The sequence below is a fragment of the Somniosus microcephalus genome, chromosome 12, assembly GCF_052327205.1.
Source record: "Somniosus microcephalus isolate GS21.2 chromosome 12, FLI_Smic_1.0, whole genome shotgun sequence".
NCBI classification, from domain to species: Eukaryota; Metazoa; Chordata; class Chondrichthyes; order Squaliformes; family Somniosidae; genus Somniosus; species Somniosus microcephalus.
This window is the reverse complement of record NC_140998.1, coordinates 210833994-210937610: the sequence shown is the minus strand read 5'-3', so window position 1 is coordinate 210937610 and position 103617 is coordinate 210833994. Positions and strand designations below refer to the sequence as shown.

Below are 103617 nucleotides of genomic sequence, written 5' to 3'. Positions count from 1 at the left end.
ACGTCCACGTCGATCTGGTAGGCCCCTTGCCGCCATCGCACGGTTTTACACACCTGCTCACGATCGTCGACCGCACCACCAGATGGCCCGAGGTGGGTCCCCTCGCCTCCACCACCACGACCGACGTCGCACGAGCATTCGTCTCGACATGGGTGGCCCGGTTCGGCGTGCCGACCGACATATCCTCGGACAGAGGCCCCCAGTTCACCTCCCACTTGTGGAATGCCATCACCGCCGGCCTCGGCACCAAGTTGCACAGGAAAACAGCCTACCACCCGCAGGCCAACGGGCTTTGCGAGCGCTTTCATTGTTCTTTGAAAGCCTCCCTCCGCGCCAGCCTGGCCGACACCAGCTGGATCAACAAACTACCCTGGGTTCTCCTGGGATTGCGCACCGCGCCCAAAGAGGACCTCTGCTCCTCCGCGGCCGAGATGGTCTACGGCCAAACGCTCAGAGTACCAGGCGACTTCCTCCCCCTAACAACGGAGCCGTGGTCGGCTGCCAGACAGCTTTCCCTGCACCAGGACGCGGCCCAGCAATTCCGTCCAGTGCCCACTTCGCAACACGGCCCGCAGCCGTCCTACGTGCCTCGAGACTTACGACATGCGGAGTTCGTCTTCGTGCGCCGGGACGCGCACAGAGGCCCGCTGCAGGCACCATACACCGGCCCCTTCCCAGTATTGGAGACGGGGGACAAATCTTTTCTTATCGACGTCGGCGGGAAGCCTGACCTTATTTCAGTAGACCGCCTCAAACCGGCGCACCTGGACCTCAGCTTCCCGTTTCGGCCGGCTCTTCCCCCACGGCGGGGCAGACCTCCTGCGTTGGCGGCGGCCCCAGAAGAGGACCAAGACACGCCAGAACCTTACTTCCCGGCCGCCGCCCCACCTTCGCCGGCAGCCTGTCCAGCCAGCCCACCGGCAGACCAGCCGCCAGACCAGCCGACGAATCAACCGGCCGACCTCCCAGACAGCCCTCCTCACACGCCAGATGGCTACTACAGCCGCTACGGTCGCTTGGTTAAACCTCCGCAGAGACTGACTTTTACAGTTAACGAGGATTCTCGGGGGGCGTATGTGGCATTGCCACATTGGGGAAACACTGTGTGTATGTAGATAAACCTGTATAATCCCCTTTTAACTGCTGTATTCCCCTCCCCCCGCAAGACAGTTGCAAGCTGAGAGGAATAAGGCACGTTCAGACTTGCCTGCTGCTGAGAGAAGGAAAACCAATCAGGTTCCAGCAGGTGACCAATCCGTGAGTCATCACAGGTTCGCGGGCTTCAAGAATTCAGTACTGTATTGTGAGAGTTGGAGTAAAGACCTATTCCTTGTAGCTCGCTGTGTTGCCTATTTCTTTACGCGGGAGACCGTAGTCTCCCACACCATCATCATTCACTCCGAAGACTTGCCCATTCCCGGCATCGATTTGCTTCAGTTTTCCCTCTATCAGACGGCAGATCAGGGCTGGAAGAGAAAGAGACGTCATACCTGAGCAATTTAGGATCACAAATCATCCGCAAAGTATTTAAGGCACGGAAACAGGCCATTTGGCCCAACTGGTCCGTGCCGGTGTTTCTGCTCCACCCGAGATTCCTCCCACCCCCCTTCATCTCACCCCATCAACACCAGCCTCCTCCCACCCCTCTTCATCTCACCCCATCAACACCAGCCTCCTCCCACCCCCCTTCATCTCAACCCACCAACACCAGCCTCCTCCCACCCCTCTTCATCTCACCCCATCAACACCAGCCTCCTCCCACCCCTCTTCATCTCCCCCCATCAACACCAGCCTCCTCCCACCACTCTTCATCTCACCCCATCAACACCAGCCTCCTCCCACCCCCCTTCATCTCACCCCATCACCACCAGCCTCCTCCCACCCCTCTTCATCTCACCCCATCAACACCAGCCTCCTCCCACCCCTCTTCATCTCACCCCATCACCACCAGCCTCCTCCCACCCCTCTTCATCTCACCCCATCAACACCAGCCTCCTCCCACCCCTCTTCATCTCACCCCATCAACACCAGCCTCCTCCCACCCCTCTTCATCTCACCCCATCAACACCAGCCTCCTCCCACCCCTCTTCATCTCCCCCCATCAACACCAGCCTCCTCCCACCCCTCTTCATCTCAGCCCATCAACACCAGCCCCCTCCCACCCCCCTTCATCTCACCCCATCAACACCAGCCTCCTCCCACCCCTCATCTCACCATCAATACCAGCCTCCTCCCACCCCTCTTCACCTCACCCCATCAACACCAGCCTCCTCCCACCCCTCTTCATCGCACCCCGTCAACCCCAGCCTCCTCCCACCCCTCTTCATCTCACCCCATCAACACCAGCCTCCTCTCACCCCTCTTCATCTCACCCCATCACCACCAGCCTCCTCCCACCTCTCTTCATCTCACCCCATCCACACCAGCCTCCTTCCACCTCTCTTCATCTCACCCCATCAACACCAGCCTCCTCCCACCCCTCTTCATCTCAGCCCATCAACACCAGCCTCCTCCCACCCCTCTTCATCTCAGCCCATCAACACCAGCCTCCTCCCACCCCTCTTCATCTCACCCCAACCATACCAGCCTCCTCCCACCCCTTTTCATCTCACCCCGTCAACACCAGCCTCCTCCCAGCCCTCTTCCTCTCACCCCATCAACACCAGCCTCCTCCCAGCCCTCTTCATCTCACCCCATCTACACCAGCCTCCTCCCACCCCTCTTCATCTCACCCCATCAACACCAGCCTCCTCCCAGCCCTCTTCATCTCACCCCATCCACACCAGCCTCCTTCCACCTCTCTTCATCTCACCCCATCAACACCAGCCTCCTCCCACCGCTCTTCATCTCACCCCATCAACACCAGCCTCCTCCCACCCCTCTTCATCTCACCGTATCAACACCAGCCTCCTCCCACCCCTCTTCATCTCACCCCATCAACACCAGCCTCCTCCCACCCCTCTTCATCTCACTCCATCAACACCAGCCTTCTCCCACCCCTCTTCATCTCACCCCATCAACACCAACCTCCTCCCACCCCTCTTCATCTCACCCCTCAACACCAACCTCCTCCCACCCCTCCATCTCACCCCATCAACACCAGCCTCCTCGCACCCCCTTCATCTCACCCCATCGACACCAGCCTCCTCCCACCCCTCTTCATCTCACCCCATCAGCACCAGCCTCCTCCCACACCCTCTTCATCTCACCCCATCAACACCAGCCTCCTCGCACCCCTCTTCATCTCACCCCGTCAACACCAGGCTCCTCGCACCCCTCTTCATCTCACCCCATCACCATATCCTTCTATTCCTTTCTCCCTGATGCGTTTATCCAGCTTCCCCTTAAATGTATCTCTGCTCTTCGCCTCAACCACTCCCTGTGGTAGCGAGTTCCCCATTCTCACCACTCTCTGGGTAAAGGAGTTTTTCCTGAATTCCCTATTGGGTTTATTAGTGACTCTCTTACATTGATGGCCCCTAGCCGAGCTCGCCCCACAAGTGGAAACATCTTCTCTAGGTCTAGAATCCACAAAATCCGTTTCATAGGACTACACAGGATATACGGCACAGAAACAGGCCATTCGGCCCAACCAGTCCATGCCAGTGTTTATGCTCCACTCGAGCCTCCTCCCGTCTTTCCTCATTTAAATCTTATCAGCGTAACCCTCTATTCCCTTCTCCCTCATATGTTTATCTAACTGCCCCTTAAATGCATCTACACTATTCACTTCAACCACTCCCTGTGGTAGCGAGTTCCCCATTCTCACCACTCTCTGGGTAAAGAAGTTTCTCCTGAATTCCCTATTGGATTTCTTGGTGACTATCTTCTATTGACGGCCTCTAGTTATGCTCTTCCCCACAAGTGGAAACATTCTCTCTCTATCCACTCTATCAAAACCATTCATGATTTTAAAGAAATAACAGAAAATGCTGGAAAAACTCAGCAGGTCAGGCAACATCCGTGGACAGAAATTTGAGTTGACGTTTCGGGTCGAACCCTTCTTCAAAAATTTTAAAGACCTCTATTAGGTCACCCCTCAGCCTTCTTTCAAGGGCCACGTTTCCTGGCTATCGTTTCCATCCCTCTCCCTGGCAACTGGTCGAAGCTGAGCCTGACCGCTGCCAACCATGGTGTTGTGTTTGACCCCAAGAACGAGTTTCCGACCACATATCCGTTCCGTGACCAAGACCGCCTACTTCCACCTCGAAACATCGCCAGAGTTCGGCCCTACTTCAGCTCATCTGCTGCTGAAACCCTCATCCATGCCTTTGTTACCTCCAGCCTTGACCCATCCAATGCTCTCCTGGCCGAGCTCCCAACGTCCTCCTTATATTAAACTTGTGCTCATCCGCTGTCCCCATATCTTAACTCGCTCCAAGTCCCGTTCACTCATCGCTCCCTGTGCTTGCCGACCTACACTGGTTCCTGTTTGCGGTCACGTCTCGATTTTAAACTTCTCATCCTTGGTTTTACAAATCTCTCCATGGCCTCCTCGCCCCCTCCCCCCATTTCTGTAACCTCCTACAACCCCCCCCCACGAGATCTCTGCGCTCCGGAGTGTGGTACTGGGTGGGGAGTGCTGCACTGTCGCAGGAATGGAAGTTAAACCGAGGTCCCGTCTGCCCTCACAGCTGTATTAATGAAACTGCTCCAAGTTAGCACTCTTTGACAGATGATGGAATATTTCTAAAAACACATCTTTTGTAAAAAAAAAATTACATTTTAGAACGCTGCCCGATGCGCCGGTTCATGGGAGTTTTTGCGTTCAGTGATCTGCAAAAGAGTTTGAGTGGAAACTCGAGAAAATAAAACATTTTTCAAAGTGGGTGCAATTTTAGAATCAGAGAATGGTTACAGCACAGAAGGAGGCCATTCGGCCCGTTGAGCCCGTGCCAGCTCTCTGCAAGAACACTTCAGCTAGTCCCACTCCCCCACCCTTTCCCCGTAGCCCTGAAAATTATTTCCCTTCAGGTTCTTCTCCAATTCCCTTTTGAAAGCCACGATTGAATCTGCCTCCACCACCCTCTCAGACAGAGCATTCCAGATCCTAACCACTCGCTGCGTTAAAAAAAAAGCGTTTCCTCATGTCGTCTTCGGATCTTCTGCCAATCACCTTAAATCTGTGTCCTCTGGTTCTCGACCCTTCCGCCAATGGGAACAGTTTCTCTCTATCTACTCTGTCCAGACCCCTCATGATCCTCTCAACCTTCTCTGCTCCAAGGAGAACAACCCCAGCTTCTCCAGTCTCTCTACGTAACTGAAGTCCCTCATCCCTGGGACCATTCTCGTCAATCTTTTCTGCACCCTCTCTTAAGACGGCAATTTGTGGCTGGGTCGCCAGTTGTGCCGAAAGTGGAATCTCTACCCCATGGTTTCCTGTTCTCAAAAGGAAAGGGCGCTACGGAAATGCAATTTCTTTCTTTCTATCTCACCAGATAAAGTCAGTGATTGGAAGAGGAAGAATTCTGCGATGCTGATTGAATCAGAGAAGCAATCGTTTCCCGCCTGAGGTGACTGGGCTGTGGTGAGGAGCCTGCTCCCTCCCTCAGTCACAACGTGAAAACACTGATTGATCAGCAGGGAAGGGACTGAAGTTCAGCGGACTGTGAATCCCCTTCAATATCAGAGCTCGCAATCCGCGTCACTCGGTTACCGGAGATTAGTGAAGAGTAGCACTCACCCAAGGAGCCTCCCGAGAGGGCCAGCAGCAGAAAGACGTGAGCTTGCATTGTCTTCTGGTGTCAAGTGTGTGGTGAGGAACCTTCTGCAGCTTAATATCCCAGCACAAGCCTGTGGGCGTTTTCATAATGGGAACATTGATTCGTGGGTGAACAAACACTCCCTGCAATCGTATCCAATCATTGGCCACCATGGGTCAATTGAAGTGAAGCAAAGAGCAAACGGAACCGCAGCGAGCATTTCCAACTTTCATGATGATAAGGCCTGGCAGCCCAGACACTAATATATCAATAAAATAATACGCAGCCAGGTAGAAACGTGACCTGAAAAAAAACCTCCCCTGTAGGCTCACCTGGTGTTTTTGGTTATCGACCTCACTGTCACGGTGATAGAACAATGAAGCAAGTTCTGGACAGAGTTTGTAATAGTTAATAGCTGATCAGAAGTGGCCCTGACCCCTTGCTGTTCCAACGCTTTCTCTTTTTGGAGGCTTTAGGGTTTTGCTTTATTCTTGAGACGGCCTCTGCCTCAGCTCATCTGCTGCTGGAACACCCATCCGTGCCTTTGTCACCTCCAGACCCGACTATTCCGCGCTCTCCTGGGGACCTCCCACCTTCCACCCTCGGTAAACATGAGCTCCTCCAAAACTCTGCTGCCCCGTGTCCTAACTCCCGTTCACCCATCACCCGTTGTGCTAATAGACCTACATTGGCTCCCGGTCCAGCAATACCTCAATTTTAAAATTCCCAACCTTCTGTTCAAATCCATCCATTGCCTCCTCGCCCCCTCTCCCTATCTCTGTAACCTCCTCCAGCCCCTACAACCCTCCCTATCTCTGTAACCGCTTCCAGGCCTACACCCCTCCCTATCTCTGTAACCTCCTCCAGCCCCTACAACCCTCCCTATCTCTGTAACCGCTTCCAGGCCTACACCCCTCGCTATCTCTGTAATCTCCTCCAGCCCCTACAACCCTCCCTATCTCTGTAACCGCTTCCAGGCCTACACCCCTCCCTATCTCTGTAACCTCCTCCAGCCCCCTACAACCCTCCCTATCTCTGTAACCTCCTCCAGCCCCTACAACCCTCCCTATCTCTGTAACCGCTTCCAGGCCTACACCCCTCCCTATTTCTGTAACCTCCTCCAGCCCCTACAACCCTCCCTATCTCTGTAACCCCCTCCAGCCCCTACAACCCTCCCTATCTCTGTAACCTCCTCCAGCCCCTACAACCCTCCCTATCTCTGTAACCGCTTCCAGGCCTACACCCCTCCCTATTTCTGTAACCTCCTCCAGCCCCTACAACCCTCCCTATCTCTGTAACCCCCTCCAGCCCCTACAACCCTCCCTATCTCTGTAACCGCTTCCAGGCCTACACCCCTCCCTATCTCTGTAATCTCCTCCAGCCCCTACAACCCTCCCTATCTCTGTAACCTCCTCCAGCCCCTACAACCCTCCCTATCTCTGTAACCTCCTCCAGCATCTACAACCCTCCCTATCCCTGTAACCTCCTCTAACCCCCTACAACCCTCCCTATCTCTGTAACCCCCTCCAGCCCCTACAACCCTCCCTATCTCTGTAACCTCCTCCAGCCCCCTACAACCCTCCCTATCTCTGTAACCTCCTCCAGCCCCTACAACCCTCCCTTTCTCTGTAACCTCCCCCAGCCCCCTACAACCCTCCCTATCTCTGTAACATCCTCCAGCCCCCTACAACCCTCCCTATCTCTGTAACCTCCTCCAGCCCCTACAACCCTCCCTATCTCTGTAACCTCCTCCAGCCCCTACAACCCTCCCTATCTCTGTAACCTCCTCCAGCCCCTACAACCCTCCCTATCTCAGTAACCTCCTACAACCCTCCCTATCTCTGTAACCTCCTCCAGCCCCTCCAACCCTCTGAGATCTCTGCGCTCCTCCAATTCCGGCCTCTTGCGCTTCCCCTTGATTTCCATCGCTCCACCATTGGCGGCCGTGCCTTCAGCCGCCTGGTGCACCGAGCTCTGGAGTTCCCTCCCTAAACCTCTCCGCCTCTCTCTCTCCTTCAAGACGCTCCTTAAAACCGACCTCTTCGACCAAGCTTTTGATCGCCTGTCCTAATATCTCCTTATGTGGCTCGGTGTCAAATTCTGTGTGATAATCGCTCCTGTGAAGCACCTTGGGACGTTTTACTGTGTTAAAGGCGCTATATAAATGTGAGTTGGTGTTGAAGTGAATGGCGACTGTGAACGGACGAGAAATTCTAAGGTGTTGCCACTCCCTAACAGCACTGTGGGAGCACCTTCGCTGCACGGACTGCAGCGGTTCAAGAAGGCGGCTCACCATCACCTTCTCAAGGGCAATTAGGGATGGGCAATAAATGCTGGCCTCGCCAGCGACGCCCACATCCCGCGAACGAATAAAAAACAAATCCGCTCGGAGACAGATGGCCACCTGAGAAGTTGTAAATTGCTATTTAACTGCAAATTCTTACTTCCTCATTGAAACTGTGGGATGTGGTGGGGCAGTCCTAATACGGATGCTCACACTCTTCCCCTGTGCAATACTGAGTGATTTACCAATACATTTATGGCAAGCTGACCTGAAGCCAATGATACGAAGGGCAGAGTGAACCAACAGCATGATTTGGACAGGTTGGGTGATTGGGCAGAAGTGTGGCAGATGCAATATAACGTGGATAAATGTGAGGTTATCCATTTTGGTGGCAAAAACAGGAAGGCAGATTATTATCTGAATGGCAATAGATTGGGAGAAGGGGAAGTGCAACGAGACCTGGGTGTCCTTGTGCACCAGTCGCTGAAGGTAAGCATGCAGGTGCAGCAGGCGGTTAAGAAGGCAAATGGTATGTTGGCCTTCATAGCGAGAGGGTTTGAGTACAGGAACAAGGATGTCTTGCTACAGTTGTACAGGGCCTTGGTGAGACCGCACCTTGAGTATTGTGTGCAGCTTTGGTCGCTTTATCTGAGGAAGGATATTCTTGCCATGGAAGGAGTTCAGCGAAGATTCACCAGGCTGATACCTGGGATGGCAGGAATGATGTATGAGGAGAGATTGGGACGATTGGGCTTGTACTCGCTGGAGTTTAGAAGAATGAGAGGGGATCTCATTGAAACTTATAAAATTCTGGCAGGACTGGACAGACTAGATGCAGGGAGGATGTTCCTGATGGTCGGGGAATCCAGAACCAGGGGTCACAGTCTAAGGATAAGGGGTAGGCCTTTTAGGACAGAAATGAGGAGGAATTTCTTCACCCAGAGAGTGGTGAACCTGTGGAATTCTCTACCACAGAAGGCAGTAGAGGCCAATTCATTAAATATATTCAAGAAGGAGTTGGATATATTTCTTAAGGCTAAAGGGACCAAGGGGTATGGCGAGAAAGCAAGGACCGGGTACTGAATTTGGATGATCAGCCATGAGCGCATTGAATGGCGGAGCAGGCTCGAGGGGCCGAATAGCCTACTCCTGCTCCTATCTTCTATGTTTCTATGTAACAGCCCTGACAGCTTCTGCTCCTGGCCGTTCCATGTTGTACAGCAAGAACGTACGAACATAAGAAATAGGATCAGGAGTTGGCCATTCGGTCCTTCGAGCCTGCTCTGCCATTTAATGAGATCATGGCTGATCTTCTACCTCTTCTCCACTTTCCCGCCCGATCTCCATATCCCTTGATTCCCTTAATATCCAAAAATCTATCGATCTCTGATTTGAATATACTCAATGACTGAGCCCTCTGGGGTAGAGAATTCCAAAGATTCACCACCCTCTGAGTGAGCAAATTTCTCCTCATCTCAGTCCGACATTAACGATTTAGACTTTGGAATCAAAAACACAATTTCTATTATAAGAATCTTATCTCATTGAAATGTACAAGATTCTGAGGGGGATTGACAGGGTAGATGCTGAGAGGATGTTTACCCCTGGATGAAGAGTCTAGAACCAGGGGTCACAGTCTCAGGATAAGGGCTCGGCCATTTAGGACTGAGATGAGGAGGAATTTCTTCACTCAGAGGGTGGTGAATCATTGGAATTCTCTGCCCCAGAGGGCTGTGGATGCTCAGTCATTGAGTATATTCAAGGCCGAGAACGATAGATTTTTAGACTCCAGGGAATCAAAGGATATGGGAATAGTGCGGGAAGGTGGAGTTGAGGTGGAGGATCAGCCATGATCTTATTGAAAGACGGAGCAGGCTGGAGGGGCCGTGTGGCCGACTCCTGCTCCTAGCTCTTATGCTCACCTCCAGCCCTACTGAACTCTGACACCAATATTTCCCTTAAACCCACATTGCTCCCAAGCCAAGAAACCATCTTGCACCATTGTGCCTCACCCCAAGCGACGTGTACTCAAAAGAAACAGTGGCTTCGTAAAAAGAAAAATATATGTTGGCGATGGGAAATGCAAATATAAAAGATCTATTTTGTTCATTGGATCTCAGTAACTTCCAGATGTTGGGTTTCCTTACCAGTCATGATCGCCCAGGATCCGCCCAGCATTCTATAAACAGAGTGATGGTCATCGACTCCCCAAACTCCAGCGGGGCCCACGGTCACATGCGCAAGATGCCCAGGAACGACCTGCCAGGTGTCTCCGTGTCTGGTGTAAATCATTCCGTTGGGGAAACACTGTGCGTATGTAGATAAACCTGTATAATCCCCTTTTAACTGCTGTATTCCCCTCCCCCCGCAAGACAGTTGCAAGCTGAGAGGAATAAGGCACGTTCAGACTTGCCTGCTGCTGAGAGAAGGAAAACCAATCAGGTTCCAGCAGGTGACCAATCTGTGAGTCATCACAGGTTCGCGGGCTTCACGAATTCAGTACTGTATTGTGAGAGTTGGAGTAAAGACCTATTTCTTGTAGCTCGCTGTGTTGCCTATTTCTTTACGCGGGAGACCGTAGTCTCCCACATTGGTGACCCTGAATGTCGGCGGCCGAAGCCCCCGACTCACGCAGCCCTACAGAGGCCAGCAACGACCCGATGGCAACCAGCAGCAGCCTGATGTCGGCCGGCGCCGCGTCCTTGAAGCTCCCCACCTTCTGGGAACACCAAGCACTAGCTTGGTTCGCGCACTCGGAGGCTCAATTCACCCTTCGCAGGGTTCAAGACGATGAAGAAAGGTACCTCCACGTAGTCTCAGCACTAGCAAGCTCTACCGCCGCCGAAGTTCTCGACCTGCTGGGGAACCCACCACAGACCGGCAAGTACTCAACCATTAAGGGCCGCTTGCTGCAGGCTTACGGCCTGTCCAGGGAGGAGAGGGCCCGCAGGCTTCTCTCACTATCAGGCCTCGGTGATTCTACCCCGACCCAGTTGATGAGCCGAATGCTTGCGCTCCTAGGCTCAACCGCAGTGCTTCTTGTTTAGGGCCCTTTTCCTCAGCCTGCTTCCTCAGCAGGTACAGACTGCCCTCGCGGGGTCCCCGATCACGGACTGCGTACAACTGGCAGCCGCCGCGGACAAAGTCTTCGCCGTTGCCCAACTCAGCTGTGCAGCCGCAAGGCTCCCCGACACCACCGAGCGCATGCCGCCACGCCAGGCCGCAGAACTATGCTACTACCACGCGCGTTTCGGCCACAAGGCCCAACGCTGCAGAGCACCCTGCTCTTTTGATCAAACCAAGATGGCTGCCCGGCCCAACACACCAGCCCCGCGCCGCCGCCTAGGCCCGCTCGACCGCACCCCCGCCGCCACGATGGCCATCGGCACCGCAGGTAAACTGCTGTACATAACCGACTCTCTTTCAGGGCGCAGATTCCTTTGCGACACCGGAGCTCAATGCAGCATAATTCCTGCCTCCCAGCTCGACATCCAGGCAGGCCGCAGCAGCCCACCCCTCGTGGCGGCAAATGGCGCAGCCATCGCAACTTTCGGAAAGTGACGGGCTGAGGTTTGTTTCAACAGCCAGCGATTTACGTGGGATTTCGTGACGGCCTCGGTGGCACATCCCTTGCTGGGCACCGATTTTCTTTGCGCCCACGGACTCCTGGTCGACGTCCGCGACAGGCGCCTGATTGACGCAGCAACTTTCGCTTCACTGGCCTGCTAGCAGAGCAACAGCCCGGCCCTCGTTGGGTCCTGCTCCACCCCGGCGCATGACGACTACGCCCACCTCCTCGCAGATTTCCCGAGGCTCACACAACTGACCTTCTCAGCCGCGGCAGCCAAGCATGGGGTCGATCACCACATCGCCACTACGGGACCACCAGTGTTCACTCGAGCCAGATGCCTGGACCCAGCCAAGATGGCGGTGGCCAAGGAAGAATTCGCCACGATGGAAAAACTGGGCATCATCCGCCACTCGAACAGCCCCTGGTCCCCCCCCTCCCCATTGTGCCCAAGCCGGGCAGTGGCTGGCGCCCCTGCGGCGACTACAGATGGCTCAACGACGCCACCACGCCTGATAGATACCCCATTCCGCACATCCAAGACTTCTCGGCACACCTAGCAGGAAAGTCCGTCTTTTCCAAGGTCGACCTGATTCGCGGCTACCATCAGGTCCCCGTCCACCACGCAGACGTCCAGAAGACGGCGGTCATCACCCCCTTCGGACTGTTCGAGTTCCTGCGTATGCCCTTCGGGCTTAAGAACGCCGCACAGGCCTTCCAACGGCTCATGGATTCCGTTCTACGGGACCTGAGCTTCCTGTTCGTCTATCTGGACGATATCCTTGTGGCCAGCACCAGCAAGGCCGAGCACATCGCGCATTTGCGCTCCCTTTTCCAGCGCCTCAGCCAACACGGGCTAATCGTCAACCTGGCCAAATGCCAGTTCGGAGCAGCCCAAATTGACTTTCTCGGCCACAGAATCTCGCCAAGGCGAGCCATTCCCCTACCTTCCAAGGTGCAGGCGGTGGTGGAATTTCCCCAGCCCACCTCGGTCAAGGTGCTGCAGGAATTTTTGGGGATGGTCAATTTCTATCACCAGTTTGTGCCCAAGGCCGCCGCACTCATGCGCCCCCTCTACGAAGCCACCAGGGGCAAAACGGGCAAAGAGCAACTCACCTGGTCCAGCGAGATGGCGACAGCCTTCCACCAGACCAAAAGCGCCTTGGCCAACGCCACACTACTGGCCCACCCCATCCCGGGCGCCAAGACTGCCCTCACCATGGACGCCTCGGATTACGCTGTCGGCGCCGTCCAGCAACAGTGGGTTGAAGGCGCGTGGCAGCCACTGGCATTTTTCAGCCGACAGCTGCGCAAGAACGAGCAGGCCTACAGCACGTTCGACAGAGAGCTCCTGGCCCTGTTCCTGGCAATCCGGCACTTCCGTTTCCTCCTGGAAGGCCGGCCGTTAACTGCATTCGTGGACCACAAGCCGCTCACTTTCGCCATGGCCAAAGTAACCGAACCCTGGTCTGCGCGCCAACAGCACCAACTCAACTTCATCTCGGAGTTTACCATGGACATCCGCCACGTCACCGGCAAGGACAATTTGGTGGCTGACTGCCTCTCAAGACCCTCGCTCCACGCAGTGCACCTGGGCGTCGACTACGTCAGCATGGCGAGAGACCAGGCCGCCGACGCGGAGATCCAGGCCCTCAGGACGTCAACTACCAGCCTCACCCTGGCCGACATCCACTTCCACGCAGCCGGCACAACCCTCCTGTGCGACATCTCAGTCCCCTCGCCGAGGCCGGTCATCCCATCCGCCTGGCGCAAGCGAGTTTTCGACATCATCCACGGCCTCTCACATCCAGGGATGCGTGCGTCTCAGAAACTTATGTCCGCCAAGTTCATCTGGCCTGGACTCCACAAGGATGTGAGAGACTGGACCAACACATGCGTGGCGTGTCAGTGCGCTAAGGCCCAGCAGCACACCAAGGCGCCATTGGAGTGTTTTGAGGTGCCCGAGAGGCGTTTCGACCACGTCCACGTCGATCTGGTAGGCCCCTTGCCGCCATCGCACGGTTTTACACACCTGCTCACGATCGTCGACCGCACCACCAGATGGCCCGAGGTGGGTCCCCTCGCCTCCACCACCACGACCGACGTCGCACGAGCATTCGTCTCGACATGGGTGGCCCGGTTCGGCGTGCCGACCGACATATCCTCGGACAGAGGCCCCCAGTTCACCTCCCACTTGTGGAATGCCATCACCGCCGGCCTCGGCACCAAGTTGCACAGGAAAACAGCCTACCACCCGCAGGCCAACGGGCTTTGCGAGCGCTTTCATTGTTCTTTGAAAGCCTCCCTCCGCGCCAGCCTGGCCGACACCAGCTGGATCAACAAACTACCCTGGGTTCTCCTGGGATTGCGCACCGCGCCCAAAGAGGACCTCTGCTCCTCCGCGGCCGAGATGGTCTACGGCCAAACGCTCAGAGTACCAGGCGACTTCCTCCCCCTAACAACGGAGCCGTGGTCGGCTGCCAGACAGCTTTCCCTGCACCAGGACGCGGCCCAGCAATTCCGTCCAGTGCCCACTTCGCAACACGGCCCGCAGCCGTCCTACGTGCCTCGAGACTTACGACATGCGGAGTTCATCTTCGTGCGCTGGGACGCGCACAGAGGCCCGCTGCAGGCACCATACACCGGCCCCTTCCCAGTATTGGAGACGGGGGACAAATCTTTTCTTATCGACGTCGGCGGGAAGCCTGACCTTATTTCAGTAGACCGCCTCAAACCGGCGCACCTGGACCTCAGCTTCCCGTTTCGGCCGGCTCTTCCCCCACGGCGGGGCAGACCTTCTGCGTTGGCGGCGGCCCCAGAAGAGGACCAAGACACGCCAGAACCTTACTTCCCGGCCGCCGCCCCACCTTCGCCGGCAGCCTGTCCAGCCAGCCCACCGGCAGACCAGCCGCCAGACCAGCCGACGAATCAACCGGCCGACCTCCCAGACAGCCCTCCTCACACGCCAGATGGCTACTACAGCCGCTATGGTCGCTTGGTTAAACCTCCGCAGAGACTGACTTTTACAGTTAACGAGGATTCTCGGGGGGCGTATGTGGCATTGCCACATTGGGGAAACACTGTGTGTATGTAGATAAACCTGTATAATCCCCTTTTAACTGCTGTATTCCCCTCCCCCCGCAAGACAGTTGCAAGCTGAGAGGAATAAGGCACGTTCAGACTTGCCTGCTGCTGAGAGAAGGAAAACCAATCAGGTTCCAGCAGGTGACCAATCCGTGAGTCATCACAGGTTCGCGGGCTTCAAGAATTCAGTACTGTATTGTGAGAGTTGGAGTAAAGACCTATTCCTTGTAGCTCGCTGTGTTGCCTATTTCTTTACGCGGGAGACCGTAGTCTCCCACACCATCATCATTCACTCCGAAGACTTGCCCATTCCCGGCATCGATTTGCTTCAGTTTTCCCTCTATCAGACGGCAGATCAGGGCTGGAAGAGAAAGAGACGTCATACCTGAGCAATTTAGGATCACAAATCATCCGCAAAGTATTTAAGGCACGGAAACAGGCCATTTGGCCCAACTGGTCCGTGCCGGTGTTTCTGCTCCACCCGAGATTCCTCCCACCCCCCTTCATCTCACCCCATCAACACCAGCCTCCTCCCACCCCTCTTCATCTCACCCCATCAACACCAGCCTCCTCCCACCCCCCTTCATCTCAACCCACCAACACCAGCCTCCTCCCACCCCTCTTCATCTCACCCCATCAACACCAGCCTCCTCCCACCCCTCTTCATCTCCCCCCATCAACACCAGCCTCCTCCCACCACTCTTCATCTCACCCCATCAACACCAGCCTCCTCCCACCCCCCTTCATCTCACCCCATCACCACCAGCCTCCTCCCACCCCTCTTCATCTCACCCCATCAACACCAGCCTCCTCCCACCCCTCTTCATCTCACCCCATCAACACCAGCCTCCTCCCACCCCTCTTCATCTCACCCCATCAACACCAGCCTCCTCCCACCCATCTTCATCTCACCCCATCAACACCAGCCTCCTCCCACCCCTCTTCATCTCACCCCATCAACACCAGCCTCCTCCCACCCCTCTTCATCTCCCCCATCAACACCAGCCTCCTCCCACCCCTCTTCATCTCAGCCCATCAACACCAGCCCCCTCCCACCCCCCTTCATCTCACCCCATCAACACCAGCCTCCTCCCACCCCTCTTCATCTACCCCATCAACACCAGCCTCCTCCCACCCCTCTTCATCTCCCCCCATCCATACCAGCCTCCTCCCACCCCTCTTCATCTCACCCCATCAACACCAGCCTCCTCCCACCCTTCTTCATCTCCTCCCGTCAACACCAGCCTCCTCCCACCCCTCTTCATCTCACCCCATCAACACCAGCCTCCTCCCACCCCTCTTCATCTCCCCCCATCAACACCAGCCTCCTCCCACCAATTTTCATCTCACCCCATCCATACCAGCCTCCTCCCACCCCTCTTCATCTCACCCCATCAACACCAGCCTCCTCCCACCCCTCTTCATCTCACCCCGTCAACACCAGCCTCCTCCCAGCCCTCTTCATCTCACCCCATCAACAGCAGCCTCCTCCCACCCGTCTTCATCTCACCCCGTCAACACCAGCCTCCTCCCACCCCTCTTCATCTCACTCCGTCAACACCAGCCTCCTCCCACCACTTTTCATCTCACCCCATCAATACCAGCCTCGTCCCACCCCTCTTCATCTCACCCCATCAACACCAGCCTCCTCCCACCCCTCTTCATCTCCTCCCATCAACACCAGCCTCCTCCCACCCCTCTTCATCTCACCCCATCAACACCAGCCTCCTCCCACCCCTCTTCTTCTCTTCCCGTCAACACCAGCCCCCTCCCACCCCTCTTCATCTCACCCCGTCAACACCAGCCTCCTCCCACCCCTCTTCATCTCACCCCATCAACACCAGCCTCCTCCCACCCCTCTTCATCTCACCCCATCAACACCAGCCTCCTCCCACCCCTTTTCATCTCCCCCCATCAACACCAGCCTCCTCCCACCCATCTTCATCTCACCCTGTCAACACCAGCCTCCTCCCACCCCAATTCATCTCACCCTATCAACACCAGCCGTCTCCCACCCCTCTTCATCTCACCCCATCTACACCAGCCTGCTCCCACCCCTCTTCATCTCACCCCATCAACACCAGCCTCCTCCCACCCCTCTTCATCTCACCTCATCAACACCAGCCTCCACCCACCCCTTATCATCTCACCCCATCAACACCAGCCTCCTCCCACCCATCTTCATCTCACCCCATCAACACCAGCCTCCTTCCACCCCTCTTCATCTCACCCCATCAACACCAGCCTCCTCCCACCCCTCTTCATCTCACCCCATCCACACCAGCCTCCTCCCACCCCTCTTCATCTCAGCCCATCAACACCAGCCTCCTCCCACCCATCTTCATCTCACCCTGTCAACACCAGCCTCCTCCCACCCCAATTCATCTCACCCTAGCAACACCAGCCGTCTCCCACCCCTCTTCATCTCACCCCATCAACACCAGCCTCCTCCCACCCCTCTTCATCTCACCTCATCAACACCAGCCTCCTCCCACCCCCCTTCATCTCACCCCATCAACACCAGCCTCCTCCCACCCCTCTTCATCTCGCCCCATCAACACCAGCCTCCTCCCACCCCCCTTCATCTCAACCCACCAACACCAGCCTCCTCCCACCCCTCTTCATCTCACCCCATCAACACCAGCCTCCTCCCACCCCTCTTCATCTCCCCCCATCAACACCAGCCTCCTCCCACCACTCTTCATCTCACCCCATCAACACCAGCCTCCTCCCACCCCCCTTCATCTCACCCCATCACCACCAGCCTCCTCCCACCCCTCTTCATCTCACCCCATCAACACCAGCCTCCTCCCACCACTCTTCATCTCACCCCATCAACACCAGCCTCCTCCCACCCCCCTTCATCTCACCCCATCACCACCAGCCTCCTCCCACCCCTCTTCATCTCACCCCATCAACACCAGCCTCCTCCCACCCCTCTTCATCTCACCCCATCAACACCAGCCTCCTCCCACCCCTCTTCATCTCACCCCATCAACACCAGCCTCCTCCCACCCCTCTTCATCTCACCCCATCAACACCAGCCTCCTCCCACCCCTCTTCATCTCACCCCATCCACACCAGCCTCCTCCCACCCCTCTTCATCTCAGCCCATCAACACCAGCCTCCTCCCACCCATCTTCATCTCACCCTGTCAACACCAGCCTCCTCCCACCCCAATTCATCTCACCCTAGCAACACCAGCCGTCTCCCACCCCTCTTCATCTCACCCCATCAACACCAGCCTCCTCCCACCCCTCTTCATCTCACCTCATCAACACCAGCCTCCTCCCACCCCCCTTCATCTCACCCCATCAACACCAGCCTCCTCCCACCCCTCTTCATCTCGCCCCATCAACACCAGCCTCCTCCCACCCCCCTTCATCTCAACCCACCAACACCAGCCTCCTCCCACCCCTCTTCATCTCACCCCATCAACACCAGCCTCCTCCCACCACTCTTCATCTCACCCCATCAACACCAGCCTCCTCCCACCCCCCTTCATCTCACCCCATCACCACCAGCCTCCTCCCACCCCTCTTCATCTCACCCCATCAACACCAGCCTCCTCCCACCCCTCTTCATCTCACCCCATCAACATCAGCCTCCTCCCACCCCTCTTCATCTCACCCCATCAACACCAGCCTCCTCCCACCCCTCTTCATCTCACCCCATCAACACCAGCCTCCTCCCACCCCTCTTCATCTCACCCCATCAACACCAGCCTCCTCCCACCCCTCTTCATCTCCCCCCATCAACACCAGCCTCCTCCCACCCCTCTTCATCTCAGCCCATCAACACCAGCCCCCTCCCACCCCCCTTCATCTCACCCCATCAACACCAGCCTCCTCCCACCCCTCTTCATCTCCCCATCAACACCAGCCTCCTCCCACCCCTCTTCATCTCCCCCCATCCATACCAGCCTCCTCCCACCCCTCTTCATCTCACCCCATCAACACCAGCCTCCTCCCACCCCTCTTCATCTCCTCCCGTCAACACCAGCCTCCTCCCACCCCTCTTCATCTCACCCCATCAACACCAGCCTCCTCCCACCCCTCTTCATCTCACCCCATCAACACCAGCCTCCTCCCACCCCTCTTCATCTCACCCCGTCAACACCAGCCTCCTCCCAGCCCTCTTCATCTCACCCCATCAACAGCAGCCTCCTCCCACCCGTCTTCATCTCACCCCGTCAACACCAGTCTCCTCCCACCCCTCTTCATCTCACTCCGTCAACACCAGCCTCCTCCCACCACTTTTCATCTCACCCCATCAATACCAGCCTCCTCCCACCCCTCTTCATCTCACCCCATCAACACCACCCTCCTCCCACCCCTCTTCATCTCCTCCCATCAACACCAGCCTCCTCCCACCCCTCTTCATCTCACCCCATCAACACCAGCCTCCTCCCACCCCTCTTCTTCTCTTCCCGTCAACACCAGCCCCCTCCCACCCCTCTTCATCTCACCCCGTCAACACCAGCCTCCTCCCACCCCTCTTCATCTCACCCCATCAACACCAGCCTCCTCCCACCCCTCTTCATCTCACCCCATCAACACCAGCCTCCTCCCACCCCTTTTCATCTCCCCCCATCAACACCAGCCTCCTCCCACCCCTCTTCATCTCACCCCATCAACACCAGCCTCCTCCCACCCCTCTTCATCTCACCCCATCAACACCAGCCTCCTCCCACCCATCTTCATCTCACCCTGTCAACACCAGCCTCCTCCCACCCCAATTCATCTCACCCTATCAACACCAGCCGTCTCCCACCCCTCTTCATCTCACCCCATCTACACCAGCCTGCTCCCACCCCTCTTCATCTCACCCCATCAACACCAGCCTCCTCCCACCCCTCTTCATCTCACCTCATCAACACCAGCCTCCACCCACCCCTTATCATCTCACCCCATCAACACCAGCCTCCTCCCACCCATCTTCATCTCACCCCATCAACACCAGCCTCCTTCCACCCCTCTTCATCTCACCCCATCAACACCAGCCTCCTCCCACCCCTCTTCATCTCACCCCATCCACACCAGCCTCCTCCCACCCCTCTTCATCTCAGCCCATCAACACCAGCCTCCTCCCACCCATCTTCATCTCACCCTGTCAACACCAGCCTCCTCCCACCCCAATTCATCTCACCCTAGCAACACCAGCCGTCTCCCACCCCTCTTCATCTCACCCCATCAACACCAGCCTCCTCCCACCCCTCTTCATCTCACCTCATCAACACCAGCCTCCTCCCACCCCCCTTCATCTCACCCCATCAACACCAGCCTCCTCCCACCCCTCTTCATCTCACCCCATCAACACCAGCCTCCTCCCACCCCCCTTCATCTCAACCCACCAACACCAGCCTCCTCCCACCCCTCTTCATCTCACCCCATCAACACCAGCCTCCTCCCACCCCTCTTCATCTCCCCCCATCAACACCAGCCTCCTCCCACCACTCTTCATCTCACCCCATCAACACCAGCCTCCTCCCACCCCCCTTCATCTCACCCCATCACCACCAGCCTCCTCCCACCCCTCTTCATCTCACCCCATCAACACCAGCCTCCTCCCACCCCTCTTCATCTCACCCCATCAACACCAGCCTCCTCCCACCCCTCTTCATCTCACCCCATCAACACCAGCCTCCTCCCACCCCTCTTCATCTCACCCCATCAACACCAGCCTCCTCCCACCCCTCTTCATCTCACCCCATCAACACCAGCCTCCTCCCACCCCTCTTCATCTCCCCCCATCAACACCAGCCTCCTCCCACCCCTCTTCATCTCAGCCCATCAACACCAGCCCCCTCCCACCCCCCTTCATCTCACCCCATCAACACCAGCCTACTCCCACCCCTCTTCATCTCCCCCATCAACACCAGCCTCCTCCCACCCCTCTTCATCTCCCCCCATCCATACCAGCCTCCTCCCACCCCTCTTCATCTCACCCCATCAACACCAGCCTCCTCCCACCCCTCTTCATCTCCTCCCGTCAACACCAGCCTCCTCCCACCCCTCTTCATCTCACCCCATCAACACCAGCCTCCTCCCACCCCTCTTCATCTCACCCCATCAACACCAGCCTCCTCCCACCCCTCTTCATCTCACCCCGTCAACACCAGCCTCCTCCCAGCCCTCTTCATCTCACCCCATCAACAGCAGCCTCCTCCCACCCGTCTTCATCTCACCCCGTCAACACCAGCCTCCTCCCACCCCTCTTCATCTCACTCCGTCAACACCAGCCTCCTCCCACCACTTTTCATCTCACCCCATCAATACCAGCCTCCTCCCACCCCTCTTCATCTCACCCCATCAACACCAGCCTCCTCCCACCCCTCTTCATCTCCTCCCATCAACACCAGCCTCCTCCCACCCCTCTTCATCTCACCCCATCAACACCAGCCTCCTCCCACCCCTCTTCTTCTCTTCCCGTCAACACCAGCCCCCTCCCACCCCTCTTCATCTCACCCCGTCAACACCAGCCTCCTCCCACCCCTCTTCATCTCACCCCATCAACACCAGCCTCCTCCCACCCCTCTTCATCTCACCCCATCAACACCAGCCTCCTCCCACCCCTTTTCATCTCCCCCCATCAACACCAGCCTCCTCCCACCCCTCTTCATCTCACCCCATCAACACCAGCCTCCTCCCACCCCTCTTCATCTCACCCCATCAACACCAGCCTCCTCCCACCCATCTTCATCTCACCCTGTCAACACCAGCCTCCTCCCACCCCAATTCATCTCACCCTATCAACACCAGCCGTCTCCCACCCCTCTTCATCTCACCCCATCTACACCAGCCTGCTCCCACCCCTCTTCATCTCACCCCATCAACACCAGCCTCCTCCCACCCCTCTTCATCTCACCTCATCAACACCAGCCTCCACCCACCCCTTATCATCTCACCCCATCAACACCAGCCTCCTCCCACCCATCTTCATCTCACCCCATCAACACCAGCCTCCTTCCACCCCTCTTCATCTCACCCCATCAACACCAGCCTCCTCCCACCCCTCTTCATCTCACCCCATCCACACCAGCCTCCTCCCACCCCTCTTCATCTCAGCCCATCAACACCAGCCTCCTCCCACCCATCTTCATCTCACCCTGTCAACACCAGCCTCCTCCCACCCCAATTCATCTCACCCTAGCAACACCAGCCGTCTCCCACCCCTCTTCATCTCACCCCATCAACACCAGCCTCCTCCCACCCCTCTTCATCTCACCTCATCAACACCAGCCTCCTCCCACCCCTCTTCATCTCCCCCCATCAACACCAGCCTCCTCCCACCCCTGTTCATCTCACCCCATCAACACCAGCCTCCTCCCACCCCTCTTCATCTCCTCCCGTCAGCATCTCCCTCTTTACCATTCTCCCTCATGTGCTTCCCCTTGAACCCTTCTCTGCTCTTCACCTCAACCACTCCCTGTGGTAGCGAGTTCCCCATTCTCACCACTCTCTGGGTAAAGAAGTTTCTCCTGAATTCCCGATTGGATTTATTACTGACTGTCTTATATTGATGGTCCCTAGTTCTGGTCTCGCCCCACACAAGTGGAAGCATCTCCTCTAGGTCTAGAAACCACACAACCCGTGTGCAGTTTTTGGCCACAATATGTGCCCGGATCTCCGATTGCCCCCAAAGTGGAAACTCTTTCACCAGACTGTGAATCCCCTTCAATGTCAGAGCTCGCAATCCGCGACACCCGGTTACCAGAGATTAGTGAAGAGTTGCACTCACCCAAGGAGCCTCCCGAGAGGGCCAGCAGCAGAAAGACGTGAGCTTGCATTGTCTTCTGGTGTCAAGTGTGTGGTGAGGAACCTTCTACAGCGTAATATCCCAGCACGAGCCGGCAGGCGTTTACATAATGGCAACATTGATTAGCGGCTGGTCAAACACTCCCTGCAATTGCATCCAATCGTTGTCTATGAGTCGCAGTCTAAGGATAAAGGGGTCGGCCATTTGGGACCGAGATGAGGAGGAATTTCTTCACTCCGAGGGCTGTGAATCTTTGGAATTCTCTATCCCAGAGGGCTGTGGATGCTCAGTCGTTGAGTATGTTCAAGGCTGAGATCGATAGATTGTTGGAATCTAGAGAAATCAAAGGATATGGGGATCAGGCGGGAAAGTGGAGTTGAGGTAGAAGATCAGCCACGATCTTACTGAATGGTGGAGCAGGCTCGAGGGGCCGAATGGCTGACTCCTGCTCCTAATTCTTCTGTCCTTATGTCCAGGGACTTGAGCACCTAATCTAGGCCGACACTCCAGTGTCAGCACTAGGGGAGTGCTGCACTGTCAGAGGTGCCGTCTTTCAGGTGAGGTTTTAAACCGAGGCCCCGTCTGCCCTCTCAGATCCCACAGCCACTATTTGGAAGAAGAGCAGGGGATTTCTCCCCGGTGGCCTGGGTCCAATATTTATCACTCAACCAACATGACTAAAACAGATGATCTGGTCATTATCACATTGCTCTTTGTGGGAGCTTCCTGTGCACAAATTGGCTGCTGTGTTTCCCACATTACAACAGTGACTACACTTCAGAAAGTACTTTATCGGCTGCAAAGCGCTCTGGGACAACAAGAACAATTTGTATTTATATAGCACCTTTAACGGAGTAAACCCTCCCAAGGTGCTTCACAGGAGCGATTATCAAACAAACTTTGACACCGAGACGTATCAGGAGATATTAGGGCAGGTGACCAAGAGCTTGATCAAAGAGGTAGATTTTAAGGAGCGTCTTAAAGGAGGAGAGAGAGGCGGAGAGGTTTAGGGAGGGAATTCCAGAGCTGGGGGCCCAGGCAGCTGAAGGCACGGCTGCCAATGGTGGAGTGATGGAAATCGGGGGATGCTCAAGAGGCCAGAATTGGAGGAGCGCTGAGATTTTGGGGGGTTGTAGGGGCTGGAGGAGGTTACAGAGATAGGGAGGGTTTTAGGGGGCTGGAGGAGGTTACAGAGATACGGAGGGCTGTAGGGGGCTGGAGGAGGTTACAGAGAGAAGGAGGGCTGTAGGGGGCTGGAGGAGGTTACAGAGATAGGGAGGGTTGTAGGGGGCTGGAGGAGTTTACAGAGATAGGGAGGGTTGTAGGGGCTGGAGGGGGTTACAGAGATCTGGGAGTTGTAGGGGCTGGAGGAGGTTACAGAAATACGGAGGGTTGTAGGGGCTGGAGGCGGTTATAGAGATCTGGGAGTGTTGTTGGGGCTGGAGGAGGTTACAGAGATAGGGAGGGTTGTAGGGGCTGGAGGAGGTTACAGAGATAGGGAGGGTTGTAGGGGCTGGAGAAGGTTACAGAGATAGGGAGGGTTGTAGGGGCTGGAGGGGGTTACAGTCATCTGGGAGTGTTGTAGGGGCTGGAGGAGGTTACAGAGATAGGGAGGGTTGTAGGAGCTGGAGGAGGTTACAGCTATAGGGAGGGCTGTAGGGGGCTGGAGGCGGTTACAGAGATAGGGAGGGTTGTAGGGGCTGGAGGAGGTTACAGAAATAGGCAGGGTTGTAGGGGCTGGAGGAGGTTACAGAGATAGGGTGAGTTGTAGGGGCTGGAGGGTGTTACAGAGAAAGGGAGGGTTGTAGGGGCTGGAGGAGGTTACAGAGATAGGGAGGGTTGTAGGGGCTGGAGGAGGTTACAGAGATAGGCAGTCTGGGCGAGGAGGCCATGGAGGAGATTTGAAAACAAGGATGAGGAGTTTGAAATCGAGGCGATGCTGGACCGTGTAAGGATATCAGCAAATAGTGATGATATTTGTCTGTGTTTGATTACTTATGCCTTACAGCATATTTGTCTGTGTTTTTGATTACTTGTGCCTGACCAGCAGAGGTCATGTGAGAGACAAAGAGTCCAGAGAAGTTTTACTTTCAGTTTCATTCTAGATGCATCACAGCATAGTGTGTTCTGTAAAAAGCTGTAGAAAGGCTTGAACAAGACTTTAGATTAAACAACATTCTCTTTCAGAAATGAGTCTTTATTGAACCCAAAAAGAAATCAAAACATGGTGTCAGAAGTGGGATGAACGAGAAAAAATCTGAAGTTAGCAACTTGATGGGACAGTGAAAGCAGTTGTGGCAAGTAAGCGAAATCAGCTCTCCACATATTAGCAAGCCAGAAGAGAACATCGTTGCTTACCATTAGAGAATAGCTAACGAAGTGAAAAAATGGAAGGTTTACTCCCACCGGCGACGCTTCAATTGACAGGTAATGTGGCTGAAAATTGGAGAAGGTTCAAACAACGTTTAGAGTTGTATTTATCAGCAATCGGAGCTGACGAGAAAAGTAATAAACAGAAATCGTCACTGTTCTTACATGTCGTGGGTGATGCAGCGCTGGAGGTATATAATAATTTCATATTTGCTGTTGATGGAGACAAAATGAAGCAGGATAAAATAATGGAACAGTTTGAGGCCTACTACATACCTAAACGCAACGTGACCTTTGAGAGGCACAAATTTTTTACATGTGTACAGAAAATCGGCGAGACTATTGATCAGTATGTGACTGAACTGAGAAACCGGAGCAAATCGTGTGAATTTGGGGGACTCACAGACTCGCTGATAAAAGACAGACTGGTGTGTAGTATTCGAGATAATGGTCTAAGGGAAAGACTGCTAAGAGAGCAAGATCTAGACCTGGGAAAAGCCATAGCACTGTGTAGGGTTACAGAGACTGTGAAGTTGCAGGCAAAGGAGCTGTTCAGTGATAGTAGCTGCAACGTGGATGCAGTGAGAAAGAACGGATACAAACCGTTTAACAAAGAGAGCGCCAATGTGAAAAAAGAGACGTGGCCAGCAAACGAAAATGAAAGGGACAATTGGAAGTCATGTAGTCGATGCGGTACACAGCATCCACCAAGAAAGTGTCCAGCATATGGTAAAACTTGCAATAGTTGCAACAAGAACAACCATTATGCCCGTTGCTGTAAGAACCAAGCGCAACAAAGCAAGGTCCATACAGTAGATAAAAGCGAGATAGAGGAATTCAATGTAGATGTTGTGTCTGAAAACAAAAAAGAAAGAGACTGGATGTTGACACTAAAAGTGAATGACATACACATTCCATTTAAATTGGATACTGGAGCACAAGTTAATGTGATATCAGAGACCGATTTTAAGAGAATTAGACCCAGACCAAAGTTACATGGAATACAAGTGAAAGTGACCGGATACTCAGGTACTGATATACCAGTGAAAGGAAAATGCATTGTCAAAGTAACACACAAGGACAGAGAGCACACGCTAGCATTAATCGTGGTGCCAAAGGATGTGCAAGCCATACTAGGCTTAAAAGCCTGTGAGACACTGAACCTGGTAAAGAAAGTCCTCGTTGTGGAAAGTGAAAGAGAGACAGTCTATGATGAACTGAATGTTGCGTACACACTGGGTAAGCTGATGTATACAGCAGACACGTTGTCCAGAGCTGTTGACCCAGGAGAGCCCGCAAACACAGTGAAAAGACTGAAGTACAAGGCAAAAGACAGTGGAACTGACTTCTACCAAAGCATGCTTGTATACCGCACAACGCCGCTCGAGTGTGGTATGTCACCAGCCCAACTCCTGATGGGACGTCGGCTAAGGTCAAACCTACCCATCCCGGAGAACCTCCTGAAAACAAAAGAGGGGGAGAAAGTGAGGAAGTTCAAAGAGCAACAGAAAGAAAAGCAAAAGTACTACTATGACAGAGGAACACAAAACCTACCTGAACTCCACACTGGTGACCAAGTAAGGTTGAAAGACAAAACAAACACATGGACTCAGAAGGGAACTGTCCTGAGTGAGGTTCAACCAAGATCATACACCATTCAGACAGATGAGGGTGCTGTTCTGAGAAGAAATCGTCGAGATCTTCTCATGGGACCAGCCACAGCAGGTCAAGAGACTGATACTGGTGAACAACCTGATCACACAGCTGAGAACCAATCATCTGAGGCAACAACTCAGATTCAAGGACAATCAATCAGAAAATCCTCAAGACACGTGAAGCCTCCTGAGAGACTCATTGAGCAAATATAAGGACTATTGTTAAAGAAGGAAGTAATGTTATCTTATTCTTTCTTCAAGTTCTAGTGTATTGACATATTTCATGTGAACACACAAAGCAAGGGTAAAAAACCTTGATCATGATAATGATGATGTAAGTTCATTAAATGTTGTTAGTTAAAAGTAAAATACTTTTGTTTTAAGAAAGGGAGATGTAAGGATATCAGCAAATAGTGATGATATTTGTCTGTGTTTGATTACTTATGCCTTACAGCATATTTGTCTGTGTTTTTGATTACTTGTGCCTGACCAGCAGAGGTCATGTGAGAGACAAAGAGTCCAGAGAAGTTTTACTTTCAGTTTCATTCTAGATGCATCACAGCATAGCGTGTTCTGTAAAAAGCTGTAGAAAGGCTTGAACAAGACTTTAGATTAAACAACATTCTCTTTCAGAAATGAGTCTTTATTGAACCCAAAAAGAAATCAAAACAGACCGAGAGCCAATGTCGCTTAGCGAGCAACAGGGGGGTGCTGGGTGAACAGGACTCGGTGCGAGTTAGGACACGGCGCAGCGGTTTTGGATGAGGTCAAGTTTGCGGAGAGTAAATGATGGGACGTCCTGAGGTTGTGAAAGGCGGTCTATAAATGCAGGTCTTTCTTTTAATTGTAGCTCTTGGTTAAGATTGAACTGCAGGAGTCAACACTTGAAAACACTGTCGGGCTGTGGACTTACTCCCTCATTTGGGAGGGTCAGCTCCTCACTGTGACCGGCACTTCACTGAAGTCCTCGGCTCCTCCTCCCTGCCAAGCGGGAGGATCTGATGTTTCAGAATGGCTCACGTGCTCGCGACCCCCCCACCTCCCTCAGAAAAGGCAGCACCCATCCCCCAGTCCCCCCACAGAACCGCAATCTATCATCAGCCTCCGAGTACTGCTCGGCACAACGTATCTGCACCCAGATGGATTTGCAGGTTCTGAGCTGTTGGGATTTGCGTCAGTGACACAGATGTGGGGGGTTTTGTAAGCCTCCCACACGTTGGGACATTGCAACAGCACCTTAGCTGTTGGGAGTTTCATAAGACACAATACCGTTGCGTATCTGTAACAGCCGTGGCTCTGTGGCGAGCACTCTCTCGCCTCAGACTCAGAAGGTCGTGGGTTCGAGCCCCACTCCAAAGACTTGAGCACATGATCGAGGCCGTCACTCCCAGCGCCAGTACCGAGGGCGGAGGAGCTGATGCCTCAGAATGGCTCGCATGGCATTACTTTACTCTCTGTAAAGGGGCAGTACTGAGGGAGCGCCGCACTGTCTGAGGGGCAGTACTGAGGGAGCGCCGCACTGTCGGAGGGGCAGTACTGAGGGAGCGCCGCACTGTCGGAGGGGCAGTACTGAGGGAGCGCCGCACTGTCGGAGGGGCAGTACTGAGGGAGCACCGCACTGTCGGAGGGGCGGTACTGAGGGAGTGCCGCACTGTCTGAGGGGCAGTACTGAGGGAGCGCTGCACTGTCGGAGGGGCAGTACTGAGGGAGCGCTGCACTGTCGGAGGGGCAGTACTGAGGGAGCACCGCACTGTCGGAGGGGCGGTACTGAGGGAGTGCCGCACTGTCGGAGGGGCAGTACTGAGGGAGCGCTGCACTGTCGGAGGGGCAGTACTGAGGGAGCGCCGCACTGTCGGAGGTGCCGTCTTTCGGCTGAGACATTGAACCCAGGCCCCCGTCTGTTCTTTCAGGTGGATGTAAAAGATCCCACATCCACTATTTCGAAGAAGAGCAGGGGGGAGTTCTCCCTGGTGCCCCGGACCTAATATTTATTCCTCAATCAACACCACAGGTTATCTGGTCGTTTTCACATTGCAGTTTGTGGGAGCTTGCTGTGTGCAAATTGGCTGCCGCGTTTCCTACATTACAACAGTGACCACACTTCAAAAAAAGTATTTCATTGGCTGTGAAGCGCTTTGGGATGTCCTGAGGTGGTGAAGACGGTATCTAGAGCCATAGCAGATTGCAGCACAAAAAGAGGCCATTCGGCCCATTGTGCCTGTGTTGGTTCTTGGGAATGCAGTCGTGCTCAGTCCCGGACAATGTTCCCTCTAAATTGGCTTTGTTTGGTGCATCCTGTTTATTTCGATGTGCGGTCCCTTTACACTTCTGGGCACGGGCGGTATTTCCAATGGGAAGGCTTGTGATTGGCCCGCGCGGGACCTTGCAGAGTACTGCGATGCCGAGCACGGGCACAGCTTAGAGGGAGCATTTGTCCCACGCCCCCGCCTTTTGTCCGTGACCCTGTGAGCTCCTCATCCTCACGTGCCTGTCCAACTCCCTTTGAAAATTATCGATGGAACCAGCTTCCACCATCTTTTCAGGTCGAGCGTTCCACATCCCCGACAACTCTCCGAGTGAAAAAAGATCTCATCTCCCCTCTAGATCGTTTGCCAATGATTTTGGACCTATGACCTCTGGTTATTGACCCACTCACCAGAGGGAATAGTCTTTCTCCCTCTCCTCTATCCCAACCTCTCAGCATCTTGAAACATAGAAACATCGAAGATAGGAGGAGTCGGCCATTCGGCCCCTCGAGCCTGCTCCGCCATTCAACGCGATCATGGCTGATCATCCAAATTCAGTACCCTGTCCCTGCCTTCTCCCCATATCCCTTGATCCCTTTAGCCTTAAGAAATATATCTAACTCCTTGAATATATTTAATGAATTGGCCTGTACTGCCTTCTGTGGTAGAGAATTCCACAGGTTCACCACTCTCTGGGTGAAGAAATTCCTCCTCATCGCAGCCCTAAATGGCCTACCCTTATCCTTAGACTGTGACCCCTGGTTCTGGACTCCCCGACCATCGGGAACATCCTTCCTACATCTAGTCCACCCGCTGCGGCACGGCAGGCTGCGGTACTGCAAGCCTTCCTCCCACTGTTAAGGGGGAGGTGCCTGCAACAGCGCGATCCCCGCTCGCGAGTGCCGGCAAATGAGCCCGGCACCAAGGAGATGTGCCGGGCTCTCGTGAAACAGCCGGTAATGCCGCGGTGGGGGGGGGTGTAGGAGGCCGGGGACGGAGGTGCGGGCAGGCAGCCGCCGAAAAAGCGGCCGGCCGCACCTCCACCTTAACTCGCCCCACTACCGCCACAGGTAGGCCCCTGTGTACCGGTCACTATTTGCGGCCGGCGCAGAAGAGGCGGCCGCGACCTAATATGGCGCTCGGGGCGGTAGCGGGGCGCTGCGCACACCGATGACGTCATCGGTGGCGGCGCAGCGCTACAGGCTAACGCTGCCATTAGCGCCCCGCTAAATATCGCGGTGGTTGTGGCCAGAGGCACTAAAGCCACTGAGTGGCCTCTTTGGGCGCAAACTGGTGGCGCAAGCAACTGAATTTCTAGGCCCGAGTGTCTCCGCTTCCACCACTTCCGTCGGCAGCGAGTTCCAGGTCCTCACCACTCGCTGTGTAAAAAAGTTTTCCCTCACGTCCCCCCTGTATCTCTTGCCCAAAACCGTAAATCTGTGTCCCCTAGTCCTTGTACCGTCAACTAGTGGGAACAGCCTTTCCCCGTCTAGCCTATCCAACCCCGTCATAATCTTGTACACTTCTATCTATTGGAAAGAATTCTGAAGGACAGGATAAATCTTAATTTAGAAAGACACGGATTAATCAAGGATAGTCAGCACGGATTTGTTAAGGGAAGGTCGTGTCTGACAAACTTGATTAAATGTTTTGAGGAGGTAACAAGGAGGATAGATGAGAGTAGTGCGTTTGATGTTGTGTATATGGACTTTAGCAAGGCTTTTGATAAGGTTCCACATGGCAGACTGGTCACGAAATTAAAAGCCCATGGGACCCAGGGCAAAGTGTCAAGTTGGATTCAAAACTGGCTCGGAGACAGGAAGCAGAGGGTAATGGTTGATGGGTGTTTTTGTGACTGGAAGGCTGTTTCCAGTGGGGTTCCGCAGGGCTCAGTACTCGGTCCCTTGCTTTTTGTGGTATATATCAATGATCTAGACTTGAATATAGGGGGTATGATTAAGAAGTTTGCAGATGATACTAAAATCGGCTGTGTGGTTGATACTGAAGAAGGAAGCTGTAGACTGCAGGAAGATATCAATAAATTGGTCAGGTGGGCAGAACAGTGGCAAATGGAATTCAATCCGGAGAAGAGTGAGGTAATGCATTTGGGGAGGGCTAACAAGGAAAGGGAATACACATTAAATGGCAGGACACTGAGTAGTGTAGAGGAACAAAGGAACCCTGGAGTGCATGTCCACAGATCCCTGAAGGCAGCAGGCCAAGTAGATAAAGTGGTTAAGAAGGCATACGGAATGCTTGCCTTTATTAGCTGTGGCACAGCAGGGGGGGTTATGCTTCAACTGTATAAAACACTAGTTAGGCCTCAGCTAGAGGACTGCGTGCAGTTCTGGTCACCACATTACAGGAAGGATGTGATGGCACTAGAGAGGGTACAGAGCAGATTTACAAGGATGTTGCCAGGAGTAGAGAATCTTAGCTATGAGGAAAGACTGGATAGGCAGGGTCTGTTTTCTTTGGAACAGAGGAGGTTGAGGGGAGACCTTATTGAGGTGTATAAAATTTTGAGGGGCCTAAATAAAGTGGATAGAAAGGACCTATTTCCCTTAGCAAAGGGGTCAATAACCAGGGGGCACAGATTTAAAGTAATTGGTGGAAGGTTTAGAGGATTTGAGGGGAAATGTCTTCACCCAGAGGATGGTGGGGGTCTGGAACTCACTGCCTGAAAGGGTGGTAGAGGCAGGAACCCTAACCACATTTAAAAAGTACTTGGATGTGCACTTGGGATGCTCTAACCTGCAGGGCTACGGAGCAAGAGCTGGGAAGTGGGATTAGGCTGGATAGCTCTTTGTTGGCCGGCGCGGACACGATGGGCCGGAATGGTCTCCTTCCGTGCTGTAACTTTCTATGATTCTATCAAATCACCCATCAACCTCCTTTGCTCTAATGAAAACAAATCCAGCTTCTCCAACCTGTCCTTGTAGCTAAGATCCCCCATCCCCAGAACCATTCTGGTAAATCTCCTCTGCACCCTCTCAAGGGCCTTCACATCCTTCCTAAAGTGTGGGGACCAGAACTGGATGCAGTACTCCAGTTGTGGCCTAACCAGCGCTTTATAAAGATTTAGCATAACTTCTCTACTTTTGTACTCAATACCTCTATTTATGAAACCCAAGATCCCATACGCTTTCTCAATATGTCCTGCCACCTTCAAGGACCTATGCACATTAACTCCCAGGTCCCTCTGTCCCTGCACACTCTTTAAAACTGTGCCATTAAGTGTATATTGCCTCTCACTGTTCCTTCTGCCAAAATGCATCACCTCACACTTCTCTGTATTAAATTCCATCTGCCCATTCTGCTAGCCTTTCTATGTCCTGTTGCAGTCAATTGGTATCATCCTCACTGTTTGCCACACCCCCAAGTTTGGTGTCATCGGCAAATTTAGAAATTCTACTCTGTATTCCAATATCCAGATAATTTATAATATCAAAAAAAGCAGCGGCCCCAGCACTGACCCTTGGGGAACACTACTGTCTGCCATCCTCCAGTCTGAAAAACAGCCATTTACCACAACTCGCTGCTTTCTGTCCTTAAGCCAATTCCTTATCCAAGCTGCCACTGACCCACCTATTCCATGAGCCTCAATTTTGTTAACCAGCCTTCTATGTGGTACTTGTCCGCATTGAACTCCATCTGTCCTGCTTCTGCCCATTTCACCATCCTGTCTGTCATCCTGAAGCCAATAACTATCCTCATCGCTATCTACTACTTTGCCAAGTTTTGTATCATCTGCAAACTTTACAATGCTGCTCCCTACACCCGAGTCTAGGTCGTTTATAAAAACTGAAAAGAGTAATGGACCCAAAAACTGACCCTTGGGGAACTCCACTGCAAACCAGCTCCCAGTCTGATAAAACACCATCCACCACCAATCTTTGCTTCCTGTCACTGAGCCAGTTCCGTATCCATTTTGCCACTTTCCCCTTGATTCCACGAGCTTCCATCTTCTTAATAAGCCTCCTGTGTGGCACTTTGTCGAATGCCTTCCAAAAGTCCATATATACAGCATCTACTGCACTACCTTCATCAACCCTCTCTGTTACCTCATCAAAGAATTCAATCAAGTTTGTCAGACACGCTTTGCCTTTAACAAATCCGTGCTGACTCTCCTTGATTAACCCATGCCTTTCCAAATGAAAGTTTATTTTGCCTCTGATAATGGTGTCCAATAACTTCCCCACCACCGATGTTGGGCTGACTGGCCTGTAATTTCCTGGTTTATCCACTACGAGTGAGGAAGGTACAGGGATCCAGGATGTAGTGTTGAAGGAGACGCAGCCCTTGTTCTTGTCCAGCAGGATCGAGGTTCTTACTCCCTGTGAGGGCGGGAGCGGGGACTGCAGGGAGGATGAGCAACCTGGCCACAGCACCATGGTACGGGGGCCATTCAAGTGGAGGGAGTAAAAAGAAATGTTGTAGTGGTAGGGGATAGTATCATTAAGGGGATAGATAGGGTTCTCTGCAGTCAAGAGCGGGAGTCCCGAAGGCTGTGTTGCCTGCCTGGTGCCAGGGTTAAGGACATCTCTTCTGGGCTGGAAAGAAACTTGGAGTGGGAGGGGGAGGATCCAGTTGTCGTGGTCCATGTTGGTACAAACGACGTAGATAGGACAAGGAAGACGGTTCTGTTAAAGGAGTATGAGCAGCTAGGGGTCAAATTAAAAAACAGAACCTCAAGGGTAATAATCTCTGGGTTATTACCTGAGCCACGAGCGAATTTGGCTAGGATAAATAAAATTAAAGAGTTAAATGCGTGGCTCAAAGACTGGTGTGGGAGAAATGGGTTTTGCTTCTTGGGACACTGGCACCAGTACTGGGACAGGAGGGAGCTGTTCTGTTGGGACGGACTCCACTTGGCCAGTGCTGGGACTAGAGTCCTGGCGAATCATATAACTAGGGCTGTAGAGAGGGCTTTAAACTAATTAGTGGGGGGGAGGTTTCTAGAGAGCAAATAATAGAAATGACAACAGAGAAGGTCATAGACTTAGGTAGCAGTGGGGGAATTAAAAAACAGAATGTGTCAGGAAGGGACAGAAGGTATGGAGTAAAAAGTAAAGTACTAAAAAGGGAAAAAACAGGAACTAAGTGTTACAAAACATATTTGAAAGTTCTTTATCTGAATGCACGTAGCCTTCGTAACAAAATGAATGAGTTAACGGCACAAATAATGACATATGGGTATGATCTTGTGGCCATTACAGAAACATGGCTGCAGGGTGATCATGACTGGGAATTAAACATACCAGGTTATTTAACAATCAGGAAGGACAGGCAGGAAGGGAGAGGAGGTGGGGTGGCTATGTTAATAAAGGAAGGAATCACTATAATACAGAGAAATGATATTGGGTCAAAGGAGCAGGATAGTGAAACAGTTTGGGTGGAGATAAGGAATAGTAAGGGGAAAAAAACACTAGTGGGTGTAGTCTATAGGCCTCCGAACAGTTGCAACTCTGTTGGACGGAGTATTAATCAGGAAATAGTTGAGGCTTGTAATAAGGGAACAGCTATAATTATGGGGGATTTTAATTATCATATTAACTGGACAAATCAAATTGGGCAGAGCAGCCTTGAGGAAGAGTTCATTGAGTGTATTAGGGATGGGTTTCTTGAGCAGTATGTAACTGAACCGACCAGGGGGCAAGCAACCTTAGATTTGGTCCTGTGTAATGAGACAGGATTAATTAAAAATGTCCTAGTAAAGGATCCCCTTGGAATGAGTGACCATAACATGGTTGAGTTCCATATTCAATTAGAGGGTGAGAAGGTTGGATCTCAAACAAGCGTGCTGAGCTTGAATAAAGGAGACTATGAAGGTATGAGAGCGGAATTAATTAGAGTGGACTGGGAAAATAGATTAAAGGGTAAGACGGTACATGACCAGTGGTGTACATTTAAGGAGTTATTTTACAACTTCCAAAAAAAATATATTCCACTGAGGAAAAAAGGGTGTAAAAGAAAAGATAGCCATCCGTGGCTAAGTAAAGTAATTAAGGATAGTATCCGACTAAAAACAAGGGCATATAAGGTAGCCAAATCTAGTGGGAGGATGGAAGATTGGGAAGTCTTTAAAAGACAGCAAAAAATAACTAAAAGATTGATTAAGAAAGGGAAGATAGATTATGAAAGTAAATTAGCGAAAAATATAAAAACAGACAGTAAAAGTTTCTATAGTTATATAAAAAGAAAAAGGGTGGCTAAAGTAAATGTTGGTCCCTTAGAGGATGAGACCGGGAAATTAATGGTGGGAATCATGGAGATGGCAAAAACACTGAACAATTATTTTGTATCAGTCTTTACAGTAGAGGACACTAAGAATATCCCAACACTGGACAAACAGGGGGCTCTAGGGGGGGAGGAACTAAATACGATTAAAATCACTAAGGAAGTGGTACTTGGTAAAATAATGGGACTCAAGGCTGATAAATCCCCTGGACCTGATGGCTTGCATCCTAGGGTCTTGAGGGAAGTGGTGGTAGGGATTGTGGATGCATTGGTAATAATTTTCCAAAACTCACTGGACTCAGCAAAGGTCCCGGCAGATTGGAAAACTGCTAATGTAACACCCTTATTTAAAAAGGGTAGTAGGCAGAAGGCTGGAAACTATAGACCTGTTAGCCTAACATCTGTGGTTGGTAAAATGTTAGAGTCCATTATTAAGGAGACAGTAACGGGACATTTGGATAAACATAATTTAATAGGACAAACTCAGCATGGTTTCATGAAGGGGAAGTCATGTTTGACAAATTTGCTTGAGTTTTTTGAGGAAGTAACATACAGGGTGGATAAAGGGGAACCAGTGGACGTAGTGTATTTAGACTTCCAAAAGGCATTTGACAAGGTGCCACACAAAAGATTATTGCTCAAGATAAAAAATCACGGGATTGGGGGTAATATTCTGGCGTGGGTGGAGGATTGGCTCTCTAACAGAAAGCAGAGAGTTGGGATAAATGGTTCGTTCTCAGATTGGCAACCAGTAACTAGTGGTGTTCCGCAGGGGTCAGTGCTGGGTCCCCAACTCTTTACAATCTATATTAACGATTTGGAGGAGGGGACCGAGTGTAACATATCAAAGTTTGCAGATGATACAAAGATGGGACGGAAAGTAGTGAGTGAGGAGGACATAAAAAACCTGCAAAGGGACATAGACAGGCTAAGTAAGTGGGCAGAGATTTGGCAGATGGAATACAATACTGTAAAGTGTGAGGTTATGCACTTTGGCAGGAAAAATCATAGAGCAAGTTATTATCTTAATGGCAAGAAACTGGAAAGTACTGTAGTACAAAGGGATCTGGGGGTCCTGGTGCACGAAACTGAAAAAGTTAGTATGCAGGTGCAGCAAGTGATTAAGAAGGCCAATGGAATGTTGGCTTTTATTGCTAGGGGGTTGGAATATAAAAACAGGGAGGTATTGCTGCAGTTGTACAAGGTATTGGTGAGGCCGCACCTGGAATACTGCATACAGTTTTGGTGTCCATACTTAAGAAAAGACATACTTGCTCTCGAGTCAGTACAAAGAAGGTTCACTCGGTTAATCCCGGGGATGAGGGGGTGGTCATATGAGGAGAGGTTCAGTAGATTGGGACTCTACTCATTGGAGTTCAGAAGAATGAGAGGAGATCTTATTGAAACATATAAGATTGTGAAGGGGCTTGATCGGGTGGATGCGGTGAGGATGTTCCCAATGATGGGTGAAACTAGAACTAGGGGGCATAATCTTAAAATAAGGGGCTGCTCATTCAAAACTGAGATGAGGAGAAACTTCTTCACTCAGAGGGTGGTAGGTTTGTGGAATTTGCTGCCCCAGAAAGCTGTGGAAGCTACATCATTAAATAAATTTAAAACAGAAATAGATAGTTTCCTAGTAGTAAAGGGAATTAAGGGTTACGGGGAGCGGGCAGGAAATTGGACATGAGTCTAGGTTCGGAATGGTCATGGCCCTGTGGGTAGTGGAGTGGGCCCAGGGGCCGTGTAGCATTGTTCTGCTCCTACTTCTTGTGTTCTAATTCTGTGTTAGATTTCAGGAGATGGTTTTATTCCTGTTCCTGGCTGGGGTGGAGATTGCCTTTACAGAAGGTAAGTACTGTAGAAAATATAGGGACAGAGTGATCTCCTGGAAGAATTTCGATCGCCTAGATGGGTCGGAGAGGAATTTCCCAGATTTTTTTCTCCCAAATTGGCCATTGGGTCTTTATCTGGTTTTTCGCCTCTCCCGGGAGATCACATGGGTTCGGGTGGATGCAGAGTGATAGAAGATTTGAGGTTAGGATCAGATCAGCCATGATCTTATTGAATGGTGGAGCAGGCTCGAGGGGCCGATTGGCCTACTCCTGCTCCTATTTCTTATGTTCTTATGTTCTTATCCCTCTCCCCTTTCTAGAATAGTGGTATAACATTAGCAACCCTCCAGTCCCCCGGCACTACTCCTGTATCCAATGAGGATTGAAAAATTGTGACCAATGCCTCTGTACCTTTGCATCTTTCAGCAACCTAGGATGTATTCCATCTGGACCAGGTGACTTACCAACTTTCAGTGACACTAATCTTTTTAGTCCATCTTCTCTATCTGTTACTATCCTGTCCATAACTTCCCTCTCTTTCAGTGTAACCTTCACATCCTCCGCTTCCTCTGTGAAGACAGATGCAAAGTACTCATTTAACATTTTAGCCTTGTCCTCTGCCTCTACATGAAGATTTCCCTTTGGGTCCTGAATAGGGCCAACTTTAGCGCTACGAACCCCTTACACTTTATATGTTTATAAAAATGTTTTAGGGTTCAATTTAATGTTGCCTGCTAATCTTTTCTTGTACCCTCTCTGTGCCTCCCGTATTAACTTCTTCAATTCCCTCCTGTACTTTCCATAATCTTCCTGGTTATTAACTGAATCTTGCCCCTGACATTTGTCATAAACCTCCTTTTTTCTGTTTTATTTTAACTTTTATTTCCTTTGTCATCCAGGGCGCATTAGCTGTGGCTGCTTGACCTCTTCCCTTCAAAGGAATCTGCCTAGTTTGTACCTGAGCTATCTCTTCCCTGAAAGCCCTCCATTGCTGCATTTACTGCTTGACCCTGCAATGGCCTTTTCCAATCTACCTGTGCTGGGGCCCTTCTTAAATCACTCAAACTAGCTCTTCCACAGTTGAGCATTTTTACCTTGGATATTTTCAGTTCTCTTTCCGCAATTACTCTAAACCGAATCATGTTGTGGTCACAGTTAGCTAGATGATCTCCTATTCTAACACCCTCCACTTGCCCTACTACATTTCCCACAACCAGATCCAACACTGCCTCCTTCCTTGTTGGACTGGAGACATATCGATGGAGAAAGTTCATAAGAACTTAAGAAATAGGAGCAGGAGTAAGCCAATCGGCCCCTCGAGCCTGCTCCACCATTCAATAAGATCATGGCTGATCTGATCCTAACCTCAAATCTTCTATCACTCTCCATCCACCCGAACCCATGTGATCGCCCGGGAGAGGCGAAAAACCAGATAAAAAACCCAATGGCCAATTTGGGAGAAAAAATCTGGGCAATTCCTCTCCGACCCATCTAGGCGATCGAAACTCGTCCAGGAGATCACTCTGTCCCTATATTTTCTACAGTACTTACCTTATGTAAAGGCGATCTCCACCCCAGCCAGGAACAGGAATAAAACCATCTCCTGAAATCTAACACAGAATTAGAACACAAGAAGTAGGAGCAGAACCAGGCTACACAGCCCCTGGGCCCGCTCTACTACCCACTGGGCCATGACCATTCCGAACCTAGACTCATGTCCAATTTCCTGCCCGCACCCCGTAACCCTTAATTCCCTTTACTTCTAGGAAACTATCTATTTCTGTTTTAAATTTATTTCATGATGTAGCTTCCACAGCTTTCTGGGGCAGCAAATTCCACAAACCTACCACCCTCTGAGTGAAGAAGTTTCTCCTCATCTCAGTTTTGAAAGAGCAGCCCCTTATTCTAAGATTATGCCCCCTAGTTCTAGTTTCACCCATCATTGGGAACATCCTCACCACATCCACCCAATGAAGCCCCTTCACAATCTTATATGTTTCAATAAGATCGCCTCTCATTCTTCTGAACTCCAATGAGCAGAGTCCCAATCTACTCAACCTCTCCTCATATGACCACCCCCTCATCCCCGGGATTAACCGAGTGAACCTTCTTTGTACTGACTCGAGCGCAAGTATGCCTTTTCTTAAGTATGGACACTAAAACTGTATGCAGTATTCCAGGTGCGGTCTCACCAATACCTTGTACAACTGCAGCAATACCTCCCTGTTTTTATATTCTGTCCCCCTAGCAATAAAAGCCAACATTCCATTGGCCTTCTTGATCACTTGCTGCACCTGCATACTAACTTTCCTGTACATGGATCAGAAACTCCTCTCCTTCTCTACCCTTAGCACTGTTTTCCCAGCCTATATCAGGGTAATTAAAGTCTCCTAATATTCCTACTCTATTTTTGTTACATGCCTTTGAAATTTGCAGACAGATTTGTTGCTCTATCTCCTCACTGTTTGGAGCTCCATAAAAAACCTCCCAACAAGGTACCAGGTCCCCCTCTGTTCCTCAACTCCAGCCAGATAGATTCAGGCCAAGATCCATCTATTAAATCCTTTCTCTTTAGAACTGTAACATCATCCTTAATCAATACTGTTATGTTCATTAATAACTAGTCATTTTTATTAAGAACAGCTAGCTTTTGCTAAACACTTTATTGAGCACATGTGGACTAGGTACAGTATCTGTAGAGGCCTCCATCTTGACTGCTGCCTTGTGGGTAGCCTAGTGCATCATGGGTAGCCCATTCTTATATACATACAGCACCACCTAGTGTACCATTCCAGAATGACAGGTTACTGATCATTACATCCCCCTTTCTTTGAGGTTAAACAAAATCAGTATCAATCAATAGCAATCAATAACAACATAAACATCTTCAACAGTCAATACATTTTCAATGTAGTTTTCTTTGTACTCAAGGATGAAGTCTATCAGGCTTTTTTTACTTCACGTGTGGATCTTCTCAGCACAGGTAAGTCTGATGTGTTTTCATGAGAGCCTGTATGTGTGTTTGTGTTAGATTGTTCTGGTGGTGAGTGACAAGATTCAGTTGCGGCATTGTCATCGATTTGCTCTTCGATAGTCTCTTGTGTTTTTAGGAGGGAACGGTGGTTCCTCCTGAGAATCTGTCCTTCCTTAGTTCTAACAGTGTATGACCTTGGTCCTACTTCCTCAAGAACTGTAGCTTTCCTGTTCCATGCATCTGGATCCTCAATCCTGACAACATCATCCCTTGTCAATGGTTTCAGAGTTTTAGATGACTTGTCATAGTATGATTTCTGTTTCAGCTTTAACAGTTGAAGTCTCTGTCTCAGTTCCTTACTCTGCTTTTCTTTTGCACAGCAGGGTAGCGTGGTACGCAACTTGTGACCCATTAGGAATTCAGCAGGTGAAGAACCAGAGTCTAAAGGTGAGGCTCGGTAGCTCAGCAGGGCGAGATAAGGATCAGACTTGCTTTCTGTCGCTTTCTTCAGTAGCTGCTTGAGAACTTGAACACCTTTCTCTGCCTTACCATTCGACTGAGCATACAAAGGACTGGATGTGATGTGTTGAAAGTCATAATGTGCTGCAAACTGTTGCCACTCCTTACAGTTGAAACACGGACCATTTTCGCTAACGGCAATCCTGGGAATTCCATGTCTAGCGAAGATGGATTTCACATGCATTATGACACTGCTTGCTGTGGTGCTTGAGAGCAGTGCCATCTCAGGATAGTTAGAATAGTAGTCAATCACTATTAGATAGTCTTTACCATTTAAATGAAAAAGGTCCATACCAACCTTTTGCCATGGTGCTGTTGGTATGTCAGCTACTATCATTGGTTCCTTTGCTTGTTTGTTTTGGTGTTTCTGACATGTCTCACATTTGCCTATCATGTTCTCAATGTCCTTATTTATGCCAGGCCAATAAACAGTGTCTCTTGCTCTCCTTTTGCATTTTTCAATTCCGAGGTTTCCCTCATGAATCCTTTTGAGCATGTCTTGACGTAGAGCCTGTGGAATGACTATTCTGTTCTGTTTTAGTAATAGTCCACTTGCGACACTCAATTCTGACCTTATGTGAAAATATTTTGGACAGGAACCTTTTGGCCAACCATGATGAATGTTCTCTATTACTGTTTGTAATACTGTATCTTTTACTGTTTCTTCTGCTATTTGCTTTGATTTTGTGTCTGACACGGGCAGCGTAGCAGTGACCATACTCACATGAACATCCATGTCTTCTTCAGTAGAGCTCACATGACTCATTGTGGGTGCTCGGGATAGTGCATCTGCTAACACTATGTATTTGCCTGGTGTGTAGATCAGTTCAAAGTCATATCTTTGCAGCTTCATCATGAGTCGTTGAATCCTTGGAGACATCTCATTCAGGTTCTTTTTTATGATGACAACCAGTGGGCAGTGGTCTGTCTCAACTGTGAAGGTGGGAAGTCCATATATGTAGCCATGAAACTTTTCTAGTCCAACTACCAAGCCTAGACATTCCTTTTCAATCTGGGCGTATCGACACTCAGTATCAGTCATAGACCTGGAGGCATAGGCAACAGGCTTCCAATCTTCGCCCTCTGCTTGTAGCAAGACCGCACCTAGGCCATCTTTTGATGCATCCGTTGACACTTTGATTCTTTTTGTTGGGTCAAAGAAGGTGAGTACAGGTGTGGTTGTCAGCACTGTTTTGAGGTTTATCCACTCTTGTTCATGTCTTTCTGTCCATGCGAACTCATTTGTTTTATGTAGCAGGTCTCGCAGACAGGCTGTCTTGGCTGACAAGTTAGGAATTAACTTTCCAATGAAGTTTATCATCCCCATGATGCGTAGCACTCCTTTTTTGTCAGTGGGTCGGGGCATTTTGAGTATGGCATTTACTTTTTCCATATCTGGCTCTATTCCTTTACCAGATAGATTATCTCCTAGGAAAGTGACTTCCTGGACGCCAAACTGACACTTGGCTTTGTTGAGCTTCAGTCCATTCCGGCGTATGCTCTGTAGCACTTTAGTCAGTCTCTCATTGTGTTCTTTCAGTGTGGAGCCCCAGATGATGATGTCATCAACATAGACCCGAACTCTTTCCAGACCTTCAATTATGTGTTCCATCGCTCTATGAAAGATTTCAGGTGCAGCTATTATCCCGAAAGGCATTCTGAGGAAACAATACCTGCCAAATGGTGTGTTGAAGGTACAGTATTTGGTGCTCTCTTCATCCAGTTTTAGTTGCCAAAATCCTTGTGAGGCATCGAGCTTTGTAAAGTATCCGGCACCTGACATTTCACTGGTGATTTCTTCTCGCTTGGGAATCTGGTAGTGTTCATGTTTTATGTTTGCATTTAAGTCCTTTGGATCCATGCATATTCTTAGATCATTGTTCTTTTTCTTTACACATACCATGGAGTTAACCCAGTCTGTTGGCTCTTCGACTTTCCTGATGACTCCTAGTGTGGTCATTCTGTCCAGTTTATTCTTGAGCCGGTCACGCAGGGGTGCTGGAACTCTTTGTGGAGCATGTGCCACTGGCTGAGCATCCTGCTTTAGCTGGATCTTGTAAGTGAATGGTAGAACTCCAAATCCTTTGAACACATCCTGGAAATTATTCACTACAGAATCCACTGAGTCATCTGGTCTGCTTATGGCACAGTTTATACGGTAGACTCTCTTGACCAGTTCTAAGTCCTCACAAGCTTTGTCACCCAGTAGTGAATCAAGTTCTTCAGCCACAACAGAAAACATGAGATGATGCACTTTGTCTTTGACTGTCAGTTTAGGTCTGCATTCACCTAAGCTATCTATTTTCTGTCCATTATAGTCCTTCAGTAGTACTGACTTTTTCTGTATTTTGGGCTTTTCTTTCATATTGTTAATGTCATTCATACTGATTAAGTTTGCGTTTGCCGCAGTGTCTAGTTTCAAGGTAACTAATGCTCCATTTACCTGCAGTGGGATCATCCATTTGTCCTCTTTTACTGCATTAACTTTATGTTCAGCATTGTTAATTCCTGAGGGCTGCACATTTTCTGTATCCTTTTTGATATTGTCACATGACACCATTCCTACAAAAGATGTCTCACTTAAATCAGTGTCCTCAATTACATTAACTCGTTGCCCTTTCTTAGTTTTTACTTTTGTAAAGCATTGTTTGGCAAAGTGATTCTTTCCATGACATTTTGTGCACATTTTTCCAAGTGCTGGACATTGTTTTAACTGGTGTTTGTAACCACAGCGTTTACAATTAAAAATTCCTTGCTCCGATTGCTTTTCACTTCTGTTCTGCCCATGTTTCTTCCCCTTGTAGGACACAGCACCGACAGCAGCACTAATTGCAATCGCATCATCATTGATTTCACTGAAAGTCTTGGCATGCTTTTGAGTTAGCTCGCTAGCTTGGCATACTTTCACAGCAATTTCCAATGTTAGTTCGGTTTCTCTCAACAGACGTTCCCTGACTTTTTTTATCATGAATACCAAACACAATCTGGTCATGAATCATGGATGCTTTCAGCTCAGAGAAATTACATGTCTGTGCTTTCAGTTTCAGATCAGTCAAAAAGCTATCAAAAGTCTCATTTTGCTGCTGTGTCTGAGAACGGAAGATGTACCTCTCATAGGTTTCATTCTTTTTGGGAGAACAATGTGTATCAAACTTCTTTAGCACATCGTCTAATTTTTCTCTGTTCTCCTCTGGATTAAATACAAATGTATTAAATACCTCTATCGCCTGTGGGCCTGCAACCATGAGCAGCAATGCTATTTTCCTTGCATCTGGCTTCGTACCATACCCGATGGCAGCAATGTAGAGTTCGAATTGTTGTTTAAAAGTCTGCCAATTGTAGTCGACATTTCCTGTGAGTTTCAAACGCTCTGGTGGCTTCAAATTCTCCATGTCACATTGCACAATATTCAGCAGATCTTACCAATCCTGGTACCATGTTATGTTCATTAATAAGTAGTCATTTTTATTAAGAACAGCTAGCTTTTGCTAGACACTTTATTGAGCACATGTGGACTAGGTACAGTATCTGTAGAGGCCTCCATCTTGACTGCTGCCTTGTGGGTAGCCTAGTGCATCGTGGGTAGCCCACTCTTATAAACATACAGCACCACCTAGTGTACCATTCCAGAATGACAGATTGCTGATCATTACAAATACTGCCGCCCCCGCTCCCCCGCCACCAACTCTTTTTCCTTCTCTACCATTCCTGAATACATAGAATCATATAACGGTTACAGCACAGAAGGAGGCCATTCAGTCTGTTGAGCCCGTGCCGGCTCTCTGCAAGACCACTTCAGCAAGTCCCACTCCCCCGCCCTTTCCCCGTAGCCCTGCAATATTTTTTTTCCTTCAGGTACTTATCCAACTCCCTTTTGAAAGCCACGATTGAATCTGCCTCCACCACCCTCTCAGGCAGTGCATTCCAGATCCTAACCACTCGCTGTGTGAAAAGGTTTTTCCTCGTGTCGCCTTTGGTTCTTCTGCCAATCACCTTCAATCTATGTCCTCTGGTTCTCGACCCTCCCGCCAATGGGAACAGTCTCTCTCTGTCTACTCTGTCCAGACCCCTCATGATTTTGAAAATACTTGGTCACCAGGAATATGAAGAACCCATTCCTGGCCATGTGTGAACCATGTCTCTGTTAATGCAACCTCGCCAAAATTGCAAGTCTTTTATTTTTTCTTTCGAAGCGGTTGGGAGTTTTGTAACTCACAATTATGTGGGGAATTGTGTAAGTGCCCAACTCGCTGGGATGTTGTAACAGGTCCTGAGCGGTTGGGAGTTTTGTAACTTGTTGGGAATTTGTAATCCAGATCCTTCACAGTGTCACTTACCAATAAAATAAAGCTACTGCCTTGCCCTGGAACCCTACACATGGACAAGATCTGAACGGACACTCCACCCTGCACAGCAATGCGAGCGTGCCTCTTTCTGTTGCTGCTCCTGGCAGGAGGCTCCTGGGGTGAGTTTTACTCCTTCAATCAGGAGTTCTGTTCCTTTCAGGAGCTTTTCTCAGAGTCTGCACTGACAGAGAGTAGACAGACTTAGCGAACATAGCCTAGCGATCGAAAAAGGCAGACACAGGCAGACCAGGCTGCCAAGAGAGGACAGGATATGCTCGCACTGCAGTCAGGGAGTGGTGGAGACAGAGATGCACTTCCTCACAGCTTGTGGAAAATATCAGGGCATCAGGGAGAATTTCTACCAAAGATTCTCACAAATATGCCCTGATTTCAGAAATCTGAATGACAACCAAAAACTCCCATTCCTACTGGGAGAGGAGAGAAGCTGTATAACACTGGCGGCACGCTATGTTACAGCTTGCCATGAACAGAGAGCCAACCAGTAAACTAAGAAAAGAATATATATAAACAATGCGAATGTATATTTATACACTCAGGGATATACCTGTTTATACACTGTATGAATAGAACTGCGTTTATGTGGTAAACCATAAATGTATTTTGATGCTTTGGCAACATAAGATGTAACTTATCATGCCAATAAAGCGATTTGAATTGTGAATTGTGAATTGAGTAGAGCTGCTGCTCAGGGAAAGGCTGAACTCTGAATCCGGATTAGCCCAATGCTTCTTCTCACTGCACCTGTTGTAACAAGGGTGCGATGGAACTTTCACCACAGCCCTTCTGTCTCTCGGGATCATTCTCACTTTCTGTCTCTCTCTCTCTTTGTCTCTCTCTCTGCCTCTCGCTCTCTCTCTCACTGTCTCTCTCTCTCTCTCTCACTGTCTCTCTCGCACTCTGTCTGTCTCTCTCACTGTCTCTCTCTCTCTCTCCCTCTCTCTGTCTCTCTCTCACACTGTCTTTCTCTCACTCTGTCTCTCTCGCGCTCTCTCTCTCTCTCTCACTGTCTCTCACTCTGTCTCTCTCTCACTCTGTCTTTCTCTCACTGTCTAGCTCTCACTGTCTGTCTCTCTCTCTGTCTCTCTCACTGTCTGTCTCTCTCTCTCACTGTCTCTCTCTCACTGTCTCACTCTCTCTGTCTCTCTCTCACTCTGTCTCGCTCTCACTGTCTGTCTCTCTCTCTCTCTCTGCCCCTTTCTCTCACTGTCTGTCTCTCTCTCTCACTGTCTCTCTCTCTGTCTTTCTCTCACTCTGTCTCTCTCTCTCTCGCTCTCACTCTGTCTCTCCCTCACTCTGTCTCTCTCTGTCTCACTCACTGTCTGTCTCTCTCTGTCTCTCTCTCTCACTGTCTCTCTCTTACTGTCTCTCTCTGCCTCTCTCTCACTGTCTCTCTCTCTCTGTCTCTGTCTTTCTCTGTCTCTGCCTCTCTGTGTCTCTCTCCACCTCTCTCTCTGTCTCTCTCTCTCCACCTCTCTCTGTCTCTCTCTCTCTATGTCTCTCTCTCTCTGTCTCTCTCTCTGTCTCTCTCTCTGTCTCTCTCTCTCTCTGTCTCTCTCTCTGTCTCTCTCTCTATCTCTCTGTATCTCTCTGTCTCTCTCTCTCTCTCTCTGTCTCTTTCTCTCTGTCTCTCTCTCTCTCTCTGTCTCTCTCTATCTCTGTCTCTCTCTCCAATTCCAATTCCAATTCAAATGCTTTATTGGCATGAAAGTTTACAGAGAACCATATTGCCAAAGCTTACATAGCAAAAAGGTACAGTTTTCCAACATTCTGTAGGTGTCAATCGATTTGACATTTGTTGGTTACATACAATATTACTTTTAAACAATATTAATTTTAAACAGTCTTTGTACTTCATTTGGTACGTTCAATATTAATTTTAAACAGTCTTAATTTTAAACAGTCCTCAGGTTGTGACATGTTGTTACATATTTGGCCCTCTCTCTGTCTCGCTGTCTCTCTCTCTCTCTCTCTGCCTCTCTCTCTCTGTCTCTGCCTCTCTCTCTCTGTCTCTCTCTATCTCTCTCTCTGTCTCTCTCTCTGTCTCTCTGTGTCACTCACTGTCTGTCTCTCTCTGTCTCTCTCTCTCACTGTCTCTCTCTTACTGTCTCTCTCTGTCTCTCTCTCACTGTCTCTCTCTCTCTGTCTCTGTCTTTCTCTGTCTCCGCCTCTCTGTGTCTCTCTCCACCTCTCTGTCTCTCTCTCCACCTCTCTCTGTCTCTCTCTCTCTCTCTCTATGTCTCTCTCTCTCTGTCTCTCTCTCTCTCTCTCTCTCTCTCTGTCTCTCTCTCTGTCTCTCTCTCTATCTCTCTGTATCTCTCTGTCTCTCTCTCTCTCTCTCTCTTTCTCTCTGTCTCTCCCTCTCTCTCTGTCTCTCTCTCTATCTCTGTCTCTCTTTCTCTGCCTCTCTCTCTGTCTCGCTGTCTCTCTCTCTCTCTCTGTCTCTCTCTCTCTGCCTCTCTCTCTCTGTCTCTCTCTGTCTCTCTCTCTGTCTCTCTCTCTCTGTCTGTCTCTCTGTCTCTCCAATTCCAATTCCAATTCAAATGCTTTATTGGCATGAAAGTTTACAGAGAACCATATTGCCAAAGCTTACATAGCAAAAAGGTACAGTTTTCCAACATTCTGTAGGTGTCAATCGATTTGACATTTGTTGGGTACATACAATATTACTTTTAAACAATATTAATTTTAAACAGTCTTTGTACTTCATTTGGTACGTTCAATATTAATTTTAAACAGTCTTAATTTTAAACAGTCCTCAGGTTGTGACATGTTGTTACATATTTGGCCCCAAGGTATGGTCTGTCTCCTTCTCCTAGGACTAATCTCAATTTTGACAGGTCATCCAATTCCTTGAAATCTGGGGTTGTTTGGCTTAGCTTGTTGAATAATATGTTTCTTGATGTGTTGAATTTTTCGCATTTTAGGAGGAAATGCATCTCTGTTTCAACCTCGCCGGCCAGACATTGATCGCATATTCTATTCTCTCTAGGCTGCCAGGATTTCTTGTATCTGCCTTTTTCAATTTCCAGTTGGTGGTCGCTTAGTCTGTACCTGGTGAGGGTCTGTCTCTGTTTTGTGTCTCTGATGGTCGTGAGGTAGTCTGCCAGTTTATATTCTCTTTTTAGGGCCCGGTAACATTCTAATCTGCTTTGGCTTTCGGTTATTTTGTTCCAATGTTCCAGGTAGGTTTCTTTGCATTTTTTAATGATTTGGTTCACTCGGATTGGTGTTTGGACGGCTGTGTTGGTCTGGGGCTGGTCAGGGTCCGGCTGAGTACTTAGTTTCAGTAGCAGCTGACTCAGGGGACTCTTTTCTGGGTTTAGCTCTTGGGTCTGAAAGGCTTTGAAATGAAGGGTGTCTGGGGAGCTAGATTTGAGGTGATTTAGGAAGTTTAGTGCTCGTTTTTGGATGTTTATTATCAGTGGGTATCTGCCTAGTTCGGCTCTGCATGCATTTGTTGGCGTTTTTCTTTGGGTGCGAAGGATGCTTCGGCAGAATTCTGCATGTAGGGCTTCTATTGTGTGTTTTTCCCATTTAGTGTAGCTTTGGTGATTTAGCGGGCCCCATACTTCACTACCGTACAGTGCAATGGGCAGGATTATGCTGTCAAATATTTTGAGCCAGATTTTGATTGGGATTTGGATGTTGTAGAATTTTCTTTTTATTGCATATAGGGCTCTTCGTGCTTTTTCTTTTAGTGCATTCACTGCTATGCTGAAGCTCCCTGATGCTGTAATAGTTAGACCAAGGTAGGTGTAGCTCATAGTGTGTCCTATAGTGGTATCACTGAGGGTAAACTGGTATTTGTTTTCCTGACATCTGGGCCTTTTTTGAAAAATCATGATGTTGGTTTTCTTTAGATTTACTGTTAGAGCCCAATTTTGGCAGTATTTGTCGAGTAGGTCTAGTTGTTGCTGTAATCCCTGTTCTGTGGGAGACAGCAGAACCAGGTCGTCCGCATAGAACAGGGATTTCACTTCTCCATCCAGGAGACGGAGACCTGGTGACTCGCTTTGCTCCAGCATGTCTGCTAATTCATTTATGTATATGTTGAACAGGGTCGGGCTCAAATTGCAGCCCTGCCGGACGCCTCTTCTCTGGGTGAAGAAATCGGTGCGTTTGTCTCCAATTTTGACCCCGCATTTGTTTTTCAGATACATTGATTTAATAAGGTCATAGACTTTGCCCCCTATTCCACACTGAAGAAGTTTATAATAGAGCCCTTCGTGCCATATAGAGTCAAAGGCTTTCTTGAAGTCGATGAAACAGGCGAATATTTTCCCATTTTTTGTTTGGTGTATATGTTTTTCAATGAGGGTGTGAAGGGTATAGATATGGTCGGCGGTGCGGTGTTTTGGAAGAAAGCCTATTTGGTTTTTTCTGAGGATATTATGTTTGTTAAGAAAATCAAGTAATCTACTATTTAGAATACTGCAGAATAACTTCCCTCGACAACTGTTGACACAGATGCCGCGGTAGTTATTTGGGTCTGATTTGTTTCCACTTTTATATATGGGGGAGATTAGTCCTTGGCACCAGATATCGGGAAAACAGCCTGAACGTAATATGATGTTGAATAATTTGAGTACCGCACCCTGCATCTCCATATTGCTGAACTTGAGCATTTCATTTTTGATGTTGTCTGGGCCACAGGCTTTCTTTAGGTGGAGAGATTTTGTTTTTGTGGCCAGTTCTTTCCATGTGATTGGGGAGTCTAGAGGGTTTTGGTTGTCTTTAATTGTTGCTTCTAATGTGTGGAGTTTTTCTGTGACCTGATGTTGACTTGGGTTTGTTTTGTTTATTGGGATGTCTTTGTAGAGGTTTTCAAAATGTGTTCTCCAGATGTCGCCATCTTGGATTGGTAATGCTCTCTCTCTCTGTCTCTCTGTCTCTCTCTCTCTGTCTCTCTCTCTCTCTCTGTCTTTCTCTCTCTCTCTGTCTCTCTGTCTCTCTCTGTCTCTCTCTGTCTCTCGCTGTCTCTCTGTCTCTCTCTGTCTCTTTCTCTATGTCTCTCTGTCTCTCTCTGTCTCTCTCTGTCTTTGTCTCTGTCAATTCAATTCAATTCAAATTGCTTTATTGGCTTGATAAAGTACATCTTATGTTGCCAAAGCATCGAAAAACATTTATGGTTGAACACATAAACGCAGATCTATTCATACAGTGTATAAACAGATATATCCCTGAGTGTATAAATATACATTCGTATAATTTGTATATACTCTTTTCTTAGGTTTACTGTTTGTCCCTCTGTTTATGGCAAGCTGTAACATAGTGTGCCGCTAAGGTTACACAGTTTCTCTGTTCCCCTAGTAGGTATGGGAGTTTTTGGTCGTCATTCAAATTTCTGAATTCAGGGCATATTTGTGAGAATTTTTGGTAGAAATTCTCCCTGATGCCCTGATATTTTCCACAAGCTGTGAGGAAGTGCATCTCTGTCTCCACCACTCCCTGACTGCAGTGAGAGCATATCCTGTCCTCTCTTGGCAGCCGGGTCTGTCTGTGTCTGCCTTTTTCGATCGCCAGGCTATGTTCACCAAGCCTGTACCTTGTCAAGGTTTTTCTCAGTTTGCTATCCTTTACCATGGTCAGGTATTCAGCCATGTTGTATTGTCTGTTTAGGGCCAAGTAGCAATTGAGTTTGTTTTGGGTTTTTGTTGTTTCTGCCCAATATGACAGGTATTTTTCCTTTTGCTTAGTGACAATTGTGTTGGGTCGAATTCTCTGTGCTACGATGTCACTGTCCTGGGGCTGGTTATTGTTAGTAGTGTTAGTGGTTGCTTCACTGAGTCCCAGGACTAGTTGACTGAGGGTATTCTTCTTTATGGTCCTCTCTTGGCATTTCAAGGCATCGTAATGATAGCAGTGGAGGTTGCTCATTTTTAGGTGTTTCCAAAATTTGGTGGCTCTTTTCTGGATAGTAATTATTAGTGGATATTGGCCTAGTTCTGCCCTGCATGCATTGTTTATGGTTTTCCTTTGAGTCCGGAGGATACTTTTACAGAATTCTGCATGTAGGATCTCAATTGGGTGTTTGTCCCATTTTGCAAATTCTTGTTGTGTTAGCGGTCCCCACACCTCACTGCCATAGAGTGCAATTGGTTCAATTACTGATTTAAAAATTTTGAGCCAAATGCTAATTGGGATTTCTATTTGGATTGATCTTTTAACGGCATAGAAAGCCCTTCTAGCTTTCTCTTTCAGTTCATTCACAGCCAGATGAAAATTTCCCGTAGAGCTGATTTTTATGCCTAAGTATGTGTAGTTAGTGGTTTGTTCAATTTTAGTTGTTCCTAGTGTGAAATTTATTCTGGGTCCCTGATGTCTGGATCTTTGCTGGAACACAAGGACTTTGGTTTTTTGGGGGTTTATTGTCAGGGCCCAGGTCTGTCTCTCTCTCTCTGTCTCTCTCTGTCTCGCTGTCTCTCTCTCTCTCTCTGCCTGTCTGTCTGTCTGTCTCTCTCTCTCTCTCTGTCTCTCTCTGTCTCTCTCTCTCTGTGTGTGTGTCTTGTATTGATTTCTTTGTGGGTTCAATGACGAGACATTTATGAAAGAGAATGACTTTTAATCTAAAGCTTGTTCAACTCTTTATACAGCTTTACAGGAGACATGATGCAAGTGATCCATCTAGAACAAAATTGAAACTAAACTAAACTGCTTATCTCTGTCACATGACCTCTGCTGGTCAGGCATAAGTAGTAATCAATACATGCAATTATGCTGGTAAGGCATGATAATCAAACAGGCAAATAACATCACTATTTGCTGATATCATTGCATCTCCCTTTCCTAAAACAAAAGTATTTTACTTTTAACTAACAACATGTTTTCTTTGTATTAATCTGCATTTTAACTGTAACACTTAATGAACTTACATTATCATTATCATGATCAAGGTTTTTTAACCTTGCTTTGTGTGTTCACATGAAATATGTCAATACACTAGAACTTGAAGAAAGAATAAGATAACATTACTTCCTTCTGTAACAATAGTCCTTAAATTTGCTCAATGAGTCTCTCAGGAGGCTTCACGTGTCTTGAGGATTTTCTGATTGATTGTCCTTGAATCTGAGTTGTTGCCTCAGATGATGTGTTCTCAGCTGTGTGATCAGGTTGTTCAACAGTATCAGTCTCTTGACCTGCTGTGGCTGGTCCCATGAGAAGATCTCGACGATTTCTTCACAGAACAGCACCCTCATCTGTCTGAATGGTGTATGATCTTGGTTGAACTTCACTCAGGACAGTTCCCTTCTGAGTCCATGTGTTTGTTTTGTCTTTGAACCTTACTTGGTCACCAGTGTGGAGTTCAGGTAGGTTTTGTGTTCCTCTGTCATAGTAGTACTTTTGCTTTTCTTTCTGTTGTTCTTTGAACTTCCTCACTTTCTCCCCCTCTTTTGTTTTCAGGAGGTTCTCCGGGATGGGTAGGTTTGACCTTAGCTGACGTCCCATCAGGAGTTGGGCTGGTGACTTACCACACTCGAGCGGCGTTGTGCGGTATACAAGCATGCTTTGGTAGAAGTCAGTTCCACTGTCTTTTGCCTTGTACATCAGTCTTTTCACTGTCTGGACCGATTTTTCCACTAGTCCATTGGACTGTGGATAGTGAGGACTTGACGTTGTGTGGACAAAGTCCCACTCTTTGGCAAAGTGTCGGAAACTTGCATTGTAAAACTGAGGTCCGTTGTCTGTGAAGACCTCGCTTGCCACGCCATGTCTGGAGAATATGGCTTTCATACATGTTATCACAGCATCTGCAATGGTGGTGTACAGTCTACAAACCTCTGGATACAGGGAGTAATAGTCTGTGACTACAAGATAGTCCTTCCCTTGACATACAAATAGCTCAGCACCTACCTTCTGGTAAGGTCTGTCTGGTGCTGGGTGTGGCTTTAGTGGTTCTACCGGATTGCTTGCTCGATATTTCAGGCATATTGTGCAGTTTGACACCTCATTTGTCACATCTTGGTTGATTCGTGGCCAGTACATCACCTCTCGTGCTCTTTTCTTACACTTTTCGATTCCCAGATGTCCTCCATGGATCTTTTTCAACATCTCTTTTCTCAGTCTCTTTGGGATAACTATTTTACTTCCTTTGTAGATGATGTCTTCGACCACTGATAGTTCCGCTCTGCAGTTCCAGTACCATGCCATGTCAGGTGAGCAGTCTTGCTTCATGTTGGGCCATCCATCCAAGATGCTTTTCCTCAGTCGTCTCATTGTTTCATCTTTGTTTGTCTCAGTCTTTATGAGCTCCATTTTTGCATCTGCTATGGGCAGTGCACTGCTATCATGTCCATGTAGGCGTTCACTTTTTCATCCATTGTGGTGTTTGCGGGCTCACTTGGGTCAACAGCTCTGTACAACGTGTCTGCTGTATACATAAGCTTACCCGGTGTGTACGCAACATTCAGTGTATAGCGTTGCAGCCTGATCATCATTCTTTGTATTCTAAGCGGACAGCTATTTAGTGGCTTTTGGAACAATGCAATCAAGGGCTTATGGTCAGTCTCTACACTGATTGCTTGTCCTGCCACAAACTGGTGAAATCTTTCACAGGCGTATGTGATGCTGAGCAGCTCCTTTTCTATTTGAGCATATCGCGTCTCCGCGTCTGTCATTGAGCGCGATGCATATGCAATAGGTTGCCAGTAGTCATATTGTTGCAGAAGAACGGCACCGAGCCCACTCTGTGATGCATCTGATGATATCTTGATGGGTCTCACTGGGTCATAAAACCTCAGAACTGGTTCCTCTGTGAGCAGTTTCTTTAGATCGCTCCATGACTTCTCATGCTCATGATTCCATTCGCATTCTATGTTCTTTTCAGTTAGTCTTCTCAGTGGCGCCATCTTTTCTGAGAGGTTGGATATGAATTTACCCATGTAGTTGATCATTCCATTAAACCTCTGCACGTCCTTTTTGCATTGTGGCTTTGGCATATTCTCAATGGCGGACACCTTTCTGGGATCTGGTCTGATGCCCTCACTGCTAAGGATATCTCCCACGAATGTCAGTTCTGTCACCCGGAGCTGGCATTTCTCTCTATTCAGCTTCAGGTTTGTTTTCCTTGTTGCTTCCAACACTTTTTTCAGTCTCTCGTCATGCTCAGTTCTCGTGGTTCCCCATACTATGATGTCGTCCATTGATGTATCAACTCCCTCCAGGTGCTCATAGATCATATGAATAGTTTTGTGATACACTTCAGGAGCTGAGGCAATGCCAAATGGTAACCTTAGGAATCTGTATCTGCCAAATGGACTGTTGAACGTGCACAGTCTTGAACTTGCTTCGCCCAATTTCATCTGCCAAAATCCTGATGGTGCATCTAACTTGCTGAAATACTTTGCATTTGCAAACTGTGCCATGATTTCCTCACATGTAGGAAGCTTGAAGTGCTCTCTCTTTATTGCTCTGTTTAGATCTCTTGGATCCAGGCAAATTCTGAGCTTTCCATTCTTTTTGTCCACTACGACGAGGGAACTCACCCACTCAGTTGGCTCATCTATCTTCCGAATCACGTTCAGGCTTTCCATCCTGTCCAACTCTGCCTTCAGTTGCTTTTGAAGAGCAAACGGAACTTTTCTGCATGGATGTATGACCGGTGTCATACTTTTATCTACTCTGATCGTGTGTTCTCCTGGAATGCAGCCTAGACCCTTAAATAGGCCTTTGTACTCTTTCATGAGTTCATCATAGACTGTCTCTCCTTCGCTATCCACAACGAGGACTCTCTTTACCAGGTTCAGTCTCTCACAGGCTTTTAAACCTAGTATGGCTTGCACATCCTTTGGCACCACAATTAATGCTAGCGTGTGCTCTCTGTCCTTGTGTGTTACTTTGACAATGCATCTTCCTTTCACTGGTATATCAGTACCTGAGTATCCTGTCACTTTCACTTTTATTCCATGTAACTTTGGTCTGGGTCTAATTTTCTTAAAAGCAGTCTCTGATATCACATTAACTTGTGCTCCAGTATCCAATTTAAATGGAATGTGTATGTCATTCACTTTTAGTGTCAACATCCAGTCTCTTTCTTCTTTTTTGTTTTCAGACACAACATCTACATAGAACTCCTCTATCTCGCTTTCATCTACTGTATGGACCTTGCTTTGTTGCGCTTGGTTCTTACAGCAACGGGCATAATGGTTGTTCTTGTTGCAACTATTGCATGTTTTACCATATGCTGGACACTTTTTTGGTGGATGCTGTGTACCGCATCGACTACATGACTTTCGATTGCCCCTTTCATTTTTGTTCGCTGGCCACGCCTCTTTTTTCACATTGGCGCTCTTTTTGTTAAACGGTTTGTATCCGTTCATTCTCACTGCATCCACGTTGCAGCTATTGTCACTGAACAGCTCCTTTGCCTGCAACTTCACAGTCTCTGTAGCCCTACACAGTGCTATGGCTTTTCCCAGGTCTAGATCTTGCTCTCTTAGCAGTCTTTCCCTTAGACCATTATCTGGAATACCACACACCAGTCTGTCTTTTATCAGCGAGTCTGTCAGTCCCCCAAATTCACACGATTTGCTTCTGTTTCTCAGTTCAGTCACATGCTGATCAATAGTCTCACCCGTTTTCTGAACACATGTGAAAAATCTGTGCCTCTCAAACGTCACGTTACATTTAGGTATGCAGTAGGCCTCAAACTGTTCCATTATTTTATCTAGCTTCATTTTGTCTCCATCAGCAGCGAATGTGAAGTTATTATACAACTCCAGCGCTTCATCACCCACGACATGTAAGAACAGTGACGATTTCTTATTATCACTTTTCTCGTCAGCTCCGATTGCTGATAAAAACCCCACACGTTGTTTGAACCTTCTCCAATTTTCAGCCACATTACCTGTCAACTGAAGTTTCACCGGTGGGAGTAAACCTTCCATTTTTCACTTCGTTAGCTATTCTCTAATGGTAAGTAACGATGTTCTCTTTTGGCTTGCTAATCTGTGGAGAGCTGATTTAACTTCAGATTTTTTCTCTTCATCTCTTTCAATCACTTCTGACATCATGTATTGATTTCTTTGTGGGTTCAATGACGAGACATTTATGAAAGAGAATGACTTTTAATCTAAAGCTTGTTCAACTCTTTATACAGCTTTACAGGAGACACGATGCTAGTGATCCATCTAGACCGAAACTGAAACTAAACTAAACTGCTTGTCTCTGTCACATGACCTCTGCTGGTCAGGCATAAGTAATCAATACATGCAATTATGCTGGTAAGGCATGATAATCAAACAGGCAAATAACATCACTATTTGCTGATATCATTACATGTCTCTCTCTCGCTCGCTCTGTCTCTCTCTGTCTCTCTCTCTCTCTCTGTCTCTCTCTCTGTCTCTCTCTCTCTCTGTCTCTCTCTTTCTCTGTCTCTCTGTCTCTCTCTCTGGCTCTCTCTCTGTCTCTCTCTCTCTGTCTCTTTCTCTCTGTCTCCCTCTCCTCTCTCTCTCTCTCTCTCTCTCTCTCTCTGCCTCTCTCTCTCTCTGTCTCTCTCTGTCTATCTCTGTCTCTCTCTGTCTCTCTCTCTCTATCTCTCTCTCTCTCTGTCTCTGTCAGTCTCTGTCTCTCTCTCTGTCTGTATCTCTCTGTCTCCCTCTGTCTCTCTCTCTGTCTCTCTGTCTCTCTCTGTCTCTCTCTCTCTCTCTCTCTCTCTCTCTCTGTCTCTCTCTCTCTCTCTGTCTCTCTCTCTGTCTCTGTCTCTGTCTCTGTCTCTCTCTCTATCTCTGTCTCTCTGTCTCTCTATCTCTCTGTCTCTCTGTCTCTCTCTCTCTCTGTCTCTCTCTCTCTGTCTCTCTCTCTCTCTCTCTCTCTCTCTGTCTCTCTCTCTCTGTCTCTCTCTCTCTCTCTGTCTCTGTCTCTCTCTCTCTGTCAATTCAATTCAATTCAAATTGCTTTATTGGCATGACAAGGTACATCTTATGTTGCCAAAGCACAGAAAAACATGTATGATTGAACACATAAATGCAGATCTAGACATACAGTGTATAGACAAGTATACCCATGTATACATAAATTGCAGGGGATGCCCGGCATTGCCAGGGCAATTTTGGGGCACGCAGTCTCCCTGCTCCTGTGTCTCTGCCTCTGATACCGGCCGTGCGGGGCCTAGCGCTTCAGGCCCAGCCGGGCTCTTGTGACCCGAGCTGAGCTCCCCCGCGGATCACATGGATGACGGCTGGCCGCTGCCGCTCCCCCGACCGCTGTGTGAGTCGGGTCGAGCGGTTGCGAGGCACGGCCCGAGTGAGCCCAACTCACCTGCTGCTCCGGCGGGGCAGGAGCAGGATCGGGAGCCGCAATGTGGAGGTTTCTTTTGCTGCTGCTGTCCCTGTGGGGATGGAAAAAATGGCGGCGAAGTTTAGGGAGACTGAAGGATTAGGACCCGCCCATGACGCACTGATTGGTTAACCATCAGGTGAGTGAACTGTAGGATTGGTCAAGCAGCACGTCAGTCAACGCTAATGACAGGTAGGATTTTTGAACAATTTTTGAACCTTTTTTGTATACTGTCCTAACAATGTTTGTGTGACGGAAAAGTAAATATGCCTACGAGAGTCCCCTAATGATAAGCTTTCTTTTGATATAACATATGTGTAGGTACGCTCTATAAGGAAAAGACTGGTGAAAACCAAAGTTGGTCCATTGCAGTCAGATACGGGGGAATATATAATGGGAAATAAGGAAATGGCAGATCAACTAAATGCATACTTTGGGTCAGTCTTTACGAAGGAAGACACAAAAAACCTCCCTGGGATATCGGGAAAAATAGGGACATTGGCAAAGGAGGAACTGACGCAAATCAATATCTCTAAGGATATGGTGTTAAGGAAGCTAAAGGGATTGAAGGTGGACAAATCCCCAGGGCCTGATAACATGCATCCTAGGGTACTGAAGGAGGTGGCCCTAGAGATAGCGGATGCACTAAGGATGATTTTTCAGAATTCATTAGACTCGGGAACAGTGCCGATGGATTGGAGGGTAGCTAACGTTACCCCACTATTCAAAAAGGGGGGTAGGGAAAAAGCAGGTAATTACAGACCTGTAAGCCTTACATCAGTTGTGGGCAAAATGCTGGAGTCCATCATTAAGGATGAAATAGCGGAGCACTTAGCAAATGGGGACAGGATAGGACAGAGTCAACATGGATTTACAAAGGGTAAATCGTGCTTGACTAATCTATTGGAATTTTTTGAGGGAGTAACTGGTAGAATAGATGGGGGAGAGCCAGTAGATGTGGTGTACCTGGACTTCCAAAAGGCCTTCGATAAGGTCCCACATAAAAGATTAGCATGGAAAATTGAGGCTCATGGGATAAAGGGGAAAGTTTTGGCGTGGATAGGGAACTGGCTGTCAGATAGAAAACAGAGAGTTGGAATAAACGGCTCATTTTCTGAATGGCAGGCAGTAACAAGTGGGGTACCACAGGGATCTGTCCTGGGCCCCCAGCTGTTCACAATTTACATTAATGACCTGGATCAGGGAGTCGGATGCAGCATTTCCAAATTTGCAGACGACACTAAACTAGGAGGTGGGGTGGGCTCAGAGGAAGAGACCAGGAAGCTCCAGAGCGATTTGGACAGACTGGGCGATTGGGCGGATAAATGGCAGATGCACTATAATGTGGACAAGTGCGAAGTTATCCACCTTGGGTGCAGGAACGGGAGGGCAAATTATTATTTAAATGGCAATAGATTGGGAGAGGGGGAAGTACAGAGAGACCTGGGTGTTCTTGTACACCAGTCACTGAAGGCGAGCATGCAGGTGCAACAGGCGGTCAAGAAGGCAAACGGTATGCTGGCCTTCATAGCAAAAGGGTTAGAATACAGGAACAGGGATACCTTGCTGCAGCTGTACAGGGCACTGGTGAGACCACACCTCGAGTACTGTGTACAGTTTTGGTCGCCTCATCTGAGGAAGGATGTTCTTGCCATGGAGGGGGTGCAGCGGCGATTCACCAGGCTGATACCAGGAATGGCGGGAATGACCTATGAGGAGAGACTATGTAGTTTAGGGATGTACACACTGGAGTTTAGAAGATTGAGAGGGGACCTCATAGAAGTGTATAAAATTCTGACAGGTCTAGACAGACTGGATGCAGAAGGAATGTTTCCCTTGGCGGGTGAAAACAGAACTAGAGGACATAATTTAAGGATAAGGGCTAAACCATTTAGGACAGAGATGAGGGGGAATTTCTTCACTCAGAGAGTGGTGAACCTGTGGAACTCATTGCCACAGAGGGCAGTGTACGCCAGCTCATTAAATATATTTAAGAGGGAATTAGATATATTTCTACGGGCAAAAGGGGTTAAGGGTTACGGAGAGAAGGCGGGGACGGGATACTGAATTAAAGGATCAGCCATGATCTCATTAAATGGCGGAGCAGGCACGAAGGGCCGAATGGCCTACTCCTGCTCCTATCTTCTATGTATCTATGTATCTATGTATAACTTGTGATTGTATAGCCGGACAGACAGACAGACAGAGAGACAGACAGAGAGACAGACAGAGAGACATAATACTGTTTTATATATATAGATATGCACACATATATTATACATATAATCTTTTCTTAGATTTAATGGTCACTGGTTGTCCCTCTGTTTATGGCAAGCTGTAACATAGTTTGCCGCTAAAGTTACACATTTTCTCTGTTCCCCTAATAGATATGGGAGTTTTTGGTGGTCATTCAAATTTTTGAATTCAGGGCATATTTTTATGAATTTTGGGTAGAAATTCCCCCTTATGTCCTGATAGTTTCCACAAGTTGTGAGGAAGTACAACTCTGTCTCCACCACTCCCTGACTGCAGTGATGGCATATCCTGTCCTCTCTGGGCAGCCAGGTCTGCCTGTGTCTGCCTTATTCGATGGCCAGGCTATGCTCACTAAGTCTGTACAGGGTTTTTCTCAGTTTGCTATCTTTTACCATGGTCAGGTAATCAGCCATGGTGTATTGTTTAGGGCCAAATAGCAATCGAGTTTGTTTTGGGTTTTTCTCGTTTCTGTCCAATAGGTCAAATATTTTTCTTTTTGTTTAGTAATAATTGTGTTGGGTCGAATTCTCTGTGCTAGGATGTCACTGTCCTGGGGCTGATTATTATTAGTAGTGTTAGTAGTTACTTCACTGAGTCCCAGGACCAGTTGACTGAGAGGACTCTTCTCTATGATCATCTCTTGGCATTTCAGGGCTTTGTAATGATAGCGGTGGGGGTTGCTCATTTTTAGGTGTTTACAAAATTTGACGGCTCTTTTTTGGATATTAATTAGTAGTGGATATTGGCCTAATTCTGCCCTGCATGCGTTGTTTGCGGTTTTCCTCTGAGTCCGGAGGATACTTTTACAGAATTCTGTAGGATCTCAATTGGATGTTTGTCCCATTTTGCAAATTCTTGTTGTGTTAGCGGACCCCACACCTCACTGCCATAAAGTGCAATTGGTTCAATTACTGATTTAAAAATTTTGAGCCAAATGCCAATTGGAATTTCTATTTGGATTGACTTTTTAATGGCATAGAAAGCCCTTTTTGCTTTCTCTTTCAGTTCATTCACAGCCAAATGAAAATTTCCCGTAGAACTGATTTTTAAGCCTAATTATGTGTAATTTGTAGTTTGTTCAATTTTAGTTGCTCCTAGTGTGAAGTTTATTCTGGGTCCCTGATGTCTGGATCTTTGCTGGAACACAAGAACTTTGGTTTTTTGGGGGTTTATTGTCAGGGCCCAGGTCTGACAGAATGACTCTAGCAGATCCAGGTTCTGCTGTAGACCCTCCTCTGTTGGTGAGAGCAGAACCAGGTCATCTGCATAGAGGAGGAATTTAACTGTGGAGTCATATAGGGCGAGGCCAGGTGCTGTGGATTGTTCAAGTAGCTTTGCCAATTCATTTATATAAATATTAAAAAGTGTCGGTGAGATAGACGAGCCCTGCGCCACGCCACGCCCCTGTGAGAAATATTTTGTTTGTTTGTCTCCAATTTTAACTGCACATTTATTGTTTGTATACATTGATTTAATTACATCATATGTTTTTCCCCCTACACCACTTTCAATAAGTTTTAAGAATAGACCGTCGTGCCAAAGAGATTCGAAAGCCTTCTGGAAATCTATAAAGCAGGCAAAAATTTTGCTTTTGTGTTGGTGAACATGTTTGTCAATTAGGGTGTGTAGGGTGAAAATATGATCTGATGTTCTATAATTTGGTAAGAATCCAATTTGGCTTTTACTCAAGACATTGTGTTCCTTAAGGAAGTTTATAAGTCTTTGGTTTATGATACTACAGAATACCTTCCCTAGATTACTGTTCACACAGATGCCTCGGTAGTTATTTGGGTCAACTTTGTCTCCACTTTTGTATATGGGCGTTATGAGTCCTTTGTTCCAGATATCAGGGAAGTAACCGACACTCAGGACCAAGTTGAAGAGTTTTAGGATAGCCAATTTCATTTTATCGTCAATGTGTTTAAGCATCTCATTTAGGATGCCATCTGCCCCACAAGCTTTTCTTGGTCGCAGGTCCTTGAGTTTTTCAAATAGCTCTTTTTCAGTTATTGGGGAGTCTAACGGGTTTTGGTAATCTTTTATGGTCAGTTCGAGCTTTTCCAATTCTTTACATATTTGATCTTGCTCTGGGCTTAGTGTGTTTTTCTGGTATAATTTTTCAAAATGGTTTTCCCATATGTCTCCATTTTGAATGGGCAATTCGTTGTGTTGCTTTTTGTGTAATGTATTCCAGTTGTCCCAGAAACAATTAGAATCAATAGATTCCTCAATGGAGCTGAGTTTATTCTTAATATACTGTTCTTTCTTGGTTCTGAGTGTGTTTTTGTATTGTGTTAGTGCCTGACAATAAGCAAGGTGTAATTCCTCGTTTTCTGGTTGTCTGTGTTTTTGGTTTGATATTTTTCTGAGTTTTTTCCTCATGTTATGACAGTCTGAATCAAACCATTTTTCGTGGTTTTGTGTTTTGTGTTTACTCTTGCGAGATTTCAAGTTCGACATTGATGCCAAATTATCAAAAATATTATTTAGGTTATTCACTGCCAGGTTTACGCCTTCTTTATCGTGAGTGTATGTGTTTTCCAGAAAGGTGTCCAAGAGAGATTGAGTTGATTGACTGCTAATTGATTTCTGGTATTTTTCCGTGCTGTTTTGGGCCCATCTGTAGGATTTTTTAATGTTGTAAACTTACTGGGCTGTGTTTCTGTGTTGGTTGTTTCTGTCCTTTTAAGATACGCAGTAATTTGGCTGTGGTCTGACAGTGGTGTTAGTGGTTTGACTGTGAATGCTCTGAAAGAGGATGGGTCCAGATCTGTAATCATATAGTCAATGGTGCTGATGCCAAGAGGTGAAGAATAGGTCGATCTTCCTAGGGAGTCTCCTCTGAACCTACCATTGACAATGTACAGACCCAGGCTTCGACAGAGCTGCAGCAGCTGCTTTCCGTTTGCATTTGTCTGTTTGTCGTAGTTATTCCTGTGTGAATGAAAAGGGAGATCAAACTGGTTATTCCCAAATATGTAATTATTCCCCTGAGTACTGATAAAGTCTGATTCTTCACCAGTTCTTGAGTTGAGGTCACCACAGATCAACACGTTCCCCTGGGCCTGGAAATGGTTAATCTCCCTCTCAATGTTGGAGAAGGTGTTCTCTTTGAAGTACGGGGATTCTATAGGGGGGATATAGATTGTGCAAATGAAAACATTTTGCATGCTAGAAATGATGTCTTTCTTAATCTTGAGCCATAAGTGGTTTTTGCCCTTTTTTATAAATTCAATGTAATTCCTAAGCTCTGCTTTAAACCAAATCAGTATGCCTCCAGAGTCTCTGCCCTGGGTTACTCCTGGCAGTATATTGGAGGAGACCACCAGCTCTGTGTACCCAGGGTAGTAGGCAGAAGGCTGGAAACTATAGACCTGTTAGCCTAACATCTGTGGTTGGTAAAATTTTAGAGTCCATTATTAAGGAGACAGTAACGGGACATTTGGATAAACATAATTTAATAGGACAAACTCAGCATGGTTTCATGAAGGGGAAGTCATGTTTGACAAATTTGCTTGAGTTTTTTGAGGAAGTAACATACAGGGTGGATAAAGGGGAACCAGTGGACGTAGTGTATTTAGACTTCCAAAAGGCATTTGACAAGGTGCCACACAAAAGATTATTGCTCAAGATAAAAAATCACGGGATTGGGGGTAATATTCTGGCGTGGGTGGAGGATTGGCTCTCTAACAAAAAGCAGAGAGTTGGGATAAATGGTTCATTCTCAGACTGGCAATCAGTAACTAGTGGTGTTCTGCAGGGGTCAGTGCTGGGTCCCCAATTCTTTACAATCTATATTAACGATTTGGAGGAGGGGACCGAGTGTAACATATCAAAGTTTGCAGATGATACAAAGATGGGAGGGAAAGTAGTGAGTGAGGAGGACATAAAAAACCTGCAAAGGGACATAGACAGGCTAAGTAAGTGGGCAGAGATTTGGCAGATGGAATACAATACTGGAAAGTGTGAGGTTATGCACTTTGGCAGGAAAAATCATAGAGCAAGTTATTATCTTAATGGCAAGAAACTGGAAAGTACTGAAGTACAAAGGGATCTGGGGGTCCTGGTGCACGAAACTCAAAAAGTTAGTATGCAGGTGCAGCAGGTGATCAAGAAGGCCAATGGAATGTTGGCTTTTATTGCTAGGGGGATAGAATATAAAAACAGGGAGGTATTGCTGCAGTTGTACAAGGTATTGGTGAGACTGCACCTGGAATACTGCATACAGTTTTGGTGTCCATACTTAAGAAAAGACACACTTGCTCTCGAGTCAGTACAAAGAAGGTTCACTCAGTTAATTCCGGGGATGAGGGGGTGGACATATGATGAGAGGTTGAGTAGATTGGGACTCTACTCATTGGAGTTCAGAAGAATGAGAGGCGATCTTATTGAAACATATAAGATTGTGAAGGGGCTTGATTGGGTGGATGCGGTGAGGATGTTCCCAATGATGGGTGAAACTAGAACTAGGGGGCTGTGGTGATTATTCTTGTTTTATAAGAAGCATTGTAATTGGTTGCCTGTTTTCCTGCCTTGAGATATATGCTGTAAACTTATTGGTTAGTTGATTCCATGTGACCTGTGGTGGCCATCTTAAATTCAGTTATCTACAGTTTGGTTGAGACTGGGTGCTCAACATGTACTTGCTGGTTTTTTAAGGTTAATAAAGCCTAGCTTTTGAAAGGCAACCTACTCTTTATTTCAATTTATTAACCTTTTGCTATAATGGAACGATATCTTCGACTGGAACGATTTAATGCTGACCCTAATTCTGCAGGAGTGGATGATTAATGGAAACATTGGTATCGTACATTTAAAAACTTTTTGGGTGTGTTGGATCAGCAATCTGTAAATAAGTTGGATATACTAATCAACTACATTGCTCCGGATGTGTATAAGTATATTTTGGACTGTGAAACTTATGAATTGGCTATTGCTACATTGGAAAAAAAATTTGTTAAACCCAAAAATGAGGTATTTGCACGTCACCTTTTATCTGCCCGTAGGCAGCAGGTGGTAGAATCCTTGGATGCTTATTTACAAGCACTCCGGCGCCTTGGTTCTAACTGTAATTATAAGGCCGTGTCTGCAGAAGAACATAGGGAAGAGTCGGTACGGGATGCATTTATTAATGGATTACTGTCTAGATCAATTCGTCAGCGGTTATTAGAAAATAAGATCTTGGATCTTAAGAGTGCTTTTGAGCAAGCCTCTACATTGGATTTGGCTCAGAGAAGTTCGGATTCTTATGCTCTTTTTATCGGCCTGCGACCGTGGTTTCGGCAGTTCCGGATGAAAGGGAGTTACGTGGATTTAATAGGAGTGGTTTACCAGATTCCGAAACAGTTTCTACTTCGGCAGCTGTTGCCTCTAGGATTCAGAAGTGTTATTTTTGCGGGAACGCCCGGCACCCCCGTCTGAAGTGCCCTGCCCGGGAGGCTGTGTGTAGTAAATGCGGCAAGGGAGGTCATTACACACGTGTTTGCAAATCAGTTGCCTCCTCTGCGACCATTCAGCCTTTAGATAGGGCGTTTATTGCATCAGTTTCTGCCGCCTTTTCCCATGGCCTAAACAGAGCTATAGTTATGGCCCAAGTTAATGGGTTAGAAGTGAAGGCCCTTATAGATATGGGCAGTACTGAGAGCTTTATAAGTCTTCAGTTTGTGAGGGAGAAGCGTTTGAAAATTTCGCCTGTTTCCTATCAGGTGTGTATGGCTCAGACGACTCTCACCTCACAAGTAGCTGGTTGTTGCCTTGTGAAATTAATTCTCCTAGGTAATACGTATACTGATATACGCCTATCCATTCTGCCTAATCTCTGTGCGGACATTTTGATTGGTCATGATGTGCTTCAAGTACATGAGTCCCTCAGTCTTTCTTTCGGAGGAACCAAGCCACCTTTGTCTATTTGTGGATTAACTTCTTTATTCATTTCTCCATTATCACTTTTTTCCAATTTGATGCCGGACTGTAAGCCAATTGCTACCAAGTCAAGAAGGTATAGCAGTCAGGATAAAGAATTTATTAATTCTGAAGTTCAACGTCTTTTATCGGAAGGAATCATTGAACCTAGTTTTTCGCCCTGGCGGGCACAGGTAGTTGTCACCACTAATGAGAGACATAAGAAGCGAATGGTGATAGACTACTCTCAAACTATTAACAGGTATACTCAATTAGATGCGTACCCCCTGCCTAAGATTGATGAGCTTATCAATAAAGTATCTCAATATAAGGTTTTTATCACTATTGACCTAAAGAGTGCTTATCATCAGATTCCTATCGCTAAGAGGGACAAACCATATACGGCCTTTGAAGCTGGCAGAAAGCTGTACCAGTTTTGCCGAGTACCATTCGGTGTTACTAACGGTGTCGCCTGTTTTCAACGGGCAATGGATGCTTTTATAAGTGATAACTCTCTCTCTGACACCTTCTCATATTTAGATGACATCACGGTGTGTGGCAAATCAAGGGTGGAGCACGATTTTAATCTAGAAAGATTCCTTCAAGTTGCGGAAAAAGTTGGCTTAACTTTCAATAAAGAGAAGTGTATCTTTTCGACCACCGAGGTAAATTTACTGGGGTATATTATCTCGGGAAACAAGATTAAACCAGATCCAGAACGGCTGCGACCACTGATTGATTTACCTTGCCCTACTAATTCTAAGGCCTTGCAACGAGTTGTTGGACTGTTTTCTTATTATTCTAATTGGATTGCAAACTTCTCGCAGAAGATCCGGCCCCTTATTTGGGTTACGACATATCCTCTATCATGGGAGGCCAGGATGTGTTTTGATAATCTTAAAAAGGATATCCTTGGAGCAGTTGTGCATTCTATTGATGAGCAGGTTCCCTTTGTGATTGAGACAGACGCTTCCGATTTTGCAATTGGGGCTACCCTGAACCAAAATGGAAGACCTGTGGCCTTTTTCTCACGTACTCTGAGCAATAGTGAGCAGAGACATTCATCAATAGAGAAAGAGGCGTACGCAATAGTAGAAGCACTGCGTAAATGGAGACATTATTTATCTGGGCGACATTTTACGTTAGTAACTGACCAAAAATCTGTGTCCTTCATGTTTGATGTCAAACATTTCGGAAAGATTAAGAATGATAAAATAATGAGGTGGAGGATCGAGTTGGCATGCTACCATTTCAATATAGTCTATCATCCGGGGAAGGATAATGTTGCCGCTGATGCGCTGTCGAGGGCTTATTGTTCTGTGCTTCACGGAGATACGCTTATTAATCTTCATAATGCTTTGTGCCATCCTGGTGTTACGAGGATGATACACTTCGTACGCAGTAAGAATTTGCCCTTTTCAGTTGAAGACGTCAAGCGGATGACTTCGTCATGCTCTGTCTGCGCCCGGTGTAAACCGAATTTCTTTAAGCCTCAACGAGCTCATCTTATAAAGGCAACTTCTCCCTTTGAACGCCTGAGCGTTGATTTTAAGGGGCCTCTTTCTTCAATGACTCAGAATCGATATATATTTACTGTTGTGGATGAGTTTTCAAGGTTCCCTTTTGCTTTTCCTTGTGCAGATGTATCAGCTGCTACAGTTATTAAATGTCTGACTCAACTTTTTGTCATCTTTGGGATGCCTGCGTATATCCATTCGGATCAGGGAAGTTCTTTTATGTCTTCCCAGTTGAAGGAATACCTCCAGAGTCAGGGAATTTCTACTAGCAGAACTACCCCGTATAATCCCCAGGGTAATGGACAGTGCGAACGATACAATGGGGTGATCTGGAAGGCAGTTATGTTGGCTTTGACATCCCGGAACCTTAAGAATACACAGTGGGAAATGGTACTGCCTGATGCCCTGCATTCCATTAGATCATTGCTTTCAACGGCTACTAATGTGACCCCCCATGAAAGGCTCTTCAACTATCCGCGGAGATCCACTACGGGATATTCGGTACCTTCATGGCTTACTATGCAGGGACCTGTGCTGCTCCGACACCATGTTAGACTGTCAAAGTATGATCCTTTAGTGGAGGAGGTGGAGCTATTGGAGGCAAATTCCCAATATGCTCACATTCGATTCGAAGATGGGAAAGAAAGTACGGTTTCAGTTAAAGTCTTAGCTCCTTGTGGTGGCCAGCCCTCTCCTGAGGACATTAACAATAGCCATAATTCAGATAATGTTGATGTCATCACAAATACTACGAACATTTCCAATCCTATTGCAGACACTTACAATTCTCTTAGTCTGCCCCCGATGGATGTTCATGACCCTCCCAGTCTACCTTCTAATGGGACTTCCAATCTGGAAACCGTTGATAATCGGGATATTGATAGCCTCCTTGCAGAAGATATTTCTGTGTCTCCTGGTGTGGGAGGGCAAGGAACTCCACCAAGGCTAAGAAGGTCGACATGAACAAGATATCCGGTCGACCGATTAAAAATTGACTTTTAAAATAATTAATAATTTAATAGTAAAATTTTAAAATTGTTGAAGGCATTATACATGTATTGCTCTAGTCATAAATAACTAATTGTAAACTGTAAAGGCTACCTAGGTTGAAGTATATTTTAAAAGGAGGGGTGAATGCGGTGATTATTCTTGTTTTATAAGAAGCATTGTAATTGGTTGCCTGTTTTCCTGCCTTGAGATATATGCTGTAAACTTATTGGTTAGTTGATTCCATGTGACCTGTGGTGGCCATCTTAAATTCAGTTTTCTACAGTTTGGTTGAGACTGGGTGCTCAACATGTACTTGCTGGTTTTTTAAGGTTAATAAAGCCTACCTTTTGAAAGGCAATCTACTCTTTATTTCAGGGGCATAATCTTAGAATAAGGGGTTGCACTTTCAAAACTGAGATGAGGAGAAACTTCTTCACTCAGAGGGTGGTAGGTTTGTGGAATTTGCTGCCCCAGAAAGCTGTGGAAGCTACATCATTAAATAAATTTAAAACAGAAATAGATAGTTTCCTAGAAGTAAAGGGAATTAAGGGTTACGGGGAGCAGGCAGGAAATTGGACATGAGTCTAGGTTCGGAATGGTCATGGCCCGGTGGGTAGTGGAGCGGGCCCAGGGGCCGTGTAGCCTGGTTCTGCTCCTACTTCTTGTGTTCTAATTCTGTGTTAGATTTCAGGAGATGGTTTTATTCCTGTTCCTGGCTGGGGTGGAGATCGCCTTTACAGAAGGTAAGTACTGTAGAAAATATAGGGACAGAGTGATCTCCTGGACGAGTTTCGATCGCCTAGATGGGTCAGAGAGGAATTTCCCAGATTTTTTCTCCCAAATTGGCCATTGGGTTTTTTATCTGGTTTTTCACCTCTCCCGGGAGATCACATGGGTTCGGGTGGGATGGAGAGTGATAGTAGATTTGAGGTTAGGATCAGATCAGCCATGATCTTATTGAATGGTGGAGCAGGCTCGAGGGGCCGATTGGCCTACTCCTGCTCCTATTTCTTATGTTCTTATGTTCTTATGTTCTCCTCTACACCAGGTTTCTTGCAAAATGATAATGTCTAGATCCTTGATTTCATCTAGGAACTCCGAGGTCCTGCTCTTTAGGCCAAGCACAGAAGAGCGTAGGCCTTGGATATTCCAGGTTGAGATGCACAAGGATTTCATGTTAAGATTGGTCTTTTACTGTGATAGGTGTGTGTGTGTTTGTCGTATTAAATGGAGAAAAAGAACATTTCAAGTGTCTATAAATGCTGACAATATATAGCTGCAACTCTTTCTAACAATCATACCCCTTTTTTTTTCAGGTGTGAAAAGGGCTAGTCATTATGCTTCCTGATCCATAAGGCGGGAGCAGATGATGCTGAGCATCTGCTTTATGTCTCTCAATGGATTGTCTCTGCCTGTAGTATTGCTTACATCCTGTGCACATCTCACTCTGCCGGGCTGGGGTTCTTACTGCTGGGGTGGCCCTGTTCTCCTGAGGGGCAGGAGTGGTGCAGGTCGGACAGTGGTGCTGTGCTCTGATGGCGTGTACGTGGGGATCCTCTCTGGTCCTGGTTGGTGTGGTGGTGGTCTCTGTATTGGTCCTGGGCTGTACCTCTCTGGTCTCTGGTGGCCGGGGGGGGTGTCCTTTTCCTCTTGGAGTCTGGGTGTGGACCCGGTTAAGAGCGACGTCCTTCAGGACCTTAGCAAAGACCGGCACTAGCTCCTTGTAGAGATGGACATGGTCTTGAAGACATTCCACAGCGAGGGTGGGATGTTGGGCCAGGTGCACATTTTGTTTTAATTCACAGTCTCGTGCTATGCTGGCATTTATCTTGTGGATTGTTCTGTGGTGAAAGTCTTTTCTCGGCAACAGTGTGGAAATAGTGATTCTAGTGTTTGGGAAGGTGGTGCTTGCCTTCTCAATCACTGTTCGGAGAGACTTTGCTACCCTCTCCTGCTGGTCCCTTAGGCCATTTGTGCCGGTGTGTATTATGATGTGTTGGGGGAGCCTAATTTGCTTGCGGACAACATTTCCAGGGCTTTGTCTGATGTTGGGCACCAGAGCTTGGCTACTTTGTGTTTAGGGAAGAGCTTTTTCTCCAGGAGGAATTTCCCATTTGAGTCTATGAGTATTACAGTGTCCGCCTTGTTGGTGTTTACTGGCTGGTGACTCTCGCCTGGACTCACAGGTTGTGTGTTGGACTGGGGGGGTCGTGTCTGGTGTGTGCGCTCCTCTTGTGAGTGGCTCGGCTGAGGTTCCAAAGTGGGGGGGGCAGACTGGGCTTCAGTGTGCTGGTTGGTCTGTGTGGCACTCCCTGTAGTGTGGGTCTGCTGCTGTTGTTCAGTGGGAGAGTGCAGCTGCTCAGTCGGGCTCTGCACTGCCTTGTCTCTGATCTCTAGCTGCTGGGCCAATGCTGCTATCTCTCCCCTGTGGCTCTCCCTGTCTTTCTGCAGCTCTTTCACCTGCTTCCCAAGTAAAGTCAGCTCTCTCCTGTAGCTCTCCCTCTCTTGCTTTTGTTCTTGCTTCAGTACTGAAATGCTGCTTTCTTGATCGCTTTTCAGTTTAAGGACATCCTCTTTAAGCTTAACCAGCTCTATCTCCAGCTGGGTGAACTGCTCCTTTAGTTGTACCAGGCTCTGGGGCCCCAGGGTGTGTGCCTGGTCAGAACTGGAGGGCTCACTCACCTCCTGGTTAGGCTGCTTTACTCCTGGTGAGCTGCAAGTAGTGGGGGGAGTGTGTGTGGCTTTCTCCCTGGTAGTTACACTGGGGCTGGTCCTTCCCTTCTCTACTAATCCTCTCAGTGTCTGGAAGGCCGTTTCAAAGTCTTTGAGGTTGCCTTGCACCATTATTGCCCCGTTTTTGTACATGTTGACAGTTGCCATTTCACTATCAAGGTCCTCTGATTCCCTTATTTTCAATTTTAACCCATTAGTGGTTTTTGCATGCTGAACACGGGGATAGTGTGTGGTGATTGCTTTGCGCCAAGCAGCGGACTGACCTGAGTAGAAAATAAGATTACTCCTATTCCCATTTTTGTACAAGTCAGCAAAAAGAGTTTCTGGCTTCTCTCTCATCCGCCTTTGCTTGAACTGTTTTCTTGCATTGTATTTGATGTCAGGGGGAAACTGAAAGATGTTGGTCTCAGTGCAGCACGGGAGCTGCCGCAGCTCTTCTGATTCGCTCATTTTTGAATACCTGCTGTTTTTAGTGTAAAAGTAAAAAAAAAAAATCTTGCTGACCTTAGAATATGGGGGTGTCCTCCTCAATATTGTTGTACTCACTCAATTCAGTTTTTGATAGAAGGCAAGTTTCCTTGACGTGTTGGTCCTCCTGCTGATTGCTGTTCTGTGAGTGTCGAGTCCCGTTGAAAGTTTATATTCCTTGATTTTTGTTGTTTTTCCTTAGTTTGACCTCTGTATCCTATTCTTGTTGCTTTTTGCCGGGTTTCCGTCTCATTTCTTGGGTCTGTGCCGGTTTCTTCTCTCAGTCCGCGGTCTCTGGGAGTTTCTCTCGGTCTGGGGGCCACTGTTTCCCGGTGTTTCTGGGCCGTTCTCACTCTCAGACCCCGCGGTCTCTGTCTCTCTCTCTCTCTCTGTCTCTCTCTCTGTCTCTCTCTCTGTCTCTCTCTCTGTCTCTCTCTCTCTCTCTGTCTCTCTCTCTGTCTCTCTCTCTCTCTCTCTCTCTGTCTCTCTCTCTCTCTCTGTCTCGCTCTCTCTGTCTCTCTCTCTCTCTCTGTCTCTCTCTCTGTCTCTCTCTCTGTCTCTGTCTCTCTCTCTGTCTCTCTCTCTGTCTCTCTCTCTCTCTCTGTCTGTCTGTCTCTCTCTGTGGTGTATGTAACCTGTTCCACCTTAAGAGAACTTAAGCCTGTTCCACCTTAAGAGATGTACTACTTTCTCTGGCTGCTGTATACGTAATACCGGTGGTGACCACACCGGTATATAAGCACGGTGTAGTAATATTGTATTCAATATAGTCCCGACCTCCAACCAGTAAAGACCTGTTGAATTTACTCTCTTAGTCTGTGCAGTAATTATCACTATAACACACAGACTTAACAGTGGCGACGAGTCCGATTCTTACCCTGCGGCAGTTATTTCCACGGTGGCTTCGTCCACAGACATGACGTCGAAGAGAGGTTTCCACCCTCATCACCCTACTGGAAGACACATCGAGCGGCAGGCATCGAGAAACCGGAGTGCAGAAGACATCCTGACCTCGAAGCCTCCATCAGCGACTGTCAGCTTTCTTCTTCTACCTCGGTGGTGGGTAAGCCGGGCAGCGACGCGACAGAAAGTCAACCGCGTTGGCTGTACAGACGGGGCTGGGAAGACGGAGGAATAAGGGCGGTGAGATCGATCGCGACCGGAGATAAGGGCCGGGCCGCTTTCGAGCGAGAGGCGCAGCGCGGGGACATCGATCGCGACCGGAGATAAGGGCCGCATTCAGGCTAAAAGGCGCAGCGTCTGGGGAAACTGAAGGCGCGAGAGCCACGGTGAAGCGGAGACAGCGTCGGGGGACGGTTGAAGACCGCCAAGCGTGGGAAAACCGCCATTTTGTGGGCGGAGGACGACGACAAAGAGCGGGAAGCCGCCATCTTGGATAACATAAAAATACAATAAATTGCAACGATGCCTAAACATGGGAACATTAATACCTTTGATAGTGACATCGAAGATTGGGCCATGTATGTAGAACGCATACAAAATTATTGTAAGGCAAATAAAATTCCTGATGCAGATAAAGCACTAACACTATTAAATTTAATGGGTGCGAAGACATACGGGCAATTGAAACACCTGTTATCACCAGATGAACCGGCGGATAAGACGTTCGATGAGATTGTTACTGTCCTGAAAAATCATCTAAACCCCACGCCGCTGATGCTAGCGGAACGATTTAAATTTTACGACAGAAGGCAGCTGCAGAATGAAAGCAATGCTGAATATTTGATGGAATTACGTAAGCTAGCAAAATATTGTCAGTTTGGAACGGGACTGACAGAGGCACTACGAGATAAATTTGTGTGTGGTTTATTTAAACAGGATACACAAAAGCGACTGCTCGAGGAGTATGAGCTGACGCTTGAGAAGGCGGTCACTATGGCAGCAGCACACGAAGCCGCAGCGAGAGGCACGGCAGTAATGCAGCTATGGTCACCGGAACTCGGTACAAACAAATTGGGTTTGAGTTCTGTCAAATGTTATCGTTGTGGAAAGACAACGCACGATCAGAACCAGTGTTGGTTTAAAAACCAAGAATGCAGAACGTGTGGCAGGCTTGGCCACATAGCTAAAGTATGCCGGTCAGGAAAGAAGACCAGCAACAAAAAGTCACCTCAAGGAAAATACGCAAAGGTACACAAGGTGACAAAGAACAGTTTGACCGAACAGAAGTCAGATTCAGACGCTAGCAGTAATGAACTGGATAGCTTAAGAGTACACAACGTTGGTAAGGATGCAGATCTCCAGACAATTTGGGTCACTCTTCAGATAGCAGGAGTCCAAGTAAAAATGGAATTGGACACTGGGTCGGCATTGACAGTCATGAATAAGAAAGATTACAGAAGGTTATTCCAACATATTCCCCTACAGGATACGGAGATTATATTGAAAACATACACGGGGCAAAGAGTGTACCCCATCGGAAAAATAGAGGTAGAAGTGGTCCACAAGGGCGAAGAAAGCCAAGTAATGGACTTATATGTGCTACCTGAAGGAGGTCCACCACTACTAGGATGGGAGTGGATTAGGAAAATGAATATGGACTGGCACTCCTTGAAGGCACTAACGGTAGATTCCGGGGAAACAGATGTCAAGCCTAAACGATTGTCCAGAATATTGGATGATGCTAAAGAGGTGTTCCAGCAGGGACTGGGAACACTGAGAGGAATTACGGCAAACATCAAGATTGATGAACATGCACAACCAAAATTTTTTAAAGCCAGACTGGTACCCTATGCAATACGACCTACTGTTGAAGCGGAACTGGAAGCACTAGAACGTTCAGGTATACTGTCTAAGGTAGATTGGAGTGAGTGGGCTACGCCCATTGTTCCCGTTATGAAACGTCCTGCGAGCAACAAGCCAGGAGACCCAGGGAAGGTTCGCATCTGTGGAGATTTCAAAATCACCGTTAATCCGGTGCTTCACACGGTGCAGTATCCGCTTCCACGGATTGAGGATATTTTCGCTTCATTGTCTGGCGGGAAACACTTCACCAAGATAGACCTGGCGCAGGCGTACTTGCAGATGGAGGTTGAGGAAGAGTCACGCCAATAACTCACGATCAACACGCATCGAGGGTTGTACCGGTACAATAGGCTGGTTTTTGGAGTGGCATCGGCTCCAGCAATTTGGCAGAGGGCCATGGAGCAGGTATTACAGGGAATTCCAGGCACACAATGTTACCTGGACGATATTCTGATCACAGGTGATGGTGATGAACAACATCTAGCAAACTTGGAACTGATGCTCAACAGACTGAAAGAGTATGGACTTTGAGTAAATCGGCAGAAATGTGAGTTCTTCCAGAAGCGGATCTCGTACTGTGGCCATGTCATTGACCGGGAGGGGCTTCATAAGTCTCCTGACAAGATTGAGGCAGTTGTAAAGGCTCCCGCTCCGGAGAATGTCTCTCAGTTGAGGTCGTTTCTAGGATTAATTAACTATTACCATAAATTTCTGCCAAATCTATCCACGGTACTGCACCCGTTAAACGCTCTTTTACAGAAAGGGGTACCATGGGAATGGGGCGAAAACTGTAAGAAGGCATTTCGCAAAAGCAAAGAATTGATCACCTCAGAGGAAGTGTTGGCTCACTTCAACCCGACACTGCCAATTCGGTTGGCTTGTGATGCTTCCCCATATGGTATTGGGGCAGTACTCTCACACAAGTTGCCAAATGGCACGGAAAGGCCAGTCGCGTTTGCATCCAGATCATTGACCTCCGCTGAGCGCAACTATGCGCAGATCGATAGGGAGGCTCTTAGCCTTGTATGGGGAGTGAAGATGTTTAATCATTACCTGCAGGGCCAAAAATTCACACTTCTGACAGACCATCAACCGTTGGTATCCATTTTTAACCCTAAGAAGGGTGTTTCGGTGATGACAGCGCAGCGTCTCCAGAGATGGTCTCTTTTCCTAGGGGCACATCAATATCAAATAGAATTCAAAGGTACGAAACAGCATGGCAATGCTGATGGGCTGTCGCGCCTGCCACTACCTGAAGAAGAAGACACGACGAAAGTTGACCCTGTTGAGTTATTTCATTCGACCATCATCGAGTGTTTACCACTCACCAATGCAAGTATTGAAAGAGAAACCAGGAACGACCCGACACTGTCCAGAGTCTACGAGGCGACAGTGAAAGGATGGCCAACACGGGGTGATCCTCTGTTACCGGCATTTTCGGCAAGGCGAGACCAGCTGTCCATCTGCCATGGTACCTTGATGTACGGGACAAGACTGATTATTCCTCCCAAGTTAAGGGAAAGAGTTTTAAACGAACTGCATGAAGGTCATCTGGGGGGAGTTAAAATGAAAAGTCTTGCTAGGGCTTATGTATGGTGGCCGGGTATTGACCAACAGATTGAGGAGTTAACGAAAAGCTGCGCTGGGTGCCAAAAAGTGCAAAATGCACCTCCGATAGCACCGCTACACCCATGGGAATGGCCTTCAGCCCCATGGCAACGCGTACACATTGACTTTGCTGGTCCATTCATGGACTCCATGTTCCTAATCGTGGTGGACGCACATTCCAAATGGCCAGAAGTCATCAAGATGAATACCACTACTTCAGAAAAGACAATTGCGGTGTTAAGAACAATATTCGCAAGGAACGGATTGCCAGAACAGATCTGTTCGGACAACGGACCACAGTTTGTATCGGAAGAATTCCGACAATTCTTAAAGAAGAATGGAGTAAAACATTATACCTCTGCCCCATATCATCCGGCGACAAACGGGTTGGCTGAAAGATTTGTCCAGACATTCAAAAAGGCAATTAAGGCCATGAACGATGATCAGATTCCGCTGCAACACAAGGTCGACAAGTTCCTGATGTCATATCGAAACGCCGATCATGCAGTGACTAACCAAAGTCCTGCCATGATGTTTTATAACAGGAGATTGCGGTCCAAGTTGGACTTGTTAAAACCAAATGTGCGGAGGGAAGTGGAAAACAAACAGTTTCGGCATATTAGCAACAAGACCACTCGAACTTTCGACGTAGGACAACCAGTGTTGGCAAGGGGCTATGGAAACGAAAAATGGCAGTCCGGAACAATTCGGGCCAGACAAGGACCTCTGATGTACACAGTAGATATTGGTCATAATGTGATAAGGCGTCATGCGGATCAACTGGTAGAGTCGAGAGCAAGGGTCGAACCCATGGTTGTGACAGAGACAACTGTGGAAGACGTTAATGAACCTGAAGCATCTACCTCGGCAGGGAATGTACTTGATGATGATGACACCCAATACATTGGAAACCAAATAGAGGAGGCACCTCAACAACAAGAATCAGAGACTACTGAGAGGCGTTATCCAAGCCGCATCAGAAAGCCTCCTGAGAGACTGAACCTTTGAACTGTTATACCTGAAGTTATATATGTATATATGTTATATTAAATGGGGATATGACTGTTAAGCTAAAAAGGGAGGATTGTGGTGTATGTAACCTGTTCCACCTTAAGAGAACTTAAGCCTGTTCCACCTTAAGAGATGTACTACTTTCTCTGGCTGCAGTATACGTAATACCGGTGGTGACCACACCGGTATATAAGCACGGTGTAGTAATACTGTATTCAATATAGTCCCGACCTCCAACCAGTAAAGACCTGTTGAATTTACTCTCTTAGTCTGTGTAGTAATTATCACTATAACACACAGACTTAACACTCTCTGTCTCTCTCGCTCTGTCCCTCTCTCTCTTTCTCTCTCTCTGTCTCTCTTTCTCTCTCTCGCTGTCTCTCTCTCTGTCAGTTCAGTTCAGTTTTCAGTTCAAATGCTTTATTGGCATGAAAGTTTACAGAGAACCATATTGCCAAAGCTTACATAGCAAAAAGGTACAGTTTTCCAACATTCTGTAGGTGTCAATCGATTTGACATTTGTTGGGTATATACAATATTACTTTTAAACAATATTAATTTTAAACAGTCTTTCTACTTCATTTGGTACGTTCAATATTAATTTTAAACAGTCTTACTTTTAAACAGTCCTCAGGTTGTGACATGTTGTTACATATTTAGCCCCAAGGTATGGTCTGTCTCCTTCTCCTAGGACTAATCTCAATTTTGACAGATCATCCAATTCCTTGAAATCTGGGGTTGTTTGGCTTAGCTTGTTGAATAATATGTTTCTTGATGTGTTGAATTTTTCGCATTTTAGGAGGAAATGCATTTCTGTTTCAACCTCGCCAGCCAGACATTGATCGCATATTCTATTCTCTCTAGGCTGCCAGGATTTCTTGTATCTGCCTTTTTCAATTTCCAGTTGGTGGTCGCTTAGTCTGTACCTGGTGAGGGTCTGTCTCTGTTTTGTGTCTCTGATGGTCGTGAGGTAGTCTGCCAGTTTATATTCTCTTTTTAGGGCCCGGTAACATTCTAATCTGCTTTGGCTTTCGGTTATTTTGTTCCAATGTTCCAGGTAGGTTTCTTTGCATTTTTTAATGATTTGGTTCACTCGGATTGGTGTTTGGACGGCTGTGTTGGTCTGGGGCTGGTCAGGGTCCGGCTGAGTACTTAGTTTCAGTAGCAGCTGACTCAGGGGACTCTTTTCTGGGTTTAGCTCTTGGGTCTGAAAGGCTTTGAAATGAAGGGTGTCTGGGGAGCTAGATTTGAGGTGATTTAGGAAGTTTAGTGCTCGTTTTTGGATGTTTATTATCAGTGGGTATCTGCCTAGTTCGGCTCTGCATGCATTTGTTGGCGTTTTTCTTTGGGTGCGAAGGATGCTTCGGCAGAGTTCTGCATGTAGGGCTTCTATTGTGTGTTTTTCCCATTTAGTGTAGCTTTGGTGATTTAGCGGGCCCCATACTTCACTACCGTACAGTGCAATGGGCAGGATTATGCTGTCAAAAATTTTGAGCCAGATTTTGATTGGGATTTGGATGTTGTAGAATTTTCTTTTTATTGCATATAGGGCTCTTCGGGCTTTTTCTTTTAGTGCATTCACTGCTATGCTGAAGCTCCCTGATGCTGTAATAGTTAGACCAAGGTAGGTGTAGCTCATAGTGTGTCCTATAGTGGTATCACTGAGGGTAAACTGGTATTTGTTTTCCTGACATCTGGGTCTTTTCTGAAAAATCATGATGTTGGTTTTCTTTAGATTTACTGTTAGAGCCCAATTTTGGCAGTATTTGTCGAGTAGGTCTAGTTGTTGCTGTAATCCCTGTTCTGTGGGAGACAGCAGAACCAGGTCGTCCGCATAGAACAGGGACTTCACTTCTCCATCTCTGTCTCTCTCTCTGTCTCTCTCTCTCTGTCTCTTTCTCTCTCTCTGTCTCTCTCTCTCTGTCTCTCTCTCTCTCTCTCTGTCTGTCTCTGTCTGTCTCTGTCTCTCTCTCTGTGTGTCTCTCTCTCTGTCTGTCTCTCTCTCTCTCTGTCTCTCTGTGTGTCTCTCTCTCTGTCTCTCTCTCTCTCACGCTCTCTCTGTCTCTCCCTCTCTCACTGTCTCTCTGTCTCTCTCTCTCTCTCACTGTCTCTCTCTCTCTCTCTCTCTCTCTCTCTGTCTCTCTCTCTCACTGTCTCTCTGTCTCACTCTCTCACTCTCAGAGGTCTAAATATCCTCCACACTGTGATATTTGCCTCAGGGATGCCTGCCTGTGGCTCACCAATTATTTGGGGCAGATGTTTGTGGGGGAATGGATCGCGGTGTGAGCCTTGTCCCCTTACGCATGGCAGACCGTGCCCCCCACAACCGGTCAGGGTGAAAAGGGGATTTCTTTATCCGGAAGGGTTATCTTGCTTTTGGGGCCTTTAAGAAGCCATTTTCAGCCTGGAATCTGGCCTGAATCGAATGGTAATTGGGAGGAGGGTCGAACCCCACTGCCCCTCTCCCAAGCCTTTTTACTCTCGCCTGGTGTCACCTCACGGTGGGGGCCGCCAACTCTGATTGGACGTATTCCTGAATGTTTCACCATGTGACCCCCCGCCATTGGCCGCCCGACATGTCAATCCCCGCGAGGCCCCGCCTTCCCCCGCGCCCAATCGGAAAGCGAAGCGGCTCTTTGTCACTGATTGGATGGTTCTTGGCTGCCAGTCAAGCTTTATTTCCCTCATCTCCAATATTATTCTGACAAACAAGCAGAAGACGTCGGAGAAAATGAAAAAAAATACCTTTTTATTAATACCCCATGGAAGAGTGGAATCACAGAAACTTGCGGCACAGGAGGAGGCCATTCGACCCACCGTGTCTGTGCTGGCCCAATGAGCTCTCCAGTCGAATCCCACTTTCCAGCTCTCGGTCCATGGCCCTGTAGGTTACGGCACTTCAAGGGCATATCCAAGAACTTTTTAAATGTGATGAGGGTTTCTGCCTCTCCCACCCTTTCAGGCAGTGAGTTCCAGACCCCCACCACCCTCTGGGTGAAAAAAGTTCTCCTCAACTCCCCTCTAATCCTTCCACCAATTACTTTCAATCTCTGCCCCCTGGTTATTGACCTCTCTGCTAGGGGAAATAGGTCCTTCCTATCCACTCTATCTAAGCCCCTTATCATTTTATACACCTCAATTAAATCTCCCCTCAGCCTCCTCTGTTCCAAAGAAAACAACCCCAGCATCTCCAATCATTCCTCATAGCTAAAATTCTCCAGTCCTGGCAACTTCCTCGTAAATCTCCTCTGTACCCTCTCCAGTGCAATCACATCTTTTTCTCCCGGGTCATCACACGGAGTCACTTAGACTTTTCTTCACAGGAGCAGGAGGAGGCCCATTCAGCCCCTCGAGCCTGTTACACAGGAACAGGCGGAGGCCCATTCAGCCCCTCGAGCCTGTTACACAGGAACAGGAGGAGGCCCATTCAGTCCCTCGAGCCTGTTACACAGGAACAGGAGGAGGCCCATTCAGCCCCTCGAGCCTGTTACACAGGAACAGGCGGAGGCCCATTCAGCCCCTCGAGCCTGTTACACAGGAACAGGAGGAGGCCCATTCAGCCCCTCGAGCCTGTTACACAGGAACAGGAGGAGGCCCATTCAGCCCCTCGAGCCTGTTACACAGGAACAGGAGGAGGCCCATTCAGCCCCTCGAGCCTGTTACACAGGAACAGGAGGAGGCCCATTCAGCCCCTCGAGCCTGTTACACAGGAACAGGAGGAGGCCCATTTAGCCCCTCGAGCTTGTTACACAGGAACAGGAGGAGGCCCATTCAGCCCCTCGAGCCTGTTACACAGGAACAGGAGGAGGCCCATTTAGCCCCTCGAGCTTGTTACACAGGAACAGGAGGAGGCCATTCAGCCCCCTCGAGCCTGTTACACAGGAACAGGAGGAGGCCCATTCAGCCCCTCGAGGCTGTTACACAGGAAAAGGATGAGGCCATTCAGCCCCTCGTGATTGTTACTATAGGAACAGGAGGCCATTCAGCCCCTCGAGCCTGTTACACAGGAACAGGAGGTGGCCCATTCAGCCCCTCGAGCCTGTTACACAGGAACAGGAGGAGGCCCATTCAGCCCCTCGAGCCTGTTACACAGGAAGAGGAGGAGACCCATTCAGCCCCTCGAGCTTGTTACACAGGAACAGGAGGAGGCCCATTCAGCCCCTCGAGGCTGTTACACAGGAACAGGAGGAGGTCCATTCAGCCCTTCGAGCCTGTTACACAGGAACAGGAGGCCATTCAGCCCTCAAGCCTGTTACACGGGAACAGGAGGAGGCCCATTCAGCCCCTCGAGCCTGTTACACAGGAACAAAAGGAGGCCCATTCAGTCCCTCGTGACTTTTACACAGGAACAGGAGGAGGCCCATTCAGCCCCTCGAGACTTTTACACAGGAACACGAGGAGGCCCATTCAGCCCCTCGAGACTTTTACACAGGAACAGGAGGAGGCCCATTCAGCCCCTCGAGAATTTTGCACAGGAACACGAGGTGGCCCATTCAGCCCCTCGAGCCTGTTATACAGGAACAGGAGGAGGCCCATGGCAACATCCTCGTAAATCTCCTCTGCACCCTCTCCAGTGCAATAACATCTTTTTCTCCTAGGTCATCACACGGAGTCACTTAGGCTTTTCTTCATAGGAACAGGAGGAGGCCATTCAGCTTCTCAGGCCTGTTACACGGGAACAGGAGGAGGTTCATTCAGCCCCTCTAGCCTGTTACCATGGGAACAGGAGGAGGCCCATTCAGCCCCTCGAGCCTGTTACCATAGTAACAGGAGGAGGCCCATTCAGCCCCTCGAGCCTGTTTCCATAGGAACAGGAGGAGGCCATTCAGCCCCTCGAGCCTGTTACACAGGAACAGGAGGAGGCCCATTCAGCCCCCTCGAGCCTGTTATACAGGAAACATAGAAACATAGAAGATAGGAGTAGGCCATTCGGCCCCGCGAGCCTGCTCCGCCATTCAATGCGATCATGGCTGATCATCCAAATTCAGTACCCTGTCCCTGCTTTCTCCCCATATTCCTTGATCCCTTTAGCCTAAAGAAATATACCTAACTCCTTCTTGAATATATTTAATGAATTGGCCTCAACTGCCTTCTGTGGTAGAGAATTCCACAGGTTCACCACTCTCTGGGTGAAGAAATTCCTCCTCATCTCTGTCCTAAATGGCTTACCCCTTATCCTTAGACTGTGACTCCTGGTTCTGGACTCCCCGACCATCGGGAACATCCTTCCTGCATCTAGTCTGTCCAGTCCTGTTAGAATGTTATAAGTTTCAATGAGATCCCCTCTCATTCTTCTCAACTCCAGCGAGTACAAGCCCAATCGACCCAATCTCTCCTCATACGTCATTCCTGCCATCCCAGGTATCAGCCTGGTGAATCTTCGCTGCACTCCTTCCATGGCAAGAACATCCTTCCTGAGAACAGGAGGAGGCCCATTCAGCCCCTCGAGCCTGTTACACAGGAACAGGAGGAGGCCCATTCAGCCTGTCGAGCCTGTTACACAGGAAAACGAGGAGGCCCATTCAGCTCCTCGAGCCTGTTACACAGGAACAGGAGGAGGCCCATTCAGCCCCTCGAGCCTGTTACACAGGAACAGGAGGAGGCCCATTCAGCCCTTCGAGCCTGTTACACAGGAACAGGAGGAGGCCCATTCAGCCCCTTGAGCTTGATACACAGGAACAGGAGGAGGCCCATTCAGCCCCTTGAGCCTGTTACACAGGAAAACGAGGAGGCCCATTCAGCTCCTCGAGCCTGTTACACAGGAACAGGAGGAGGCCATTCAGCCCCTCGAGCCTGTTACACAAGAACAGGAGGAGGCCCATTCAGCCCTTCGAGCCTGTTACACAGGAACAGGAGGAGGCCCATTCAGCCCCTTGAGCTTGATACATAGGAAAACGAGGAGGCCATTCAGCTCCTCGAGCCTGTTACACAGGAACAGGAGGAGGCCCATTCAGCCCCTTGAGCCTGTTACACAGGAACAGGAGGAGTCCCATTCAGCCCCTCGAGCCTGTTACACAGGAAAACGAGGAGGCCATTCAGCTCCTCGAGCCTGTTACACAGGAACAGGAGGAGGCCCATTCAGCCCCTTGAGCCTGTTACACAGGAACAGGAGGAGGCCCATTCAGCCCCTCGAGCCTGTTACACAGGAACAGGAGGAGGCCATTCAGCCCCTCGAGCCTGTTACACAGGAACAGGAGGAGGCCCATTCAGCCCTTCGAGCCTGTTACACAGGAACAGGAGGAGGCCCATTCAGCCCCTTGAGCTTAATACACAGGAACAGGAGGAGGCCCATTCAGCCCCTCGAGCCTGTTACACAGGAAAACGAGGAGGCCCATTCAGCTCCTCGAGCCTGTTACACAGGAACAGGAGGAGGCCCATTCAGCCCCTCGAGCCTGTTACACAAGAACAGGAGGAGGCCCATTCAGCTCCTCGAGCCTGTTACACAGGAACAGGAGGAGTCCCATTAAGCCCCTCGAGCCTGTTACACAGGAACAGGAGGAGGCCCATTCAGCTCCTCGAGCCTGTTACACAGGAACAGGAGGAGGCCCATTCAGCCCCTCGAGCCTGTTACACAGGAACAGGAGGAGGCCCATTCAGCCTCCTCGAGCCTGTTCCGCCATTCAATAAGATCATGGCTGATCATCGACCTCAACTCCACATTCCCGCCCGATCTCCATATCCCTTGATTCCCCGAGATTCCTAAATCTATCTATCTCGGCCTTGAATATACTCAATGACTGAGCCTCCACAGCCCTCTGGGGCAGAGAATTCCAAAGATTCACCACCCTCGGAGTGAAGAAATTCCTCCTCATCTCAGTCCTCAATGGCCGGCCCCTTATCCTGAGACTGTGACCCCTGGTTCTAGACTCCCCAGCCAGGGGGAATCAGCTTCTCAGCATCGACCCTGTCAATCCCCCTCAGAATCTTGTATGTTTCAATGAGATCACCTCTCATTCTTCTAAACTCCACAGAGCATAGGCTCATTTTACACAGTCTCTCATCATAGGACAATCCCCCCATCCCAGGGATCAATCTAGTGAACCTTCGTTGCACCGCCTCCAAGGCAAGTATATCCTTCCTCAGATACGGAGACCAGAACTGTGCACAGTACTCCAGGTGTGGTCTCACCAAGGCCCTGTACAATTGGAGCAAGACTTCCTCACTCTTATACTCCAACCCCCTTGCAATAAAGGCCAACATGCCATTTGCCTTCCTTATTGCTTGCTGTACCTGCATGCCAGCTTTCTGTGTTTCTTGCACGAGGACACCCAAATCTCTCTCAACACCAACATTTGAAAGTTTCTCACCATTTAAAAAATATTCTGTTTTCCTATTCTTCCTACCAAAGTGAATAACCTCACATTTCCCTACATTATTCTCCATCTGCCACCTTACTGCCCACTCACTCAGTCTATCGATATCCCTTTGCAGACTCTAAGGGGAAGAAATTCGGTATCGCCCCGTTTCGGCCGCGATTATCGGCCGGGCACAAAGTTTAGCGCCTGGCGCTAATTATCGCCTCCGACTGCAAACTTGGCTTCTATCGCCCCTGGAGGTGATTGGAGCGCTAAATCAGGCGCTACACACCTCTCTTAAGGCGCTAACGCCGAGGAGTGAGGCGCTACCTCAGAGCGCTGGCGAAGCTCTTTAGATGTCAGTCAGCAACGGAACACAGACACACTGGCGCCGGCCAGTTCTTAAAGGGGAGGGTCGATCTTGCTCTCCATCCACTCCCTGCTCATTGCAGCCTTGAATCTCGGCCTGGAGAGACCTGTACATCAAATCTGCTGGAAAGGACAATGGAGAGGCCCAGGGAAAGAGCTCAGAGTGCAGCCCCCACAGTCTCTTCGAAATCGATGTGAGGAAGGTCAAATCAAAATAAACCTGCAAAGTGCTGCTCAGTACCCCAAACTCCTCAACACAGCTTTGAATCTCTCCAGAAGTCTCTCTCTCTCTCTCTCTCTCAGAATGCGTGGTGCAAAAATGTCACCGACAAAAAAAGGCAGGAAGCGGTCGCCTTTAAATAGCGCTCCCCCAGTCCCTTCCCGACTGCAAAACGCTCCTCTCAACCTGTCGTTGCTAGCGGCAGGCGGTAAGGCAGGGGGCGCCACTCAATATCTGGTCCGGGACGCTGCACGCTCGACTGACATCACGATCTGCAGGCGCAGGAGATCGTGGGGGGTAGTGTTTAGCGCCGCCGCAAAATGGTCAATTTCGCGAGCGGCGCAAACATCGCCGCGCCCGGGCGCTAGTTGCTTTGCGAATGGGAGGCGCAAAGCAACCAAATTTTTCCCCCCCTTGTTTTCTCCTCACAGCTTACTGTCCCACCCAGCTTTGTATCACCAGCAAACTTGGATACATTGCACTCCGTCCCTTCATCTAGGGAATTAATATAATGACCGACACGCTCCAAGAAGTGACATCTCTCTCTTTTGTCTCTCCCTCAGCTCTCATCTGCAGACACGTCAATGGGCGTCTGAAGCAAATTGACGCCAGCAATGGTCAAGTCTACGGGGTGGATTACGCGGGAAGGATCTTCACCCGAAGCGGTCACAGTTGGGTGCACGTGCCTGGAAATCTCGCGCACGTGACTGTGGGTGCGGCTGGAGTCTGGGGAGCGGACAGAACGCACACCCTTCATAGACTGGTTGAAGGATCCTGGGCTATGCTGGGAGGTAAGCTATTTCAAAGTTAATTAATACTGACGCGCATATCTCAAGGAGCCTTTGCCTCCCTTGATTGCAGGGTGCTTGCAGTGTGACAGATGTCGCTTTTAAACCTTTGTTAAAAATTTCCCGTTGTGCTCACCGGCCATCCAACAGCAGCTGTCAGTCGTGGCTCAGCTGGTCGCTCTCCTGCCTCTGAGTCAGAAGGTCGCGGGTTCGAGCCCCACTCCAGAGAGTTCAGCCCCATAATCCAGGACGACACTCCCAGTGCCAGCACTGTCGGAGGGGCAGTACTGAGGGAGCGCCGCACTGTTGGAGGGGCAGTACTGAGGGAGCGCCGCACTGTTGGAGGGGCAGTACTGAGGGAGCGCCGTACTGTCGGAGGGGCAGTGCTGAGGGAGCGCCGTACTGTCGGAAGGGCGGTACTGAGGGAGCGCCGCACTATTGGAAGGGCAGTACTGAGGGAGCGCCGCACTGTCGGAGGGCCAGTACTGAGGGAGCGCCGCACTGTCGGAGGGGCAGTACTGAGGGAGTGCCGCACTGTCGGAAGGGCGGTACTGAGGGAGCGCCGCACTGTTGGAGGTGTAGTACTGAGGGAGTGCTGCACTGTTGGAGGGGCAGTACTGAGCGAGCGCCGCACTGTCGGAGGGGCAGTACAGAGGGAGCGCCGCACTGTCGGAGGGGCAGTACTGAGGGAGCGCAGCACTGTCGGAGGGGCAGTACTGAGGGAGCGCCGCACTGTCGGAGGGGCAGTACTGAGGGAGCGCCGCACTGTCGGAGGGGCAGCACTGAGCGAGCGCCGCACTGTCGGAGGGGCAGTACTGAGGGAGCGCCGCACTGTCGGAGGGGCAGTACTGAGGGAGCGCCGCACTGTCGGAGGGGCAGTACTGAGGGAGCGCCGCACTGACGGAGGGGCAGTACTGAGGGAGCGCCGCACTGTCGGAAGGGCAGTACTGAGGGAGCGCCGCACTGTTGGAGGTGTAGTACTGAGGGGGTGCCGCACTGTCGGACGTGTAGCACTGAGGGAGCGCCGCACTGACGGAGGGGCAGTACTGAGGGAGCGCCGCACTGTCGGAGGGGCAGTACTGAGGGAGCGCCGCACTGACGGAGGGGCAGTACTGAGGGAGTGCTGCACTGTCGGAAGGGCAGTACTGAGGGAGCGCCGCACTGTCGGAAGGGCAGTACTGAGGGAGCGCCGCACTGTTGGAGGTGTCGTACTGAGGGAGTGCCGCACTGTCGGAGTTGTAGCACTGAGGGAGCGCTGCACTGTCGAAGGTGCCGTTTTTCGAATGAAACGTTAAACTGAGGCCTCGTCTGCCTTCTCAGGTGGACATAAAAGATCCCACGGCCGCTATGTCGAAAAAGAGCAGGGGAAGTTCTCCCTGTTTTCCTGGGGCAACATTTCTCCCTCAACCAACATCACTAAAACAGATGACCTGGTCATTATCTCATTGCTGTTTGTGGGAGCTTGCTCTGCACAAGTTGCCTGCCGCGTTTCCTACATTACAACAGTGACTACACTTCAAAAATACTTCATTGGCTGTAAAACGCTTTGGGACGTCCTGAGGTTGTGAAAGGCGCGGGAGAAATGCGAGTTCTTTCTTTCTTTCTTTCTCTCGTTCTTTCTTTCTCTCGTTCTTTCTTTCTCTCTCTCTGTCTTTCATTCTTTCTCGACCTCAGGGCGTCCCAAACTCTCCACAGCCAACAAGGTTCTTGTTGAAGTGTGGTTACTGTTGTGATCATAAAGGCTGCACATCGTGACACCACAAGCCCTGGCCAGAACGGAGATGATTTTCTAATCCCCCCGTCAATCACACCTGGAGACCGCACTGCTGTAAGTGACTGGGATTGATTATACGGACATAATTGTATTACATAACTATCCTGTACTCACAGCTGGAGAAATATTCCTGCTTTTATCGGGAGACTTTGTTGTAGTTTCGGTCACGAGTTTGCTGTAGATCATAGAGACTCTTTTAAAATATATCCTATAAACTGTTTGCTGTAGTGCGCTGATTAAATAGACTCTGTTAACTGTTTGCTGTAGTGTACTGATTAAATAGACTCTGTAGACTGCTGTAGTGCGCTGATTAAATAGACTGTAGACTGTTTGCTGTAGTGCGCAGATTAAATAGACTCTGTTAACTGTTTGCTGTCGTGCACTGATTAAATAGACTCTGTTAACTGTTTGCTGTAGTGCACTGATTAAATAGACTCTAGACTGTTTGCTGTAGTGCGCTGATTACATAGACTCTGTACACTGTTTGCTGTAGTGCGCTGATTAAATAGACTCTGTAGACGGTTTGCTGTAGTGCATTGATTAAATAGACTCTGTAGACTGTTTGCTGTAGTGCACTGATTAAATAGACTCTGTAGACGGTTTGCTGTAGTGCCCTGATTAAATAGACTCTCTAGACTGTTTGCTGTAGTGCGCTGATTAAATAGACTCTGTAGCCTGCTGCAGTGCATTGATTAAATAGACTCTGTCGACTGTCTGCTCCAGTGCACTGATTAAATAGACTCTGTAGACTGTTTGCTGTAGTGTGCTGATTAAATAGATTGTGTAAACTGTTTGCTGTAGTGCACTGTTTAAATAGATTCTGTAGACTGTTTGCTGCAGTGCACTGATTAAATAGACTCTGTCAACTGTCTGCTCCTATGCGCTGTTTAAATAGACTCTGTAGACTGTTTGCTGTCGTGCACTGATTAAATAGACTCTGTAAACTTTTTGCCATTGTGCGCTGATTAAATAGACTCTGTAGACTGTTTGCTGTAGTGCACTGATTAAATAGACTCTGTGGACTGTTTGCTATAGCGCGCTGATTAAATAGACTCTGTAGACTGTTTGCTGTACTGCCCTGATTAAAAAGACTCTGTAGACTGTTTGCTGCAGTGCACTGATTAAGTAGACTCTGTAGACTGTTTGCTGCAGTGCACTGATTAAGTAGACTCTGTAGACTGTTTGCTTTAGTGAGCTGATTAAATAAACACTGTAGACTGTTTGCTGTAGTGAGCTGATTAAATGGACTCTGTAGACTGTTTGCTGTAGTGAGCTGATTAAATAGACTCTAAGATATTTAGTAGATGAGAATCATATATGTATAACTTCAAGTGTAGCCAATGACCAAATAATATTACCCATAATTACTCCCGGGTAACTAGAACTTGTTCAAAATGTAGCTGCAGACAGTTCAAAAGCAGTTTTGACTAAGTTTTGATAACAAACAGGCACAGACTGCAAGTGAAGGTCAAATAATTTCTTTGCTAAGAAAAACATATTATAATGCTGTTAGAACTTAGAATTCGCTTAACAAAAGTAATTGCAACAATATTTAAAGAAAGGCCTTGTACTGCTTGAGACATGAAATGAAAGAGATATGGTAAATTCCAATGGGGTGAAACGCTATAAACAAGATAACACGACAGCAGAACAGGGTTAATGGAAATGTACTGGAAAAGGAGTGGCCAGGTTACTAGCCTTAGCCTGAGTGACAATGGTATTTTGACCATTAGAACCAATTAAAGAAGATGATTTTGTTAAAGACCATATATGGACACTGGCCAACCAAACTGTTGATAAGGAATGGGTTAAAACCTCGAGATTCAAAGAACAGTTTCACACGGAGTTTTGCTGTGAGGATAAGGAACAGACCTGCGACGACGTTGCCTATGTCCGAAGGGCTCCAGAAACCAAGGGCTGTGAGCTATTCGTCGCTATCGCCTAATGTTAAACATTGATTACGCTGTAAGCTTAATAAATCTGATCTATTGCTCAAACATACTGGCTGCTGCCTATTTGTGTCTCGTCCAAGAACTCTGAGTGGGCAACACTGATTGACTCACAACTCTGTAGACTGTTTGCTGTTGTACGCTGATTAAATTGATACTGTAGACTGTTTGCTGTAGTGCGCTGTTTAAATACACTCTGTTCGCTGAGTAAATAGACTATGTTTGCTGTGAGTCTGGCCAGACATCCCACACCGCTCCCCCGCCCCCAACTCACTGGCTGACACAGTGGTGTCAATAGACAAACAATGTAATCTCCTCATGAAAATGTATTCTCTTCTGACAGGACAGCTGACACAGGTTGATGCTGGTGGGGACCAGATTATAGTTGGAGTTAACAAACACGACGATATTTATTGCGCCAACAAGCAACAAGCAGTCACAGCCGCCAACTATTTCAGCCCCGCCTACAAGCAGGTCCCGGGCAAGATGAGGTATTACTCCTGCGGGCCCAAGACTTGCTGGGGCGTCAATGCAGCAGGTCTCGTCTACTGCCGGCTGCACGTCAGCCCGGTGTGCTGCGTTGGGACGCACTGGGTGCGGGTACCCGGCCAACTTGTGATGGTGGAGGTCGGGACGGATGGGGCCGTCTACGGAATAAACCGCTCCGGGATGGTCTATCACAGGTATGGCTCTCAGGCTTTGTGCTGCGAGTATAACCGGTTGCACAGTTCCATAAATGAAGATGTTAAAAAGACTTCTATTTCCTCCTTTTCATTCTGGGGATGTGGGCCAGGCCGGCCTTTATTGCCCATCCCCTAGTTGTCCGTTGAGCAGGTGGCGCTGGGCCTTGCTCTTGATGCTTCTCTACCACAGTCACTCAAGCACGTACGCAGACACAGCCTCTCTGTCTCTCACACACGCACACAGTATCTCCCACTCTCTCCCTCACACTGTCTCACCCTCTTTCTGTCGGAGGGGCAGTGCTGAGGGAGCGCCGCACTGTCGGAGGGGCAGTACTGAGGGAGCGCTGCACTGTCGGAGGGACGGTACTGAGGAAGCGCCACACTGTCGGAGGGGCAGTACTGAGGGAGCGCCGCACTGTCGGAGGGGCGGTACTGAGGAAGCGCCGCACTGTCGGACGGGTCATCTTTGGGATGAGACGTTAAACTGAGGACACGTCTGCCCTCTCAGGTGGACATATAAGATCCCACGGCCGCTATTTCGAAGAAGAGCAGGGGGGAGTTCTCTCCGGTGTCCTGGGGCCAATATTTATCTCTCAATCAACATCACTAAAAACAGCTGATCTGGTCATTATCACTTTGCTGTTTATGGGAGCTTGCTGTGCGCAAATTGGCTGCTGCGTTTCCTACATTACAACAGTGACCACATTTCAAAAAAAGCACGTCATTGGCTGTGAGGCACTTTGGGATGTCCTGAGGTGGTGAAAGGCGCTGGAGAAATGCCAGTCTGTCTTTTCCTTCATCTTCTAACTCTTGGCCTTGCTCCCTGTGCGCGATGGCACGGGTAGGTTGGCCAACAGCCGTATACAAGGATTGTAAGCCTTTGTCTCTTTACCCCGCAGAGATGGGATCACCACAACGACACCCCAGGGGACAAGATGGACCCACATCAACATTGTGGGCGGAAGGTTCCAGCACGTCTCGGCCGATCTTGGAGCTCTCTGGTTGGTCGAGAAGGAGGGCGGCATCGTCTATTGTCACTAACATCCAGCCAGTGATGCCAAGACGTAGCGAGCCATTGGGAGAGAGGGTCCCAGTATTGTGAAAGACAAGCATTCTCTATCGGACTACGTCTCTGTGCCTGGTGGATTTTTAATTAAAATGCGGCTCTCATCCTGTCATTCCAGCATTAAACATTAAAAATCTTGTGTCTCATTTACAACATTTTTCTATCTTAAACTAACTAGTCGGGGGGAGGTTCCTAGAGAGCAAACAATAAAAATGACAACAGAGAAGGTCATAGACTTAGGTAGCAGTGGGGAAATTAAAAACCAGAGCGTGTCAGGAAGGGGCAGAAGGTATGGAGTAAAAGGTAAAGTAATAAAAAGGGCAAAAGCAGGAACTAAGTGTCACAAAACACATTTGAAAGTTCTCTATCTGAATGCACGTAGCATTCGTAACAAAATAGACGAGTTAATGGCACAAATAGCTACATATGGGTATGATCTTGTGGCCATTACAGAAACATGGCTGCAGGGTGACAATGCCTGGGAATTAAACATACCAGGTTATTTAACGATCAGGAAGGACAGGCAGGAAGGAAGGGGAGGTGGGGTGGCTATGTTAATAAAGGAAGGAATCACTGTAATACAGAGAAATGATATTGGGTCAAAAGATCAGGATAATGAAACAGTTTGGGTGGAGATAAGGAATAGTAAGGGGAAAAAAACACTAGTGGGCGTAGTCTATAGGCCTCCGAACAGTTGCAACTCGGTTGGACGGAGTATCAATCAGGAAATAGTTGAGGCTTGTAATAAGGGAACATCTATAATTATGGGGGATTTTAACTATCATATTAATTGGACAAATCAAATTGGGCAGGGCTGCCTTGAGGATGAGTTCATTGAGTGTATTAGGGATGGGTTTCTTGAGCAGTATGTAACTGAACCGACCAGGGGGCAAGCAACCTTAGATCTGGTCCTGTGTAACGAGACAGGATTAATTAAAAATGTCCTAGTAAAGGATCCCCTTGGAATGAGTGACCATAACATGGTTGAATTCCATATTCAATTAGAGGGTGAGGAGGTTGGATCTCAAACAAGCGTGCTAAGCTTGAATAAAGGAGACTATGAAGGTATGAGAGCGGAATTGAGTAAAGTGGATTGGGAAAATAGATTAAAGGGTAAGACGATACATGATCAGTGGTGTACATTTAAGGAGTTATTTTACAACTTCCAAAAAAAATATATTCCACTAAGAAAATGGTGTAAAAGAAAAGACAGCCATCTGTGGCTAAGTAAATAAATTAAGGATAGTATTCGACTAAAAACAAGGTAGCCAAATCTAGTGGGAGGATAGAGGATTGGGAAAACTTTAAAAGACAGCAAAAAATAACAAAAAGATTGATTAAGAAAGGGAAGATAGATTATGAAAGTAAATGAGCAAAAAATATAAAAACAGATAGTAAGAGTTTTTATAGTTATATGAAAAGAAAAAGGGTGGCTAAAGTAAATGTTGGTCCCTTAGAGGATGAGACCGGGAAATTAATGGTGGGAAATATGGTGATGGCAAAAACACTGAATGAATATTTTGTATCAGTCTTTACAGTAGAGGACACTAAGAATATCCCAACACTGGACAAGCAGGGGGCTATAGGGGGGGAGGAGATAAACACGATCAAAATCACTAAGGAAGTGGTACTCGGTAAAATAATGGGACTCAAGGCGGATAAATCGCCTGGACCTGATGGCTTACATCCTAGGGTCGTGAGGGAAGTGGTGGTAGGGATTGTGGATGCATTGGTAATAATCTTCCAAAACTCCCTGGACTCAGCAAAGGTCCCGGCAGATTGGAAAACTGCTAATGTAACACCCTTATTTAAAAAGGGCAGTAGACAGAAGGTTGGAAACTATAGACCGGTTAGCCTAACATCTGTGGTAGGTAAGATATTGGAGTCCATTATTAAGGAGACAGTAACAGGACATTTGGATAATCATAATTTAATAAGACAAAGTCAGCATGGTTTTATGAAGGGGAAGTCATGTTTGACAAATTTGCTGGAGTTCTTTGAGGAAGTAACATATAGGGTGGATAAAGGTGAACCAGTGGACGTAGTGTATTTAGACTTCCAAAAGGCATTTGACAAGGTGCCACACAAAAGATTATTGCTTAAGGTAAAAAAATCACGGGATTGGGGGTAATATTCTGGCATGGATAGAGGATTGGCTATCTAACAGAAGGCAGAGAGTTGAGATAAATGGTTCATTCTCAGACTGGCAATCAGTAACCAGTGGTGTTCTGCAGGGGTCAGTGCTGGGTCCCCAACTCTTTACAATCTATATTAACGATTTGGAGGAGGGGACCGAGTGTAACATATCAAAGTTTGCAGATGATACTAAGATGGGAGGGAAAGTAGTGAGTGAGGAGGACATAAAAAACCTGCAAGGGGACATAGACAGGCTAAGTAAGTGGGCAGAGATTTGGCAGATGGAATACAATACTGGAAAGTGTGAGGTTATGCACTTTGGCAGGAAAAATCGTAGAGCAAGTTATTATCTTAATGGCAAGAAACTGGAAAGTACTGAAGTACAAAGGGATCTGGGGGTCCTGGTGCACGAAACTCAAAAGGTTAGTATGCAGGTGCAGCAAGTGATTAAGAAGGCCAATGGAATGTTGGCTTTCATTGCTAGGGGGATAGAATATAAAAATAGGGAGGTATTGCTTCAGTTGTACAAGGTATTGGTGAGACCGCACCTGGAATACTGCATACAGTTTTGGTGTCTATACTTAAGAAAAGACATACTTGCTCTCGAGTCAGTACAAAGAAGGTTCACTCGGTTAATCCCGGGGATGAGGGGATGGACATATGAGGAGAGGTTGAGTAGATTGGGACTCTACTCATTGGAGTTCAGAAGAATGAGAGGCGATCTTATTGAAACATATAAGATTGTGAAGGGGTTGGATCGGGTGGATGCGGGGAGGATGTTCCCGATGATGGGTGAAACTAGAACTAGGGGGCATAGTCTTAGAATAAGGGGCTGCTCTTTCAAAACTGAGATGAGGAGGAACTACTTCACTCAGAGGGTGGTAGGTCGATGGAATATGCTGCCCCAAAAAGCTGTAGAAGCCACATCATTGCATAAATTTAAAACAGAAATAGATAGTTTCCTAGAAGAAAAGTGAATTAAGGGTTACGGGGAGCGGGCAGGAATTTGGACATGAGTCTAGGTTCGGATCGGTCATGGCCCAGTGGGTAGCGGAGCGGGCCCAGGGGCTGTGTAGCCTGATCCTGCTCCTGTTTCGTGTGTCTAATTCTGTTAGATTCAGGAGATAGTCCTGTGATAGTGGATTGGCGGTTAGGATCAGATCAGCCATGATCTTATTGAATGGCGGAGCAGGCTCGAGGGGCCGATTGGCCTACTCCTGCTCGTATTTCTTATGTTCTTATGTTCTTATGTCCATGGGGGCGATTCTGCCAATGGGGGCGTGTTGGATGCGGGACAGCTGCTTGTCGGGTTTTAGTCCCGCCTCCATCGACTTCTGGCCAACCCACGCTATTTTCCCCTGATTGACCTTGTTAAGCCCACCCAGCGGGCATAGCAGGCCAATTAAGGGGAAGCTGGTTACAGAGCACGTCAACGTTTGACGTTTCATCTGTCAAAAAATTTTGACAGATGAATTGTCATCGTTTGACAGCTCTGTGGAGCTGTCAATCACTGACACTCTCTGTAGTTTGATGAGTCCTTGTATTCAAGACCTCATCAAACCTCTTTTGTGAGCAGAAATTAGATGGTTGCTGCATCAGAGAGTGCAGCAGCCATTCTGTCATCTCTGCCGGTGAGATGCGAGACTCTCCACATCCCCAACGATTGAAGCCTGCAGGAAGAAACTAAGGTAAGGAAACATTTTCTATCACTTTCCACTCACCTCACATACTCACCTCTCCACACTTGCACCCATCACTTAACTCCACGGCGCACTTTTGCACCCCTCCGACCCCCGCAGAACCACTGCTCACCTCGGTGACCCTGGCAGGGTTTCCCGACGTCGGGAAGCTCGCGCCTCTGGTGGAAAAATGGGGATAATCCTCTTAACTGCCTGTCAACTACCTGTTAACAGGTAGTTAAGTGGCTGTAATTCCCTTCCCGCCTCCAGGAGGCGGGACCCAGAGCGGGTCGGCTACCCGCTTCCTGGGAAGATGGTATGGAGACGGGTTGGGTACCCGCCCCCAGATTCTGCCATTTTCCCGGCACTCCCGCCTCCCCAGGGCTGGCAAGACCGTGGCCCATATCTATGAAGCTAACAGCCTGTGCAAAGTTGTCACGGTGTAATTACAACCTCCCACCAGTGGAGGCGCTCCAGGTGAGCTTGTCCCATCTCCAGCCACGTGTCCCCAGGTAATGCTTGTCATTTACAAAGGGGACAGACTGGTCAACATGGTCCTTGACCAGATGATGTCTGGCCATTTTTGACACGATGGTAGTTTGGTCCTGCCAACCATTTATTCTTCTGACTGTTGGAGGCTATTGAAGGATGGGCTGTCTGTTTAATCGGATAAGCTGCACAAAGCCTTTCCACCATCGACAAGGCACAAGTCAGGAGTGTGATGGAACGCTCTCCACTTGCCTGGAGGAGTGCAGCTCCAACAACACTCGAGAAGCTCAACACCATCCAGGACAAAGCAGCCCGCTTGATCGGCATCCCATCCACCACCTTAAACATTCACGGCGCACCGTGGCTGCAGTGTGTACCATCTACAAGGTGCACTGCAGCAACTCGCCAAGGTTTCTTCGGCAGCACCTCCCAAACCCGCCACCTCTTCCACCTAGAAGGACAAGGGCAGCAGGCGCATGGGAACACCGCCACCTCCAAGTTCCCCTCCAAGTCACACACCATCCTGACTTGGAAATATATCGGCCGTTCCTTCATCGTCACTGGGTCAAAATCCTGGAACTCCCTCCCTAACAGCACTGTGGGAGCACCTTCACCACACGGACTGCAGCGGTTGAAGAAGGCGGCTCACCACCACCTTCTCAAAGGGGCAACTGGGGATGGACAATAAATGCTGGCCTCGCCAGCGATGCCCACAAACTATGAATGAATAATTAAAAAGCTAAGAGATTGGGTGGTGCAGTAAAACTGCCTCGACTCTGTCCCCTCAAACACCCCAAGAGGAGGTACAGCCCGGGTTAGATACAGAGTAAAGCTCCCTCTACACTGTCCCATCAAACACTCCCAGGGCAGGTACAGCACGGGGCAGATGCAGAGTAAAGCTCCCTCTACACTGTCCCATCAAACACTCCCAGGACAGGTACAGCACGGGGTTAGATACAGAGTAAAACTCCCTCTACACTGTCCCATCAAACACTCCCAGGGCAGGTACAGCACGGGTTAGATACCGAGTAAAGCTCCCTCTACACTGTCCCATCAAACACTCCCAGAGCAGATACAGCACGGGTTAGATTAAGAGTAAAGCCCCCTCAACACTGTCCCATCAAACACTCCCAGGGCAGGTACTGCACGGGTTAGATACAGAGTAAAGCTCCCTCTACACTGTCCCATCAAACACTCCCAGAGCAGGTACAGCACAGGGTTAGATACAGAGTAAAGCTCCCTCTACACTGTCCCATCAAACACTCCCAGGGCAGGTACAGCACGGGTTAGATACAGAGTTAAGCTCCCGCTACACATCCCGTCAAACACTCCCAGGGCAGGTACAGCACGGGTTAGATACAGAGTAAAACTCACTCTACACTGTCCCATCAAACACCCCAAGAGGAGGTACAGCCCGGGTTAGATACAGAGTAAAGCTCCCTCTACACTGTCCCATCAAACACTCCCAGGGCAGGTACAGCACGGGGCAGATACAGAGTAAAGCTCCCTCTACACTGTCCCATCAAACACTCCCAGGACAGGTACGGCACGGGGTTAGATACAGAGTAAAACTCCCTCTACACTGTCCCATCAAACACTCCCAGGGCAGGTACAGCACGGTTTAGATACAGAGTTAAGCTCCCTCTACACTGTCCCATCAAACACTCCCAGGGCAGGTACAGCACGGGTCAGATACAGAGTAAAGCTCCCTCTACACATCCCATCAAACACTCCCAGGGCAGGTACAGCACGGGTTAGATACAGAGTAAAGCTCACTCTACACTGTCCCATCAAACACTCCCAGGGCAGGTACAGCACATGTTAGATACAGAGTAAAGCTCCCTCTACACTGCCCCATCAAACACTCCCAGGGCAGGTACAGCATGGGGTTAGATGCAGAGAAAAGCTCTCTCTACACTGTCCCATCAAACACTCCCAGTGCAGGTGCAGCACGGGTTATATATATAGTAAAGCTCCCTCTACACTGTCCCATCAAATAATCTCAGGGCAGGTACAGCACGGGATAGATACAGAGTAAAACTCCCTCTACACTGTCCCATCAAACACTCCCAGGGCAGGTACAGCACATGTTAGATACAGAGTAAAGCTCACTCTACACTGTCCCATCAAACACTCCCAGGGCAGGTACAGCACGGGGTTAGATACAGAGTAAAGCTCACTCTACACTGTCCCATCAAACACTGCCTGGGCAGGTACAGCAGGAGTTGATACAGAGTAAATCTCACTCTACACTGTCCCATCAAACACTCCCAGGGCAGGTACAGCATGGGGTTAGATTCAGAGTAAAGCTCACTCTACACTGTCCCATCAAACACTCCCAGTGCAGGTGCAGCACGGGTTATCTATCTATCTATATATATAAAAGGATCGATCTGTCTGTCTGTCTATCTGTCTGTCTGTCTGTCCTTCGGTGTGCGTCTGTCCGGCTATGCACTCGAAAGTTATAGAGCGTACCTACGCGTGCGTTACCTCCAAAGAAAGCTTACGGTTCCAGGACGGTCGTAAGCGTATTTACTTTTTGGCGGATGATAATTGTTCGCGCCTTATGCAAAAAACCTTCAAAATTAAACTCATTATCTGCTAATTAGCATTGATTGACTGACGTCAAGGTTCGACCAATCCTGTGCCGTCACGATTGACCAATCCTACAGTTCAGTTGCCTGATGGTTGGCCAATCGCTGCGTCTGTGGGGGGGTCTAATCGTTTTCATCTCAGGGATCTGGCAGCCATTGCCTCAAGCTAAAAACCCCATTTACTTCCAGCTCAAAATCTGCTAATCCAGCTTCGAAAAAGTTAGTATCTCTTTTAAAAATAACATAAGATTTACCAAAACCTTTTATAAGTACTTTCACTTTCATCTTTCAAGGTATTAAAATGTAGAAATGTTGCCCGGCAGCAGATTGAGAGAGGGACACAGAGACAGGGCCCCAAAGCCTGGGACTCGATTTAAACCGCCCGGCCCAAAACAGCCCTGGCAAAGCCGGGCTCCCCCAGCTAGTATCTATCTATATATCTATATATATATAAATGGATCGATCTGTCTGTCTGTCTGTGTCTGTCCTCCGGTGTGCGTCTGTCCGGCTATGCGCTCGAAAGTTATAGAGCGTACCTACGCGTGCGTTACGTCAAAAGAAAGCTTACCTTTCCAAAACGGTCGTAAGCGTATTTACGTTTCGGCCGGACAAAAATCGCGCCCGCGGTATCCAAAAAACGTTCAAAATTCCGCTCATTAGCATCTCATTATCCGCTCATTAGCCATAGAGTGACGTTGAGGTCGACCAATCGTACGCCGGGTTCCTGCCGCGTGCGGGCAGGCCCTCCTACAGTCGAGTGAAGGGACGATTGACCAATCCTACGCTTCGGTGACCTGACGGTCGACCAATCGGTGCCTGTGTGGGCGGGCCTTATCGTTCTGAACCGAGGTGAGTTGCCGCCATCTTGATTCCAAACTTTTCATTTCTTTTTCCCGCTTTCTGCGTGTTTCTTTTCAAATCTACATTTCCAGCAAAAAAAAAGTTGCTTTTAAAACACAAATTGTTTTAAAAAAAGTTAATTAATTTGTAAATCTTTTGTCTAACCTCTATAATTCTCCTACCTTTCACCGTTTTTCCAGGCCCGGGGCCTAGGCTTCTCCAACTGCCAGCAGTGCAACTCTAGACCCAGGCTCCCGGCCTAGACAGAGACAAACACTGGCAGAGTGCAGAGGGTGTGCTGCCTCAGCTCCATTCCCGGGGTCAGTAGGTGGGGAGGCTTCATAAGCAACTGGGGTAGGTCGCAAGCCCCGAATAATAATCTGAAGATCCTGTGTTTGCAGCTGAGGAAATTTCTTCTGCTGACAGTCCCAGGTTAACGGCAGCTATCTTTGTCAAGGAGGGTGAAAAGTTTCAGTGCGACGCCATTTTGATTCAGTGTGTAACAGAGTGCATGCGCGGCCATCTTAGTACAGGAACATAGAGTGGGTGGGGCTTCTGTGCTCCAAATCGGGTGCTGGTGACCGAGACAAACAATCGACTGTGTGGGCGGGGCCTAATCTTTCCAACTGAAAAGCAAGCGGCGGCCATTGTTTGTGATACAATACACTGAGAGGTGAGCACCCCTTTTTTAATAAAAAGATTGGTGAGGTTGTAAAGTGTATGTTATAGAAAGATTTACCAAAAATGTTTTATAAGTACAGGAAACTTTGTGCTATCCGGAGGTGAGCTATCCGGCAATCTGGAGCCACCGGCAAAAATCAGCAGCTGTTTTTTATTCTTTTTTTGTTGTTGCTTTGTTTGAACAGTCAAGCTGTGCAAGGTCTGTAGCTATAGCAATAGCTTTAGCTACAGAGCTTCAGGGCCACACCTGAGTGTTTAGAAGCTGTTGCTAAGCAACAGTGTTTGTTGTTCAATACAGAGATAAGAATCTCCGTATCTCTCAACATTAACTCTGGAGGGTACTTGAGGCAAGGCAGCAGCTCGGTCCCGTGGGTGCCGGATAGCACAAAGTTTCCTGTACTTCAAGTTTATCTCCCCCCTCCCTTTCCACCCCCCACCCACCCCACACACCCTTCCCCCCCAACTCCCCCCACACCCCTCACTCCCCTCCCCCCCACACCGCCTTCCCCCACACTCCCCCCCACACCCCCCACCCCCCCACACCCCCTCCCCCCCCACAACCCCACACCCCCTCCCCCCCACACCCACTTCCCCCCCACACCCCCTTCCCCCCTCCCCCCCCACCTTCCCCCCCACCCCCCCACCCCCAAACCCACTTCCCCCCACACCCCCTTCCCCCCTCCCCACCCCCCCTCCCCCTCACACCCCCACCCCCCTTCCAACCCCTCCCCACCCCCCCTTCCCCCTCCAGTTCCCCCCTTACCCCCCTCCCCACCCCCCCTCCACCCCCCTCCCCCACACCCCTTCCCCCCCCACACCCCCTTCCCCTCCCCACCACCCCCCTTCCCCTCCCCCACCCCTCCCCTCCCCAAGCCCCCCTCCCCCTCCCCAACCCCCCTTCCCACCTCCCCATCCCCCCTACCCTCCCCCCCTCCCCCCCTCCCCCCTACCCCTCCCCTCCCCCCTTCCCTCCCCCCTCTTCCCCTCCCCCTTCCCCCTTCCCCCTCCCTCCCCTCCCCTTCCCTCCCCCTTCCCCCTCCTCTCCCTTCCCCTCCCTCCCCTCCCCTCCCCCCTCACCCTCCAGTCCCCCCTCCTCCCCTCCCCTCTCCCCTCCCTTCCCCCTCCTCCCTCCCCTCCCCCTCCTCCCTCCCCTCCCCTTCCCCCCCACCCTCCCCCTCCTCCCTCCCCCTCCATCCCCCTTCCCCCCTGCCCCCTCCTCCCTCCCCCTCATCGCCCCCCCTTCCCCTTCCCCCACTCCCCCTCCTCCCCCCCACTCCTCCCCCCTTCCCCTTCCCCCAGTCCTCCCCCCTTCCCCTTCCCCCACTCCCCCTCCCCCCTCCCTCCCCCCACTCCCTCCCCACTCCTCCCCCTTCCCCTTCCCCCACTCCTCCCCTTCCCCTTCCCCCACTCCCACTCCCCCCTCCCTCTCCACTCACCCCCCTCCTCCCCGTTCCCCTTCCCCCACTCCTCCCCCCTTCAACTTCGCCCACTCCCCCTCCCCACTCCCCCTCCACTCCCCACCCCTCCCCCCCAGTTGCTCTCTCTCTTCCCCCAGTCGCTCTCTCTCTCTTACCCCCATTCGCTCTCTCTCTCTCTTCCCCCCCAGTCGCTCTCTCTCTTCCCCCCAGTCGCTCTCTCTCTTCCCCCCCAGTCGCTCTCTCTCTTCCCCACCAGTCGCTCTCTCTCTTCCCCCCCAGTCGCTCTCTCTCTTCCCCCCAAGTCGCTCTCTCTCTTCCCCCCCAGTCGCTCTCTCTCTTCCCCCCCAGTCGCTCTCTCTCTTCCCCCCAAGTCGCTCTCTCTCTTCCCCCCCAGTCGCTCTCTCTCTTCCCCCCCAGTCGCTCTCTCTCTTCCCCCCCAGTCGCTCTCTCTCTTCCCCCCAAGTCGCTCTCTCTCTTCCCCCCCAGTCGCTCTCTCTCTTCCCCCAGTCGCTCTCTCTCTTCCCCCCCAGTCGCTCTCTCTCTTCCCCCCCAGTCGCTCGCTCTCTTCCCCCCAGTCGCTCTCTCTCTTCCCCCGCAGTCGCTCTCTCTCTTCCCCCGCAGTCGCTCTCTCTCTTCCCCCCCAGTCGCTCTCTCTCTTCCCCCCAGTCGCTCTCTCTCTTCCCCCCCAGTCGCTCTCTTTCTTCCCCCCCCAGTCGCTCTCTCTCTTCCCCCCAGTTGCTCTCTCTTCCCCCCAGTCGCTCTCTCTCTTCACCCCCAGTCGCTCTCTCTCTTCACCCCCAGTCACTCTCTCTCTCTTCCCCCCCAGTCGCTCTCTCTCTTCCCCCCCAGTCGCTCTCTCTCTTCCCCCCCAGTCGCTCTCTCTCTTCCCCCCCAGTCACTCTCTCTCTTCCCCCCCAGTCGCTCTCTCTCTTCCCCTCCAGTCGCTCTCTCTCTTCCCCCTCAGTCGCTATCTCTTCCCCCCCAGTCGCTCTCTCTCTTCCCCCCCAGTCGCTCTCTCTCTTCCCCCCAGTCGCTCTCTCTCTTCACCCCCAGTCGCTCTCTCTCTTCCCCCCCCAGTCGCTCTCTCTCTCTTCCCCCCCAGTCGCGCTCTCTCTTCCCCCCCAGTCGCGCTCTCTCTTCCCGCCTGTCGCGCTCTCTCTTCCCCCCCAGTCGGTCTCTCTCTTCCCCCCCCAGTCGCTCTCTCTCTTCCCCCCCGCCAGTCGCTCTCTCTCTTCCCCCCCAGTCGCTCTCTCTTCTCCTCCCCCCGTCACTCTCTCTCTTCCCCCCCCAGTCGCTCTCTCTCTTCCCCCCCAGTCGCTCCCTCTCTTCCCCACCAGTCGCTCTCTCTCTTCCCCCCAGTCGCTCTCTCTCTTCCCCCCAGTCGCTCTCTCTCTTCCCCCCCAGTCGCTCTCTCTCTTCCCCCCCGTCGCTCTCTCTCCTTCTCCCCAGTCGCTCTCTCCCTTCCCCCCCAGTTGCTCTCCCCCTTCCCCCCCAGTCGCTCTCTCCCTTCCCCCCCGTCGCTCTCTCCCTTCCCCCCCAGTCGCTCTCTCTCTTCCCCCCCAGTCGCTCTCTCTCTTCCCCCCCGTCGCTCTCTCTCTTCCCCCCAGTCGCTCTCTCTCTTCCCCCCCAGTCGCTCTCTCTCTTCCCCCCCCAGTCGCTCTCTCTCTTCCCCCCCAGTCGCTCGCTCTCTCTCTTCCCCCCCCAGTCGCTCTCTCTCTCTCTTCCCCGCCAGTCGCTCTCTCTTCCCCCACAGTCGCTCTCTCTCTCTTCCCCCCCAGTCGCTCTCTCTCTTCCCCAACAGTCGCTCTCTCTCTCTTCCCCCCCAGTCGCTCTCTCTCTTCCCCCCCAGTCGCTCTCTCTCTTCCCCCCCAGTCGCTCGCTCTCTCTCTTCCCCCCCCAGTCGCTCTCTCTCTCTCTTCCCCCCCAGTCGCTCTCTCTCTTCCCCCACAGTCGCTCTCTCTCTCTTCCCCCCCAGTCGCTCTCTCTCTTCCCCAACAGTCGCTCTCTCTCTCTTCCCCCCCAGTCGCTCTCTCTCTTCCCCCCCAGTCGCTCTCTCTCTTCCCCCCCAGTCGCTCGCTCTCTCTCTTCCCCCCCCAGTCGCTCTCTCTCTCTCTTCCCCCCCCAGTCGCTCTCTGTCTCTCTTCCCCCCCAGTCGCTCTCTCTCTTCCCCCACAGTCGCTCTCTCTCTCTTCCCCCCCAGTCGCTCTCTCTCTTTCCCCCCCAGTCGCTCTCTCTCTTCCCCCCAGTCGCTCGCTCTCTCTTCCCCCCCAGTCGCTCTCTCTCTTCCCCCCCAGTCGCTCTCTCTCTCTCTTCCAACAACAACATGCCCTCGAAAAAGCCTCGGCACCGCACGGCATTCCAGCTAGTCTATATATATAAATGGATTCATCTGTCTGTCTGTCTGTCCTCCAGTGTGCGTCTGTCTGGCTATGCACTCGAAAGTTATAGAGCGTAATTACGCGTGCGTTACGTCGAAAGAAAGCTTGCTGTTCCAAAACGGTCGTAAGCATATTGACGTTGCGGCTGGATAAAAATTGCGCCCGCGGTATCCAAAAAACGTTCAAAATTCCGCTCATTAGCATCTCATTATCCGCTCATTAGCGATAGAGTGACCTCGAGGTTGACCAATCGTACGCCGGGTTCCTGGCGCGTGCGTGCGGGCCCTCCTACAGTCGAGTGACGGGACGATTGACCAATCCTACGCTTCGGTGACCTGACGGTCGACCAATCGGTGCGTGTGTGGGCGGGCCTTATCGTTCTGAACCGAGGTGAGTCGCCGCCATCTTGATTCCAAACTTTTCATTTCTTTTTCCCGCTTTCTGCGTCTTTAAAAAAGAAGTTGCTTTTAAAACACATATTGTTTTTAAAAAAGGTTAATTACTTTCTAAATCTTTTTATCTAATCTCATTAATTTTCCTACCTCTCCCCATTTTTCCAGGGAAGCCTCGAAGCCTCGGCCTCTCCTCCGCACCCACGCCCCAGCTAGGCACCTCCCGGCCCCTGTCAACAAGCGGCCCCCGATCGCCGCCATCTTTGTGAAGGCTGGAGGGGCGGGCCTCAGCCGAGCGCCGCTACCCGCCGCCATCTTAGTAAAGGCTGGTGCGGCGGTGGCGTCACAGAGCTCCGCGGAGCAGGTGCGTGGCGGCGTCTAACTCTCCCCCCCCAGTCTGTCTCTCTCTCTCTTCCCCGCGCCTCCTGAATGCGCGGGGGAAGAGGCCCGGGGCACCGTGGCCGCTTTCAGAGACTTCAACTCCGTGACAGGTGAGGAGGGTCTTTGTTCATGTTGGGCAGCGGGCGGGTTCCTCGGGTGCTGGCACCGGCGCCAAGATGATTTCCATGCAGAGCCTGAGCGGCCGGCGAGCTCGGACACAAAAAAACGGCAGAAGAAGAACTGAGAGCGGCGGAGGGGAACAGACGTCAGAGAGACAGAGAAATAGGGAGGGAGGATAGGGAGAGGGAGAGGGAGAGGGGCAAGGAGGGAGAGGGAAGAGAGAGAGGTTGGGGGGAAGGG

General features: G+C 49.2%; 1 protein-coding gene across 2 annotated transcripts; it reads left to right on the top strand.

Moving 5' to 3' along the window:
• The first annotated feature begins 44577 nt into the window (after window positions 1–44577).
• Window positions 44578–90422, top strand: LOC147110003 (fish-egg lectin-like). 2 transcript variants are annotated; one of them, XM_086003991.1, is made up of 4 exons: window positions 44578–44700; window positions 84573–84800; window positions 88864–89203; window positions 90103–90422. In XM_086003991.1, the coding sequence occupies exons 1-4, from the start codon at window positions 44652–44654 to the stop codon at window positions 90242–90244; spliced, it is 759 nt and encodes a 252-aa protein (XP_085860117.1). In that variant the 5' UTR covers window positions 44578–44651; the 3' UTR covers window positions 90245–90422. The 2 variants fall into 2 exon arrangements, 1 of the variants encoding a protein (XP_085860117.1); XR_015080381.1 differs by lacking the exons at window positions 44578–44700; window positions 88864–89203; window positions 90103–90422 and adding an exon at window positions 45279–47203 and having other exon boundaries at window positions 84573–84606.
• The last annotated feature ends 13195 nt before the right edge of the window (window positions 90423–103617 follow it).

Excerpts from the sequence above, each read along its gene's own strand:
- LOC147110003 (XM_086003991.1), top strand. The coding sequence starts at position 44,652 with ATGCGAGCGTGCCTCTTTCTGTTGCTGCTCCTGGCAGGAGGCTCCTGG. Across the intron at positions 44,701-84,572 it reads CCTGGCAGGAGGCTCCTGGG|CTCTCATCTGCAGACACGTC; the intron begins GTGAGTTTTACT and ends TCTCTCCCTCAG. Across the intron at positions 84,801-88,863 it reads ATCCTGGGCTATGCTGGGAG|GACAGCTGACACAGGTTGAT; the intron begins GTAAGCTATTTC and ends CTCTTCTGACAG.